At 46.5% G+C, this 113,898-nt stretch overlaps 3 protein-coding genes across 15 annotated transcripts; 2 read left to right on the top strand and 1 right to left on the bottom strand.

Moving 5' to 3' along the window:
• The first annotated feature begins 44,530 nt into the window (after positions 1-44,530).
• LOC104026907 (uncharacterized) lies at positions 44,531-45,952 on the top strand. The gene has a single exon (XM_009489066.2). The coding sequence runs from the start codon at positions 44,531-44,533 to the stop codon at positions 45,950-45,952; it is 1,422 nt and encodes a 473-aa protein (XP_009487341.2).
• A 1,961-nt stretch (positions 45,953-47,913) lies between these two features.
• Positions 47,914-67,671, top strand: DDX11 (DEAD/H-box helicase 11). Of its 7 annotated transcripts, XM_075705642.1 has the most exons (26): positions 47,914-48,018; positions 48,442-48,678; positions 49,037-49,123; positions 50,747-50,904; positions 52,038-52,083; positions 52,624-52,731; positions 53,296-53,383; positions 53,846-54,048; positions 54,615-54,767; positions 54,871-54,917; positions 55,712-55,791; positions 57,089-57,133; positions 57,260-57,327; positions 57,861-57,899; positions 58,377-58,500; positions 59,058-59,195; positions 59,672-59,784; positions 61,614-61,686; positions 62,020-62,123; positions 62,921-63,070; positions 64,998-65,066; positions 65,245-65,345; positions 65,768-65,852; positions 66,455-66,530; positions 66,711-66,865; positions 66,990-67,671. In XM_075705642.1, the coding sequence occupies exons 1-26, from the start codon at positions 47,953-47,955 to the stop codon at positions 67,017-67,019; spliced, it is 2,643 nt and encodes an 880-aa protein (XP_075561757.1). In that variant the 5' UTR covers positions 47,914-47,952; the 3' UTR covers positions 67,020-67,671. The 7 variants fall into 7 exon arrangements, with proteins under 7 accessions (XP_075561757.1, XP_075561729.1, XP_075561738.1 ...); XM_075705614.1 differs by having other exon boundaries at positions 47,917-48,018; positions 50,747-50,907; positions 52,035-52,083; positions 53,296-53,389; positions 66,711-67,032; XM_075705623.1 differs by having other exon boundaries at positions 47,917-48,018; positions 53,296-53,389; positions 66,711-67,032.
• A 591-nt stretch (positions 67,672-68,262) lies between these two features.
• Positions 68,263-112,945, bottom strand: WASHC1 (WASH complex subunit 1). Of its 7 annotated transcripts, none has more exons than XM_075713036.1 (11): positions 112,919-112,945; positions 100,491-100,644; positions 79,818-79,929; positions 78,971-79,117; positions 73,813-73,949; positions 72,789-72,924; positions 71,433-71,637; positions 70,789-70,953; positions 70,270-70,428; positions 69,614-69,682; positions 68,263-69,034 (listed from the first exon to the last, which is right to left on the bottom strand). In XM_075713036.1, exons 2-11 carry the CDS (start codon positions 100,637-100,639, stop codon positions 68,883-68,885), a joined length of 1,431 nt encoding a protein of 476 aa, XP_075569151.1. In that variant the 5' UTR covers positions 100,640-100,644; positions 112,919-112,945; the 3' UTR covers positions 68,263-68,882. The 7 variants fall into 7 exon arrangements, with proteins under 7 accessions (XP_075569151.1, XP_075569163.1, XP_075569157.1 ...); XM_075713048.1 differs by lacking the exon at positions 112,919-112,945 and adding an exon at positions 112,441-112,469; XM_075713042.1 differs by lacking the exon at positions 112,919-112,945 and adding an exon at positions 112,278-112,299.
• Positions 112,946-113,898: the final 953 nt, after the last annotated feature.

Consider the following 113,898-nt stretch of genomic DNA (forward strand, 5'->3'; position numbering starts at 1 on the left):
GAAGAATCTATAACATTTGACATAACTAAAACTTATAAACTAAAAAGCAGATCAGTATATCCTTGAAGCAAAATAGCCTGGACTGGCTGGAAGCTGCATTTTAGCGTCTACATTTCTTTGCGGGAGCCAGTTCTTTGTGTGTATGTTTTCTTTGGATACAGAATGAATGCACCCACACACAAACAAGGATCACTCAAGATACATACCGGATTTGATCCACGCTTGCTGTACTCTCTGCTCTCCCTTTGTTTAGTGGCACCTTTTATATAATTGCTATAATTGCTGCTTATCTGATTAAAGTGCATGAATACAAGCTGAAAGTTTAGCACAAGACAGCCAATGCTTTTAAATTGCCTTTAGCTCAGCTCTAGCTGTGGCACCTCTCTTTGCATGCGGTCGACTCGCAAGAAAGTCTGGGAGAGAAACGCTGCACTTTTTATTTATGCTTTTTCTCTGGCAAAATTGCTCTGTGAATTTTTATTGCCTAATGGTTTCTCTGACACCTTTTAAAACTGTTTAGCTCTTCACCAAGAGACTATTTTATATGAGACGTGGGCCAGTAAACCATTTCTGTGATCTGGGAAGTGCCATCCTTCCTTTGCAGAGCAATCCATTTTGAAATTAGCTGGGCCTGCCTGCTCAAGAACTCACAGTTGCTTGGCTGCTAGTCCTGAATGGACCTATTAAATGCCATATTTCTGTACAAAAAGCAGCAAAAATCTATTGCTGACTAGCAGGTCTTGAAATTCATGCGTATCAAGGGTAGTATAAATAGTTTCAGTGTGTGATTTTTGAGAGAATAGTGGTCTCTGGCTTAGTAAATACTAACTTCTATCCAGTCTATTGAAAAAGGTGATTATATAAGGTGGAAATCAGCTGGGGCTTCAGCAGAGCTGGGAGGAACTGGCTTATCTTCTGCACGAAATGCCTTTTAAAATTGACAGCACTTAGTGATATGGTTGTTAATTGACTTGTCCTGTAACTAAGCTATGTCCAGCCTTGTTGTCCTTCTCCCATGTGGTTCCAAAGCATGGTCTGAAGCTCCAGGTCCTTTCTGTCCTTCGTCCAAGGCATCTTGCAGAAATGCCATCACCCTATATCAGCCCCATGCATGTGCAAGGGAGGACTGATCTACAGCAGTTCAGATGGGACATTGCTCCTGCTTCTGACCAGCATGGTGGATTTGTGCTAGATTTAAGCACTTTGAATTTCCTTCTGGAAACCAGCATGTTATGGGTAGGTGTCTGCTCATTACGGTGAATTGTAATGGCAGGCTTCTGGCAAATGATGTGCTGCTTTCCACTGTTTTCAGGTAACTGTGTCCAGCATGAACCCTAAACTATATTTAACTTGTATTTGTATATGAGATTTAGTATTTAGAGGGGGACAGGAGACCTGGGACACCACAAGATGCGGTGAATAATCCCAAAGAGGCACGAGGAGTGTGTGCCATAGGCAAATGGGAACTCATATGTGTAGGCATGACAGCAGGAAGCACACCCTGCTCTAAAAGCATGCCAGTCTCCATGTTTAGACTTGCAAGCAAGATAGCAGGTTCCAGAAGGGGCAGGCACAAAAGTTTTATTTGGGAGTGAGATCTCTTTAGCCCTAGCAGTAAGTTGGAGAGTAGAACTAGGTCCTGAAGACTTGCAGTTGGTCATCAGTGAAGACAGTCAGCAATAGGTGTCCCAGGGTCCCTAACCACTGCTATTTCCTCCCTTTCTTGCCCTGATGACAGAGAGAAATCCTAGTTAATGGCAACTGCATATCGTGTTCAAACTGGGTTTCAGATCTTCGTGATACAGAGTTACCCTATACGCTAATGTCAGCACTCGGCCTCAACCCTTATGGAGAACATTTCTGCTCTCTTGTGTTGCGGGGACACATTACCCATCGTACATGAAGGTACCACTGACAGATACCACTTCCTGAGGAACTGGAAGCGCTCAGGAAACTGGTGCCGGGGCCTTTTCTTTGTTGTTGGCCTACTGTTGGCATTGCGTGGGTCAGAAAAGGAGCTTACGCTGCTGTGAGCACAGCACTGCTTGGGATATCTGGTAATGAAATCATCTGGGAGGGAGCTATTCTCACTTTCTGACCAGGAAATGAAAACGCTTCAACGGGGGCAATTTGAGTTTAATTCCTTAGTAATTGTCCCTCTCCCCTCCCAGCAGTTTCTCAGGAAATACAGTTCCTGTGAAAAGCCAGAGGAGCACCTTACTCTACCACTCCCTTCTCTAGCTCAGCTGGAATTCAGTACTTTTTTCCCACCAAAGTAAAAGCACTAAATTTAGCAAAAGCATGTGCTGTAGCCCACTCCTCCATTGTAGCTCCCTGGGAGATCTGCTTAGAGGTGATCTGCCTAGAAATACCAGCACGGTCCAGTACCAGTTACGAGTCTGGGGACTGCTGGGTGCCTTGTTCAGCTATCAGAGCCTTTCAGAGTGGTGGGGCAGAAGAAAGGATGCACCCACGTGGCTTGCAAGAGTCAAAGCAGAGCTGACTTTTTAACAGATGCAACAGACTAAATTATGCCAGGTATTTCTCAGAGTAGAAAACCATTATTTAGTTGCTTAAGGGTTTTTCTTGTCTGCCTCTGTTTTTATTAAGCTCATTTTTCTTTATTCCTGACCTGTGACAGCTGAAATAGTCTTCTTGGGATGGAGAGGATGAGTGTGTGCATGCACATGGCAAGGAGCTGGGGAATAGCTGTCAGGCCAGCTTGCTGTGTGAAGGATGCTGTACAGTTTGGGTTCAACACGGACCACCCTTGTCCTGTGGTTCCCACACGAGGCTGAGAGTCCAAGCAGGTCCCCGCACCCTTTCCCCCGCCCCCCCCAGTTCTTCCATCCTGCTTGACCAAAGGCAAGTGAACTGCAGGTTTCCTTAAAGCTGGGATTTTTATTTCCCAGAGTTACAAGCAATAGTGAGAGACTCCTTACAGGTGGATGCCACATTACTAACGTACATGGCAGGCTGCACACTGCAATGTGCCCGTACCTCTGGGGTACAGAGGGAAACCCTGCTAGTTCTTGCTGCCCTCTACCTGCTCTTGCTGCTCTGTTTCCAGTTGATGAAATCTCCTCCTTGCTGCTAGGTGTTGAGAGAATCTGTGAGGCACAGGAATGTGTCTTTATGGGAGGTGGCATGGCGTGCTGTAAGCTTTAAAGGAGCTTCACTCCCAAATAGTCCCAGGTGACAACATGCTTGTCATTGCGGTGAAAACTTCAGTCTTCTGGCTGGATTTGGGTAATTACAGATGCCTGGCACATTGGGTCACAGTCCTAATTTTGAAGATGCACACACTTCAGTGTACACTTAACTAAGAAATGCTCCAGCTCAGGTCACTAATGTTTATCTTTGGGCTTCCTGTGGATGTTTTCTCACTTTCCTTCTCTGCTGCCACCAGGTGGACATGTCTCTGTTCATTTAAGGTTTGTAGTAATCTTTGAGAAGAATATGCTCCATCCTTGATTGTATTGCAGTTTTTAACTGTACTCAGTGTGTTTCTTCATTTGCCCTCAAATTCAGCTGGGAGGAATTTGATACATTAAAATAGCAAAACAGAGAGAGAGAATCTCCATCATGTTTTTCTTTCCCATTTTTCTACTTCCAAAGAGTGTGCATTTTTCACAGTCTAGAAAAAGGTTATGCAGAGTAACTGAGTGCACATAGCAAGTTACAAATCTCAGACAGAAGTTTCACAGACATCTCAATCAAGAGCCAGGCTCAAGCCTGATCAAACTTTTTCCAAGGGGCTGTTTATGAGGCAATTATATGCAGAAGAATCTGTGTCACTGAGGGCTGATTGACTGGCTTTTACGTGCCATACATTCAGCTCTGAAAATTGCACTTGGGACTCGACACCATTTATGCACTTCTGGAAACACTATTTTGAGAGCAGAACTCTATTAAAACTGCCAAAATGGAGTTCTGGAGAAGAAGAGGGACTAATGAAGATGTCTGGTGCAGCTCATACAGTTTAATGACAGAACAGCATTGGTGCAGCAGTGCAACCTGGATCCTGTTCACCTTGGGGCTTACTCGGGCCAGAGCCAAGTGAATAACTGTATTTGAAATTGAACACAGACAAAGATGATCTAATTTTAGGTCAAACTATAACTTATTTTCTTATATTTTTCCTTCCATAACTTCCAGCATTGAATTCATCATTTATAATCTGCTGCTATGTGAAAAAGCAGCATATAAATGCAACTCTGTTAGAAGTGGTGGCATTAAGCTGAGGCAGGTCATGCAACCTTAGCTTTTGTGAGGTTAATTTGTTTCAGTATTACACAGGAGCAAAACACTTAGCAAGTCCTTACCTTGCCTAGTGATAGGATATCAGCAGGGAAAAGAACAGTACTCTTTCCCTCAGCAATGAGACGTTGAAAGCAATAGGCAGGTTGGGGGGAAGGGGCTGATCTTCTCCCCTGTCCCCTTTCAGTCCAGGATGCAGTTCAGGGGTAGCTGCTGGAAGTAAACACTTGAGACTGCCTTCTCCTCACTTTGTATCAGAGAACATCCTTGTGAATGGCTGGACAGGTCTCATTTGATCACTTTTCAGCCTTGCTAGGGGAAAAAAAGTTTAAATGAGACACGGACTTCAATGCATCAAATGCAGTTCTAGGTGTATGGAAACCTGTGCTGAGTCCAGTTGTCCAAAGTGATATGTCAACTGTCAGGACAGATCACAACTGGATTCAGTCCTTAATATTAGCCACATAGCAGGATGTTCAGTGTGGTTACTGTTTCTAAAAGAATAACTGAATCTCATGTGGTTTTATCCATTACAATAGCTCTGACAGAGCAAGTTTGGCCTTGGGGCTGTGAAGTCTTGGTGCCAATATGAAAGAGAATTGCTATTCAGCCTCGGAGAATCAAGAATGATTCTTTCCATTTGCTCTCTCTTTCCTCCCTCTACTGGCTGACAGAATAAAATCGTAAAGCATTTGGAGTTTCCTTTGGTCTTCAGAGGCATCCTAATCTAGAATTCAGCAAAAATTCTAGCTCTGACTCATCTTGAAGGTAGAATTAAGATGAGTAAAAATAGCTGCATCAAAGACCTGCCCAAGGTTTTCTTGCTGTTTTGGGGCTAACCTTGGTTTCAGCCCTGGGTTAGCATCTGTCACAGCAATGCTCTCAAAAGGCCAATGTCCACGAGTGCCTTAGACAGAAAATGCCCTAAGAGTGAGCCTGGTGCATCTGGCTGCCTGGGGCCAGGCTGACCATTACCATCCCAGAACCACAGAATCACTGAGGTCTGAAGGCACCTCTGAAGGTTCCTGCTCAGGGCAGGGTCACCTCGAGCAGGTTGCCAAAAGAGCTGTGTCAGGTTTTGAATAGCTCCGAGGATGAAGACTTCACAGCTCCTATGGGCAGCCTGTTCCAGTGTCTGACCACTCTCATGGTAAAAAAGCTTTTTCTTATGTTTAATTGGAATTTCCTGTATTTCAGTTTGTGCCCATTGCTTCTCATACTTCCAGCGGGCACCACTGAGATGTGCCTGGCTCTGTCTCTTTTAGTCCCCCTTATCAGGTATTTATACACATGGATAAGATCCCACTGAGTCTTCTCTTCTTCAGCTTGTACTGGTACGTGGGGTTGTTCCTCCTCAGGTGCATGACTTTGAGCGTCCCTTGTTGAACTTCACGATGTTCCTGTCAGCCCATTTCTCCACCTTGTTGAGGTCCCTCTGGATGGCAGCATGACCCTCTGGCGTATCAACCATTCCTCTCGATTTTGGATCATCTAAGGGTGCACTCTGCCTCCTCGTCCAGGTCATTAATGATGATGTTAAAAAGCACTGGTCCCACCTTCAACCCCTGCAGTCTGCTGCTAGGGACTGGCCTCCAGCTGGAGGGTAAAAAGAAAAAACACATCTCTTTTAGAAGCTGTGTGTTGTCCCATGTAGTGCAGTGCTCAAGGATAAGAAAATGAGTTTGCTATCGGTTGCCATACATACGATGAGGTGCATTTATGGAGCTGTGCAACAGGGATGGAGCCTGCTGAGTGACAAACAGCCCCATTGCTTCCCTTCTGAGAGGAAAATTTGGCCAAAGGATAAAGCTTCTAACCCAGCTGGTGTGGGAGATCCTGAAAAACTCTTTCACTAGCTGTTTTCCTCAGATCTTGAGATCTCACTATGCAACGCATTGATAACATTGCTTGGAAACACATCACAGCCTTTACTAGATGTGTCCACCTCTGCAATCTGTATCATACCTCTTCCCTTGATAAAATATTATTTGGACTAGAAGAGTTACTGTTCATGGGAATACAATCTGCAGCATTCTGTTCCTTCTAGAAGCTTTTGAGGATGCTAACAGGAAACCTTGCAAATACTCAGTATTGGTGTTAAATGCTTTTACACCCCAGAGTTTTAGACTTTCCCTTCTATATTGCCTACGGGTTTATATTTTCTGAAAAGCAATCTCTGAGTATAAAATGAGATGATGTAGCAACGAACACTTTTTAAAGTCTACTCCTGCTGAAAGAAAACCTGTCCAGCTGCACGAAGAGACATATGACCCTTTTAAAGCTGCTCACCCCCCGACAGAAGAAAGCTATATTCTGTTCTGACTTAGACAATTTAGTAGCAGCCATTTCAAAAACAGCCTTCAGCATCTTAAAAGAAAACACGCTTTTGACAAGGCTGCTAAAAAAACAAGTCCCTCATAAAAAGCATGAGTAATAAAAGGTATTCTTTTAAAACAGCTGGTGAAATAATGGGAGGTATACTGGACTAAAGTTAAATTTTGCTATCTTTTTGATTACTGGCACCTCAATGCATAGGTTTTTCTCTGGTCTGTATGGGAGTTATTTGGAACAGATCTGCTTTAGATTTAGTACACTTTTTAGACTGACAGTGAGAAAAGCCATCTTTAACCATCTCTTTCACCCTCAGGAGAGCTCTTCGTCTTTCTTCCCAGCTTCTTCTAAGTTTTTCATCTACAGCAGACTAGATCTTTCACAGCTTGAAGTATCCTGTGTATTGCGGTAAGATGCATTTCTTATAAGCCTGCTTTAAATCGTCTGCATAGCAGGTTCACCCCCTTATTGAAAACAGTTTTGAAGATGTTAACCTACAATACCTTTGGCAATGTTTTATATGGCTATTTTAATATAGCACTTAGTAGTCGCTACTTCTCTTTCTCCCCAAACTGCAGTTTTTCAAAGGACAATAGCCCTGCCTTCATAGATCACAGAGAATCCCATATACTAAGGAGGAATATCCCATCCAGGCTACACAATTGTTTAGGATCGCCATAATTTTCACCATCACAATACTTGTTGGTCTGAGGGTTTTTTTTTTTAATTTCTGCAGAGGTTTTTGGGTACACCATTCAATCATCACCTTGCCAAAATAAAAAATTAAACATCTCAGTTCTGATCTGAAATTATTGCAGTGAAGTGGTGCCAGTAGGATGTTTACTCACAGGAATACAGTGTGGACAGTCATAAGCAGTGGTAACAAATTTGTTGGCTTTTCTGTCCTGGGTAAGTATGAAACACAACAGTGAGGCAGACAGCCCCTCAAACACTAGTATTCTGCAGTGCCTGTTTATGGCTTCAAAAAGTTGAATCCTTTGGAAACATATGCAGAAAAAAGACTATAAAGGATTTTGTGATGCACTGGTGTCTATTGGATGACACGTGATGAAAAATGCCCAAGTGCTATCCAAGGCTTTCAGGTTAGTTCTCTCCAAGCACATAATCCATAAGATGATGAGCTCTGAAGTTATGGACCGCCATGTTAAATGTTGGAGAAGTAATCCCTGGGGGACTAAACAAAAGCCATGACTATTTCTTGCCCATATAAGAGATTTTGAAAAACTGTGTTTTCCAGTTGTAGGGCTGGTGTTTTTCCATTACACTTGCTTCCCAAGAGATCCAAGGGTGTAACTAACTGTACTGGAAAAGCAGATTTGGCGTTTTGTTGGAATACCCAGGTGCTGACTTTGCTGGAAAGAGTGATGAAAACCTCCCTGTTACATGTTCATTCTGGAAAGCATCGCATTTGAGTGTTGTAGGCATGGGAAATACCCTCCCACGTGTGGGATTTAGGAAGTCATTCCAATCAACTCAGCAATAACCACTGCCTTCTCCCCTTTCTGTTTCTAGAGGTACAACTCTTTCCAGTCCTGCAAACATGTTGTTTGGCACAAGTGCTTCATACTTCTTCAGGGTAAAAATAACCACAAATCACCCCACCTTTGCAGTCTTTTGTTTGATAAGTGATTCTCTGTGACAGGTTCATGCTTTCAAGCCACTGTGAAAATGCCATCAGTGAACAACTGTCCATAAACTTACCCAATGGTTCCTTTGGATTTAGATGCTTTCAGATGATCCCTTTTCTTAAAAAGACAGAGCAGTTTTTGTTTTGTTTTTTTTTTAACAAAACAAACAAACAAACAAAACAAAACAAAACAAAACAAAAAACAAAAAAAAAACTTGCCATAAATAGTTTCCCAAGCCTTCCGGGAGTACGAGGTAGTCACCCTCAAGGTTGCTATATACATTTCTGTGACAGCTACAGTTAGCTCTGGTATGTAAACACTGCTAACACATCCATGTAGCAAGAAGTATTGTGGGTTGTAAAATACCTCTGCGTCCTAGATTTTGAAGTGCTGTTAAACTGCTTTACAGCATCAGCTTTGACTTCATTATTGGTAGCAAAGTGGTGAATGAGGTGTTTGAGCATTTTGTTTGAAGATTTGTTTACAATTTTTTAAATCCTAATGGAACCATAATTCTAAGACATGCAAAAAAGGGGCCTGCTTAAGTAGTGGCAACTCAGCCTTCCACCTTTCCATTTAGCTGAAGAGCTTGGCTTAGGCATATTTAGACAGAGCTGCTACCGCTGCTGTGACGGTCTGAGAACTGAGCAGCCCAGCCTGCCATTGTGCATCTGCATCAGAAACAGTAACTCCATTTCTCTTTTATTTGTGCCATCTAGGGACAAAGCGGTGAGAGCCCTGCTCCTGCCTGTCATTTTTCAAGACCTGAGTTTGGGTTTGGTTTCTTGGAAAAGAGTGCTTGCCGTTCCAGCAAGATGAGGTTCGTAATACATTTTCTTTAGCAGTGACACGTTTAACCTTTCTCAGAACCATTGCTATTATAAATATATGGTGCTTTTCAAATATACTGTAAAAATCACCCTATAAAACATGATTTATTAACCATGTGTGGAGGTCCAATATTTTACAATAGTATTTTACTCTCTAGTTATCCAGAACTCTTCTCATCTGGGCAAGGATAGCACTGGGCTGCATATGACACACCTGGGGGCATGAGGGTCAACACTTGGCTCTCAGCAACTCAGAGGCCAAAAATCTGCCAGGAACAGGAACAGAAACCTAGGTCCTCCTAAGAAAGAAAGAGCCGAGACCTTTTGAAGATTGTTACCTTTAAGGCACAAAAGAAGAATGCCAGGTACTGGATGGCGTCTCTTTAACCCCACTCTGGTAGGGGGGATGTTAATGAGGACAAGTGTGACCTGCAAATGGGATGGGGTGGCTTGGTTGTGCACCAGATGCTGTGTGCACATCTGGAGGGCTGCGTGGCTTTGCTGGGAAATGGTGTGATGTGCTGGGTGAAACATGGGGCTGGGCACTGGGAATCAGGCATGGTCCACCAGACCCTGCCTAAATGACAATTTCTCAGAGAGAAGGAAGCGCATTCAACGCAGAGTAGTTTTAAGTCTGGTTTCCAAAAGAAATAAAGCTTATCTGAGCATGGCTTTTTTGTCTGTCCATGTTTGCTGTCACTTTACCAGCTATTCCCTCATCATTTGTCAGCTCGTTTACCAATTTAACCAGATTTGACTCGGGGGGGTTGGGGGGGGGGTGTGCAGAGGATATGAAGTCACTGCAGTTTTTGGTGGCTGGGTCACCAGGTGACATAATGATAGTACTTCTGATAGGTCCAAATGAGTGCCACCAGTGAGGGCAAGGCTTGCATTTTGCTACTAGTCATTAGCCACTGATACATTAGCTGTACAGCCCAGTTCAAACCACACCTAGCAGATGAGGTTTCTAGCCCAGCAAGGAAGGAAAGGCTAGAAGAATAGCAGGAAAGAGAAGGGAGCAAAGGGTGCTGTGAGGGGTGTTAGGAGGTATGAAGGGGTTAGAAGGAATATATGGGAAGAGAAAGGGATGGGAATTATGTGACTGAATGAGAAACCCAGCTTAATTAGTTGTGTTCTCACAGGGGTGCTTGCTGTTTGCGTCAGTGGCCTTTGGGGTGCCGTTTCAGCTGACAGAAGTTGCTGTGTTTCCAGAAGAAAGGAAGAGGACCAAATAATTTAGATTTATTTTCTATTTGTCCTGATCCACATTCTGACATCTGCAAATCTAGGTTTTGCTTTATGCTGCTTTTTCTGCCCTCATTTTTCTTTTATGAAGGTCTGCGGAGTAACAGAGACCCTTGTTGTCAGTCATTTCTGGGGAATTTTCCTCATGTTCCCTTGCTCTGAAATGTCACTATGTCCACTTTTTGGTATCTGTGCTACCTCCTGTCATTTTCCACCAGGCTTTTTTTGTGTGTTTGTTTCTTTTCTCTGTCTCTCTTCTCCTTTTCTATATTCTGTTGTTCCTTCATTTCACACTTGCCTTTTTTCTGCCTCTTGTCTTCCTGTCATCTGCCACTTCTGTTTTGAAATGCCTTTCTTCACCTACCAACTAGAAGGACAGGTCTAACTAGATCAGGCTGCCAAACTGGCTTTTGAATTTCTCTAAGGATGGAGAATCTCCAGCATCTCTGGGCAGCCTGCTCCAGTATCTGGCCACCCTCGTGGTGGTATTTTTCTTCCTTACATCTAAGCAGAACTTCCCATGTCACAACTTCATCCATTGCCTCTCATCCTGCCACCGTGCACCTCCAAGAAGTGTCTGGCTCTGGCTTCTCTATATCCTCCAACCAGATAGTTGCAGCCAGCACTGAAGTCACCCCTGAGCCTTCTTTTCTCCAGGCTGCATAGACATGGCTTGCTCAGCCTCTCCTTGTGCCATGGGTGCTCCAGCCCCCTCACCATCTTGGTAGCACTGCATTGGACTTGCTAGGTATGGCTATCTTTTTCATGCAATGGGGAGACCAAAACTGGACACAGTACCCAGATGTGGCCTCACAGGTATTGTATAGAGGGGAAGGATTGGGCCTGCTGGCAAGGCTCTTCCTAACACAGCCCAGGAGTCTGTTGGCTGCCTTTGCTGCACTGCTGGCTCATGGTCAGCTTGTCCACCAGGAGCCCCAGGGCCTTTTCTGCAGAGCTACTTCCAAGCCAGTCAGCCCCAGGCTGTGCTGGTGCACAGGGTTACCCCATCCAGCTGCAGACATTTGCTCCTGATGAACTTTATTCCTGATGGCTCATTTCTCCAGCCTGCGCAGGTACCTCTGAATGGCAGCCCTGCCCTCCTGCAGGGACTGTGCTACCACTAGTAACTGATCAGCACCTCGATTTTGGACCAGGTATCTTGCTCCTTTGAGCACAGTGGCTCAGACAATTTTCCATTCAACTTACAGTCTGCTTCCTGAGGCCCTATCTCACCAATTTTGCTGTAAGGATGCTACAGAGGACCATGTTGAAAGTTTTACTACAGTCAAGGACACAGCATGGACCACACTCTACGTCCACAGAAGCCAGTTACTGCATCATAGGTAGCAATCATAGACACAGTCAGGTTTTGGTAAGTCCATGATGGCTGTTTCTAAACACCTTTTTATTTGTGTGCTGGAAGTTGCTTCACAACTTTCCCAGGGACAGAGGTTGGCTGACTGAGCTGTCTGTCCCTGGATCATCCTTCCTGCCCTTCTTGAAGATGAGTGTGACACTTGCTTTTTTCCAGTCACCAGGAACCTCCCCAATCTCCAAGACATTTGATGGAGTGGCCTTATAAAGGTATTGGCCACCTGCCTCCTCACCCTGGGAAGCTGAACTTCCTTTTCTTCTCTTTTACCCATTTGCTGCCTCCATTTTTTTTGTTTGTTTGGTTGGGGTTTTTTCCTATTTAAAATACCTTTATATTTCCCCCCCCTTTTTTTTTTCTTTTTCATCTGCACAATTTCCCTCTCTAATTTCCCATATTCTCTTTGTTGTTTTTGTTCTTTTCTATTTTCTTTGTCTTTTCCTAAGGCGTAAGATGACATCCAGCCATTCAAAAAAGAACTCCTACAGAGAAGTCAGATTTAAAGCTTTCGTTCAGGATTTTTTTTCTCATACTGGGCACTACACTCAAATAGTTATTCTTATTCTTAAATACGACCCCTGTTCCTCTCCAAGGAGCTATAACATGAAAAGGTGCTTAAACAAACAGGCACCCACCTGAGCACCACTAACCTGGGCTTATCTCCCCACTTCATACTTCTTTTTTAATAAAAACCTGCTGGCTGCCTCAAAAGATACTGTCTAAACAAGCACAGAGCCGCCCCTTAGAGCAATGATCTCTCCAGTTTTATACACACAAATTTATTACTGCATCATATTTCTAAGAAAAGAGTTTTTCTTATGCTTTTCTCTTCTGCAAAGCACTCTTCGCACAGATTATTTTTAAACTTTCATTACAAAAATGAAAAAATCTATAAAACTTAAGTAATAAAATGAAATTATCCTGATTTAGTAATGTTAAGGGGCATATTCAAACTTTGTGGAATATGATCTTGAAAGTCCAGCCATGGTGTGAACGCTTAAGGAGATCACATAATAACAGATGAAGGAAAAAAAGGTGAGAGGACTTGTGCATTTAAAAGGTTTGAGAAACACCATCCCAGGGAGACATCAGCTCAGCTAGCTGGGGATTCTTACACTGCTCCCAGTTCAAATGCATGACGGGGTTTTTCTTAAGACTGGCTGCTCTCAGGGTAAGTTTTGGGGATCCGCACACACCCACAGTATTCTTGTAGCATCACTGCCCACCCATACTAATGCACTGCAACCTGTAAGGACACTCCTGAGCTTCTTCTGCTCCCTCACCCAAATGGGAGAAATCAGAGTCCTAAAAGGAGCTCTTGGGTTTTATGGGCTGTCAGGCTGGCCTGGTGGTAGGTAAGGCGCTTAGATGGAAAGTCAACATTACATCTTTTCTCACCTTTAAACCAGTTCACTTCTTCATTGTCTCAAGATGCAGACAGCTTTATGCCTAGCCAGGAAAAAGAACTGGGGATTTCAAGTATCTGCACTTTTAAACATTATCAGCCATTTCCCCTAATTTATTACATGAAATTGCTGATGGAGGAAAAGATCAGGCTTTACCTGCATACACATAAAGAATATTTCTGCTACTAACTTTTCCAGACCTCTGAAGATTTGGTATTCTTCCCCCTCTCTCTCTTTCCCCATCCTTTATCTGAAATCTGCCTTATTTTTCTCTGCATTGGCTTTGGTGTCTAGATTCTCTCTTTCATCTTTCATTACAACAGTGTTGTTTTCCCTCACCCGCTGGTTATTTCTTTTAACTTCCCTACTGCAGAGAAGCAAGTGGCTTTCATTTGGAAGGAACTCCAGCACTGAGACATCCATGAGCTCCTAGTTGTTAGGACCTACAATCCAGATTTTTAGGTTTTTCTCCCACTGCATTTAAAGACTTGCACCCTCCAAAAAAGCACCGCTCTTATATAGGAATGAAACTCACTCAAATGCCATACATCACCATGCCCCACCACTGAGAGTCCATAGGTAAGTTAGAGACTGCATTAGTGTACATCTACTACCTTGTACTGAGAGAGCCATAAATACAAAAGGGAAGAGTTGTGACAGATTATGTTTGGGAAGTGTTGCCTTGGGTGTGAATTAGTTTTTAATAATGTTTCTATTGTTTTTTTAGGGATAAATTTGTCTTCTGTTGTTGACACAAAAATCTGCCCACTTTGTGGGAGCGTGGGGCACCCACAACCTCTCCTCTCTCATGGTGCCTCCAGGAGAAGGAATGGGCCCTAGCAGTGAATAAGAGAGGAGCCTCTCTGCAATGCAGCAATGGTTGCACATGCAGAAGGTACTGCTGCAGATGTGGGGGTTGTGGTCCTTTCTCTTCACCATGGGCTTGGGAAAGAAGAAAGGATAATGACACTGAACTGCAGAGCTCCTGTGAAGATACCACACATGCTCTTCTGCCATGTTTCCCAACTACTGTCTCTTGGCCTGCTTTTCCCCACCACTATGGTCTGCAAGCTGTCGTGGTAACCTTTGTTTAAGGAGAAGACCTCACTTGCAGTTCCTCAGACTCCGTCACTTCTGTAGGTGTTTCCAAACTATCTATAGCCTGTCCCCTTTCGGTTTCTGTGAGCAGTGGCTTCCTGAGGGCTCCCAAGGTCCACATGTGCTCTGCAGTCCTTTACTGTACTCCAGAGTCTCCCCAGCTGTCACTGGCTGCTGCAAAACAGCTCCTCCTCACACAGCTTTCCACCTGGCCTGAGTGTCCTCATACTGTGACGCATCGCAGCTGGATGGATACAGGCACTGCAGAGACAGACGAGGGAGCATGAGGGCAGTTGATGCCCTAACACAGGTAGGAATTGCTCTACAACAGCCCACCCTTCCCTGGGCTTCAGCAATAGACACAGACACACATGCACGCACCTCCTCCAGAAGGCATTTGCAGCACTGTGGGCATGCACGTGCCTCCATGCCAACTCCTTCCCCGTGGCCTGTGTTTTGTTCATCTCTCATGTGGCTCGTCTTCATGATGGGCGTTGCAGCGAGAAATGTTGGACTCTAGACCTTTTGTAGAAGACATCTCCTGGGAAAGCACTTGGCTCCGTGGTGTCACCACAGGGCATCAGGCAACAGAGCACGGCAGGCTTGGGATTGCTCCTGCCTTTCAGTGTAAGTTCCTCTTCTATGCAGCAGTATATGTGTACATTCACCCCTCCTTCTCTTGCTCTGTTCCCCCACAGGCCAGATGCCCTCTCCTCCCTCCTGGGACCCACTCTTTTTTGTTGTACTGCAGGTGAACCATATCACTTTGGGTATGAAGGGGCACTAGGGTGGGTCCTGCCACCAATCCCATGCCATCACTGGGCAAAGGCAGCTGTATACCCGGAGAGATCCAGTCTGCCATACTGTTGTAGCAGAGCACAGAGGATAGTCAGCAAGCTGATGGGAGATGACTGCAAGTCAGGACCTTAATTAAGGATGTGCAGCAGTGAAGGACATTGTTCTTTCACCACTTGCTTTCTGTGGAGAAAGTGCCAGGTATGTAGCTCTTGTTTGGTGCAATGCAAAGGCAGGGTAGGTATAAGTGTGTTTTGAGAATTGTAAGATATTGCTGTACAGCAGTGCTTTGCATGGCACTGCACGTGCTAACTGGGTACAGAGCTGCTGTTAGCTCTGGAAGAGCACCTGGGCATGGGCTTATCATGTTGGGTGTGAATGCAGACTTAGGATGCTTGAAACATAAATCTGAGCTCCAGAGCTGTTTGGGATCTCTGTGCAGACATAGCAGTTGTGAACTGAATGGCAGATGGTTACAAAGTGCCTTGGCCAGGATCTCCGAAGAGCTGAATGTGTGTGTGCTTCTCTGTTTAAGACCAGGATTAATACGGTGTGGACTCTAATTTGGATTCCAGGAATGAATTTCAATAATCTATCCTTGCACAGCCAGGATGGCTATTTGAGGCAAAAGCAAAATTGATTTTGGTTTAAAAGGGCTGTAAAGGAAGATACGAGTAAATATGGAGAAAAATAATCTAAAATTGATTAGAAAGGAGCCATTAGCCAACAGGCAGTAAACCACTGAAGACAGGCCATTGAATAACCATGAAAAAAAAAAAAAGAATGCTCTGGTGTATACAAATAAGAATCAGACCATTGCACTCCTGCAATGCTATTTTTTGTTTCGGTCCATGTGTCACTCTTTTATGGTTTAAGATTATAAACTGCTATGAAAGACTAGTGATGCACCCTGTAACTTGGAAAAAACTCTGGATAAGGATTGGTAATGATCAGAAGGATATATATCAAAGTTCACTCTAGAAAGGCAACAGTGGGGACGCATTCTGGGAGCAGAGTGCGAGCAGGACTTGTATGTCAAATTATGTCAAAGATACCAAACGGAAGGAAAAAAGACGGATTTCTTACTTGATGCTGGCATGGGAAAGGAAAATCTGGCTGTATACTTGAAATATCTGGTACATGAAACTGTGGCAGTGCTTTTAATTGCATAGATGGGACTTACTGAATGTATCAGTGTGGAGACTGTAGAGAGATTCCCAATGAGTGGCTATACCACAGACATTAAGCTACTGTACAAATTTTGACTACATTTTTACAACCGTACAGTGGACTTTGAACCTTTAGTGATGTGTTCTGAGCATTTCTACTTCTAGTTCTCTGTTCAGCCCAGATTTGATGCTGTATATGAGGCATATCTATCATGTTAATGAGAAAATAAAATGATTAATTCCACTTTGTCCTTGGGAATTTATAGAAGTTTTATTACCAAAAATACTTGGGAACTCCTTAGACTTATGGATTAGTTCCAAGACAGTGAAATAATTAATGTCTCACCAAGCTATACATGAGACAATTAAATATTTTAAGAGGAAGAGCCGAACTGCTAGTTCAACCATTAACTTGATAAAAGTTCAGATTTTGAATGTCATGTGTAATTTTAAATCTCATTCACAGAATTCTTGATGGGAAATGCTTTTAGGATAATCCTCATAACAACCAAGTCTATGGGGCTGGATGGTGTCCACCTGAGAGTACTGAGGGAGCTGGCAGAGGAGCTTGCCAAGACACTCTCCATCATCATCAGCAGTCCTGGTTAAAAGGGGAGGTCCCAGATGACTGGAGGCTTGCCAACGTGATGCCCATCTACAAGAAGGGCCAGAAGGAGGATCCGGGGAACTACAGGGCTGTCAGCCTGACCTCGGTGCCAGGGACGATTATGGAGCAGGTCATCTTGAGTACACTCAACAGGCATGTGCAGGTCAACCAGGGGATCAGGCCCAGCTTGGGTTCCTGAAAGGCAGGTCCTGCTTGACCAGCTTGATCTTCTATGACCTGGTGACCCGCCTAGTGGATGAAGGAAAGGCCGTGAATGTCATCTACCTGGACTTTAGTAAAGCCTTTGACACCATCTCCCACAACATTCTCCTAAGGAAGCTGGCAGCTTATGGCCTAGGCAGGTGTACTCTTCCCTGGGTAAAAAAACTGGCTGGGTGGCTGAGCCCAGAGAGTAGTGGTGAATGGAGTTAAATCCAATTGGTGACCGGTCACAAGCGGTGTTCCCCAGGGCTCAGTTTTGGGGCCAGTCTTGTTTAATATCTTTATCAACGATCTGGATGAGGGGATTGAGTGCACCCTCAGTAAGTTTGCAGACGACACCAAACTGGGTGGGAGTGTCAATCTGCTGGACGGTAGGAAGGCCCTGCAGAGGGATCTGGACATGCTGGATTGATGGGCCGCGGCCAACTGTATGAGGTTCAACAAGGCCAAGTGCTGGGTCCTGCACCTGGGTCACAGCAACCCCATGCAACGCTACAGGCTTGGGGAAGAGTGGCTGGAAAGCTGTCTGGCAGAAAAGGACCTGGGGGTGTTGGTTGACAGCCGGTTGAACATGAGCCAGCAGTGTGCCCAGGTGGCCAAGAAGGCCAACAGCATCCTGGCTTGTATCAGGAATAGTGTGGCCAGCAGGAGCAGGGAAGTGATTGTCCCCCTGTACTCGGCGCTGGTGAGGCCACACCTGGAATACTGTGTTCAGTTTTGGGCCCCTCAGTACAAGAAAGACATTGAGTTGCTGGAGCGTGTTCAGAGAAGGGCAACAAGGCTGGTGAAGGGTCTGGAGTGCAAGTCCAATGAGGAGTGGCTGAGGGAACTGGGGTTGTTTAGCCTGGAGAAGAGGAGGCTGAGGGGAGACCTTACTGCTCTCTACAACTACCTGAAAGGAGGTTGTAGTGAGGTGGGTGTTGGTCTCTTCTCCCAAGTAACTAGTGATAGGACAAGAGGAAATGGCCTCAAGTTGCATCAGGGGAGGTTTAGACTCGATATTAGGAGAAATTTCTTAACTGAAAGAATGGTCAAGCATTGGAACAGACTGCCCAGAGAGGTGGTGGAGTCACCATCCCTGGAGGTGTTCAAAAAACAGGTAGACGTGGCACTTTGGGACATGGTTTAGTACGCATGGTTGTGTTGGGTTGATGGTTGGACTGATGATCTTAGAGGTCCTTTCCAACCTTACTGATTCCTGGTTTTACTTTCATTGAAAAATAATCCAGCCACCAAGACAGGAAACATGAAATTAATTATTACTCTACCCTTAATTGGTTTAGTGTGGACTTGGTAGTGTAGGTTAATGGTTGGACTGGATGATCTTAAAGGTCTTTTCCAACCTAAACGATTCTATGATTCTATGATAACCAGCACACTAAGTTTAATCCTGCACCCAGCTGTGATAATACCTACGTTTCAAATAATTACATTAATGCCAACTGTTGCATAGGTAAATTATATAACAGACCTTCAATGCCATGTAGAGTGACTGTTTTTTGAGATAAAAGTTTGGCAAAAGCAGTGCTTGAGATACTGCCTCTCTACCCCAAAGGGCGGGTACAGCTCAGCGTTAGTTTGGACCCTGGCTGGTTAGACGCTGACCAAAAAGGCAGGAACCACAAACAGTCCAAAAGTCAAGTTTTTTTTACAGGCCTCTTAAATAGACCTTCCTGTAACACTGTGGTGTGGTTCCTTAGGTGTTGTAAGTGGTCCACATGAGAGTATACAAGATATATAAACCTGTGACTTCAGTCTTAAGAAAAGTGCGTTCTCCATCAGCACAAGTCAAGGACAGAACTTCTCTTAGACACTGGTGACCTCCATAGCATCGATGCTGCTGTTTTATAGAAATGTGCCACAGGTGCCTGCCACGTGTCTTACTGCATTGTAATAATTAAGCAATGAGTATCTGAATGTGCAATTATAAACCTATATTCATAGCTGTTGTTTGTCTCAAAAAAGCAATCTGGCTTGCAGCTGGATCCAGCCTCTGCACCTCCCCTGTCCAGCCTCTGCACCTCCCCTGTCCTGCATGTTCCCATATTGGTCTTCTTCAGTCCGTGGAGTTACAGTAAGTCTCTGAAGAGACCAGTTTTTCCCTGTATAAAGCAACATGCTGCAGAAGGAAGTAGAAGATGGCATTACAAGCAGCTGGTGGTGTGGGATGGAGAAGCAGTGCTTCTGTCTTTTGGGATTCTTTTTTCTTGTGAGACCTTAGGTTTTCCCTCAGACGTGTGTGTCTGAAATCCTGTGATTTTACACAAGAACCTCAGCCTTTAGAAAAGGGAAAATTATGGTTTTTATCCAACATATATGCATATAGAGGGGCTGAGGGGGGAGTTTTGAAGGGCCTTAATTTCCTGCTGGTGCTAGGGATGAAGAGACTAAAAGGGCTGTAAAGAAGATGACATTGCCTCTTTCCGAGGAGCAGTGAGAGCAGGTCTAAGAAGTAAGGCACAGATATATATACTTGCCCTGGTCTTACACTTTTTGTTATATATTTAGTTTATTATAGCTGCTGGAAACAGAGAGCCAATATTAGGTTTGAAAACATGACTTATGTAAGATAAAGGAACCCAGAAATACAATGCACATAAATATGAGAGAAGGGAATTGCTTGCTCTCAGAAATGTGGAATAAATTTGCAGAGGCACAGTAAAAGATGAGAGATTATAAAAAGGCATTAGGGCTGTCACTGTAAAGGAGTTGGGGAATTACACAGCAAGCTCACATTACCAATTCAAACTGGGGTTTGCTGTAAAGAATGGCCTGGTCTTTAGAGGTAACAGAATAGCACTGCAAAGTGCATTGAAATCTGATATTCTTTGGAGAATTCAGCAGGCTCTTATGGGTATAGAAAAAAGTAAATGGTAAGCATAAGCTATGTACATGTAGCAGCTTCATAAAAACTCAGAGATAAAGAAAATTGTAAAAATGAGCTATTTGTTCAAAATATCAACCTAGAAAAGAATAGAACTCATGTTGATAGATCAGGACACATTACAGCCATGGTTTGAAGTAAGTGTGGATATATTTATACTTTGCTTTTCTGGCAGAGACTACATTGCAGTGTTGGATCATTATTTGCATTTCCCTGTGGTTGTGCTATAGGGAATCTAGCATTAGAGCGCCTCATAACGCCTATCATATCTGCATTTGCCAGGCAGAGAACCCCAGAAGGGGGCTGAGTAATGAGCCATGGTTCAAAGGACAGGATTTTCAACCATTTTCAAGGGCTGACAGGGGAGATTCCATTGTGTAACTTCTAGTCCCAGATATCCTGTATTGAAAGGTCTACTGAAAAATGGAACTAAGATACTTGAGATTTCTTTAAAAAGCTACTGGATCTAAAAGAGATTCTTCTGCTGCTGAGCTTGAGAAACTGCCTTTAAGACAGAGTAGGTCTCCCTTTATTTTAAGACATGGTTGAGAACCAGACTTACTAGTACAGGACTAATCTGGGTGCTTATAAATACAGATGAAGATACGTAAAAGTCATACTATTTTGTGGGGAACAAGGATACTAAAGTGCAATGAGATGCAGCCTGCATACAAAAGAAAGACTTCATGGACTCACAATGCTTTGCCTGCCAAGGAGATTGCTTCTTTCTCCTTCAGAGTACAAACGTCTGAAGGACAGGCTTTTGGGAAAGAAAAAGAATATAGAGATGAAGCCTGGGGAAGTAGCATCTGAAACAACTCTAGTGAGATCTGGCAGAGATCAGTAGGTGCTCCTTGAAAGACATTTTGCATGCTGTTAGAGCAGCTACTGCCATTTTATTTTTTATTCTTTATAAGAACCATAGCAGGAAAAAAAAGGAAGAGGGAGGTGTAACACATGCTATTATTAAGAAGATCGATCAGTGAGGACTGCACTGAGAGGATCAGACTTGAAAGAAACTGGGGCAGCGAGGCCCATTCTGATACCTATACTTGCCTACGCTATTATACACTTGTATTAACCATCTCTACCATAAACCTTATTTAAGGTCTGCCTGAAATGGCATTTTGAACCTGTATGGTTTTCACTGTTTGGTTGTTTGGTTTTTGGGTTTTTTTTGGGTTTTTTTTTTTTTTTTAGCTGTGGTTGAAGGGTTTACAGAGCAGCTAAAAGTAACTTTGCAAGTGTTTGCAAGCCTGTATTTTTCCACCTGCGTTAATGTCACTAACGTGTCTCTAGCCACAGTGGTGCACTCTTTGGCTGGCACAAGCACTGTCTCGCCAGAGCTCCTGCCCTACCAGGTGAAGGACAACAGCTCCCAAGTGTCTGTCCCAGCAGATGTGTGACTGACTATAACGCCCTTTTCTCCAGCTGGACTTTCACCATGATCATGAGCTTACATGCACTTGTGAGCAAATGCCCCAGACCTTTGGGAGCCACCAGTTTAGGATTTCCGGGTACCCTCTGCTGCTCCTACTGCCTCTTGTAGGGAAAGCCCACACCACATTGATCTCCCCTGCCCAGAAGAGGGTGGTGGCTGCCTAGCAAACCCTTCAGCCACCCCGCAACTCCAACCATACCCCACCTACACGGCCATCACCCGTTTCAACCCCTTTGCCTCCTGTTTCCTTCCCTGGCCATTCCTGCCTCCGGGGCTCCCACCTCTCTTCCCACGCAGCTCAAAGGACTGACCCAGCTCCCCTGGGAAGATGAGGCACTGCTGGGGGGTGCTGAAGCAAGCAGATATGGTGGGTAGGCAAGCTCTGGAAGGAGCAGGTAGGAGTTGAGTTGGGTTGTGTACAGCGCAAGTGTGTCATCTTGGCAAATAAAAGGACCAATGTTTTGGATTCTGTGGCAAGGTGTTACGGTACAAAAGTCTTAGTAAACATTTACTAAGAATACATTTAAATTTAGCCTGATTTTGCTGTCTCATTTTTTGGCTGTGACTGAATGGTGGCTTTGTTTATAGCACCTGTTTTCATGTACCAGTAAAGCAGCCCATGCGGAGGTGATGTTCAGGCAAGAAAGGGTGAGTCTTTCTGGATGGTGGGGCAGAAGGAATTTGATGGGGATTCTCATTGTCAGAAAATTGAATGCAAGCGTGTATTGAACCTCATGAGACTTCAGCGGCATCTCTGATCTTATTTCACTTCGGAGAACCTCTACAGAGAAAAGAAACTATGTCCATTTGTACCAGACTGTATTTTGGGGAAATACATTCAACAGGTACCTTTGTTTGATAGTGCTGAGAGATGAACTCCATGGCCACTGTGTTCTATTGGAGCAATATGGGGATAAATGGGGTTTTTGCCATGTTAGATGTGAAACTCCAGTAGAGTGTTCAACTCCCCCTTCCATCTTGTGGCTTCTCTTCCTTAGCTTTGGAGTGGTTATGTTGCAGTGCTGAGGGTACCCATCACACTTCCATTTGGGGCCTCAGGAACTCTGCCCTGCCTGCTTCTCAGTTGTTTGTAAGCTTTTTTAGGACAGCAGCACCTCACAGATGTGAATACTTCAAAAGTACTCCTCTTCCCTACTGCCCTCTTCCACTTAACATTCTTCTGCAATGCCTTTAGGAGACTTACAGCATGTAACTGTGTTTAGAGACAACATGTTGTCTCTAAACACGTTGTCTAAAAACAACTGGTTTTAGAGACAACATGCTTGACTAGATGGACCTTTGCATTTCAGACTTGGTCTTTACGCCTTTTCATCTTTATCTTAAAATTAAAGAAGACAAAAAATAATTTTGCAGGTTACAGTTATACATGAATATAAATCACAGGTCTTTGGGTTTACTGCTTTTGTGTCAACAGGTTGCCTTTCAGCACCATTTTCTCCCACTTGCATGACACCAGAGCCATGCATGTAGGTGTTTGCTAGGAGGAACTGCTGCCTAGTTGGCTGCAGACACCTGTATAACCAAGGATCCATGGTCACTGAGTGGCAGAATATGAATGCCTCATAGACAAGTCAGAGATTTACTTTTCTATTACTTGTGAACGTTAACGAGATGACTGAGTTACACAAATGGAAGTTAGGAAAAACAAGCTTGTTCATTTTAAGATATGGAAAAATAAACCTGACTTTCCCCTGGTCCTCAAAGCATTGCTCTGGGAGCAGAGTAAGGTCTTTGAGAGACATTTGCTATGTATTTCATAATGTTTCAATGCTTTGTTTTCTTTGAAAGTTACCTGCAAAGAAACCAGTTTCTTGTTGCTTCTTCAACATATCTCTTGGTTTTCTGAAAGTCTCTCAAGTAACATACCTGTAATTACAAAGTCAGATCTTGTTTGCTTTGAAAGGCTGTGTCTAATGGGCAAACAAGTAATTAAGATTTCCACCCAACTGTAGCCAACTTTAGCCACAAAACCATTCATTTCAGAGGGAGCTGGAATAATTGACTCAACTTTAGTCTGCTTTTACAAACTTAAAGAGTTGTTTCAGAATATTGGCAAAAAAAAAACCAAAAAGAAAATTAAATTGGACTCACTGAATTCGGAATGGTTGATTCTCATTTCATGTTTGAATTTTCAGAGTTACTTAAGGTATTCCTTTCTAATATATAGTGAGCTGGGCTTTTTCACCTCTTAATTAACTAAGAAGATTTTTTTTAAGGACTTGAGTCCTTAACTGAAGGAATATGCTCTTAAGATGTGTGAGACTGCCAAAGACCATAACCATCAAGGAAACTAGAAAATAGTGACTCTATTGCTGCTGAGATTAAAAAGAAAAAGAGGGTGAGGATTGTATGGCGAAACTGTGAAATACAATCTGAGGAGACTGATCCATACCTTTTTGTACAGTAACAAAGAAGCAAAGTAAGGCTTGTTAACCGTTTTCACTGATTCCAGTTTCCTTTACATTTAAACTGGAATGTGTAATGTTTCCTTTTTTTTTCATTACTATATACTGTAATACAGTTGCTGTTTCTATCAACCTTCAGGCAGACAGAAAATCAGTGAAGGCTGATATGTGATACACTTTTATCTGGAATTAATAGCCCTTGCCCTGAGTTTCAGAGAAAATATTGTAAGACTTGATTTGTGACGAAGATAACGGGAATGAGCAGTAATGTGGCTCAGAAAAGCCGTTTTCTGTTGTCTGATGGTGAACTCTACCTTTTTTGGCCACAGGTGTCTCACAGCGCAGAGGAAGGACTTAGAGAAAGCAGAGATAACAAACGTCTGCAAAAGCTTCATGTTCTGTAAATGGCACGTGGAGAAAGCGCGCCAGTAGCTGCTCTTGAATCCCCAGTGAAGAAAACCTCTGCCTGGTGCAACCAGCTGTTACATGTGCAGGGGATGGAACAGCAGAAGATTGATAAAGATGTCATGAAACCTGCTTTGCTGGGCTGCACTCCGGTGGGACCTGCAGTTATGTGCCCCCGGTGGGACTGCTGTCAGAAATTGTGCTGAAAAGATGTGGAGGCATCCTCTGCCCAAACGGGTGATTAAATTTCTTTGTTACAGAGTGAGTTTGGTGGCTCTTAACATTCATTTGTAGACAGCAGCATCTGTGGGGGAAGAGGTAGGGTTTCATGGGGCTAGTAAGTGGGATGACTTGTTGCATTTTCACAATTTCTGCTTTCATGTATGCCTGAAGTGTTGTTCATGTCATCTGGATGTCTGTGGAAGGGACCCACTATGCTGGGCTGCTGAAGATAGAGCTGCCAAAAAAAATGGTGCAACTGATTTACTATGAAACCAGGTTTACAGGGTACACTGGGGCAACAGGTGAACAGTAAGAGGTAGGACCATCAGGTCCTTATTTTGGGTTTAAAAACAGAGGTTTTCTGAGTGGTATTTAAACTCTTCAGGGACGTTTAGTTAATGCCCTGGTACTATGACTACTTTGAAAAATTCAGCTGACAGTTCTACTTCAGACACAAGCCCGTCAGGTGCAGGATACTTACTGATGTATGCTCTCAGGAAGCAGAAAACAACATGCCAGCGAAACGCAAAAATGTAGACAGGGTGGAAGATTGCTCAGAGGCCATAACTAGGTTTGGGCTCATAAATCACATGGTGAACTCTGATAATACCAATGCTTTTACTGTGGAATAATGATTAACACAAAGTAAGAAGCGACAATTTAGCTCTTTCATAATTTGCTTTTGATACAAACTGTTGTTGAAACAGATTTTTCCCCATGTCCCTTTGAGTTTGTTAGCAGAGCTTGATACAAAAATTCACGGATACTGTTCTTCAAAGTCCAAACCTCTCCGTAGGAGGAAACGGAGTATTCAGAAAGTTCCCGAAATAAAACTCAATAGCAACAAAGTTACTATTAAGCAGGCATTCTTTATTGCAGCGCTGGGCAGCACTGGGGATCGTTCCACCACGAGTGCTCCAACGATTTGGCAAACTTCTAAAGATTATATAGGATTTCCGAGAATTCATCTACATAAACATGAGACTCATTAACATATGCAAATGTCCAACCCGCATGCATAGTCGTCCTCTTTGCTGATCTTCGGGGGTCCTCTGGTGGTCTCCGATAGTCTTCTTCACTTGTCTGCTAGTTGAACTTGGGGCCTCCTTTATCCATATATGGTCACTGAATTAGCTCATCAGTCCTTTGGCCTTGGAATGCTACGAAACCAGTTCCTTGAGTGCTTATCTCAGCACGGGGGTCCTGAGTCTATGTTATCAGTGTTTTACACAGGAAGCCTAACGAGCTTGCTCAAGGTGTTTTTAATCACGCCGGCCAAGGAGTCACATTCTTTGAAATATCTGTCTCAGCAGATAACTAAAACTATCTAACTATCTGAGTCAGGCATTGTCAGAGGTTTAGCCCTTTCATTCCCCCCTTTTCTCTAAACTTTGTAAATTCCTTTACAAAGTTTCTAAATTTTCATATTTCATTACCTTAGGCAAAGCCCAAACTCTTATGGCCAGTTTCTTTAGCTTATACCACAAAAGGCAATTGACGACTGTTAGTATGATAACAAACACTAACAATATCAAAAGTGGGTGAACTAAAATATTCAAAGTTTTCTCTGCAGAGGGTGAGTATCTTGCAAAGATATCCCACCAGTGATGGGTGGTATCAGATTCAATTTGACTAGACAGTCCAACAAGTTTGTCTCTAGTTATTACCGTTTTAATGACAGATTCTGCTAGTGTCTTGTTTCTTTTTCTTAAATGTTCTCAAAGTTCCTGAGATTGGTTTAAGATCTCATTTAGTTTTCTCAGAGGTAAACTTGCATGACTTAATTTTAGGCTCTCATAATGCCAAAACATTGCTACTTGTTCTTCTGTATATGCAAAAAACGAGTACGTTTGACCATGCCAAGTTAAATGGGTTATATTCTTAAGGCATCCTATGAATGGGGTGGTCACGTTGTATTCTTCAACTACTGATTGATTGTTAGTCACTAAACACACATATCTAGCATTAACTTCTACAAACATTTCAAACACATTAGGAGACAGGATCGTCCATTTACAATTGTTAACAGGATGTTCTAACAAGCAGGGTTCATATAATTGAGATTGTTGTCCACATAAGATGCCGTCAGAGGTGGTTTCACAAAGATCTAAATCATGTTTTATTATCATTCCCAATATATTTCCCTAGGAATTCTGGTAACCAATATTCTAGGCTCTCTTGACTCGAGAAGACGCATTATTTCAGGGTTGGTTACATTATAGTATATTAATTTTCCTGCACACCATCTATCATAGCACTGCACAAATTGCGAATAGGCTTTTACCCAGTGTCTGGGGTGGACCCATTGTCCAAACAATTTTCTCCACATAAACTCATTATTACTCATCAAGTAGGACTGTACCTTATTCTTTTGTTCCAATTGCCACATAACTTGTACTGTACAAATGGTCCAACCCATAAATTTTGTCAAATTTTTAAGTGATTGTATCTGGGCAATTATACTCTTTATCATATTTTAAAGTTTGCGTCTGAGGATTAAAGGTGGTTGGCATCCATTCAGCCTGAATCTTAATTGCTTGAGTTACATCAAATCCTGCTGTTCCAACTTTGTTCTTTAAAGTTTCAAGATCTACTGAGTTTAGGAGTCCTATTCCAGTTCCTGTGCCTCCAAGCAAAGTGTCATACCAAGCTCGTTTTGCTCTACAGGGAGGTGTAGCTGGAAGGGATATGTTAAAGAACAACATATGTTTTTGCCTTATCTTTGCCACCTTCTTACAAGGGGATGGTAATCTAATCAGTTGGTCTGAATTCGCAGTGGGTCTAAAAATTTACTAACTTGTTCAACTACTTGTGACACAAAGTGTGGTCCCCTATCAGAGGAGATCACTTCTGGCACTCCAAATCTGGGAATAATTTCTTTCAATAGAATTTTTGTTACTTCTCGGGCTTTATTTGTTCTGCAAGGGAAAGCTTCAGGCCACCCGGAAAAGGTATCAGTTAATACTAATAGATACCTATACCCCCCTTTTCTAGGGAGCTCCGAAAAATCTATTTGCCAATTTTGACCTGGAACATTCCCTTTATCAATACTTCCAAATTTTACATGATTCTCTACCTTTGGATTAGCATATTTCACATCTATCAACCATAGTTTTTACAGTTTGAAACAGATTTCTGGCTACTATTTGCTTGATGAGGGAATTATACAAAGCTTCAGTTCCCCAATAAGATGTGTCATGTTCTGTTTTTTACCAATTTCCATAATATTCTAAAGGGAACTATTATTCTGTTATCTTTCAACATTGCCCACCCTGATGGGCAAATTTCAGCCTTTAAATCAGTAATTAACTTCTGATCCTTTTCATCATATTCAACTACCTCAGGTAGTTGCAAAGATTTTTCAGGAATTAGACTTAATATCTCACCTTGTTGCACAGCTTGCCTTGCCTTATGATCAGCCAATTTATTTCCCACTTCCCTGTCAGTGTTACCTCTCTGATGTCCTTTGCAGTGCATAATTGCTACAGCTGATGGAAGTTGTACAGCATCTAAAAGTCGCAAAACTGTATCAGCATGTTTTAGGACTTTTCCTTGAGCGGTTAAAAGTCCTCGCTCCTTCCAAATTGCCCCATGGGCATGAACTACACCAAAGGCGTATTTTGAATCTGTCCAGATATTCACTTGCAATCCTTCAGCAAGCTCTAATGCTCTTACTAGAGCAACTATATCAGCTCGTTGTGCAGATGTGCCCTTAGGGAGTGACTTCACTTCCACCACTTGGTCTGTGGTGGTCACAGCATATTCTGCCATTTGAACTCCATTCTTTACAAAACTGCTCCCATCGGTATACCAGGTGTGGTCAGCTTCTTCTAGCAGCTCCTCCTTCAAGTCAGGCCTACTCACATACACAGTCTCAATGGTTTCTATGCAATCATGCACAACAGCCTCCATTTCTTGTTTATCGGTTAAAAAGGAAGCAGGGTTGATAACAGTAGATGTGACAATTTTTACATCATCCTGTCCCATCAGAACTGCTTGATATTTCAAGAATCTTGATGGTGATAACCAGTGTCCTCCTTTTTGTTCTAAAACGGAGATTACAGTGTGGGAAGTGTGCACAACCATCTTCTGCCCCAACATGAATTTTCGGGCTTCCTGGATGATCAAGACAACAGCAGCCACTGCCCGAAGGCATCCTGGCCATCCTTTGCTTACTTCATCCAATTGTTTGGAGAAGTACGCTACAGCTCGTTTATAAGGACCCACTCTCTGGGCCAAAATTCCCAAAGCCACTCCTTGCCTTTCATACAAGATCTGGCTATTTTTCAGCAGTTCATATAGAGGTTTAACCAAAAGTCCATACTTATATATCCATAATCTGCACCAACCTGTCATTCCCAGAAATGTTCGAAGTTCTTTTACCGTAGTCGGTTCTGGAGTCTTGCAAACGGCTTCTTTTCAGTCATTCCCGAGTTGTCTCTGCCCCTTAGAAATCACGAATCCCAGGTATATTACTTCCTTCTTCAGGATCTGGGCTTTCTGTAATAACACTCGATAACCCCTTAGTCCAAGAAAATTTAACAAACTCACAGTCCATTCTTTACATTCTTCATCCTTTTCGGTGGCTATCAAAATATCATCCACATACTGTAAAAGGATACCATTTCCTGGAGGTCTTTCCCAGGCCTCTAATTCTTTAGCTAATTGCTTTCCAAAGATCGTGGGGCTATTTTTAAATCCTTGAGGTAACACTGTCCAAGTTAGTTGGGTTTTTCGTCCTGAATCAGGGTTTTCCCATTCAAAGGCAAATAAATTACGGCTTTCAGGGGCCAAGGTGAGGCAAAAGAATGCATCTTTCAGATCTAGTACTGTGAACCATTCATAGGTTTCTTTTAAACTAGTTAATAAAGTGTATGGGTTTGCCACTACTGGGTGTAAATCTTCAACTATCTTATTTATTGCCCGCAGGTCTTGTATCAATTAATATGTTTTGCCATCAGGCTTTTTGATAGGCAAAATAGGAGTGTTATACTCTGAAGAGCATTCAATCAATAATCTGAATCTTATAAATTCTTCTACAATGCTTTTCACTCCTTGCCTGTCTTCTAATTTCAAGGGATATTGCTTTACCTTAATAGGTCGTGCTCCCTCTTTGAATTTAACAACAATCAATTCTGCATTTTTAGCTTTTCCTGGTATTCCCAAGGCCCATACTCCTGCGTATACCTGGTCTTTTATTTCCTGTATAATTTCTTCTTCTTTAACTCGGGGTTCAGTGAGAGCCAGACTTAGAATTTCAATGTGTTTTTCTTCTGGTATTTTAAAAACAATTTCTCCATTGTTAAATTTTGTTTCACCTAATAAGTCTCTTCCCAAAAGTGGTCTAGGAGCTTCAGGCAGGTAGATAAATTTGTGAATCTCTACACTCTTCCCAATTCTGAATTTTAAGGGTTTCAAAAAGAAAGCCTTCTCGACCTGTCCGGTTGCTCCCACAATATTAACATTTTGCCTACTTACGGGCAATAAATTTAGATTTAATACTGAAAACGTGGCACCTGTATCTACTAGAAATTCTACAGGTTTTTCCTCTTTCCCTAGCTGTACTCTTACCAAGGGCTCTGCTAGGGAAGATTCCCCTGGTCCCCGTCAATTTTCTTCCATGTTGGCAACTTTCACCAATTTGCCCAGTCTCGGGCAATCCTTTTTCCAATGCCCCATTTGTTTACAATAAGCACACTGGTTTCTCAAGAGGGGCTGATTTCCTCTGGGTGAGGCACTTACACCACTTTTCATGGCTCCTCTCCCTTCATTAGTGTTGTTTCCTGAGGAGTTCCGAGAGGGTATCTGACCCCCTGTGGTGCGCAAGGCAGCCACTGTAGCATCAGCAATTGTTTTGCCCATTATTCTCTTTGTGACTATCTTTGTTCCAATACACTTGCCAAGCAGTCTCCAGCATTTTTTCTAAATCTCTCGCATCTGTTCCTTGCACCTTCTGTAACTTTCTCCTGATATCATAAGCAATCCATTCCCTGTACCAAAACCAGAGTCTGTACTTCACTAAACACCACATCCAACATTGCATCCACACCCTCCCAATCAGGGTCCTGAGTTTTCACAATCACTTCAAGTCCCTTAGCAACCTTTTCAGGATCATCCCGATAATTAATTAACCAGCAGTCCAAGTTTGCTAAAGTAAAAGGCACTTTAATTCTAACAAGTCCTCCCACTGCCTGCCTTAGTGGAGCCTGTATAATAGGTACCACTTTACTCCGAGTTCTGGCAGTGATGGGAGAAAATCCGATATTAGTTTCTTCCCTGACTCGTGCCTCCGATTCTTCACCCCCAACAGCACCAGCACCTCCCTCCCAATCACCTTCTCTCTCTGGCGGAGGCAAATAATCCTCCAGCCTTTCATTCTGCAAGCCAGCTTTTAAACATCTCTGTCCAATGCTACACGCCGAGCAACACCTCTTTAATTCTCTCCCCTGCTTATTTTTCTCTCCTTCTATCGCCAGAACCATAGGGTCCTGGGGCGCTAGATTAATTCCACATTCTTTCTGCCATTCAGGGTGATTTCGCAAGGTGAAAAACATCTGTATAAACCACTTCATCCCATTTTCTCTCTCTTCGTAGAAATAACATAAGTTGCAACAAAGTATTATACTTTAAAGTTCTGTTAAAAGGCCATTTTTCGCCATCATCTAGCTTATATAAAGGCCACCACTGATTACAATATTTTATCAAGGTTTTATGATCCACATTCCCTCCAGATGGCCCCCCCAATGTCTTTCCAGTGAGCTAAAATGCAGCCCAAAGGGCTCCTTTTCAGAACTCCGCCTTGTTGGTTCCCCATTCTAAAATTTATACAACACAAGGACAAGGACAGAGACTGGGGCACGAACACCACACACAACTAACAATTACTGTCACGGATACAAAAACAACTACTACCCCCTGATAATAAATGTCGACATAGGATGATCAGAGATTTTCAAATATGTGTATAACAAACATATATCACACATGCGTATGTAAACCAAAATCAAATACAAATGGACAAACGACCGTACTAATCAAATGATCAATACAACCATGCCACGTAGTAACCAGGTGATTAATACAAATTGTACATGCAATTGTATGCCACCCTGCGGGGTTCCCACGAACCGCGACTTACGAGTAGCTTCAAATGACCTGTCAAAACAGAAGAAAAGAATGCCTTATTCTTACAAGAGGTCCTTGTCTGCCCCCGCACGGATCCGCCGAATCGGGGAGTCCCTCCAGAGAAGTCTCCAGGGCTGGTCAAGGGAGTCTCCGACTCAGGGGGTCCTGCAGCCGGACAGAGATGGTCCCATCTGGGTCGCCAAAACTGATACAAAAATTCGCGGATACTATTCTTCAAAGTCCAAACCTCTCCGTAGGAGGAAACGGAGTATTCAGAAAGTTCCCGAAATAAAACTCAATAGCAACAAAGTTACTATTAAGCAGGCATTCTTTATTGCAGCGCTGGGCAGCACTGGGGATCGTTCCACCACGAGTGCTCCAACGATTTGGCAAACTTCTAAAGATTATATAGGATTTCCGAGAATTCATCTACATAAACATGAGACTCATTAACATATGCAAATGTCCAACCCGCATGCATAGTCGTCCTCTTTGCTGATCTTCGGGGGTCCTCTGGTGGTCTCCGATAGTCTTCTTCACTTGTCTGCTAGTTGAACTTGGGGCCTCCTTTATCCATATATGGTCACTGAATTAGCTCATCAGTCCTTTGGCCTTGGAATGCTACGAAACCAGTTCCTTGAGTGCTTATCTCAGCACGGGGGTCCTGAGTCTATGTTATCAGTGTTTTACACAGGAAGCCTAACGAGCTTGCTCAAGGTGTTTTTAATCACGCCGGCCAAGGAGTCACATTCTTTGAAATATCTGTCTCAGCAGATAACTAAAACTATCTGAGTCAGGCATTGTCAGAGGTTTAGCCCTTTCAAGCTGTGCTGCATGTAGCCTTTTGCAGCACTCTACAATAAAAGGCAGAGGAGATCTCGCTCTGCCTGCCCATCAGAAATGCCTCCCCTTCCCTCCTTTACCCCTCACTATTTGGACCTATGCTCTGGTAGCTGGACTTTTTGCACAACTGGTTTGGTTTTTGCTACCAGTGGTATTAATTTTACTTGTCTATCCCACAAGGGAGAGTGTCTTCTTCAAAAGAAAGGTGGAGGGAGCTGTGGCAGGGCTCATTAGAAAGAATGTGTGATTTGTGCAAAGTCCTTCCTTCTGCAAAGGGAAGGCTGCAAAGTCTAGATTTGCTCAAGCTCCATGTCTGTCTAATACCTTTGGAGTCAGCAACCGCGTTGCTCAGGCCAGACTTTGTATTTAGGAATATCCCCTCTCTCTCTGACTTTGGAAAAGTTGCTATCCACCTGTAGGAAAGGAAGACAGCTGGGCCCTTGTTGTTAAGGTGCAGATGAGAATCCTGTTTAGTGTTGCTGAGAGCAACTAGAAATAACAAAATGGCCCAGTATTTACCAAGTTCCTGAATCATAAAGTTCATTTTCTTGAAATCACCTATGGGGCATGTCCTTGCTCTTCTCTGCTTGTGTGATTAGTGCTGTTCTATCTCCCAAGACCAGGAGACTTCTCCAGGAGTCAGTGAACCGTCATCCATGGGCCACTGAAAAGTCAGTTGCCCCTGAAAAAATGCTAAACTTTTTCTTCTGCTATATGCATGGAGGGCTTGGTAAACATGTTGCCACCATTCTCGAAAGCCCATAGAAAATATTTCAGCCATTGCTAGAAAACTCATTGCCACATACCTCAGCCACTTACTGCTGTATCTCATTCAAAGGGAACAGCCATTCTGGCATTCCCCTGGGGAAAAAATACCCAGCTCAAAGCCTGTGCACCAGCAGCACTTACAGGGTGTACAGTAACAGGTAAATTTTGGTGGATCCTTTCCCGTGGCATAAGCTGTATGCATGTACGCCCTGGGATGTATTATGCTGTACCCAAACAGCAAAAGATGCTGTGGTGACCAGCATCTCAGAAAAGCTTTAGGCACAGCAGCAGAGTAAAGCCTCCACTCACCTGAGGGACAGCATCCCCAAGGAAGAAAATACCACCCTGTCCCCAGGAGTTTGTGACAGAAAGCAGCTCTAGGCTTTTGCTTTAGCATTGGTGCCACCCTGCCTGCCAGGGCCTGCAGGCACGGTAAAGCATAGCCAGGGCTGGCAAACACGGACAAAGGGCACTGCAAATTCAGGGGGCATGGTTCCCCGGGACTTGTGTCTTCTTGTTGACTACCGTATGTCCGCACAGGGATGAGGCGCGACCCAAGCTCTTCCAGCACGGGAGCTGAGCCGGCTCTCACCTATGGACATTCCCTCGTGTCCAACGGGAGCTGAGCCGGCTCTCACCTATGGACATTCCCTCGTGTCCAACGGGAGCTGAGCCGGCTCTCACCTATGGACATTCCCTCGTGTCCAACGGGAGCTGAGCCGGCTCTCACCTATGGACATTCCCTCGTGTCCAACGGGAGCTGAGCCGGCTCTCACCTATGGACATTCCCTCGTGTCCAACGGGAGCTGAGCCGGCTCTCACCTATGGACATTCCCTCGTGTCCAACGGGAGCTGAGCCGGCTCTCACCTATGGACATTCCCTCGTGTCCAACGGGAGCTGAGCCGGCTCTCACCTATGGACATTCCCTCGTGTCCAACGGGAGCTGAGCCGGCTCTCACCTATGGACATTCCCTCGTGTCCAACGGGATGCGCACCCCGCCGCGGCTCGCCTTTCACCCCGGGGAACCCCGGGGCCCCGAGGCTGACCCTGCTGACCCTGCCGCCCCCCGTCCCCCGGAGGCGGGTCTCCTCTCCCCCAGCACCCCGGGGACCCCCCCTCCCCGGCCCGGGCGGAGCGGCGGGGCCGCGCCCGGCGCAGCCAAGGGTTAACACCAGCGAGCGGAGCCGAGCGGAGCCGAGCGGAGCCGCCCCTCGCACAGCGGCCCCGCAGCGCCGCCCCCCGCCTCCCCTCGGCCACGCCGCCGCCGCCGCTGCCCCCGCCCCGGCCCCCGGCTCGGCCCCTGCCCGCCGCCGCCGCGCACATGACCCCGGTAAGTCCGCCGGGGGAAGCGCGGCTCCTCCGCGCCCGCCGCAACAAAAGCGGGGCGGCGCCGGGGCGGGGGCGGAGGGGGCCGGGCCGGGGGAGCCCCGCGAAGTAACGGGCCGGGAGCGCGGGGGCTTCTCCCGAGGCGGCCGCGGCAGTGGGGAACGGCGTGGTGCTGTCGGGGCGGGCGGGGGAGCGGGGCGGGAGGGCCCCCCGCGGGGCTGCGGCGCTCGGCCGGGGCCGGCAGCCGGGCAGGTGGCGGGGCACCGCGCCCCGGGGGCGGGCGCAGCGTGCGGGCAGGGCCGGCGAGGAGCGGGCGGTCGCTGCCGGGGTGAGAGACGCCCCGAGGCCTTCAGCCCTCTCTGCCCCCGCGTCCCGGTGCCAGGGCAGCCGAAGCGGGGCCCCGGGACCGCGGCGCGGGGCCGGAGCTTCGTGGTAGGGCCTGGCCGGAGCCATCAGGTTAGGAAATCTGTAGCGTTCGGCTCGCTGAGGCTACATCTGGCATCCCCACGCGTGTACCAACCCACACGTGGGCTGCCAGCCGGGAGCCGAGGCCGGTGATGGCAGGCGAGGCTGCTGTGAGAACCCAGCCGTGCCCTGCTGCTGGGGCTGGAGGAGCTGTCGATGCCCAGGCAGCGAGGGGACGCAAAGCCCTGCTGCCCCAGGCAGGGATCCGTCAGTTTTGGGCTCTTTCTGGGGAGAAGAGAGTGAGCTGGTGTGCCAGGGTGAGGCCAGGGCAGCCGGCGCTTTGTTAGGGATCCCACCCAGTAAGGACTATGCGTTGGGCAGTCCTCCGTGAAAGCAAGCAAGCGCTCGTGTTCAAGGGCTTGCACATCTCCCATGTGTGACCTGCCTTCAGCCTTGGGAAAGATTACACTTCCCAGGACAAATAGAGGACCTGTAATTTTGAGATCTTCTTCTAAGGAGCTCTTCTTCTAAGGACTTCCTTCAATGGGTAGAGACAGAGCCTATATTTCACTCAGCTGTGTTTGTGTCATGCAGTGTAAAGGGAACAGACGTCCCTGATGCGTTCCACAGGGATGTGCTTGGCGTGGTGCATCCCCAGGGAGAGCTGCCTTTGGCCCCTTTCTCCTCATAGCCCTCGGTGGAATGGATTACAAGGTGGCCAGCAGGAGGAAAGGTGAATAGGGGATTCTCACCTCAACAGTGGTCTCCTGAAAGCTGAAACCAACCACTGGAGTTTAGAGTAGGTTTGAGGTAGCTCTAAACTGAGTGGAGATTCAGAAAACCGGAGCTGCTTCCTGGAGAGTTTGCACTCTGCTTTCAGCCGCAAGTGCTGGCTCCGGATGGCTTCACACAATTTTACTTACAGGTATGTCCAGTATTTATAAAAGAAACAGCACTTGAGCCAAAGGTCCCATAAATCAGACTCTCTGATTTTCTGAGAGACACAAGAGGAGCTTCTTAATATGAATATTTACCCTGTGTGTTTCATAGCATCTATTTCAGGAGTAGGTGACAACCACATGCAAACACCAATACAAGGAGAACGCTAGACCAGCAGTTCCCTTGCAGGGTAAGGCCTTCCTGCATTTAGAGAGCACCCCTTGTGTATATATGTCTGTATATTCACACACCTACTTCCAAAGAAGATTCTTCCCTTAATGCTTCTGAGCAGAAACACCTATACTTGATGAAGAAAGGCCAGCGTTCTCCCATGACGTTCATTGAATGACACAACAAACCCCATCTCTCTCTGCCAAGGACTGAGAGCTAGTGGTGGTGGCACAATCCCAAGCAGAAAGAATGAATTATTTTTCCATCTTGCCTTGTTCAAGAATAGCCATGTCCCCGATTAAACAAGAACGGGTAAACAGTTTGTGTGGGAGAGGACAGTATCTCTTCAGTACAGTTATTTCTGATAGGGTAACATCTTTGAATGCTGAGCAATACCATTTCACATGCCTGGGTTTTCCCTTGCACTTGAAAAAGATGGCTTTTCCCCTTGGTTCCTACACTGTTGGCCTGTGGAAGGACTGTCAACCTTGACAATGCCTCAGGCCTAGGAAGGAGTATTCCTTCTCTTGTTTCTGTGTTCCGTATGTCCTCTCTGAGACAGCATATCTGAGTCAACACCAGGCAAAGAGCCACAACAGCTGATCCTCCTTTGCTGCTCAGTTCTCTCTTCTGTGCCCTGTATCAGTGCTGGTTGCCCACTGAGACACATTTGTATTGTTCAGGGCCACCAGCAGCTTCAGGGCAGCAGCCTGCAACTCTTCCTCCCACACTTCCTTCCCCATGGCCAACAACCGCTGAAGTGTCTGCAGTGAACTCTGCACATGGGTATCTTGTAGCCTCAGGAGAAGATCCTGGATGTCACTAGTGGGCAGCTGTCCTTGCTGCTGACCACTGGCTGTCCCCTCTGTGGCATGTGGGTCAGAAGGATTTAGTTGCATGCTCCTTGGCTGTGGTGTGCCCTTAGGTAGGGAGGTGGGGATCACAGCTACTTCCGTGTCAGGGTTGGAGTGGGCTGGCTGGGCGGTTGTGGGAGGCATGGGAAAAAGCAGCTGGGGACTGAAGGTGCCAGACAACATGCCATCAGTGCTAATACTCATGTTGTTGAAGGTTTGTGTGCTGCCCAGCTTGGCTTTGCTCTCTCCTGGGCATGCAATCCTCTGTGGAGGAGAAAACATACCTCTGTAGAAGTGGTGGGCTTCAGGAGCAGGCACCTAGCCACCCCCCTGTTCTGTGGGCTTAGCACTCACTGCACAATCCCATCTTCCCCACTCCCTACAAAGATGAGCCCAAGAAAGGAAAGAAACCTTCTTCTCCTTTCCTTGTCAAGTCTCCCCGTAAGTCTCTTCTTGTGACTCTCAGTTGTCTTTCTCTTAACTTTCCTTCCCTTCTAGCCTGCATGAATCACCCTTTCTCCTGCAGTAACCTAGATTGTCTCAATTTGGTTGGGAATGAGAGCTGGAGATAAGGGCTGAGGTGGTCCTCAAAGGCTCATTTTCTTCAAGAATACTTTCCGCAAAGTCTCCTTTTTGGCAAGTGGCTGCAGATGCCATCTGTGTAAGCTAATTGGCTTGGTATGAGTGCCCCTGGAAGGTGGGCTGCCCATGGCTCTCTTCTGTCTTCCCTGTCTTTCATCCTCCTGTTTTCCCACTTCCTCATTTTCAGGGCTCTCCCTTTTGCCTGTTAATTGCCTGGAGCACACCATGGTCTTCAGGAAATAGCTAAATAACTCACCTTAATGAAATACCTTTTCCTAGTACAGCGGTAAAAAGAAAAGGTGCAGAAGTTGGGAAAGAAAGGACTTCCTGGCAGTTCAGAGCATATGGGCCCTAGAAAGAAGGAGATAAAGATACAGTCTCAGTGGTAAACTCCAGTGCTGGGGTCCCACCAGCCCTCAGCAATAACCTCATTGTTGAATGCCATCCCTCCATGAAAACCCATGTGCCATTTGGGTGCCTCCCTGAACCTCGGTGAGAAACTGCACTGTTTCTTGGTCATGTCCATGACCCAAGGTGTGAGAGGAGTCTGGTCCCAGGGACACATCTGGATGCAATCAGGTGTGAGAGAGGATGCTCATGAGCAGATGTCTTCTCACCACAGGATTGCTACCCACTCCTCTCCCCCACCATCTCATGTGTCTCTGTCCCCTCCCAGCAATCAGGTCCAGTGCTGGCCATGTAGGACCCCCATCCATCTGCCTGCCCTTGGGAGTCACAGTCGGCTTTACCCTCAGGGATGACTCCGTGGTTTTCGTACTTGTCCAGTCTCTGGACCAGGGGGTTCTGGCAGCCGTACAGCTCACGAAGGAGGCAGGCAGCTCTGGCACGGTGGACAGTCCAGAGGGACCTGAAGAACTGGCGGTACTCCTGGTCCGAGAGCGGTGTTCCCGGCTGGTGTGCCTTCCCGCCCCAAGGGCGAGCTGCGCAGCCCCGACCCAAGAGCACTGATGAAAAATAAAATGCAGGGAGTCAGAGGGAGGAGGAAATGCTAACCGTGGGACACTCAGAAGAGATGGAGGGCTGAAACCAGATCTCTGTTGCCTTCTCTGGGTGCAGGATCCAGCACATGGGAAATGCAGTAACAGGCTCAAGATGGGGCTCTAGACTTGGCGAAAACCTGTTCCGCCCATGTTGAAAGCAGTGTAGTATTTTGGGGACAGTACATGGCTGAGGGACCTTGACCAAAGCTCTGGAGATTCAAATCTTGAACTGGGAGAAATGTCTTAGAAGTCACGGCTGAAACTGGGAATGCAGCTCTGCTGTTGGGGCTGGAGCAAGGAGACTGTTTCTTTTCAAAATTTTAGCCTTTGCAAATTCTCTTCCTCTGGGTAAGTGGGTTCAGACCCCTTGAGTTAATGGAGCATGCCCCAATGGACGTGCATATGCCCTTACAACTGTCCGAGCATTCACTGAACCCTTATGCAAAACTTAAAGCCAGTTCTTCCCTGTAAAAAGCATTACGAAAGCTTGTGAAATCAAACATTTGGAGGTTAGACGTACCCAAATAAAAGCTTCATGTGCAATCTCAATTTCATCTCGTCTTGCATATGCTTTTTATACATCCTTTAAGTACACAACAACCTACTCTTCTTTCCTTAAGACTTGCAGCTCCTTCAGTGTAGAGACTGGACTTGCTCTGGCAGGGAATCAGTTTTTTGGGTTAGGCACTTACTATATTCAGGACATCTGCCTCATCTCCCACAGCTTGGAAGGTGTATGGAAGAATGAGTCAGGCAGATGCTGGAAGGGCAAGGGTAGTTTTGTGGATACTTTTCCAAGAAGTAGGTTTTATTCCTGGCTACACCACAGAGGCTCCTGTGTGATGCTAGGCAAGTACCAGGTTTCTTAGCATGTTATTAATGGCATTTTCCTTACCTTGTGGGTTGCCGTTTATAGGAAGGCTGAGCTCTCTTGGCACTTCTGGAGTCTGCGTGTGGTGTGTTTTGAATGGCAAGTGCGTGCTACATTAGCATATGTACTCTGAGAAGACAGGGCTGAGATATCTCAAACTGAGATTCTAAAAGTAGTGGATGTTTTTGACTTTAATCCCTCTCAGCCCTCATTTTGCCATTTGCAAAATCACTATAAACCAATTAATAGCTGTGAAGCACTAAAACATAGAGTGAGTAAAAATTTCATGAGGGAATGAGTCATTCTGTCTATAGCAGAGTTCAAATGGGATCAGTAAATAAATCAGAGAGTCAAATGTGGAACAATAAGGGTGACATAACATACTGAATAGCAGCTTATTAGAAAGGCAGTGTCCATCCAGGAGCTAAAGAAGCCAAAACCCGTGTGAAAAAAGTGACGCCAGGTAATTAAAGAGCTGGGTTACTATGTCCATGCACAGGGGGAACAAATCTAAGGTTGCAAAATGGCACGCTTCAAGTTTGACTTTGCAATCTCTGTAATAGTCTCTTAACCTAAGATGTCTTTTTTTTCCCCTTTGGGTAAAAACAAGCTTAAAAACTTCCTCGTGGCCTCTATCTTATTAACACCTATGTGTCTGCAGATGAAGCAGGATCAAACAAAAGCATGTAACTTCCCCCTTGAGAGGACAGCTGGGGTTATCAAGCACCCGATGAGGCAGTATGAGACAAGAGCACCACACTTTGCCAGGTGACTCTGTGGAGGTTTGCAGAAAGCAGGGGAATGAGGAGATGGAGGGGATACGGGACCCCTCCCACCAGGATGTGGCCAGAGCAGCCTGGCCTTTCTATCCATTTCTTCCAGCTGTATCCCTTTCTGTTTGTCTTTGACCAAGGTCCTCTCTCAGACCTCTTTCTCCTGCCTCCCCTGTCGCTTCATCTGGCCAGCTTTTCCCTTCTGGCCTTGTGGGTCAAGTCCAGATCTCTGCCTTTGTGCTTGTGTCTGGTTTACACGCGCAGCTGTCCCCATCATCGTGTCTCCAGTCTCCACCTCTGCTCCAGCCTCTGCCCACCGCATCCAGCTCTGAGTCCTCCTCCCTGGCTCTATGGTTACTCTCTGGCCCTCCTTGATGAATAAAATACCAGCTCCAAGGGGTGAAGACCGGCAAAATTTTAAGCACACAAGATCTTTGCACCTGAGGTGTTCGAGGGTGCTCCCGTCTCTTCCTGTTGCCTCCAAATTGCCAAAGCTAAGGAGTGATGGGGAGGAGTAAAGAGCAGCCAGGTCAGTCTCCCTTCCTCACAACCTGGCTTGAGGGACAGACATTTCCTACTCACCAGACAAAACCAGACAAGCCCATGTGGCCGACATCACGCCGCGAGTGGTGCCTATAACAGCCTGGGGTCCCCTGTGCTGCCGGAGGGTGTCACCTCCACTGCTTTGCCTGCCTGCCTGCGTCCTCCTCCTGCCCCGCGGGGTTCACCCAGGAGAGCTGGGGGTGGGGGCATGGCTGGTGGTGTCATAGACACCTCTGTTCCCACTATTCCTTCCTCCACTGCCCCCGCTTCCTCCCACCCACGCCTCCCTCCGCCTCCCCGCTGGGTTTGCGGTGCTGGGTTTGCGGTGCTGGGTTTGCGTCGGAGACGGCAGCGGTGGCCACCTGCCTGAGGCTGAGTTTGGACATGGCCCACCTCCTGCGGCAGCGGGGTCTGCCCTTCCTCCTCGCTGCGCCACCAGGTCCAAACTCGGAGAAAGCCCCCACGGAAGGTGTTTGGTTGCCCTAGGTTGACGTCCATGGCAGCTTTCTGTTCTCCATGCCTCCGCGAGGCTTGTGGTCTCAGCGGTGGCTCGCTCAGCCGCGTCCTTCATGGGGCAGCCCCTTTCGGGCCTGTCTGGGCATCGTCACAGGAGCTCGGTGCAGCCCGTCGCCTCCCCATGCTACAGGTCACCTCTCATTCCTCCTTCGGCCTCGTAAGGACCGGGTTACCTCATCAGCCAGGACGCTGCCTGGGGACTTGGCGTTGTCCAAACATGGCTGCTCTGGAGACTGGCGCTCTGTCCCTGTCTGGTGCTCGGTGGCGTTTCAGGTTTCCCATCTTGTTTAGGGACAGATCTTTACTACCCATTGCACAATGTGCTTTTCTGCCATGTCCCACAACCTGCCTGGCTCTGCACAACATCAGCTGTCTCCTGCCTCCGTTTTCCGCCTTCTGTAGGTGCTCACCCACCATTTTAGGGTGCGTGTTGACCATGTGCTTGCAGCAGCTCTCAAACCACGGGAGGAAGGGACTGAACCAGAAGGACATTTCTCTCCCAAAATCAGAAGGCTGGTTCAGCAGGGTCAGGCTCACCTGCAGAGCGGCACTGCCTCATAGGTGGGTGGAGGATGTATGGGGAGGGAGACCTCAGCTTCTCTGCCTCTTACCTGGGATCAGAACCTGCTGCCAGGAGGCGTGGAAACACCCTCTCCCCAAGGGGTGATGCCCACCAAATCCACTGTGGAGGAGGCGGCACGGTGCAGGAAGGACGTGACTCCAGGCTGAGGCAGAGCCAACAAAATGTCAGCTCTCCATTTTATCAGGGGCCTTCTTTTGTCGCGGTGGCATTATGCAGGTGGGGAAATCTTCCCTCTGTCCTTGGGAGGGTCCGGCAACCGACGTCTATCGCAATACCCTCCTCTGGTACACCACTGAGCAGCCAGTTCAGTTTGTTTCTCATTTTGCAAGGAAAAGATGCTGGTTTACATCTCTTTTCTTATGAACACCCAGTCATGAGTAATGTTGCACTCGTTCCTAGTGGCACGGTGGGAGTCCACGTGACCAAAAGGGTGCAACACCATCGCAGAGCTGGCATTCACATGTGCAGTTTTTAAGCGTTTGCTTTCTGTAACCTGTACATTTCTAGGACGTCGCCGAGCCCTCAGCATCTTAAAATGCCTCTGTACAAATGCCACTGCACAAATGTAGTGCTAAAGCTAAATGGGTGACCTAATTTTCTATCCCACAATCCCCACTCCCACACAGCATAGTTCTGCTCTGAAAAAGAGATCCTTGAGAAGTGGGATTGCATGTTGGCTGTCAAAACTGGCCAGACTAAATCATCTTGGTGTTCATGCATAAACAGGTGTGTGTGACTGTTTTTTGCTGCTCACTGCCAGCTCTGTAAACTCCATCTGGAATGAGGCAGCCAAATTGCCATTTTTCTGGAGCACAGGACAGGAAATTCTGCCTTCAGGCTGCTCCTGTCAATAATGTGTGAGCAGACCAAAAATCTCTTCTCTCGCCCAGACCTGTGTGTGCCTGGCTGAGTCACTGAGAGCAACCAAGCAAAATACTCCTTTGGTAAAGGCAATAAACAGGACTCCAGACAGGTGCAGAAAGCATCCCAGTTGTGAAGGCGGCATTTTTCCTCCGCCTGCAGAACAGAACTGCATTAACTACATTATGTTCTCATTTAGTTCACTAGGGAGAAAGGTGATGGAGAGAAAATGGTTTGAGGAATCGATATATTCTTATACAAAACTCAGTAGGAGGCATTTTTGGTCTGAAAGGGCAGCAGGAGGAACATCCAGACACTCATGACAAGGCAGCAAGCTGCCAGGCAGCTCTCCGCAGCGTGTGTAGTTGACCCCGTCTTTGCTATGTGAGCTGGCCCTGGTTATTGGACCCGAACGGTGGTGTCACGGTGTGCGTGGCAAAACAGGCGGTGACGCTGACTCACGCTCCTGGATGTCATTTTTCTCTGGCTGCTTTTGTCTTCTAAATACTTATTCTCCTGTAATCTCACTCTACAGCACTGCTACTATGACGGGTATTTATTACATCTGTTTTCTTTCCTCTGATCAGGATCTGCAGTCCGTGACTTGGCTTTAACCTCCTGGATGGAGTGAAGAGAAAGAGCTTTGTGGCCAGCAGCAGCTAAACACTGAAGACGGTAGAGAGATTGCTCACAAGGTGGGAAATTGAATAGAGTGTGTCTGGGAAAGGAAGAAAAGAGCTGAATGCTGAAAATTTGGCATGTACTGTGCTGCACAGTCCGCACTCATCCTGCCTCTTCTGCTCCCATACTATGTAGATTCTGCTTTCAGGAAGACTCATAGGCAGGGTACAATAAAGATGAAACACACTTCTGGGGAATCTAATACCCTTTCAAAAACAGCCTATCCAAAATTAAATAAAATCCTGTGTATTTTTCAGCAAAGACTATACTCAGAATGTTAGAAGGCCAGAATGTGGCTTTTTCTTCCTTTCATGCTGACAGTATTTTTAATGTTTTATCGGTCATTTTGCTGCCTCAGTGTGCATGCCTTGGGCCAGTGCTATAGCTTTGTTTGTATTACAAATGTTTCTCCGCCCTGAGTGTTGTAAACAAAACTTTGGAAATCAGTATAAACAGTGTGGTGTTGTTTTCCAAAATCAGCAGATCACCCAAAACAAAACCTGAGGGGTTTATCCTGCTGCATTCATCTCATATTTGGACCTCCCACAAGTAAGAGGACGATGTTAGCTCTGTAAGCAGAGCCATCCAGGTAATTGGCTTACCTCACATGCCAGAATCCATTTCTGAGGTGTGTTCTCCATATGACTATAAGTAATAAAAAAACAGGACCCTCTAACTAAATGTTTCAGTCTAAATGTTAATTTCCATGCTTGATTAATAAAACAGTTTATCGTTCCACTCGCCTGTCTGTTCTGTAGACAATATCTAGATACAATTTGCTGCAGAATATGTAGGGCTTTCTTTTTAAGGAAAAGGGCTATGACTGGAAAGAAGAAAGCAAATAGTCTGCTTGGCAGGGTGGATGTTCCTGTGGTGTTGGCTGTTTCCTTCCTTGATTAAGCATGGGAATGCTGGAAGAAGAGCAGTGATTCATGGGCAATGGGAGAAGTAGCTATGGTGGGGGTTGTTGAGGAGAGCAGTGATGATGTTCCTCTAACCTTGCTGGACATGGGAACTTTGAGGACAAACTAGTGACAGGTTTTGTCCTTTAGGGCGGTAACGTTATGACAGAGGACCCTCTTTCCAATCTGTGCCACAGTGGCCGCCCATCCTTGGGTCACACTCCCTTCCCATGCTCCTTGGTCTCCGTGCCTTCACTCTGCCCAGAGAAGATACCAAGGGGCTGGCTCCTGCACTGTTAGCTAATGGTGGCTAACATGCAGCAGGTCTCTGCGGTTGCCCTGTTTGGACTTCTCCCTCAGAGAAGTGGGGTGGGCGTTATTTATTGCTAGTTCCTCTGTTCACTCCAGCAGGTGACAGGACCATGGGTGACACACAGAAGGGCAAGCTTCATCAGGAGAGTCCTGTGAGAGCTGAACTGCATCTGTTCCCCTTCAGAAAGCTGAAGAGATATACCCTCCAGGATGCCGATCAAAGACAGGACCACAAGCAGGACCTGGAGACAGAAAATGAGGTGGAGACGTCTTTTGGAAAGAGACCGGGAATGGTAACTCCCTGTGGGATGGAAGTCTGGGAGTGTGAGAACAGTGGTGGAGCCCACATCAGCAAGGTTATTCTTGCTGGGGACAAGCCAGACCCACTCATGTGTGGGAATGGTGCCATTTGGATTCAGGAGGTGCGAGAGAAAACCTACAAGTGTCCCGAGTGTGGGAAGAGCTTCAGCCGGAGCTCATACCTGAGCCAGCACCAGAGGATCCACCTGGCAGAGAAACCCTTCAGCTGCTCCGAATGTGGGAAGAGTTTCACCCGCAACTCAGACCTGATCAAACACCAGCGGATCCACACCGGTGAGAAGCCCTATCAGTGCAACGAGTGTGAGAAGACCTTCAGCCAGAGGTCCAATGTGATCAGGCACCAGCGGACGCACACGGGAGAGAGACACTACCAGTGCAACGAATGCGGGAAGAGCTTCAGCCAGAACTCGCATCTCATTGTCCACCAGCGAAGCCATAAGGGTGAGAAACCCTTTAACTGTCTGCGGTGTGAGAAAAGCTTCAGCGACCGTTCCTCCCTGATCATACACCGGAGAGTCCACACCGGAGAGAAGCCCCACAAGTGCCAGGAGTGCGGGAAGCGTTTCCGGGACAGCTCAGCCATCATTCGACATCAGAGGATTCACACGGGAGAGAAACCGTACAAGTGCACCGAGTGTGGGAAAACCTTCCGGCAGAGCTCCTCGCTGGTGACCCACATGCGAACACACACAGGTGAGAAGCCCTACAAGTGCCCTGTGTGCGGGAAGGGCTTTAGCCAGAGCTCGGCGCTCACCACTCATCGACGGATCCACAGGGCGAAGGCCTTGCCCATGTACCATGCTGGCCTCCTGCCCAGCCCCTACCAGTGCGCTGAGTGTGGTCGGAGGTGCAGCGACCGCTCCACTCTGGCCAAGCACCAGACCACGCACACCGAGGAACGGCCGTACATCTGCATGGAGTGCGGGGACAGCTTCCGTCGGAGCTCGGCTCTCAATGTGCACCTGAGGATCCACCGCGGGGAGAGACCCTACAAGTGCGAGGAGTGCGGAAAAACATTCAGGCACAGCTCAGCCCTTGGTGCCCACCTGAGGATCCATGCAGGAACAAAGCCCTACAAGTGTGGCGAGTGTGGGAAAAGTTTCCGGAAAAGCTCGACGCTTAAAGTGCATTTGAAAATCCACATAGCCAAGAAACCTTATAAATGTACGGTAGGCAGGAGAATGCTCACTTCCCGCTCACTTCTGCCATAGGGCTGGAGTGGGTGTTTGGAGCAGGAAACAAAAGCAGTGTTTGGGGGCACCTGAAAAAGGTGGGTGATGAGAACCATGGTGGGAAGAGACTGGAGATGCGGTAACTCTGGTGTCAGGGCTGGGTGCTTAACCCCGGTGGCACAAAAACCATTAGGAGGTCTGGAAGGAGGGAGTTGGTTCTAAGAGCCGAGCACTGGTGGTTTAGGAAGAGTGCCGAGAGCCTGAGGAACGGGCACCAGCTTATGGGTAAATCCGGGACTGTGAATACATGGTAGGATAACAACTGGGAGAATCAGGCTTGTAAAATAACTTTTCAACTAAAGTGAAGATCAAAATAAAAAGTTCCAGATTGGTTCTGACTCAAAATTTGGGCTTGTTAGACACTGTAGTAGTCTTAGGAACTCTCTTTTTTGTTACCTTCCCTTATTTTTCACGAATGTAGTAAGTTTACCCAGTGTTTGACAAGGTGCTTCCAAATCTTTTGAGTCTAAGACTTAGGTGCTGAGCTTCAATCTATTTGTCTTTTCTTCCTCTTTTCTAAATCTTACATGGGACAATGAATTTCTACCTCCGCACGCAAAGCCTGAGTGACATGATAGCTGAGTAATGCAAAACTGTCATGGCTGTTCCCAGAAAACATGGATGTGCAAGCATTTCCAGTTGGAACACCGCCCATTACTAGTCTGTGGCAGTTTCTCCCAAATTTGCCCTTGCTGGTTCGATACACCGCCCAACACAGGACATCAACAAAACATGGGCAAAAATGTGGCCTTACCTTATTTAACCAAAAAAAATATTCCCTCCCCTCCCCCAAGTACCAAGTACCAAGATGTACTAGAATTGGTACACGGTGAGTTCCTACTGGTAGTCCAGAGACTGTTTGCAATTCTGTAGTCCTTTTTATGATAGAGTACTCTTCTTTAGCTCACTATTGTTGTAAAGTATTAACATATACAGTTCAGTGTTGGCAGTTAGGAATTAATATATTTGTATTTATTACTATGCTAATGACTGTGTATTACACAAACCTCCTCTACATTGCTCTGTTTTATTACTAGCTGCATGTTTCCATCCTAAATAAAGCCTTTTTTTCCCCTCTGTATAACCCAGTTTTCTGTCCTTGCGTATGACGGGAATGAAGTTGAGACCTCACCTGGAGTACTGCGTCCAGCTCTGGGGCCCTCAGCACAAGGACATGGACCTGTTGGAGCAGGTCCAGAGGAGGGCCACAAAAGTGATCCGAGGGCTGGAGCGCCTCTCCTACGAGGACAGGCTGAGAGAGTTGGGGTTGTTCAGCCTGGAGAAGAGAAGGCTGCGAGGAGACCTTATTGCAGCCTTTCAGTACTTAAAGGGGGCCTATAGGAAGGATGGGGACAATCTTTTTAGCAAGGCCTGTTGTGACAGGACAAGGAGTAATCGTTTTAAACTAAAGGAGAATAGATTTAGGCTGGATATAAGGAAGAAATTTTTTACAATGAGGGTGGTGAAGCACTGGCACAGGTTGCCCAGAGAGGTGGTAGAGGCCCCATCCCTGGCAACATTCCAGGTCAGGTTGGACGGGGCTCTGAGCAACCTGATCTGGTTAAAGCTGTCCCTGCTCCCTGCAGGGGGGTTGGGCTAGATGGCCTCTAAAAGCCCCTTACAACCCAAAGCATTCTGCGATTCTGTGAAATTGTAAACGGGGGTCGGCCCTGCTCTGAGTTTGGTGCGGCGAAGCTTGTCCCCGGGCAGCCCTGGCCTCTCCCAAGCCCCTGCCTGACGCCCAGGCCTGCAGGCGTCCACCGCAGGGCGCCCGGCCGGGCCCCGGGGGAGGTGCGGGCCTTCCGCCCGGCGCCGGCCGTCACCGGAGCGTCACGGGAAGAGGGCGGGGCGTTTCCGGCGCTCGGTTCGAAGCGGAGCGGCGGCGGCGGGCGGGATGGCAAGCGGGGCGGCGGCGGGGGGCCTTGGGGGGGGACCGGTTCCCCTTCCCCTACGCGCCCTACCCGATCCAGGAGCGGTTCATGGCGGCGCTGTACAGCGCGCTGGAGGCCGGCCGCGTCGGGATCTTCGAGAGCCCCACGGGCACGGTGAGCCGGTGCGGGGGGAGGGCGGCGGCCGGGGCCCGGGAGGCTGGGGCGGCGGCGGGGAGCCGGCAGCCGGGGGGAGGACGGTGGTAGCCCGGGGGAAGGGGCCGGGCCTAGGCCTGATGCCGCTCAGAAGGGCCTGGCACCCCAGGGGGGTCGGGGCCTGGCACCCCAGGGGGGTCGGGGCCTGGCACCCAGGGGGTCGGGGCCGGGCACCCCAGGGGGTCAGGCCTGGCACCCAGGGGGGTCGGGGCCGGGCACCCCAGGGGGTCAGGCCTGGCACCCAGGGGGGTCGGGCCGGGCACCCCAGGGAGGTCAGGGCCTGGCACCCAGGGGGTCGTCCCTGGGGGGGGTGGGCAGCGCTGTGTGTGGGTGACAGCAGCGCTCCAGCCGCGGGGGCCGCGTCTTCTTTCTTTTCTATGGCAGGGAAAATCACTGAGTCTCATCTGCGGGGCCCTCTCCTGGCTCCGAGACTTTGAGGAGAAAAAGCAGCAGGAGGAGGCGCGACTTCTGGCCCTTGAGGACAGCAGATGGGAGGAGAAGAAGCGGCTGGCTTCAGCTGAGCCGGGACGCCCAGAGAGCAAAGACAGCGCTGGGGAACCGGACTGGGTTACGGCATTTGTGCAGAAGAAAGAAGAGCGGGACATGGTGGACAGGCTGAAGGTTGAGAATTGCTCATGTGTAGAGGATGGGTAAATACCGAGGTGTGAGGATCAGACAGGCTGGAAAAACTGGAAAAAACAAGTGAGGCAAACTTTGGTGGTGGTTTTCATCTTTCACAGGACTTTGTTTCAGTTATGAGGGACAAGGCTTTGCTGTGCAGGTTGCATAAAATAGGAAACTATATCACTCTGAACGTAGTAACATATAATAGGTGGGCGCTCCAGGAGAAAGGGACTGTGTACTGACAATTTTGTTTCAGAGTTAATTTTTTTCTATACTCGGGGAGTAGGAAAGTAATTATACCCAGGGTTTGGGACTAAACACACTTCATCCTTCCTTCACTCTCCCTTTATTTTAGGAAGAGCAGATCAGGAGGAAAAAGCGAGAAGATCGTCTTGAGAAAATTCGCCATAATGTGCAGTTAAAATATGCAGCAAAGAGAAAGGTGAGTTATCCCACAGAGGTTAGAACTTTCTGTTTTGGTTACCTCAAGTGTTGTTCATACTTGCCTGTATCTGTGACTTCACTCTGAATTTTCCCACCTGTATGTTTGGGGAGCTCTTTGTATTAGGTTGCTGAAATTGGCCATCCAAAATTTTTGGTTAGTTTTTAAAGTGCAGATGTGAAAACCAGTTTATGCATAGAGCATTTCCTATGATGATGCTTGTGTGTGGATAGAAAGGGCATGTGTTCTGATGGCCTTCTGGCCCTCTGCTTTGTTTTAAAAGCTTTAATACCTGTTTTTTGGGGTTGGTTTGGTTTTTTTGAAAGCTCTCTGTTTTATGAGCATGTGTGAACACTCTGTACTTCTGGAATAAAACCTGTAGAACTGTGATTAAATTTAAGATCATGGGAACAGAAGACCCCTTCAAAAAAGCCAGGTCAGGCTTTGGTTGTACTTTGCCTGCCACTAGGGAACAATTGTATTTGTTTACTTTCATAGCAAACATGATTGTATTGTTCAGAAATGTCTCTTTTCTACATATAAAAAGTTCACAGATATATTTTTCTGCCATTTAGATGAGCGAACTCGCTTCAGTACTCTTGACTCTTAAGAGCTTTTTGATGGTATGAGTCAAACTTCCCGGAAATAAGTGCTTCAGGTCCCGAAATAGGCCGACTTATTAGGCTGCCAGGGTATTAATTTCTAGTGTGCTCCGTCTCAAATGCTGTGTTATGTTTTGGTCAACTCCTGTCAAAAGGATGTGGCAGAAATAGCAAAGGTTCAGAGCTGAATGGCAAATAAAAACAAGTGGAACAAAGAACTTTTGTCTTTTAAAAGAGGATAAAGAGCATGTTAAATGAGAAGCATGATAAAAAGCAAGAAAGCAAACAAGAGAAATATAGAGGTTTGGAAAAGCAACTGATTAATCTCTTCTGTAGTGCTCACTAACTATTTCTTCACAATGCTGTGGTAAAAGAATGCTCATTGAATTTGGAAGATACTGTTTTCAGATTGAAAACTGAACTTCTTTATCAGAACACAAAGTTAATCAGAAAACTGGTCTTCAACAGCTTGATGGAATTTTTGTAGAGGGGTAAACCTGTGTTAGAATAAGAACCATGTAACTGGAGAAAAAACAGCAAGAGAAGTCTTGTGCTCTTCATTCTAAAACAAGTGCTGAGTTTATCCTAGCTTTGAGTTAAGTGTGGACAGAGTGATTATATCTTTATATGTTTGTTTGGTTGGTTTATTTACACACTGTTTTCTTTCAGGCAGGCATCTTTAATGGGCCACTTTAAGCAACTAATACTGGATTACATGGATATTGTTATTTCAGTATCTGTTAGTTCAGTGGGCCCTTTGCATAGAAGGTTCCTTATGTTTCCCCCTTCATCTATGTCTGTGTGGGCAAGTCTTTGATTGTTGGTAACAGCTGCATTCTGTGGGGCTGAACAGCTTCAGCCTGGTACATTTGCTTGTCCTTCTGGGGGTTTACCCAGCAAGCCATTCCCTGCGTTACGGGTGAGGGACTGTGCTGTCTTCTGACCTGTCCATGGCGTAAAGTGATGCGTGTGCTACCTCTCTTTCTGTATGAGAAATAATGTGATCATGTGTTCCTTTCAGAGATCTGAGGAGGATGAGACAAAGCGCCTTCTTCAGCTCAGCAAGGAGGTTCTTTCAGAGGGAGCTGGAGTGGATGCTCTAGAGCAGCTGGATCACAATGAGGAGGAGCTGATTCTTGCTGAATATGAGAGTGACGAAGAAAAGAAAATGGTATCTGGGTAAGGATGGGGACTGAGGGGGTTCCTTGCCAAGGAAATGTTTTCTGTATCATTTTTCGCTTGCCTTGATTAAAGAAACTTCACCTGTGATTGTGCAGATCTGGACTTTCTCCCCCATTCAAGCTTTGTAAGGTAGTGGTTGTTCTGGGGGTTTGTTTGCTTAATTGGTTGGTTTGGTGTTTTGGGGGGATTTTATTTTGTTTTGTTTTGGTTTTTAAGCTTTTGTTCGACTGATCAGAGTGACCTGAAGCGTTTCCGGAGAAAGTCCATCTTTCTTAAAATGTGTGGCAATGTCCTGTTTATCATGCCCGGTTTCCCAAAGAATGCCTCTGGATGCTGAGTGAATGACATGAGATGGAGTTTCTTGCATTAGAAAAGCAAAATGGAACTCAGGGCATCAGAGGAAGCTATCAGTCCTGCAGATTAGCACTGGCATCTTTTGATACTCTAAAGGGAGAAATGTTCACATTTCTAAAGACCGAGCTTCGGCATGAAAACCCCGTGCACACTTTTCTCTCTCATACATTTGCTTTATGCAGAAAGCCAGAAGCCATACTTCAGCAGGAAAAGTCAAATACATTTCAAATACAAATTTACTAATTAGTATCTAGACAGATCCTCCTGCCTTAAAAATTGCAAAACACTTAACTACTTCATCTATATGTAGTTTATCAAACATTAAACTGCTGTTGCCTTTGAGGAACTCTATGGCAGCTAAATATCTTCCTGCAGCTTCTCTTTATGCAATAGCTTGAGGGTGGTAAATTGTCTCTAAAGGGAAAGTTTTACAAAAATAAATAAATAAGCTTACCAAAGAATAGTATAGCACTGATTAGCTTATGCCCAGGGCCTAGAAGCCCCAGATTTAGAAGAAAAAAACATTCTTGAAGTTGCTAAAGACACAGCCCTACAGAGATTTTTCTATTAAAGAGCAAGGCTTGACTTGATTGTGCACACTTACACTATTCTTAAAAAGCCAATTTTTCTTTTACCTCCTCAGTTAAGATCTGAGGCTCTTCTTGAGATGACATAACCATCTCTCTTGAGACCTCTGTCTCGTTGTAGAGCAACATTTGATTCTAACTGTCAGTGATCTGCTGAAAGGAAACTGTTTGAGCTTTCTCTTTTCTTAGGCTAGAAGAAGATGACGATGATTTGGAAGAGGAGCATGTGACTAAGGTGAGATGAGAAAAGTAAATAGTGCCACCTCCTAGAACAGTGTAGGAGTGAGCAGAATTATGGCTTCCTTGCACCCTTCCCAGAGTCATGCAGTACAGAAGGATTTAGGAACTAGCATCCAAGAACTGACAAGTTTGTTGATAATAGCAACCAGTTCTGCTGTGCTTACCTCCTTCTGGACTACACTGGCTGCCTAAGCAGCCCGCTCTGCTAACACTGCTGAATTTTTGCTGTGGCTTGCTGTAAAAGAACACTGCAAGAAACACTTTTTTATTGCTCTCCAATGGTAAGTCTCTGCTATTACAGGGACCTTGGAAAATTGAATGGAAACAAAGGCAAATGCACAGGAGAAAGCAAATATGAGGCTGTTGGCCTCAACAGTTGTAAGGTGACACTCAGACATGTGCCTTCCCTTGTATTTTTGAAGGCTTGAGCCAGATTAACCTTGTTGAGGTGCTTGGCTGCCTCCTTGCAGAGCTGGTTGTAGGTAGGGTTTTGGCTTCCATGTTCTTGTCTTCCCTTTGTTCTTCCTCGTTGTAGATTTACTACTGCAGCCGCACTCACTCCCAGCTGTCTCAGTTTGTGCGTGAGGTGCAAAAAAGTCCTTTTGGCAAAGACACACGTCTGGTCTCCTTGGGATCCAGGCAGGTATGTGGTATTATTCACAAGGGACACAGAGTGCGTGTTGACTTAGTATGAGAGACTTTACAAAGAGGTGTGTGGATATGATGCCTCAGAAGGCATCTTGGGGATTGACTGAATCTCCCGTTGAAAAACTGAAGGAGTCATGGGTTGTGACACAGATCTGTGTGATGTACGTTTTTCTGTGAGCTGTGTTTTGGCCATTTACCCTTTGATGTAAATGCAAAAATCTGTTTTACCTCTTCTGATGTGGAATATTACAGATCACTGGGTCGCTGGGAAGGCACTCCTCTTAGTATTACTTCTGGCAGCATTTTTTAGAAGCTGTTAATGTAGCAGTGAGCCATCTCAGTGCACCTTTTCTCATTTTTTTTCTCCTTGCTAAGTTTTTATGGGTTTCAAGCATATTTGTAGCAGTTAGTATGCACAATGTCTGACCGCTAAACTTTGCCATTTCAGAATCTGGCCTGTGATTGCTTTAAAGAAATCTTTTATTTTACAGCAAAGGGTGCACAGGGGGCACTAGGTGCTTAATGACCCCCTACTGCTTCCTCTCTTTGCATGTCCAAGAACCTGTGTGTGAATGAGGAGGTGCGACGCTTGGGGGCTCTCCAGCTCATCAATGACCGCTGCATGGAGATGCAAAAGAACAAACATGGTAGGAGCACTCCCAGCCTAGGGAAACAATTGCTGATAAAGCTGGTATGAGAGTCTGCAGACCGTGTGCTCTGCCAATCAGTTCTAGCAAGAGAGTGGTAGGAGCTTGAAAATGGCAGGTTGGAGGAGCAGACCTAGAGATCCTTAGTACTTTTACTTTTCTTGTCCTCCAGGCTAGGATGCTGAGATCTGTGTGTATTTTCCAAGTGCCTTAAGTTGGTCAGAACTTCTGCAGCGGAAGGATACTTGTCTTTGTAACTCAGTACTAGAAATGTTGGAAGATGTTACATGGCTAAATCTAACTGGCAAGAGTAGTGTCCACTGTGGAGATGGAAATGCTACTGCTGAATAATTTTTACATGATAGGTTAAAAATACACATGAGAAAGCCTGCTTTGAAATCCAGGAGGTTCTGCAAAATGGTTGTTTTAGGCTCATAGTTTTCTTTTGATTTCTGCTGTTAGAGAAGAAGAGTGATGAAGAGACTGAAGGGAAGAAGAGACGTGTGAGTCGTGCCGTATGCCCATTTTATTCCTATGAGCAAATGCAGTTTCTCCGTGATGAAGTTCTAGTGGAAGTGAAGGATATTGAGCAGTTGGTGACTTTGGGGAGGGAGACCAAAGCCTGCCCATATTATGGGAGTCGATATGCCATTCCTGCTGCTCAGGTAAGGTGTACATGCTTTTCGCAGAATTAACGCCAGGGCCTGTAAGAATAAACCAATTGCCTGTTTGTACTGTTACTCAATATTGTGGGAGTTTGTAAACAGGTTGTGTTTCTGTCAGCTGTAGTTTGCTGAGAAAGCAAAGGAAAAGAATACTCATTTGTAGTTAATAGGGAGGCTGTGAGTATGTCTCAGCATTCTGAAATACTTGAAAGGCTCAATAACTGATGCAGTACTGACACATGGGTGTAATCTTAGCTCTTGCCACCACTCTCTTCCTTGCTTGGTTCTCTGTCAGAAGACGTGCTTTCAGTGCTTCAAAGGAGATTTGGAAGGTAACCTGAGCTGATATGCAGTTGTAGCGTAATCATTTCTCTTTAGCTTACATCCCAGTGCCCCTCTCAAGCACATGCTCGTGTCTCTCTTCCTACCTTTCCCATAATAAGAGTAAGTAACTTGACTGAATTCTGCGAGGCCATCTGGTACGGGCCTTTAGTGAGTGGTTGGGGAGTGCCCTAAGTTTGTAAGGATGAGAGCTAGAATCAGGGCAGTGTGTGCTTCTCCTGCAGCTGGTGGTGCTGCCCTATCAGATGCTCTTGCATGAGCCTACCAGGAGCGCTGCTGGGATCAAGCTGAAGGACCAGATTGTAATCATTGACGAGGCCCACAACCTCATAGACACCATCACCTGTATCCATAGTGCGGAGGTCAGTGGCTCTCAGGTGAGTCATAGCCTGGCCCGTTAACCGTGAGTGAGCTCCGCATCCAGCAGAGCGCCCTTTCTTGACTCCTTCATAATAACAGCTCATTTTTTCGTTTGTGTAGCTGTGCTGTGCCCACTCCCAGCTGTTGCAGTACATGGAGCGATACAGGTGAGGATCTCGGTGGAAAATAGCACAACGGTGGCAGGCAGCATGGATGCTGTGGCTTGTCTCATGTCTGCAGGGTCTTTCTTGCTTTTCCCCAGTGGAAAGTTATTTGCATTAGTACTTCTGCAGATGAAAAGCCACTCGCTTCATTATCTCTGTCTAGAATCCATCTAAGTCAGACCCTGGGGCTGGTATTAAGCAGTGAGAAGGGCAATACCCTGAGGATTCTGGCTTTCCCTTATACTCTCAGTTCCTTTCCCAATATCTCCCTCTAATCGCTCCTGCTTTGTGATGCAGAGTTTCAAAAGATTCATTCTTTCATGTCTCTCTTGAACCTTAGTCTTTCATGTGCTGACTGGCATTATGGCAGAGGCAGTAAGCTCTCAGGAGGAGGAAGCTATATGTGGTTTTTGGCTCTGGCCAAATCTTGCGTCTTGTCATCCCTGCAGTGGTTGATTATGCTAATAACTTTGAATTTGTGGCGTGTTATTGCAACAGGGACTTGAGACATCACTGCCATTCTAATAAACAAACTATAATTAATGTGTGAGGAGAAAGTCGATGGTAGGAACAGTGTGGGTGGGGTGTGTGGCTGAGTGCTCTGGGGTGACCTTGGGCAGGATATCCAAGGGTCTATGCCCTGTCACAAGTGGGGAGAGTGAGCTTGGGAGAAATCATTCTTGGTTCCTGTCTCCCCAAAATGAAGGGGAGTTCAGGCGCTTGTCTCTGCAGCTCAGCTGCTGCAAGTTAGTCCCTGAAGATTTTTTGGGGCCTAATACCTGTCTCATTTTTCACAGGAAACGTTTGAAAGCAAAGAACTTGATGTACATTAAGCAGATCCTGTATTTGCTGGAGCGTTTTGTGGCCATGCTGGGAGGTAAGCAAACCTATTCTATCTCCAGGGATGCTGATAGACTCTGAGCTAGTTGGTAGTTCCTCAGGGCACTGTTCCCCTTCCCCTTCTGCAGAATCTGCGGGGAGGTGTTGTTCATGTATAGGTTCAGATGCCAGTAATTCTATTTCTCAGGCTGTTTTGTAACATGGGGATGTTGACTAGTGTCTGCCTGAACCCATCTATATTAGCTAAGGAGCAGCAGGTGATACTGTAAGTTGGTAGAGGCAGTTTCCCTCTCTTTCTGTGTAGTTTTCTTATCTGATTTGAGTGGGGATGAGGTAGGGTGCTAAGTGGGGAATACAGCAGATGTGTGACAGTAACCAGGACTGCACAGGAGCTGCACAGAATAAATCTACTGGGTCATCTGGTGGCACGGCCTCTACCTGTGTCAGGCGTGCCTCTGCAGAATGAGTCTTCTTGAGCAGTGCCTTTCTTTTGTGAAAAAATACTATTTGGCTGTGATTTTTAAATCCACTGTTGTTTGCAGGGCTCCTTTCCTCTAATGATCTCTTTGCGAGACCTCGGTGTACCTTGAGGAGAGCCTGTCATAAGTTCATAAAGAACTTCCTCCTTGCCCAGGGGAGATGCAGCTTTTTGGGGCAGGGGCCTGGTGATGCTCTCTGCCCTTCTCTCAAATGTATACTTCTCTTCCCACCCTGTTTCTGCCGCTCTTCTCTTCCCCACACTCAGTTAAGTGCTTTCATTAGAAAATGCAGCCTGTGTACAGCTTCATGATTGAGGCTGCAAAAGTGAGATGTGAGGTGGGTGTTAAACACTAGAACATAAAGCCCAGTGAGTGGCAGCAATTAGTCCTGTTCTGGCTGTCGGGGTCTGGGCGTGGAGCTGTCCTCAGGTTTTCCCCTCTTCCCAATTGCCTGCCAGCCTGTGCACCTCCCAGCTCTCCACTGCTGCATTGAGGAGGGGTGAGGGATGCATTGCGGTCCTTGTCCCTTCATCTTTGCAGCATTATGACTACATAGTGTGTGAGCACTTGTATGCACCCACCCTACCTGCTGCCTCCTGCTACAGAAGGAATGTAGGTGGTGTTTCTTAGGATGCAGCAGAACACTTGTCCTACAATGTAGGGGTACCCTACAGGGGAAATTAAAACTGAGCAGGAGCTGATGTTTTGTCTGTATAGCTACATTTTGCAGATGTATAGTTATTTCTTGTTTTTTGTCCTGGTGCGGTGTCCCTTACAGCTCAGTTGTTAGTCTCTTGCTTAGTTTTAAGACAGACCCATTGCAAGCCTTCCTTGAATCAATTTCATGTTTTACAGGTAATGTGAACCAAAATCCTAGCTGTCAGGCAGTTTCCCAACCAGGTAAGACTAGAGTGAACACCTCGGGTAAGCAGCCATCAGTCAGGGACACAGGGGTGGGCAGTAAGGGGCTGCAGGCGCAGCAGCTAATAATCTTTTTCTCCTTCCCCCCTCCCCCGCCTCTTTCAGGGACAGTGCTGAAATCCATCAATGACTTTCTATTTCAGAGCCAGATTGACAATATCAACCTCTTCAAGGTAATGCAAATGTTGTTGTCTGCTAGGGCACAGGTGGTTGTGACTTGTTCAAGGTTATCAGGAAGCGTGTATGAGAGCTGGAGGTAGAGCCAAGGCCCACATGGCAGAATCTGCTTTCTAGGAAATTCTCCCCAATGTATAGATCTCTTCTGCTGCTGTCTGGATAACAGTGCATTAAAGCTGGATCTGGGGTAGAGGGAAGCAAGCAATTAAACATGTACGAGTGCAGAGGCTGTCTGTAGGCAAAGCTAAACTGTAAGGGTTGAGGGTGAAGAAACTATGCTACTCCAACAACCTAACCCATCCCTCGAACCTCCAAACACAGCACCTTAACACCATGTGTTTCCACTCTGGAAGCAATGCCTTTGTCATAAACTGTTGTCTGGGAGGCAACACTCATGAAGCACTGTGCACCCCTCCCCAAGAGCACAGCAAGAACAGCAAGTGATATCCCTGCTGGACAGGGATCAAGGGCAGCAGGACAGGAGAAGGGATGCTGAATGCCAGTTCAGTTTTCTGTCTTCCTCCAACAGGTTCAGCGTTACTGCGAGAAGAGCCTCATCAGTAGGAAGGTACTGCCCCTGTGACTTTATGGTCAGCAGCTTTCAAATGCTGTTTCACACATGGAGTTTGAAGTGGAAGATGCAGCAGCTGGGGTGGGAGCCTGTGTTCTCCACCCTGCTCTGCAAACAAAGTGGTACCTGCAAAAAGCACTGTATGGCCAGGTTACCTTTTGCTTATACGGCAAAGAAGCAAACAACATGGTGTACCACAGTATTCCAGTGGGTGCTAATTCTGTGCTGCTTGGCCTCAAACTAACCAGCCTGGTAGGCTGTGCTGCACTGGAGGAACAAACATCAGGGTCTTGTTTTGGTTTTGATTCAGTGAGTGAAGGGAAGTAATGAGAGCTCTGGGCTGATAGATTCTGATTGGGCTGGTTTGCGAACACTTACCAAGGAATTTTATCTGTGGCAGGCCAGCAAACCTGTTTTTATCTTGTCTGATTCCTGCTGTTGGTAGTCTTACTCTTACTGGCTTTTGCTTGGCAGCTTTTTGGGTTTGTGGAGCGATATGGAAGCCCTGCCACAGCTGTGAAGACCAACAAGGAGAACCAGAAGTTGGCTGGTTTGCAGAACTTTCTTCTGACCCTCCAGCAGGGGTCTGATAAAGAGGGTGAGTTCAGACATGCTCCACTTGTGCATCTGCGGACAACGGGAGGAAGTGGAACCTGCATCGATCTGCATGAGGAAAGGGGGGAGGGAGATTTGAAGAGTGATAGACTGCAGAAGCTGTCCTGGGCAGCCTGTCCTGTGCAGGTGTTTTTTAATATATATATGACTAGGTGACCTAGGCAACTATATGTATGGTTAGAAGATCTCCTGAGGTCCCTTCCAAGCTGAACAGTGCGATTCCATGTTTACACTGCATGTGCTCAAGCTTTGCCCTGCTGTGACCTGCTGGCTCTGGAACCTGAGCTACCATGGGTAGCTCTGTTTAGTGGTGCCAGCTACAAAAGCCAGATCTTTCTTCACCCACCCCACCCCACCCCCCCCCCCCCAGCAATGAGACAGAATTTGGGTTCTTCCCTTTATTGGGTCTTTGTTCTCTGCCTGCATATGTAGACCAGGTATCATGTTCCTGTAGAAAGGACCCATCTACATTTTGTGCTTAGCCCCTGTCTTCAGAAATGTGGCCTAAGTTGCCTACCTCTCCTTTTCTCTTCTGGCCAGCCGGTGCTCTGCAGGGCCCTCCTGTGGAGGCTGAGGATGACCAGCTCCGAACTGCCTCTCCACTGATGCAGATTGAAGGATTTCTCTCAGCCCTCACGAATGCAAACCAAGATGGCCGAGTCATTCTCAACAGGCAAGGTACTGGAAAGAGCAAGCTGGGGAGAGGTGGCACGAGTCGCAAGCAGGGCACTGGCAGCGAGGGAGGAGATCCCGAGCCTGGGGAGAGCCTGCAGCCCTGCCGGAACATATCTGTGCTGTCCATGATGTGGGCTGGCAGGCTTGGTCTGTGTGAGGACTCTCATGAACCCAAAGGAATTCTTAACTAAGGGCATTCGGGCCAGGGTTTGCAGAGCTCTGCTTCCACTTTGGATGTCGATTTTTGTCTTGCGATTTATCACACCTCATCCCCGGCTCCAGGAAGATTAGGAAGTGGCAGGTAACTTCCAGGTTGGCGTTACCTGCTGCTGCCCCTAGCAGTGTTGAATAGCAGCAAGTCCTTGTTTGGAGAGGCGGGGACCTGCCAGAGTGCCCAGGACAGGAGGGAGAATCTTTTGTATCCCTCCCTGAGTGTGTGCCACAGCTAGTTCCTGATGTTGTCTCTCTCATTTTCCCAGGCACAGTTGGTCAGAGCAACCTCAAATTCCTCTTGCTGAATCCAGCTGTCCACTTTGCCAAGGTGGTGGAAGAATGCCGTGCTGTAATCATTGCTGGGGGCACCATGCAGCCGGTGAGGGAATAAGGATGCCATGCTGGGCTCTTCGGAGGTCTCTGGTGCTGTCTGCAAGCGGGCATGGAAAGACAGCAGCTTGGCATCACTGGGAGGTGCTTCTCGTCTCACTTCCCATGGCGTGTGTGGGGAAAAGACCTTACCTGCCTACCCTTTTATCTCCCTGGTGTGGTTTCCCTGCGTGAGGCATCACACTGCCTGTTTATGCAAAAAGTCGTAGGTGTAAGGTCAGGATTGCCCTTGTCAGCCTTGCTTGTCCTCAAGACGATACAGGCTGAGGCTTTGCTTACGGTAGGTTGGAACTAGCATGGGTAGTGGTCAGAGGACCTTCTAAAACCTTCTGACCTTCTAAAGGGACAGGGATCCCACAGGGACCATCCCATAGCGGATCTTTCAGAAAAATCAAGACTTCAGTCTTGGTATAGCGGCAGGCAGCTTATCATCCTCCCATTGCTTTAGTGCCTAAGAGACAGTGTGTTTGTGTTGTACAGCTGCAGCGGAGTGTGTCAGATATCCCAGTTAGTTACGTTACGTCCTGTTCCTGGACACGAACGTCCTGAAATTTCCTTTTTGCCCTTGCGGTGACAAAGGAGGGAAGGAGGCTGTGAAGTGCAGGACCTCCTTTGGAAGGCCACCATTCCAACTTTGAACCTTTCAGACTGCAACTTGGAGAGAGGATGTAGTTGCAGTCCAAGCTGCGCTCTGTGCAGCACTTGGGAGTCCTGGTAATGGGTTTTTGGGCCTGGGGAAGCCTGAATGTGGGGCTGGGTGGTTCCGGGCAGTGGACCTGGGCTACTGCAAGGCTCAGGACCACAGACACTGACAAGGGGGTCGTCGTGTGTCATCCCCCACCCCTTGAACGCTTCCAGGGATGGTGACTCCACCACCTCTCTGGGCAGCCTGTTCCAATGCTTGACTACCCTTTCCGTGAAGAAATTTTTCCTAATTTCCAACCTAAACCTCCCCTGGCACAGCTTGAGCCCATTTCCTCTCGTCCTATCGCTAACTACATGGGAGAAGAGACCAACACCCACCTCGCTACAACCTCCTTTCAGGTAGTTGTAGAGAGCGATAAGGTCTCCCCTCAGCCTCCTCTTCTCCAGGCTAAACAACCCCAGTTCCCTCAGCCGTTCGTCATTAAGACTTGTGCTCCAGACCCTTCACCAGCTTTGTTGCCCTTCTCTGAACACGCTCCAGCATGGGTAGATGTGGCACTTGGGGACATGGTTTAGTCTAGTCTACCCTTGATTGGTTTAGTGTGGACTTGGTAGTGTAGGTTAATGGTTGGACTGGATGATCTTAAAGGTCTTTTCCAACCTAGACGATTCTATGATTCCGTGATTCACGCTGCCTGTTCGCTCGGGCCGGCTGGAAGGGCGGCCCCGGGCGCTCGGGGGGGCGGCCGGGGGCCCCGGGCCAGCGCTGCCGGGGACCGGGCCGGGCTGGGCCGCCGGCAGGGGCCGCTGCCGCTCCTCGCCCGGCGGAGGCGGCGGGGCCGGGGGCCGGCGGGCGGGCAGCCGCGGTGGCTGAGCTGTCCTCTCGGCAGCGGCGTCAGGCAGCGGCTGGCCCTGCGGGATGTGTGCAGGCCCTTTCCTCTTCTGCGTGCCCTGGGCTCCAACACGACCCCAGCCCTGCCTTGTGCGCTCAGCGTCCCCACGCCCTCGGTTCTCTCATCGGGGAGGGGGCCTGCCTCCCCCGGGCCAGCAGCCCACCGGGCTGAGCTGACCGGCTTTCCCTGGACACTGGTGCTCAAGGAGCGGTACCAGTGTTGCTGATGTAGTGTCTTTTAGGACCCTGTGCTTTACCTCTCTCTGGCTTGTGGTTCATAGGTGGCTGACTTCCGAGAGCAGCTGCTGTCCTGTGCTGGTGTGGACCCTGCACGTGTCGTGGAGTTCTCTTGCGGTGAGTGTGCCGGGTGGCAGGGAGGGGTGATAATTTGCCTCTGCGGGACCTGAGTGTTGCAGTTTGCCTTTGGTGCTGTTTTGTCAGCACTCTAAGCAACATGGCATCTTTCATGGCAGCAGAGGGGTGCTAGGTCCCTTCTGCTCTGAGCTTCCCCAGTATCAGCAGGCAGCGTGCTGTGCCTTCTTCCCAGGGGCTCAGGGAATGTAAGTCAGAGCAGCTGAGTGGCTTAGGCAAATGTGTTCCTCACTGCACGCAGGTAAAGCTGTTCAGCTAGTGGGGTTTGTGCACACAGCAGTGATGTTGAGTCTCGCTACTTGTTTTTATCTCCAGGACATGTGATTCCTCCAGAAAACATTTTACCCATAATTCTCTGCAGTGGTCCTTCCAACCAGCAGCTGGAGTTCACCTACCAGACAAGAGACCTGCCCCAGATGGTCAGTCGTTCCTTTGTCCCCTTCCTTGGTATCTCTTCTTTGCTTCACATGCTTATATTTCATAGGACAGTGTGCGCACTTTTTGAAAGGTAGGCTAATCAAAAGCCATGGCAGGGGAAATCCATGGGATTTGGGGCGGGTGTGTTGCCAAGTAATTGGGAAAGAGGAGCAGCAAAAGGGGTTTTGAGCTGCCTGCTCAGAGATAGCTATTGGAGATGAGGAATACTAGCAACTCCTGTTTGGCTGTACCAAGATCGTGCATTTGCATGCTGGACATCAGAAGGAGATTCTGACAGTGCTTCATGGTTTGAAGGGCTCAGTGACAGTGGAGCGTGGCAGCCCTGCAGAGCGCAGCCCAAACCATAGGGGCGGCAGCAGGTGTTTCTGCATTTCTTCCTTCTTCCTGTGGTGGGCCAGTAAGCACCCAAGGCCAGACACTAGATCTGCTCTGCCTCTCCTGAATCTCCACCAGATGTGCTAGCTAGCTTTCCACATCTGTTCTAGTGTGACAGGTCCCATCCACTGCGACAACAGACATAAACCTTCCTTTCCTGAATGACTGCTGCTCCACAGCAGTAACAGAAACCCTGGACTAGGAGGAGAGGCCAAGCAGTGAAGAGCTTTTTGGTGATTCCCAGCTTCCCTAGAGAGCTCTCTTAGACCTGGCATATTTCCCACATTTTTCCTTCCCCCAAGGCACATCACAGGTGAGATGTGATCCTGGGCTTGAGCACAGAATTTGAGCAGCATTAGCTGGAGCTCCTGTCAGCTGCAGTGTGCTGTTGTCTCTCTTGTAGATGGATGAGACGGGTCGAATCCTTTGCAACCTGTGCAATGTGGTCCCAGGGGGCGTGGTGTGCTTCTTTCCCTCCTACGAATATGAGAAGCAGGTGTATGCACACTGGGAGAAGACGGGGCTGCTCACCCGCCTGGCAACTAAGAAGAAGGTAATTGTGCAGCCAGGGGCAGTTGGTACTTTAAATGGAGGTTTCAAAAATCAAACAATTATCTATGCATTACAGGCCTCTCTTGCTGAGTTGTTCTCATACTCTGCACAGCAGAGCAGAGCGGATGTTTATCTAGCCAATCCCTCCAGTAATGAATAAATGATGCTTCCCGGGCGGCTGATCGCTGAGCTGGGATCTAAATTAGATTAAATGCAGCTATAGATTCTTTAAGTGCACAGTCTGTGTAGTGGCCATGGGGGGAGACAATCCTCGCTTTCTGTAACCAGTAAGCTTGTTCCCGTGTGGCTGGGGGCTGTTCAGGTTGAGCTCCTATAGGGAACTTGTTTTTCCCAGGCTCACCTATGTGCCCCTTGAACGCAGACCAGCACAACTGAGGGCTAGGCAGAATGGGTCCAGACTGCAGTTCATGGGACAAATGGTGGTGTTCTTCTGGTGGAAGTACAGAGTGGAGAATTGAAAAACTAGCAGTGGTGCCTGCTGTTGAAGAAGTGATGAGAAACATTAAATGGGGAGATCACTGCAAATATAAAATCTTTGCAATGACTCTCACAAGTATTTGAAGCTTGGGTACTGAAGGTCAGGCAGTCCGACTGTCTCAGGGTATGGGGCAGGGATCTTGGATCATGTGCCGGGGGCTGTGACTCCTGTTTACCAAAAGCTAAATAACTTACTGTGTGGATTAGGAGAGCACATTCCCGGGTATTTCACAGCCTTGGTGCAGGCATTCTGGCATCGTGGATCTGCCTGTAGGCTTTTGTGGTGGAAGCATTATGTTTCAGCTTCTCCATGTGCTTGTACAGCTGTCACTCATAGTGCCTCTCAGGTGTGTTCTGTCAGGGTCCCAATGGTCTCCCTGGTGCCTCCAAGGCTTTGTGCCACAATCGCGCAGCTTGCTCTGCCTTTCCACTCTGATTTGTTCTTGGCTGGCCTTTGCAGTCTCCAGCAAATTGGATACATGTTAGCAAAGGAATTTGGTAGGAGTGCAGCAAGTGTGACTTTCAGCTGCCCACACACAAGATCATATCATAGCAGAGGAAGGTTAAAGTCTTTCCTGAGGTGGCTGTGGTGAGGTCACACTGAGATTATATATAAATTACAGAGGGAAAATTAATTTAAATCAGAGGATTAAATAGCTACTTTTTAATAAGTTAAACAGTCTTGGCATATATTTGTAATTGCCAGTTTTATTTTTCTACTGAAAGACTGATCCTGGCTGGTAAAATTTGATAGTACTTCTTGCTAACTAAGAGAAAACACATCCTTTAGGTTCTTTACTGTCACAGAAAAGACAGATGTTGCATATCTTTTTTTACTAAGAAAACAACTTGTGATTTAGGCCAAGGTGCAGCATCTATCAAAATGCAGCTCCATTAACTTTAGGGACTTTCAGTAACTAATTAGGCATGCTAGAAAAACATAAAGAAATATTACTTTATGTATGCTTTGCATAGAAAACTAATTTATTCACTGGGCAAGGGGAGCTATTACTTGGAATTAATTGGTGATTTGAATTGATTGGTCCTGTCATTGTCCTCCAAGATCTTGCAGCTGGAGGGTCTCCTCACCCAGCTGGATTTTTATGCATAGATGGAAGAGGTGCACATTGCTTTCCTGCCTCCTTTCAGCTCTCGGATGACTTTCAGCTTCTTGCAGAATCAGATAAGCCTGCCAAAGCTGAAAGGGAGTGTTGGAGGGGTGGGAGCAGCTGCCAGCCCAGTTGAAAAGCACTGTAGTGAGCAAGTAGCGCTTCTCCAGGGTGCAGGGGAAAGGTGCTGTTTTTTCAGGCAATTCGCCCTTTCCCGATCTTAGTTCCATGTGCTGTTTAATGGCATGGGAGTAAAATGATCTGCTTTCTTTAAACCGTTTGCTTCCTGTTGCTGCAACTGATGCGCTGTGCCTGTGACAGATCTTTCAGGAGCCTAAGAAAGCCAACCAGGTGGAGCAGGTGCTGGTGGAATATGCCAAGTGCATAAAGGTAAGCTGAGCTGGCAGGCTGGTGGGAGTGTGGTATCCCAACTGTGTATGGGAGTGCTGCTAAAGAGGGCATTGCAGCTTTTAACAAGGGAAGAGGGCTCTAGCCCAGGTGTGGGAGTGTTTCTGAAGCACAGAAATCTTCCCTACTCTGGTTTAAGTTGCTGGTCCCTCTCCTGCAGCGCTGCAGCCAGGCAGGAGGACAGATGACAGGGGCCCTGCTACTTTCTGTAGTTGGAGGCAAAATGAGCGAAGGGATCAACTTCTCTGATGACCTGGGAAGGTAAGGTGGCTGTTCCTTGGGAGGTGAGCACTGGGCTTGTGGTGCAGTGAGTCCAAGCAGGATGGATGCATCAGTACTTGCATAGATAGAAAATCCTGGGGAGTGCATGGCTTGGGCTGATGCTTAAACCAACGGGACTAAGTCTGCTGGGTGGTGTAAAACCTGCTTGTCCAGAGTACTTTTCATGTGAGTAATGCAGTTAGGCTCGCTGTGCTAGATAATCCCTTGTTCTGGCACCCTGAATCCCTCTGCAGCTTTCCGTTCAGAACGTGCTTGTCAGACTGCTGTGCTTTATTGCCGCCTCTGGTTTTCAGGGCTGGCTGACTTTCAGGGGTGCAGTGACCTCTAATTTATCAGTCTATTGGCAAAGTGCTCTAGGATGAGACATTAAGAGTAATGCAGTCCTCCCTTGCCCCTTGCAGGTGTGTGATTATGGTGGGAATGCCTTACCCCAACATTAAATCTCCAGAGCTCCAGGAAAAAATGACTTGGCTTGACAAAACAATGGTAACAGACACTTACACCTCTGCCTCTTTCACTTCGGCTTTTTAGTATTAACTTTCCTCCCAGCACACGAGTCCCAGGGCTGCCTTCAAAGATTTTTTTTTTTTCCCCCCCTCATTTCCCAGACTGTGTGGTACCGAGAGCACAGCCTTCTCCATGCTGCACAGGTGCAGGTGGCCCTAAACACAGGGAAGAAGCTCAGTGGAGGGAAACACCACTGGGGCTCCCTGGGAACACTGAGTTCCAAGGGGAGCAAAGTCCCTTCACCCCAGGGGAGGTGGCAGGGCGCTAGAAGCTGCTTGCCAGGGTCACTTTGCCTCTTAGCTCACTTGTTCTTTGTCACTGCCCACTGGAGATGCTGTTCCTGGGCAACTGGGGTCAGGTTTTCTGCTCTCAAGGGGGCCCTGGGCTGGCTCTTTGTGAATGCTCACCATAGTTTTCTGACTGCAACCTTTCTTCTGTCCCTCCTTACTCTCAGCTTGGGGTCTGCTTGGCCGCCCACTCTCTCTGCAGGGGTAAAAGCATTTGCCTTACTCTGTCATTAAGACTCCCTAGTTTGATTTACATCTGCCTCATGTTCAGTCTTACCTATTTCTCCTTTTCAGCCCAGAGCTGCTGGCCAGGCACCTAGCAGAGTGCTGATTGAAAACCTGTGCATGAAGGCAGTAAACCAGTCGATAGGTAATTCATCCTTCCTTGGACAGGCTGGGGGATACAAAATGTGACTGCACTGAAGTAGGAGGGTGGGAAGAAGGACGCGTTACCAATCAGTCTAAGTACAAATGACAGGAACATGAGCTTCCTTGCCTGAGAACAAACACTTGAGTGGGCCATTTTAATGTAGTTGTACACTCTGTGCAGGCAGAGCCATTCGCCATCAGAAGGACTTTGCAAGCATCCTGCTCCTGGACCACAGGTACGCACGCCCTGCCATCTTTAACAAACTGCCGCAGTGGATCAGGGAGAGAACCCAGGTGAAACCTGCCTTTGGATCAGCGTTTGCAGAGTTAAGAAAGGTCAGAACTTGTATCTTACGCACTGCTACCAAAACTGCTTCCTACTGTACTCATCCGTACTTTTCTCAAACCTTCACTTTGGTGTAAGGCCAGGGACAAACTGTCTGGTTTTGTGTGTTCCTAGTTCCATCGAGGGAAGTCGGATGCTTTGTGATGCGGACCAGAGAACAGGCTGTAGGTCAGCTCTGTGAGCTGCACCTCTGAAGCAACAAAAGTTCCTGCTTTTCTGTACCAAGGAGTTTGTGAATCTCTGCCTTCTGCCTCCTTTGTGGATGTTTGCTGTTCAGTATCTGAGCGCTATGATGGTGAGACAGCCCTCAGCACCATAACCAGGAGGGAAACTGGTTGTAGGTCTGAGGCAAGTGAAGGTAGTAGTGGCAGGCTCCTCTTTGTTTACAGCTGTTAAGTTTTTATTTAAATTGATTAAATATTTTCAACCCAAACACTTAAGTATAGGGAATATAATTATTTTGACTGAACACATCTGCCTTTTCCCATCAACCACCAAGTGTAGTGGGTTTGATGACCAATGAAAACAGAGCTTTTCACAAGAATTGTAAACTATCACGCTGTTAGTTTGTGTCAGGTTGGAATTACACAGTCAGACTGGTAGGACACAGGGCAGCTATGGGTGACGTTTCTTATCCCCTTCTTTCTACCTTGCTTCAAGCAGTCAATAGATTCAAGGAGTGGTTCATTCTTTCAAGGGGAATAAAGATACGGCCATAATACAGCACAGCACTTCTCCTTTGATCATGCTTAAGCACAGGATTGCTCTGCTCTTTTTACTGCCTAGGCTTTTGAATTCAAAGTAACTTTCTATGGAAAATGGTAAAAAAAATTTTTTTTTTTTCTGCATAACTTTCCTGGGCTTCTTTCCTAGGTCATGGGTCATTGCTGGAGGGCAGCGATAACAGGGATGGCTGTGCAATCCCACAGCTATGTAATCCCACAGCAGTCCCCAGCTCTTTCTGTCATGCTGAGCAAGTTGTCCCAGGAGCCGTTCTGCCTCCTTGCCAGTTTCAGCAGCTGGATGCTATCTCTTAAAGCTCTTCACAATGAAAAAAAGCACTTAACAATTAGACACAGAGGTGGTACCCACTCCCTGAATGTTAATTACCCCCACAGGAAAAGTTTCTGAGAAACGTCCATGGTGAGTCTCCTGCCCCTTCAGCAGGTGCAAAGCCCCCCGTCGGGCACAAGCTCTGCCTTAACCCCGGTGAATGCAGGAGCGGGAGTGGGGGGCACCTGCTAGGAACAGCTGGTGCCCTGCAGCAGGTGGCTGGTGCTGCTGGGCTGTAAGGCCAGGCCTGAGATGAGAGGGCACAGCCGGGCTTTCCCTTAAGACACTCTTAATGGAGCACGCTTCCCGCTTTTACCAAAGCGAAGGCTGCAAGGACCTGCTTCCTTCAACTTTATTGACATTTTCAGACAGCAACAGGCAAAGAATTACCATAAACCAGGTAGAGAAAGAAACCATCATGTGCAGAGGCACCAGGAATTAAACCTCCATGAAGGGCCTCACACACTCATTCTCTCTTCTAGCAACAACCAAGCAAACAGGAGCTTCAGCAAGCAAGCAGCAAGGAGACAAATGAGGCAAGGGCTGTTTGCCTGCAAGAGATGCTTTTGCAGTCATCACCAGTCACATTAGGAAAGACTGAGGGCCCTTTAAATCAGGAGCAATGCTAGTTCTGATCCTCTGAGCACAGGCTGCCCCACTGCCCGCCAGCTAAGGCAGGATTTATTGTGCCAGCATCATCATCATCAGCATTTGAGATGGAATGTAGTATTTGGGGTGGAGAATAGCAGACAGCAAAAGAAAAACTCTCATTGATAACTATAACCTCAGCAGTGGTTAGCTCCTGCTGCTCCTGCTCCTTTCCAAGAAGAACTGACAGGATCCTCCTGCCATGCCAGTGCCCACCCTCCACGATGTATTTCCACAGGCTGCTATCTCCAAAAGGTGCTTAGTTCACAAGTCCCGGGATTCACACTGATGCACAACTGACCGCATCTATGACTCCCAGTCATCCTCATCCTCCTCACCCACAGGCTGCTGTGGAGGTGGGAGGGGTGGTATTGAGTCCGACATACGAGCAAAGGCACCAGCAGGACTTCCAGGAGCATCGGGATTCCCGGAGGCTCCCGGCCCTTTCCCTGAAATACCTACAAGGGAAGGAAAACCACCAGTGAGTGACACCTGGGGACTAGAGAACATGGAGGCTCAGCAAAGGGGAGGGGAAAAACCACGACTCCCACCAGCACCAGGTGACCCAGGCAACACACTTAAGCGCCACCACAGCCCTGCACAAGGACTCATTTAACTGAAGCTCCACCTGAGAAGCCCATGCCCTCTTCTGCCCTGTGCTGGGGGGGACAGTGGCCCTAAATGCCCTGGGCACCTGCCAAGGCCTTGGGGGCAACTTGGGTGCCTCTAAGGGTGAGAGGCCCAGCTGCTCCAGCACGGAATTAAAAAAAGACACCGCTGTCCCTTCCTCACAGGTAGCTTTCAGAGCCTGTCCTCTGCCGTGGACACTAAACCTCCTCCAGTGCCTCCAGCTGAACTCGAGGTGGAGATTCCCCTGCTCACCCTCTGTAAAGACACTCCCAGCCACACTGTGACACAGTCCCAGGGAAGTTGTCTCTGTTCCTGTTCGTAGGGCTGTGGCTGACACAACTGAGGTGCCAGAAAGGGCTTTCCCTCTTTCCTAGGGAGAAGGAGCAGCCCACCCTGCAGGACAGTACCTTTGCGCCTCAGCACCAGTTTGTTGAAGAGGTCTGACATCAAATCTCCACCTTGTCCTGTAGCTCTCACTGAAACAAAGCAAAACAAGTCAGACAAGAAGCATCAGTCTGAAGCTAGCACTATGGCAAAAGCATTCTCCTGCAATACTGCCTTCAGATTAAAGAAAAAAAACCCCAAACCTCTAATCTGGTATCACACCCCTAAGCTCTCCCACTCTAGTCCATTCAGGCGAGGAAAGCACCAGGCATCAGGTAACGGCATCTTCTGGGAAAATCCAATAATGGAATTCCTTGAGGGGCAAGAGGGGCTCAGCATCTGCAGTCTCATTCTGCCATACCAGCTCCATTGATGCTCTCCCCAGCTACCTAAACCAACGTGCTCGAACCAGCTCGGCCCCACCCCTCTTCGCCCCAGGGTTTGCTTTGTGTGTCTGCCCCCATGCAGCACACATGGAACTTCTACGCATGCCCTGAGACAGAGCAGGTCTCTATCAAAAACATGAGTGCCCTTCTGGCAGATGGGGTGTAGCAAGTTCACAGAGCAAGCTCTGTTATGTTCACTGTGCTCCTGGTTTGCCTGTCTCCCTGCAGACCTACACCTCCCCAGCCTGGGGCAGAGAGCAAGGAAGATCAGTTCTGCTGAAGAGCCTCAGCACCTTGTTCTTGTTCCTTCTGCTTCTTCTTCTCCAGCTTCCTCTCCTTGACACTGCGGAGGTTGGCCTTCCCGATGCCACCGGCCTGGCGGATGGACTCCAGGAGACTGGCACGCCCAGTAGAGGGGTTCACCACCTCCTTCGGAGCTCCCTGGACCAAAGCTGCAGGGACAGGAACGACAGGCAGCAGACGTGGGTCAGTGCACCAGCTACAGGCCCCACCAAATCCCTGTGGAAAGGGCTGCTCCGATACCCTGCCAGCTTCTGCTGGGGGCTGTAAGCCTGGCCCAGACACCTCTCAGTAACGGACTTGCGCTCAGCCCAGCCAGCAGGAGCCCTGCCAAGGGGGACCTGAAGGCTTGCAGCTCCCAGGCAGGCGGGAGCCGCTTCCTCTCCCACCGCAGCTTCCCTCCTCTGCAGGAAGGCTGGGAAGCCACAGGGAACCAACCAAGGACACGGGCTGAAGCCAAGGAGTCGGAGTTAGGTTCTGCTGGTGAAGCTGCAGAGATGCCCAGCCCTTACCTGCAGGCACTGCATTGCTGCTCTCCTCGCTCGCTGTCCGGGCTGGCTCAGAGGTGGCTGTGGGCTGGGGCAGGGGCGGCGGAGGCGGCACAGTGGCTGGCATAACAGGAGGTGGTGGGGGAGGTGGTGGTGGAGGAGGCGGCAGTAGCTCAGCATCTTGAAGGTCTAAAAGATGAAAGAAGTTGCATCTGAAGTGTCCCAGAGGACAGTGCACTGAGAGCTTCAGCTCAGAGCTTCACATGCCTCAGCGGCAACAGATCAAAGTCCTGCAGCAGAGCACTCCCACCCTGTGCAGCATCTCCTAACAGCAGGCAGGGCCAAGGCAGATTTTGAGATTTCCCTACTCTGCCCTCCCCAGCTGCATCCCACTCGCCCAAAGGCATCCCGCCATGCTGCCGCAAGGCCAGTCCCTGCACACCATGCTCCCTCCTCCCTTGCCATGCAGAAGGTGAGGGAGGTGAGGGGCCTGGAGTCTGCCCAGCACTTGAGCAGGTTACAGCTTTGACTCAGGCCAAGCACAAGCCAGAGATATCTCCAGCGTCCATCCTGAAATCTCCAACAAGGGACTTTCTGCCTTGTCTCCATCTTCAAGCAATCCCTGCCTTCCTCCTTCACAGGGTCCTGGGAGCAGGGATTGGAAATACCTCGTTGCAAAGGCTCCACCGACTCAGTGTTGAAAGTGGGCAGCTCGGGAATAGCACTGCTAGGGGCAGACGGTGCAATACCGGGGCCCAGATCAGCACTGTACATGAGATCTGCAGCAATGCCAGGCAGGTCTGGCAGGTAGGACGGCACATCAATCTCAGGGACCTGGCCCAGATCTGGCACGTAGAAGTAATTTTCAGCTACCTAAAAGAAACCCAAAACAAAAAGATAAGGCAGTGACTATGTACTTGCTTTCCCTTGCAGCAAACGGGGGCACTGCAGGGACCAGCCTGGGCAGCAGTCAGAGCTGTGTGCCTTGGTACAGTGGCCACTCATCAGCTACCCCTACAACCCTGTGGTCTTGTCTTCTGGCAGCTTCCCGTGCTCAGAGGCTACCCCCTGCAGACCAGGCTTGGAAAAGGCAGGCTGCATGAAGAGAAGTGCAGGACTCTTCCTAGTTTCTTGCAAGTGGACTCTCTCCTCCTCTGACGGTTTCATGCACCAACTTTTGCAGCCTACATAAGCCACACCCTTCTCCTCCAGAAGAGAATGGTGCCTGAACCGTTTCTGAGGTTAAGATGCAGGAGAAGCACAACCAAGTAGTTACAGAGGTTTGGTTTTGTGTTTAACACACAGGCAAAAGAGTACCAAAGGTGTGCTGTGAATAAAGGGTTTTGTTTGCTATAGACACTGTCTCCTCCGGTCCAACATGATGGGCAAAGGGCTCCCAGGCCCCTTTTCCTAGCCCCAAAACACACATTCAGCCATGCAGCAGCAAAGCTCCAGGTACAGCCACTACAAAGTGTTGGGTACAGGGTCAGTCACGTGTTGGGGCAGCTGGAGTGCGCTGCCTGCCTCATTCCCACACCAAGCACAAACCCTTTGCTTAGGCTGGCTGGCCCTTCTGTTTGCAACAGCAGGCGCCCCTTCCCAGCAGGAATGATGGGGATCAGGCCTCCTCCCAGGCACCTTCCAGCCGTGGCACCTCACCCTCAGACTTCTCAGGAGTTAGCACAAGGAGGATGATCAAGTGATGGAGCCTCCAAACTCCTCTACAGCCCTGAGGTCTAGCAGCAAGGTGAACTGGTATTACATTACTCTTCTCACACCATTCAGCAAAGGCTTGAGCAGAGAGAAAAACCTGCCAAGTTTGAGGGTTTTGTCACCCATCAAGCTCACACCAGGACTTCAAGCACAGAAATGGGCAAGGTCCTTTTGGTAAGTGAGATACTCTGCAGCCCCATGAGGGCCCATTCTCCTAGCTGCTCTCCACCCTACAGAAGCCCTCTCCTCTCAGAGAGCTGAGCACAATCCTCTGAAGGGGAAGCAGCTGCATCCCCACAGCTGCATCTCACCTGTCGGTCCAGCTGTCCCCTTTTGGTGATGGAGAGAGGAGCATCAAAGAGCTTCTCTTCTGTCTCCGTTTCCAGAGCCACATGGGTCTTGGTCACTGCTCCAGCTAGAGGATCCAGGAAAACATACTTCTTGTACCTAAGCGTAGAGGACAAGTATTTCAGTGATGCTGCCTCAAGACCCAAGGCCAGAAGAAATACCTCTAAGGCCCTGGAGGTGGAGACCTCCTGACTCACTCACGCATTTTCCTGCTTCATGCCTCCACAACCAGGAGGCGGTCAGCTCCCCACCCTGCCAGGGCAGCCTCCACATTCATCCTAAAGCAAAGCCCCACTGCACTGCCATCGTTACCAAGCTCTCCCCCTCCCAACACCTGGCCTGAGACTCCTACAGCAGGACACCAGTCTCTCCTGGTGACTTGTCACTCAAGGGACACGAGGAAAGATAAAGAGGGGAAATAATCTGTGGCTCAGGGAAAGAAAGAGGAGGTTCAGCAGCTGAAAGCTCAAGAAGGGCTTAAAGAAGCTCTTCAGTATGCGCAGAAGGAGGAACCATGAGGCAAAGCCCAACGGGAAGGGGAACTCCAATAAAAGGCAGTGGAGACATTAAAGCAGCAACAGCGGTAAAGTGTTGCTGTGAGGAATGATCAGCAGGAGCAGAACCTAGGCAGGCACATAGGGCAGAGAAGGGCAGGAGTGACAGCAGCTTTCAAGGCCAGAAAGAAATTATTACAGGGGTATGACAGGAAAAACTAAGTCAGGGAAGGTAAGTGCAAAGTTGGGTTGAAAGCAGGTGAGTGGAGGATCAGGTGCAGACAAAACAACTCCTTCCACCCAAGGGGAAGAGTGAGGAAGAAAGGGTTGCTAGCTGGAAGCCAGTGGAGAGGTACCAAGCCCTGTCCTATCAAGAGCCTGATATGCAAGACCCCCAGGAAAGCAAGCAGCTACTGTTGCCCCTGGGGCAGGGAGAGCTCCTCTGAGGACAAGCAGGGGCAGGTGAGCAGCATGGTGCTGCTCCAGCTCTCACAGGTTCTCGGTGGTGTTAAAGAGCAGCAGGGAGCTGAGGGAGCTGATGTTCCTGGGGAGGCTGCCAAGGCCTTCTTCTGCATCATCCTCCTGGTGAATTTTGGTGCTCAGGCATACAGGGAAATACTTGAGCTTCTCCTGCAAGAAGATAAATAACAGGTAGCAAGACACTAAAATCACAGCTGCTGAAACAGCTCTCCCAAGCCACCACAACCCACACTGCTGGATCCACTGCACGCTCTGGGAACCCTACTGCTCCCTCTCTACCTCCCTTTGAGCCAGGAAGCACATGGACAACGTTGCAACCCCACACTCATGACAATTCTCAGCAGTTCGGACTCATGGCATGTGCTTTTGGTGCCATGGATGGGTCATATTGAACAGGTGTTGCTCTGGCAAGGATCCACCAGAATAAAACAACCACTCAGGCTCTATAGCCAGAGGCAGCGATCAAGGACCGTGGTCAAAAAGGCATTTGTCACAGTGTCTCCAACTACTAGACATTTTCATGCAGGGAGAGTCCCCCAAACATCTCTATTACTTCCCCTCTGCTGCCTTCAGTTGATGCTTTAAGTGATGTGATCCCACCGGTAGGGTATGGAGGGAAGGCAAAAGAAAAAGAGGTTAAGAAAAAACAGAGTGCCTGCGCTGGCAAGAGCGCAGGCAGAAGGGAGTGTGCAGGGTGGAACGTGTGCCAGATGGTTTTGCAAAGCCTGAGGGATTTGCAGGAGTTTTCAACTCTAATGAACTGAAATCTCCTCTCTCTCGGTTCTAAAACTTCATGCATAATATATAGAGCTCCCTTTAGAAAAGGACTTATTACATCTGAACTGCTTGACTTTTATAGAGCACAGGAACTGCCATCCCAGATCAGACCAGTGTTTCAGCTAGCGTGACAACGGCCACTGCCAGATGCTCTGGGGGATGAAGCGCAGTGCCCACAGCAAGCTTTGCTGTAGAGGGAGGAAAGGCATCAGTTTCTGAACCCAGAGACAGCCGGGGATGGACGAACCTCCACCCCAGACCCCTCCCCACACCCTTCCTCAGCCCCTTCACGACTCCTGTTCCCTCTTCACAAACTAGGGCAAGTGGCAGCCTGGCAGCTGCGAGGTGGTAAGCGTTCATACCAGAAGAAACCAGAGCACTAACTGGGACAGTTTGTCAGATTAAATAATTGGCCACACTCTTGAGGTTTTCTTCTGTCACCAGAAGATGACCACTTCAAATACTGTCCACAGCTTCCTACTGCCTCACTACTTCCAGCATTCCTGCTCTATCCCATTCTCTGAATCATTCCTCCCTCCTTACACTTGCATGGGGGAAATGGGAGACCACCATTGGTTCAGTTTTAAGACCACATCTCGGCAACATAAGCAGTTTCTGCTGATTGACATTTCAGGCTTCAATTTGGTAGCCAGAAATCCCGGGAAATAGCTTAGTCACAGCTCAGTTAATCGACTAAGAGTCTGTATGATGCTCTGAGTCTCTAAAATGCTATAAGAAAAGACCTGGGAGGTTTTGATTTAATTTTTTCCCCCCCAAATAACACGTTCCAATCTGTGAAAAACACACTGAAATAAACATCTTGAATTTTTACAGAGGCAAGTAGGCAAAATATATAAATTGTTATTTGGAGACTGTAGAAGCAGAGATTCAAAAATAAAGGTTCTTTTGATCATTAATATTCATTTCCCAATGTTTAATTTTTTAAGCATGAGGGAGTACTGACGTTTTTGCTAGAACTGTTCACACACACTTAGCCCTCAAGTCATATATATATATTTTTTTCATTCTCTCTGTAGATTTCAGTTAGCACTGGAAGACTGTGCATCACTTTAAGGGCGTAGTGAGAAACCAACCATTACCTACATTTACTTATAAGTCTCATCTAAGGCAGTTATAAAAGCACTAAGCATGAGTATTACTCTGAAACGTGAGGCTCTACATAATCCTTTTAATTTAAATGCCACCAAAGTGCTAGTCTTATTCAAGTACCTAGATCTGTTTTGAAATTTAAAACAGCTACATACTGTCAATAATATCCTGCAACAGTGAATTCCACAAGTTAACATGCCATTTAAAAATTAATTCTCTTATAGGGACATTAAGGCCTTAAGCCAAAGGTTCAGCAACCTCAACATACTGAAGACAATGGGGGGCGCTTGAATGCCCAAACACCCCAGCTTGGGGTTTGGCACCTGGCAGGATCACACCCCTAAGGATGCTGCACTTCCAGGCATTTTTCTTCCTAAAAGGCTACAGTTAAAAATATATGAAGTCACCCTGGTTCTTAAGTTTAATTAAGCACACACTATTACAAAGGGAGTTGGTGTGATACACCAAGAACCCCATTCCCCCCATGCCAATGGAGTGCTGAGGCTAGCTGGACAAGTGCTTCAAGATTGGCAAGTGCCAAAAATCTGGTTTAGCCTCCTCATGCCCATGGTAGACTCCGAGAGAGGCAGAATTCAGGAGGACACGCTAAGTTACTGACATTTTTGAAGCCTACCAAGGTTATTCCAGCAGTAGACTGTAACTTTTGCTTGGACCTCTTCCCAAGCCCAGGCAGACCATGTCTCCCACCCCGTTTTCCAGCCTCCTGAGGGGCACTTCCATCACCCGGACACAGGTCCCACCACAAAGGCAGTGCCCAGGCACCTGAGAAGCCCTACAGGGCTGCAGCCGACTCACGGTTGAACCCTGCCTAGCTGCTACCACAGCAACATGCAAGGCAAGTGGCTTTCCAGGCTCACCACAAGGACCCTGTTTCTGGCACTCTTATCTATCAGTGCTTACCTTACCAACCTAAACAGTGTCCTCTCAATAGCTGAGTTTTCACTTGCTTGGGGTGAGGAGGGGGAAAGGAGAATTTCCCAGGAGGGAAGCATTTTTAAATGAACTGCAGAAACATGCACATTCCCAACTCAGCTGCTTTCCCACCAGAGCACAAACCCCAAAACGCTAAGCACACGCTGCCGCCACTTACTCTCAAACTGATACGAGCAGAGCTTGCTTTCCTGGTGGGGCGTGTGTGTGTGTGTGCGAGTGAAGTTAGCAAAGGCCACTGTGGCTGCTCCCAGCAAAGAGGCCCTCATTAGAAGTGAAAACAGAGAGCGAGCCTCTGCTGAAAGTCCTGAATAATTGAGGAGGGCATAAATGTAAACATTACACTTCCCTCTGTCACATTTCATTACTGCAAGGCACGTCAGGCTCCGTGCTCAGCTATGGCCGAGAAGGGCCTGTCCCCCTGGAACGTGGTCAGTGCTCAGCCGCACCGAACCCCACTCAGCACACCAGCTGCTCCTGGCACAGGTCCCTCCATCGTTCATCAGCTGACAGCCACTCACCAGCACAGCAGCGTCCCCCCGCCCCACGGAAGAGCTGCAGGAGCTAGTGTGGGTGAGCGTGGCAAGAGTAACAAGACCGCTGCATGAGGTAGGGTCAGCAAAGCCGGAGAAAGATCAACAACCCCAAAGGAAGATCGGAAGGTGGGTCACAGAAGGGGAAGAACAAATACAAACATCCCTCGGGGCCTGCAACAAAGTCCCTGTGGTGATGGCAGCCTTGGTCACAAAGGGCAGAATGTGGCAATGGTACAGAGACCGCCTGGGACAGGGAAGAGGTGGCATCACAGACAGATGGCAGAGGCAGCAGGGAAGAGCATGCAGAGCCTACTGGAGACAGTGGGCCAGTCGGATGGGCACACCATATGCTCTTTGCGGGACACTGCCTTTTACCAGCTGCTGCTCTTCTCAATCCCCTCCCTGTGCGAGGGGCTGTAGATTGGCACCAGCCCTTCAGGGTGGGAGAGCATCTCCCCTGCCCACTCACCGCCTACCTCTGATGGGATGGGGCCACCAGCCAGACAGCACAACTGCAACTGGCCTCCCCTGGCCGGCCAGCAGCAGGTCCTACGCAGCTCTGCCCTGCGCTACTGCCAGGGCTCGAAGTAAGCATGAACCCTGCTCGAGTTTGCCCGCTGTCCATTTGGCCAGCAACCCTGCTTCCCTAGCCTGGCTGAAATATTCATAACTACTTCACTGTGTGAGGTCTCAACTCCATTAAAACTCAGAAAAGTTTAGCATGATAAATTATTCAGTAGCAGCTTTATTTTTGGGCCAAGGCACACAAGGATGAAGAATGAAGTCTCTCTAGGGGTGGAGAGCAGGGAAGTTGTCAGGTTGATCCCTGACCTGCCAGGAAGAGCACATCTGCCACTCCTGGCAGAGCACATACACAGGAACTTTTAAACTCTAAACACAGCAACTCTTCCTCCCCTCCTTCCAACCTTGGGATGTTGACCCAAATTGTTGGAGACTCCTTTGGTAGCATTTCCTGCCAAATCCACCACTTCTCAAACCTCCCTAAGAAGCCTCTCTCTGCCACTCAATCCACAGGCTAAAAGGGAACTCAATACTTCAGGAGATCCTTCAACACCACCAGCTGCAGACATCTGTGCTACAGGCACACCTGGAAGCCCCAGCTGTGCTGGGTACTGAGAGATTCATCCTCTCTCTGAAGGGCTTGCAGCCTCCAATAGCTGAACACAAGGCAAAGAAAAAGCAAAGCACAAACAAAAGATGTAAAGAAGCAAAAAGATCTTCCCCTCCAAGGTGTAAAACTTAGCTGGGAACCAGGGAGGGACAATACCCAAGTGTGATGCTTTCCTGGGACAGAAAAATGCTCTAATGACTTCTTTTTCTCCTGACACACTCACAAGCACTTTTTTACCTTTCCATTCTCACTGTCATTTATATTAGAGCCTTCAGAAACTATTTTTCAAACAATGATGACCCTGATCCCAGCTGCCTTGCTATGCATAGCCGAAATCTTAAGGCCAGCCAGCAGCACCCACAAGCACCACTGCAGGAAACAGCGGCGTTTCAGGAAATGGAACTGCTCTGGAGAGCTGGCAGCTGACAGCCACCCAGAGCACTCAACCCCTGTGCCAAGGTCTTGTATTGACACGGCCCTCTCAAACCGGCAGCTCTGCAAGCTTCCCAGCCTGACCTCACACACCCCTGCCAACAGGCCAAGCTGAAAAGATGTTCTGCTCCCAGCCTATATCCTAAAGTCCTGGTCTACTTCATCAAAGAGACTAACAGCCTCCCAGCTGCTCTTTGCTTGTTCATCTCAAGGGCTATTGTCCTCCTCCTTACCTGCAGAGCTTTCTCATCCAGCACTCGGTGTTTGCTCTGAATCTTGTGTCTTGGCCATTTCTGTTTAGCTGGGTCTTCTGCACCAGCAAAAATGGAACTGTACTCCTGCAGTCGTTCAGGGGCTGGATACTTGGCACTGGAAAATACCTGTGGAGAGACGAGGAGGAGACTGAAAGATCCCAACAACTAAGTAATCCTACACTACAGAAACACATGGAGCGGAGTAAGCACACAATCTGTGCTGCTGGTGGGAACGGACAGCCTTGGAGTCAACAGGCTCCTAAGGGCTACCTGCATGGACCCAATCATGCATGGGCTGTCACTTCAGAAAGTAAAAGTTCCAGAACTTCTCCCTATATTTAAGTACTGAGAGATCATAGGCTTCCACTGGCAGGAAGGGAATTTGAAACACTGTTATTAAATGGAGGAAGAACGGGGAAAGAAGAGTTTTCACCAGTTTTACACAGCTCAGTAAGATGAAGATGCACTAAGGGGAGGCTAACAGAAGCTTTCATTCGAATAGTCAAAGTGTCTGTGAGCCTGAGGTGAGGTGTTGGGCTTAGCTCAGCACAGGCCTTTTCTCTTTCTCAGGGAGAAACTGGGGCAGCAACTTACACAGGCCTCATAAGGCCAGGAGCCATGTGGCTTATGGGTCTAAACATCATCAACTGGTTGAGTAAGGAAGGGGATTCTCATCACAACCCTGCTCAGCAGCAAGGCATGGTGAGGTGAGCAGGCAGCAGCTGTGGCAGCTGAGCACCAGTTCTTCTCCAGAGCTCACATCAGGAGCAAAGAGAGAAGGTGGAAGGAAGAAGGGAGGCCATGCAGCCTTCACTGAAGTCACTACCTTAATAGCCTTCTTGCTGCCCTTTATCTTCTCAATCTTCGCTTGGGCGAGCGTGACTCTCTCACCAATTGCCTGGAGCTGTGCCCGGCTGGCCTCCACCCGCTGAGAGATCCTAGGAGGCAAGCACCTTTCTTAAGATGAAGAATCCAGAGCCAGAGATTTTTTGACAACAGCCAGTGCCCAGGCCCTCAGGGAAGCATATGAACCTTGGTGGACTGGATTGTTTCATAGGGCAAAATAGTGCTAGTTGAGATACGCATGTCTTGGTCCCATTGAGAGTTTTATGTACTCTGACATGAAGGTAGGTCTAGTCTGTGACTCACAGCACAACATTCCTGCGGCCATTTGAGGCACAGCACAGGAAGATGGAAAACTGCAGCTTTTTTGTGACACCAGAGTGCCACAAGCCCTATGCCTCTCTGCAGGTACTGCTGACAAGAAAGCCACAGCCAGTTATCAACTGCCAACATATTTTTAATAAAAATGACTTGTTAAAAATGAAAGGCAACACATGCTAACGAGCAGAGTTTGGGACTCACAAGGCTTATCCTGTCCTCTGCTATACCAGCCATTTGTTGCATGACTTCTTCCATGCTGCTTCACAGCTTCATGATTTGGTTTCCACATCAGTTAAACAACATTAGGTCCTCATTTGGAGCAATAAAGTACGCTAACTTGCATAATTTTTGCATAACTAGACAAGCATCAAAGTGCTTTGGAACTGAGGTGAAAAGCACTCTGTGACAGCAAGGGATAGCGGTCACTGGTTAAGTACCTTTCCGTTCACCACGTAGACATATTCCTTTTCCACAAAGCTTATAGCAGACGCCTTGCAGCCAGGGGCATGACTGAAGCTGCCAGCGTGCCGTGCACAGTTGCTATCATGCTGCAGGAACTGTCACACAGGCTCAACTAGAGGCTAGGAAGGACATTGGAACCAGACATCAGCTACAGGTAACTATGGAGTCACCTTCTCAGAAGAGACCTTCCTTCCACGTGCATAACTAGCAGGATCTCCCTAGCTTCAAGCTCAAAAGCTGAAAATTGTTCTGAATCTTCACCCCTCTAATGAAACCAGCAAATAACATTTTTATGGCTGTACAACCCATTAGGAGAGATAGCACTTCACTTCAGCAATGTTTTGTAGCAATGAGTTCCATCGGATCATTTTGTGCCTGTAAAAAAATCAATCTCAAGCACTGTCTTTAAATTTCACCAAAAGTCCCTCTTTGCTTTTGAGAGCTCCCATGCTTTTTTCCCCCCACTCTGTATAATTCCTTTTAGTAACAAATTTGACATCAGCAGTGATCCATGATTCCCATTTTCAAACTGTACCAAACTTGTCTTTTCAAGTGTTTTCACTCTGTGCAGCACATTCCCTGTTACAGTAATGGACTCCACTAAAGCCCCCCCCATTGTAGGTGGTGAAAAACCAGCAAGTACAAGCAGCCTGTTCACCTTGCATTACCCTGGAAGACCCCCACTTCTTTCTCTAAACAGCTTTAAGTGTTTCTGTTTGTTTATAGCCATGCTTCCCTCTTTCTGGAGGCATGAAAATCCTTCCTTATGCGTATGGCAGGAGAGCACAGAGCCTATTTCTAGCTTATTCTTTTTGGAGTAGGAGATGAATAAAACTGAACCTCATGAGATTCTCCCTCTTGGAATTATTCTCCATTTCCCCATCCTTTTATTTTAAATACAGCCTAACAGCTTGTATTTTGTACCAACACTAAGTACAAATCTGTTCATGACTTCCTTCCCACACCCTCCCTCCGTCTCAGTGGAGTAAGTCCACATCACTTATACACTCGATAGCTTCTCAGAGTCGTTTCTGTTGTTCCTTTCAGTGTGCATTTCCTAGCACCTGTCTGCAGCAAATTTTGTGTGTCACAGGGCTGTCCCATTGCCTTGTTTTGTTAAAGCGTGAGATGCTTCTGAAGGACCTAAGTCTTCCCTAACTGCTCTCCCCAGCAAATTTTCCCACCTCACAGTTCACCTCTCTTTTAGATGTTTCATAATTGTATTGATTGACACTATTTCCAGCACTGCTCCTGGGGGCATCTAACTATTTTTACTTCCTGCAAAGCTGAAAAAAATTGGTTGGTTGTTTCTGCTTTGCCTCTCTCCCTCAAATCAATGATACAATTTTCCCTCTCACCTGTGAGTAGACCCCTCTCCTAGAAGAGCTCAACAAAGCCTTCCTGAAGCTCCAAATAGAAGCAGGGTATCAACTGCCTTTTAGCCAGTACCCTGCTGACTCCCAGGCACAATTCTCAGGGGCTGACCAGGCACATGTTCCTCTCCCAGAAGGAAACGTTAAGCAAACAGTTATGCAAGCTCAGGCCTAGAAACCAGTAACTGTTCTTCTCCCTCCCACTCCATGAATGTGAGTGGGTCGAGTGAGGCTGTCAAACGCTTCCCTCACTCCCTTTTCTGCCCCACATTATCCCCACTGCTTCACCAGGTATCACCTCTTCCTCTCCCGTCCCACACTCACTCTTTCACTAGGTGTGAAGAAGCAAAGGAGTTTTTGAGGAATCCCACCTTTCACCCTTAACTTCCACATTTAACATTCACCCTCTAAGACACCCGGTTTAGGAGAGGAACAGTGCCGCTTTACGCCTGCACCAGACACAGGCAGTGCACTGGCTATTACAAAGTGCTTTTTGGTGCTAGACTGCTAACACCTCCCATAGTGCATGGACAGCATCAGGGGAAGAACAGAAAGGAAAGCACCTCTCAGCACACAGTGCTGCATACGCCTTTCTCCCTCATTTAAGGTTTGCTGGAACCTCTCTGAAAAAGGAGGCATCCCTAAAGACAGAGCATGACTGGCAAGCACTGTGCCCTAGCTGCAGTGGTAATGGTGCATCCAGAAGGGAAAGAGGGAAGACATCTATACCTTCATCCATCCCTACTGCTCTCCAAATACAACCGAGAGTGATTACATTCACTGATAAAAGGACAGTATCAGGCAGATGGCCTGCTCCCAGCACAAGCTGGGGAAGTTGTCCAGTGCCAGCTCAGGTGTTTCAAACCATGATGGCTCTTCTCTGAGGCACCCTGTACTTTCTCCTGTGATGTCCTACTCCAGGACTTGCCAGGCCAAATCCCACTGACCTTAGGAGATATGCCAAAACCCTTCACCTGAGGTGGTACAGATGCAGGCACACAACACAGAAGGAATACACACCAGACTACAGAATTAATTTATTTGTTGCTGAGCAAGACAACTATGAAAAAAAGTATTAAACTCCCTCAATCCAACTAATCCAAATTCCATCACATGTACAGGCTCCTAAAAGTGCATGACTTACGCATATACAGTTCAAGATACAGTTGCATATGTTAGTTAGAAGAGACAATATACCATATTGATAATGAAAAAATACATGGAAAAAAACCCCTCATGTTCAAGTGTCCCCCAGCAACCTTAGTATTTCTACTGCTGTGGAAACTGAACTTACTCTAAGGAGTCAACCTGATGTTTGTAAAGAAAGGAAATATGAAGGGATGGAGAGGGCTGTTGCCCAGGATTTCAGGGGCAAAGCGTTTGAAGCCAGGTGGCATTCAGACCTCAACTGCCATTTAAGCAGTGTGTTAGTGAGTGGCGTTTGTTTGAAAGGCAATTGCAATCAGGACAGGAGGGCTAAGTGTTAATAAAATGGCCCATTACTGCCCCTCAGAACCCTGCACTCAAGACAGCCAAAACCACCATCAGCATCTGAACCTACCCTGTGCCTATCCTATTAGTCATTGCTGTGTTATTTTGCTCTCAGCTTTTCTGCTTGAGAAACCCCTTTAGTTAGATCCAATGTGACTTTGGCACTGCAAAGAAGCAGGAGGCGTACAGCGACAGCCCCTCCCTTTGGGCAGGATGCACACTATGGGACAAGTGAAAAGGGGGCCTGCAGAAGAAAGGAGAATATACCACCTGCCTTCAAATCCTGGGCATTGAGCCAAACCAACCTTCCCCTCCCAATGCTTTTCTTCGGGGAAGTACTACACGTGGCAGATTAAATCTATCTAGCGGATTATCTCTTAATCCATACAGACTTTTATTTTTAATCTAAGCAGATATTAAAGCCAATCTTTCAGCTGCTTTGATTCAAGCTTTCACATTCTCTTGTCCCTCTGAAATCCTTTTGCAGTCAAGCCTCCTGCACCTTACCCCTAACTCAGATCTCATTTCTCCTAAAGCCCTCATCCAGCTGCCTTGAGCTCCTCTCCATTTTAGAGGCAACTCTCTACAACACCCACAGCCGGTCCCAGGAATACTTCCTCCCACCTCACAGCCTCCCTCGCTGGCCCCGTATCCTCTGTCCCATCTGCAGCCATGGAGCAGATCACTTCCCGTTATCTCTTTATAACTCCTCTGATAATCCTCACATTCAGGCGGCTACTAAAAGACCTCCTCTGCTGTGTCTGCTCATGGGGGAAAGATTACTGTTCTCTTACTCCCATAGGAAGAAGATTTGAGGCATTAGGAATTTGGCATCCAGGACACTGGACACTGCCTGTCAGTTGTCAGCACTGGTAATAATACTATATTTCTATGAGGGTCTCCAAGCACTCCACAATGCCAAAAAAGAATTGTGATTTTTATCCTCTATATCTGCTAGGAATCAGACAGCATTCTAAAAAAGTTTAGAATCAGAGCAGGTTTAAAGACAGGCTGACAGATTCCCAGAAAGGTGGCTGAGCAAGACAGAATTCAGCTGGAGGGAAGCATCACAGCAGGAGACTCTTTGCTGTCCACGTACACATCACCCAAAAGTGACAGGGATGACAAAACTTGGGAAGTAGGAGAGAGAAGAGGCAAGCTCCACACCAAGGTGAATGAGAAAGGCAAGGCAGCAGAGGCTAGGAGCAAACCTCTCTAGAATACCAAAGAACTTCAATTTCATGTCTAAAGTACAAAAGTAAGCGATCAACCAAGGAGAAAGAACATTACAGAGCAGAATGAGAAATGAAGTTGCACAGGAGGATAAGGCAGCCGAAATATTAAATTGCTTTTTCCTTAAAGGAGGACTGTATACACCACAGCAAGTCAGGCTTAGGGTCTCCTCCCAGCCCAGGCTCCAGCCCTGAGAGATAGCAGGGCTCAGCACTGCTGTTCTAAACTTCAGGGTACACACAGTAAATTTGTTCTATAAACCCTTGGCTTTTTGCCTAAAAGTCAAGCTGCTTCCCTCCCCCCCCCCCCCCCCCCAAGCAGTGTGTTTTTATTAAATTCACACCTCCTGCACTAAGGGAGGAATTAGAAGGGACAGAGTTTATGGTTCTTGTATTTTATTATATCCCCAGACTCTCCAAGAGGCTGGTGCTGGAGCAGGGTAACAAGGGAAGATAACAATGCTGGCTGCTATTCATCCTTCCACAGCACCAGTGCCAAACCCAACATGATACCATTACTGATGAATGAGATACCATTAAACCTCTAGGACGAGGTTCAGTGGGTTACCAGAAGTAAGAGAACCACTGGCGAGTTGAGGAGAGAGTACCTCCCAGGGGAGGGGAGACATCAACTCATGACAAAAGCAGCAGCAGAAGGTGGTGCTGAGGGAGCTGAGTGTCCAGCTTTCTTCTCAGGCCACCGAGCACCTTTCTCACCCGCTTCTTGCCTGGGACCCAGAGGCACATCACTGCTCTCTTGTACTCGTATGCTGTGGAGAAGAAAATCGCAAACTTTTTCAAGTTTTAATTTGTCTAAGAATCTTCTTGAATAAAGGCCATGGGCTTTTATGGCTCCTTAGGCTGCTGAAGTGATGGGGAAACATCAATGCATCGCCTCCGGTACCCATAACTCAGGGCTTTGGTGCACAATCCGCTAGACTGAAGCAGGCCTAGAGAGCTAGGCTAGAATATCTAAGCGCGTTCTGGCTGGCTAACAAAGGATATTGTTTTATGAGGCACCAGAGTGTGCTTTACAAACAGCCTTGCTGCATATGGATGTTGCAACACACTGCAGTGGGCCAGCTCAGAGTTCACGCAGCAATGACCAGCACAGCCAGAAAAGGACTGTGAAAAGCCTGAGCCCCGTGGTCCCCACTCCCACGCAGTGCCTCTGCCCCAGCAGCTGGCAACATCGCAGGATCGAGATGAAGAGAGCAAAGGAAAAGCTCCTAAGACATTCACAGTTTACAGCAATCTGGGGAAGCATTCAAAGCCAGTTCACAAAGCCAATTTGCCTCAAAATTTTGAAAGGCAAAAAGCAAAATGCATGCTTTTATGAAAAGCCAAATACGTTCAACCACTCAAAGAAAGATGAACTTGTTTGCTTTCTGCTCTTTTCTCTCCTTCATATTTAAGCAGTTTTTAAAGTCTTACTTCATGTCTGAGTAAGTGTAATCAGAAACTGTCATCATACACCATCTCTGACAGCAAGAAATCCCAAGTGTGGTAGTGTAATCAACATTCCTTCCTCCATTAAGGGTTTGGGTATTATACTAATTAATGTTTATCACACTTTGATTGCTCCTTGAGCCTGATTTGCAGGTGTTTCAGCATTCACATATTGCCCCGCTCCTGTGATGCCGAATGGTTTTTCAGATTGGTGGGTGATCAAGGTTGCCAGGTAATCCTCAGCAGGATCTGACATATATCACTCTCCACAGGTCATGTTCTCACACAAAAATAATTTTGATTTGATTCTTAATCTCTCATTTCACAAGGTGTTCACACTACTGTGAATTAAGTTTATGTAAAACTGGAAACTTAGAATTTTGACCTATCATCACAGCACCCTCCTCCCTCTTCCCCTGTAGTTTGTTCTCCTCCCCAGAAAAGCAAAGAAAAAAAGAAGTCACAAACAAGTTCTTCTTCTGCTTGCCTTTTTTTTTTTTTTTTTTTTAGAAGAAATACATACTAAGTAGAAAGTCTGTATTTGCAAATAAATTACACAATTAGATATTCTATTTAAACGATACAGGCTACTTTTGGTCAAATTACTTCTCCATTAATAGTGTTATATAAACACAACAGGTTCTACCATCACTGTGACAACTGTTGGGAAGGATGTACTAAAAGAAGTAATGGGAAAAAAGTGGTGGTTCTACCAGTACTGCTGGAGTTTCATAGGTGATGTTCTGAGTTTCTCCACATGCAGTGCGGGGGTAGATACTGAACAACACCATGGAGCTGCTTCCCAGAGCAGCAGCCACAGAAATAGTCGTGAGATATTAGGCAGCAGATGCTGTTAAGTACTAGTAACTGGTTTGTTATCTATATAGTCTTCACTCATCCTTGCAAAATTCTTACAAGTATTTACTCACTGAAGCTCAATCTTTTGTGGTAATAGCCTAAAGTGGTTTTTTTGTTTGGTTTGGGTTTTGTGTTTGTTTTTAAACACTACTGAAAGGAAGACTAATCCTGTTTGGACAGAATTTTATGAGACTGTCAGAAGCAAATTTTATTTCCATGTTGCTTGAAGTTATGGATCATATTTGGCAGATAGCTTGAGAAGGTGTTTTGGCACCTTGTAACCTTAAATTAATCAACTGCGTACACAAACATTAGGTTTCTTTTTCTCCCACCAAAGCTCCTTTCTTAGAATAGCCAAAGATGTTCCTCCCTGTCCCCATGGAACAGAAAATGTGTATCACCACACAGTCACCGAAAACATATGTAGTGGAGAAATGTCCAGGTGACCCTGTAGTGAATGATATCTGGGGGTAGGGAGAGCTAGTACCTTTAAAAAGGTCTCGGATTCCTCTGGATCCCTGACTGTGTTAGAAACTCTTTCCCAGCCTTCATTTGGGCACTGTGTCTGATTCCATACAAACAACGCTTCTGTTGTACACTTTTAATCAACATTATGCTCTACATTTCCTATCAGCAGTAGTCACAGGAGACAGATCAGCCTGGATTTAAATGTCTGATCTGTGCCTTCTCCCAGGTGGGGGTTGCAAAAGAAATGCATGAGCCACCAGCCAAAAGTGATGTTTCTTCCGAGCTTCACCTGAAGGTAGCGACAGCAGAGACTAGCACTGACAAGTCCACAGCAGCCTCCCCAGCCCTTTTAGCCTGCACCTCACTTGAGCCAAAGATGCCTCACTACATGGCCATGATAACGTGGGAAGGAAGAGTGACATTTGCAGAGCCTTCCTCCCCACTGGCAAGGCAGTCCACACCAACTCAACATTGCAGAATAAGAGGAAAGCCTGGTTTAGAGCAGAAGACCAGGAAGTTCCTCTTTATTCCTAGCTTTCCCCCATACCTTCCAAGCGGTTTTAAATCATTTTTCTTGACCAAGGTAGAGCAGCACCCAGTTGTGCACGTGCATAAGAACTCATTTAGTGAGCATCCCTACAGGTTCTACTACAGTGCTTGCCCTAATGTAAGGCTGAACATACCACATAAGCTGAGCTCCTGCTCATTTGCTGGGATGGAGGCTTTTTATACCAACATGGCACACAGCACAAATGCTGCTCCTAGTCTGTTTATCTCTGCTACCAAAACAGTCATTGTCACCAAGAATAAGAATGCTGATCAAAACACGCCCGCCTCCGGAGTGGAAAATGACTCCTTGTGATAGAAGTTCAAACTCTAATCATTCTCTGAGAAAAACATTGCTTTTCTTTGCATTTAATCAAATATCATTAGAACTTCATAGCTTTTCACCCAAAGATCTCAAAGCAATTTCCAAGCGTTAATTAAGTCTCAGTTGCTTGTGACACCAAGAGTGGAATCGTTTGTCCCCCACGACAAAGAAATTCTGGAGAAATTCACAGTACAGTCCCAGCAGACCAGATTTTCAGTCCGTCATTCACTAATTTGAACAATTTTTGCTTTAATTCACAGGAGTTAACACATACATTTCAGTATTTGTTTAATTTTCAGTTTTACTGAGTTTAAGACCACCTGTGCAAGTATTTCTACACTCTTCAGTGCCTCCCCATTGCCAAATCTGTCCCACTGCCACTCTAGAATAAACTACAGCCAGCAAGCACTAATGCAAAACACTGACTGTTCTCTCCATCACCACTTCTTTCTCTGGATCCAAAACATACCCTCTCCCCACATTTAAGACACAAGTTTGAAGGTAAAGGTTTTTGCATTGGCTTTAAATTTTCTCCACTTCTCAGTAGCTGATGGCAATCACGGAATTTGACTTGCATGCCACAAGTTGAACCCTTCAGTCCTCTTCTCAATAACAGATACTTAAGAGCTATTATTTACAAGCTCGTAATCACACAACAGTCCCCAACTAAAATCAGTCTCTATAAAAACCATTGTCCTGCACAACCGGAGTTACATATTCAGGAGAAGAAAAGCCTAACCAAGAAAAAGGACTTGCTGCCATAAAGCAATCTGCTTCATCAACTGTGAAACCTCAAAGACAAATGCACTTCTCTTCTTGTAACTTTTAGTTCCTTTCTGACTTCCACCACGTTAATAAGGGTCTGCCTCTGTGGTCTTTCCTCACTTTGTCCTGACCTATTGAAGTTGTCATCAGATACTTGGTAAATGGCCTGACTAGCTTTTGAAAGATGGCTTCTGTTCAGCAGTCAGTGATCCTCCTCAGCATCTTGTGAGGACCAGCACCGATTCCCAGGATTCCCCCAAAATTTTCCTACAATGAAAACAAGCCCAACCACCCAAGATAACTGTTTCTGAGAAAGTGTATCAGCCCTTTGCTAGTTATGAAACCTCATTGCTAACTACGTCTTTTCTCCTTCTCACCCATGCTTCCCATTTGAACCTCTTCTCAGAACAGATCCTTCTCTTTCAAAACAGGTCTCCTGCTCTTAAAGGAAAGACTTCTTTCCATGTTTTTTGAAAATTGAGCTTTTTCTTTCAAAATATTTGCTCTTCAGAAACAGAGGTTGTTTAGTGTTACTTCTTCATTTTCCTACAACCAGTTGCAGTCACAACCAAATCACAAAAGGCAACCTCTATGATATGCCCATCAGCAAGCTAATCTGAGTATAAGTGCCTCTTCAACAAATGAGAGTAACTCTTTATGACACGTCATCCATCTAACACCTTTCCTGAGTGATTACAGCACTTTCTTACTTTCTTGAGGGATTTCTAGTTACTTTTCACAAAAAAAACTTTGGGCCCCAGGCAGAGATTTTTCTAACAGCATCAAAGAGCAGATGCCTCTCTGCTTGGACTGACAGCTGCTCTGTCATTTCAATGAAACAGTCTGTGGCACATCAGTGATCAGACATCACCTTTAGAGCAGTTCCAGACACACGATTTCATTTTCCTCACTGTCCTTTTAAAAATCCTCTTCCCCACATAGTGATTGACAAATAGTCATTAAGAATGGAAATACTAGTTTCACAATACTACCAGAACAAATTTGGTACAGTATACTTTTCAAACCTCCTTCCCCACCCCAAAACTGCCAGGACCATAAATTCATAAATTTTAATAGCCTAACCACTTGCCCTGTGACATACTCACACAATAAAAGTTCTCACGGACCAATGCCTTTAGCAGCAGCTAACCCCCTCATCCCAGCTAAAAGTAAGCATGAAGCATAATGAAGTGCATGATTTTGGCTGTGGGGTTGTTTGGGGTTTTCCCCCCCCTAAATGGCCCATGTGCTAGAAAGAACAAAGAAAATCCTGCCTGGTGCTCAGTAAGCCAACAGGAGTTGGGAGCTTCTCACCATCTCTCCCTCAAAAAAGTCACACAAAGTCTGAATTTGTTCTGGAATCAGCAACATCCACGATGCCACTGTCAAAAATGTTGTGGAAGCAAAACCAAAGAAACGCAGTCATTGGACCAAAGCAACAGAACTGAATTGTGGAGACCATGAACTTTCTAATTTCTTGGTGCTGAGCTACTGGAATGACTGGTGTGTTATATATAGTTCATAGATAATCAGAAAGGCTATTCCTGCTGCACTACCACAGAGCAGAAGCGCAATAGTTTTACCTTCTCTTCTAAAAGGAATGTCCTGTTATGCCTTTTAAGTCCATAAAGCATGTCTTCTGATTCAACTTTGATGGCAGATCTAAAATGAAAGTCCTAGAAGTAAAATAAAACCAGGTATTTGCATTTTAAAATGTGTATTAATCCAGAATAAGGATCCTATTCTTGGATAAATTAAGACTGAAATCCAACTCAGAAGATGCTAAATTACTTGCCTGGGGTTTCTCTTTAACACACTTTACCATCCAAATCCTTCATCCCTGGCTCAAAAAATAATTTTTATCCCCTCCTCTCCCTAATGGCACAGCATGGTGGATTCCTTCAATAAAATGGTTGTCTGGAGGATTTTGATGGAAGAAAAACCAAGGACTCTTTCATTAGCATCTGCAAATGGATCTGCTGTCTCCAAAAGTGCTGCTCTGTCTTAACTGTCAGTTGCATTTACATCCGAACTCTAACCTACCCCATTTGGAAAAGCCCAGTGACAGCACCATGGCTAGTAGAAAGAAAGACTGTGGAAAGAGAATTTAATCCACCAGTCAAGTGTGAAGAACAGACCTTTGGCACTGATGTTTCCTCCCGCAACTCTCCCCACAGCGTGCACACTCCCACTTATAAGGAGAGAGCCTGTAATACGCATTTCAATCCACTCTGTTATTTTCCAGACAGTTTTCTCCACACTAGATCCCTGACAGAAGTCATGCCTGTAAAACAAAGTGACTTATTTGCATCTCTTCCTCCAGGGCTGAGTAGACAAAACTCATCCAAAGGAACAGAAAATGATTCCAACACATGTGTGAGAGTCCAGTGTCTGAAGTTGGTTCAGAAGGTACAGCTATCACTTTGTATAAGAAAAGAACGATATGGCAATTGTGTCAGGAAGAGTGGGAGTGGGAGAATCTGACAATATTGACAAACCTGCAGGCTAAGAAACTTGAAAAAAAGGAACATTTCTTTTGCTGTGAGGCACACACTTACTTGTTGTTATGATCCGCTTCTCCTCGGATATTTCCAGAGTAACAGCTACAGCCACTTGCAGCAAGAGCCTAGGGGAAAGGGAATGCCTCTCTGGATGGGGAAGTTCATAAGATCTTTTCCAAATCTCTGTTAATTAACAGCCATATTCTGCCCTAGCAGTTTATAGACATGACTTATTGCTGGACAAAATCTCAGCCACTGCGCCTCCCATCAAGCGGATCTTGATCCTTCCAACCCGCAGGCATCCAGAGTACTTGAAGGAAAGGAAGCTTACTCAGCTGCACAATGAGCAGAGTTTCAGAGTTCTCCTGGAGAACTTTCTCAGGGCACCACAACTGTGGGAAGACATTAGGGAAGCACACTTAAGACTCCCATGTTAAAGTACTGCAGCCATGAGACCTCTTTGCATTAGTCACTCACAGCTGTGGCTGGGAGGTCAGTCCCACCTCTGCTCTCCAGGCCCCGGTCACTGCCTGCACCCTTAATCGACACTGACATCCCACTAACCTGTTGGGGGATTGGCACCACAGCTGTTAGCAAAACACAGCCAGAGAGGCCCTGTAGCCTAACTCGTCCACCCCCTACCCTCTAAAACTCATTTCCCTACCACACCTTCCCACCACGCTCTTGCTGAACTGCTGCGTTCCTCCAACCCAACGCTACCTTTAAGGCACACCTGAATGTTTATGAACACCACATACAAGTGATTCACATGTTAGCATCTGTCTCAATTGGGTAGAAACTCTGAAACAACATTCAAGACATGAGCCTAGAAAAGGTGTTAACATGCCCACACAGCTCTGGCATCAGAATTAACTGAAAATAAACATGCAAAGGTGGACGCTTGGTCACATTGTAAAGACTTGCATTGCTCACTGGAACAAGTCTTTCTGGCACATGGTAAGAAGGACAGATCACCACCACTTCCATCCGCTGCCAAATTTTTTTGACTTCTTTCTCAAAGGGCTCTCAGTGCTCTTGTTATGCAGGAAAGCCTGCTTTAGGGTTCAGTGTGGAATTCTCTTCTCACATACCTTTAGACCATTACGGATACAATATCACCATTATTATTTCTGGATACTCTCATGCTCTAGGATATTACAACTTTCAGCCATTTAAAACCTCACTGCATTAATGCATCAGACAGTATTTTTGAAGCCTCCATAGGCCTCCACAAGCATTAGCTGGTTCAGACCCTCCTGCACTCAGCTTGAAAGAAAGTTATTTTACTGCAATTGCATAGTGCTTGGGCTCCAGGCTATTCACACACTACCTTTTCAATCCAGAAACAGTTGAGTAAGCAAAAAATTACATCTTGTCAATATCAGAGAGGTCCTGTTGGGCTTCCACTTCTTAAAAGTGAAAGTAAGTAAAAGCAGGGGTAATTACACCTCTGTACTTTTTGTTACAAGATAGCTCATAAAAGTTTAAACCAATTTATAGCAGTTGGGAGTCTACAAAGTGATCCATCCTTCAACTTAGTCACAACTCTGTCCCCAAATTGACTGTGCTTTAAAATAATTGTTAGTGAAAGAAGGCAATGCTTATCAAGATAATTGCTTCTCACCTCCACAAAGGGGTCTAACATTTGTTTCTTTTATCTCTTCCTGCTACAGGCTTTATTTCCATAGATGGTTTTGAAACTGGCTTTATCTGTTTTGGAACATGGCCTTTGAATAATAAACAATGGTAGCTACTACCTGTGGCATCTCTCATGCTAAAATCATAGCTCTTTAAACATTTTAGAAAAGTTTTGCTGAGTCATAGGGAGTCTACAGATGAGAGCAAATTGATTTTAGCCTGCAGACACATAAAAATATGAACAAAAAGCAAAGAAAATTAAGTCAGAAAGCCACTACGAACTGCATGTGATTGGAACAAATGTTTTTTGATTAATCATTTTCTTCCAGATGCAAAGTTCTGCTGCATGAACAGAATCTGCACAGCAAGAAGTTCCTATGCTATCAAGAACTTATTTTTATTAAACATGTTAAGATTTATCACCGACTCTTCTGGGACACCTTTTTTCAGGAAATCCAGCTCATACAGTTGTAGACAGCAACATTCCTGTTACAAATGATTAGCACTGCCATAACCAATCCTCTAAAAGCTAAGGTGAGATCTCCCCTTGCTCAAACAAAGAAAATAAACCAAATACCTTCAAAGCAAAGCCCTCCTTTACTCAAACAGCAACCTTGCCTCCCTCTGTTCTCTTTTGCTATCACTCCTTCACCCTTTGAGGAGTAGCAGATCCTCCTTCTGAGAATGGATCTGATCACCCCAGAGTTGCAAAAGCAGAATGAAAGTTGCCCAGAGAAGAAGGAACAGATTCAGGCCTCAGGATGGTCAAGCCACAATGCATATTGTACCTGGTATTTTTCCTGCTACAAAGTTGCACTTATCTTACACTTCTTCCTACTTTCAAATCTCTTACATGCTTTCTCAGGGAGTCTGTCTTGTCCTGTCTTTAAGGACCAGGGAGAGAATTAGCTCATCAGAGCTTGAAAGCTGCTACTCAATATTGAGTTTTCTCCAACAAGGCACACAGTACAAACAAGGGACTACCCTGTCAGGGTTAAAAAACCCACGAACTAAAATAAAACAACAAACCATATGTACCAAAGTTACCTAAGTTTCTCCCTACTGTTTGCCTTTCCTATTGCACATACCATCTGTTTTGATCAAACTGTCTCACATTTCCACTAGATATTCTACTACCATGAAAGGCCCTGTAAGAGTACAGAGAATCCTCTGAAGAGCTCCATTAAGTCTGAAATCGTTGCCTGCCTCCTTTTGCTAAGAAGCTTTAAGACCAATTCCAGAAGTGGGAGAACACCTCTCCTGCAACTTCTGCATTTTCCTTCACTTTTTTTTAGTATTTACAGCAAATTGATATATCAGCAGTTTAGCATGACTGCACCTAAACCACTCATTTTCTTTTTAGTGACTGAGGATATGGGTAAGGCTTGTATTTCCTTTGTGTTCCTGGATGGCCATTTCAGCATCCTGGACACAATACTCCATCACTTTCTTTTCAGACACAGAATCAAGTATTAAGAGCCCTTCCTCCCAACAGAATATTTTCTGTAGCTAATGCAAACTCATCTCATGCTTTGAGAAACATTCTGCATTAATGCCAGCACTGAGTCTTTTAGTTATTCATTAAAATGTACTGCTATTTGCAGACCTGCTATTAGGTGAGAAAAATTTAACTCTGCTTGGAGGAGGATATTGAAGGTGAAGCACTTCAGTCGTTTCTTTAAATTGCTTGTTTTAAACTATGCTGAAGGTCTTGTTAGCGTACAGAAGGCTACAGCTCTCTTATCAAGTTCAAGACTGCTTTTCAATCACTTAAGGCAGAACAGATTGATCACCCTCCTTTTGGGGGAACGGGATTCAAAGATAAACAGACTGCTAGTGAAAGAAACTGATGTAGAAGAGCTGTTGTTAGCAGACTTAGAGCAAGGGCTTAAGTAACCATCACTACATTTCAATGACAATGCCATAAAAAGCACCTCGCTTGCAGAATCAAATTTAGTATTCTGCTCCTCTCCTTCAAAAGACATATTTAATCTCTGGAAGTCCAAAAGACATAAATTTTCAGCACTTTCTGAGATGAGCAAGAATCCTGTCTTGCTAATTCTCCACCATGTTTGTTTCATTTTGAAGGAATAATCTTTTAATGACTTAATACCATTCAGTCTCCTCTTTGCTACTATTCCCAGTTCATTTCAAGCTGTGACAGCTCTATCTGTGCCCCTTCCCACCCGCTGCCCCACTCCATGGGCTGTCAAGGCATCTGAATTGAGCCTGGGCCTCAGAGCCCTCAAGATTTTAAGCATAGGGATTTTTAGCAGCATCCAGAAAGAGCTGTAATCTGGACTCCTGCAGAACAGTTGCTATCTCTTCGCCTCTTCTTGAGGACATAGGATACTCGCTACTACCAGCTGCCACCAACCTTCAGGCATGCTGATCTGACCCCTATATGTTGCCTCCTACAGTCTTTGCAATAGTTTGGGAACCTCTCTCAAGCTACATCTTTACAAGCTTTCAAATTTAGCTTCCAGAGGACCATGAGAGCTGAAACAAATGAGTGGTTTCTTAAAAAAAATGTGCTACACACCAAAAAAAAAAACCCAGAAAAAAAAATCCACATTATTTGGACATGCCTCTACAAGAATAATCAGTATCTGCAGGCAAAATTCCTCCCTCTGTCTTTCCCCATGCTCCATGTCCCCATGTATGCAGGACCATCCACTCACTCTTTTACCTCACTGTTTCTGCTTAATCTTCCTGTCAGCAAACAACTGCTCCTACAGCACCTCAAGACAGGTCTCTGAAACTAAAATAGACCTAGCATCCTTTCTCAGATGGCCTCTGGGACAACTTCAAACTACCATGAGATGACTTGATGCTTAACAAGAGCCACATCACTCTCAAATTAACTGGTGAAAAATTGATTCCCTGTGCTACAGCCAGCCTGCTGGTGTAAACTCACCTGTATGATGACCCATCATGATGAAGCCCTTTTGACAGCTCTCCTCCTAGTAAGATCAAACCCTTACAGCCAGTAGAGGAACAACTACAATGCAGTGTTCAAGCCCCAAGCTGCATCCCAGAGCCACAGTGCACAACTACAGCTTGCAGCAAGACCCTTCTTTGCAAGTTTCCATGAACATTTAATAATACATTCTACAGATGTCCTAAATCAAATACATTCTTATGGAGAAATTCAGTTACCCACTTCCATTATTGATCATCATGACCAATCACAGCATTAAGTTTAAAACAAGGAGGGGAACACCCAAATGCACCTCATGATTGAAGTTTGTCTACATTTTCAATTTCAGGACTACTCACATCTCAACGCTGCTCCTGTCCCAAATATTCCCCTTAAGGCTCTGCTGCCCAGCCACTTCTTACTTTCCTTAACCACACATTTACTAGACTTCCTCCCCACGTTTAACAGCATTTCCACAGTGCTTTTGTTTTTCAACTACCACTTTCAGAAGTGTGGCTCTCAGTTAAACCATTTTTTAATATTAAAGCCCTTTTCAAATATTTAATATGAAATTAATTTGCATGCCATTGAGGAGGAACAAGAAGGATATGCCTGTTTAGTGAAATACTATTCCAGACAAGCAAAAAACACCGAATAAAGACATTTAAAAAGATCAACCCAGAAATTCTTCCTTAAACTGGAAACAAGAAGCACAAGTATGAGAAATTTTGTATCCTGGAGAACTTGTGGTTGGATCACAGGCAAAGGAAACCAGGACCTTGATAACAACATTCCAACCCCAAGTATTTGTTTTCTTTCTACTGCTATAACACTCCATGAGAAAACTTGCACAGGCAATTTTCTACAAATCTGTTATACAAAGTGTACGCTCTGAATAATGAACCAACATATTAGAGGTTATTAACATCTCCTGGCAACAAAAACTCTCCTCAGAAATTGAGAAATCCCAAAGGGCAAGCCTAGCTAACCAGGGGGGTTTCTCAGAAAAGCTAAACCCACCACCTATCTGAAGTACTGATCACAACATTCCTGTAAAAAATCCCCAGCACACAATTCCAACACAAGCTGTCACCCAGAAAATGCTGGTAATGATGAAACAAATAGATGAAAGATTACTGGTTAATTGAGTGCTTAAATTGGTCATTCTGCCTCCTGTGACCTATATCAAAAGCCCTCCTTAAAAGTCCAGGAGTTAAACTTATATAGATATTATGTCAGATTGGCTATGTTAGAATATTTATGTTTTAAGCAGTAATGGTATGTATTAAAATCTCAGTAGCTACAGGCAACGAATCTGATCTTCACTGCAGCTTCCACAGCAGATTAATTACATGAATTCAGTTAGCATACACAAGGTTAAAACTTCCATTACTCCAAAACACAATCCTGGAAAGTACGTGCAGCCTCTTGATCTCTTCACAGGACTGATATCAGCACCAAGAGGACGGGACGTCCTAAGAGGACAGGACTGTTGACAGTACTGACCTAAGACATCAACCTGTACTGCCCAGCAGCCTGCCCAGGGCAGTGCTCTCCCTCTGCAGGACGTGGTACTTTGCCATTCTCCATGTGGAAGAGGCCATATGGGTCCCTGCTCCCAGTGGTTAGGAATATGACAGAGAGGGATGCCAAGCCACCCCCTGCTCTTTCTTAGTGATTCCAGATGACAGTCCAAGTGCACTGTTAGCAAGGTACAGAGGAGGTTTAGATGCTAGGGGTTGGTAGGCCTACTCTTCGAGGCTGTTCCCAGTGGGTCTGCTCTGGGTCTCAGCCATAGTTTACTTGTGGTTTTGCACTTGCACATCCCTTGATTCTCTACAAACTAATGAACTCTGCAAAGTGCCTCATTCACCAGGTACCTTGCCACAGTTAATAGCAAGTCACCTTGAGAGCATTTGGAAAGAAGACAGCTTGGCAGAGGCTTGTCTCATAGCTTATTTCCCAGATCACCCAAACCAGGGGGAAAGGGAGGAAAGCTGCTTATCTTCTTTCTCCTAATTCTCCAAATGCAAAGGTGTCTTTCTTGTGTCCCCTTGAGAAGACTGAATCCCCAGGCACTTTTCACCGCTGCTGCTTCTGCACAGCCACTAACTGGCCCACGGAATATTTCTTCTACAACCACAACAGTACCACAGTTGCCTTCAGCCAGTTTCCACATAAAGAGAGAAAAAGCTCACCTTCCTTGAACAATGGATGGACATGTTCATTTTAAGAATTCATACTCAATTGCTATGTCAGCTAACAACTCAAAGCAGAAGCTTTGATCAGGTAACAAGGGAAAAAAAAAATTTGGTTGTGGACAGATTCCTCTTTCCACAGAGAGTAAGAGAGACTCTCTCATTCTACCTTCAACAAATTACAAATCAGCTTGCCACTCTCAAAAGCACTGTACCAATCCAAGTGTTCCCACAAAACAACCCCAGAACATCTGCATCTTTATAGTACTGAAGTAATGAGTTTGACACACTCAGCTAAGTCTGCCATACTGAACAAGTTTCCTCTCCATCAACACTGCAAGCTGCTGTTTTGCAGATCAGAACACTCAGCTTCCCCAGATAAGGCAGCTCCTTCCTGGAAATGGAAGATAGAGCTGCCTTATCTCAGGAAAGGGAAGATAAAAGGTCACTCTTCACTAAGTGGCAAAGTTCTTACCTTGAAAGCTTTGCCCCTTGATTGGCATGGAACAACCAAGGTCATGGAACTTTTAATCAGATGCCTGCATAATTACTAAATCGTTATTAATTATATCAGAGAGCAGAGACCTCAGAGGAAAGGCAAAGCAAACAAAGAGCCCAGTGAAGCCTCCTCTGTTGTTGGAAAAAAAATGGTAATTAAAAGTCATGAGTGCACCAAAGAGCGAGGGAACAGCATCACAGTCACTGTTCAGGACTCAGGAGTGACTTGCATACAAAGCAGCCAGCTTATCTCCCCGGGGAAATTACAGGGTACTGCGTTACAAAGTAGTGAGTGGGGGTGGGGGGAGAAGAGACAGAGAAAGAACCACTCCTGTTCCATCAATAGCTTTATTTGCCCCACAGAGAGGGACAGCACTGCCAACCAGTCACAAGTTTGAGAGGTGCCTTCCACATGTTTCTGGCAACTCTAAAAAGCCTTCTCCCAGCCTTATACTATGAAGGGTTCCCATACTGAGAAGTGCACAAGACAATGAGACCTTGTGTTCAACTTAATCCAAACTACACAGGCTCCTGGCCCTTCCCCAGGAGCCCTTGCCCAAACAAAGACTATTCCAATGAAAAGCCTTTATTTGCCTCAATGACCTGAGCTCAACCTTAGTGACTATCCTTTCCCCAGAGGCTGCCCTTCAAACTATCGCTATAAAAAAAAAAAAGAAAAAAAAATTAAATTCAAAGAACTTCAATCTGCCCTTAAAAAAACCCCCCAAAAAACTGAAAAGAAGAAAGAATGCCACGGTCCTGCTCACACCATAATAAGTCACACTAGGTAGTCATGATGCTCACTCAAACCAAAGCAAGCACTTTTGCTAATCAGGCTATGAGAAGATAAATGCTGACCTGTTCCTGTATCAATGATATGATATGATATGCCATCTCAGGGCACTGAGATATCAAAGATGGCATCAGATAAAAAAAGGCACCACGCTATCTACCATCATTTGCAGGCAAACACAAGAATCTCTCTGATCTGCTACATAGGTAGTCTTATAGATCCAATCCTAGAGATGACCATATGCAAGAGGTAGCAAGTCTGGGCCAAATCCCTGAAAAGATCAGTTTAGATCAATCATGAGACTGTGGCGAGAAGAACAGACACTGTCATGCACTCAGCCCTCCCAACATACAAAAAAAGAGAAGTGTGAAACACCAGAATCCTAAAGAGAATAGTTTGTAAGTCCCAGAGATCAGAACAAAGAGGCATTTTCTATTCCACTGCTCCAAGTACGACGACTCAAAAAGACATATCTTCAAGATACTCTAAATAAGGAAGTCTCCCATTTAAAACATGAGCAAGAAGGAATAAAGGATAACTGCAGCAGAAGCAGTAATGCAATTTGTGGAAGTCTGCCACTGAATAAAAAATTAGTAACAAACAACCTCTGGCTAACTGCAGCCATTTCATTATGCTTAGCTTTGACAGACCCGAATCCAATAAACTTTTATTGAAGTGCATCTGGTCCTTCTTCATCCCTTTTCTGGACTTCCACTGCTTGCTAACGCAATGCTCTTTCACTGCTGCAACCTTATCACAGCACTCTGCTTCCTACTGCTGAATGCTGAGCCCCCAACCCCCTTGTGACAGCACCGTACCTGTTGAAGATATCGCCCGACACCTTTTGGAGATACTGCAGTGCATCTGCCACCTGTTGAACAGCCTCCTCCCTGCGTAAGTCCGGTTGGATCAGGGGGACTGAGTACGTCTGCCCTTCCAAAAAGTGCTTCTGGGCTACTGTAGCCATTGTGCCTAAAGGAAAGACCAAATAGGTCATTACAGTAAACACATTTCCATTTTATCATCCCTTTATTCAGCGACTTCCACTCTCTGCTCCCTTAATTATTTTAGGAAAGCGTTTGCAATGGAGTTGAGGAGAAAGGCACAAGTAGTAAGGTTGACATATTGGATTTTTAATAAATCCAAGGCAACTACAGTGAGGTAGGAGTCTCTTGCTTATCTGAATGCTCTTGGGAACCACAATTTTATTTTTAGTATGATACTTAACAAGTCTCTGCTCAGTACTGTGCTGAAAACGAAGACCACGCTTTGGTAAAAAGTCAGTTCAGGCTGGCGATAAGACTCATCAGAAATAACCCTGTCCCCTCCTCCCATCCTCATATTCCAGATGGATATATTTCAGGTCATTCAACCCTATTAGCAAAATGCAGTATTTCATCTTACACTTCAGCTCCAAGAAACACAACCACCGCTCCCTTCCAAGAACAGCAGCTATGAAATTACAGGGCATGCATGTACACGCACGCCCTTGCTCCAAATAGGTTAATGAGAGTTCTTCCACTCTGAGACTCCCAGGAGCTGCTCATTCCTTCTGGTGACTGGATTTTTCCTTAGTAACTATCTTGAAAAAAGCCTCTTTATCTTAGGATCCTTTCACATATAAAGCCTAAACGGTCACCAAAATCTTTCAGTTGTGTTCAACACATGCACCAGAGCAGCATGCACGCTCCTGGATGCAGCTGGGCCAATACCACTGCTCTATAGTTCAGCCAGGAGAAGGCTATGCGGCATCATCCATGTTTCCATCCTGCCAGCCTTGTTCACCTCTCCCTCAGCAATTCCCAAAGAGTCTGCCTCCCATGTTTTTACTCACAAAAATAACAACAGTTCCTGGGACACAGAGGAGGGTATAGAGAAGAAATCAATTTCTCCAAGCATGTTAGAAATTGTAAACTCACAAATACAATACTGTTAGGACAGCCTGATTAATGAAGAGAGTAGAGTGTCCATATGGTTTTCTAACCCAAACTCTGCTGCTAGGCCTACACAGCTCCCTTCAAACTTGTCTTCTCTGTGTGTCTTGCTCATTCAGACTGTAAAAAACCAGTCTACAGCTGCTCATTACAGGGTTTCATCACACAGAGTGCTATACATCTGTGTAAGAAAATATTCATTAAGCTGAAGAGAAGCAAAACAAAGGAGGATCAAAGAGTAAGGTAGCAGAAACAGAGAGATATCTCAGGACACAACACATTCCTTCCATGGTACTTGGACATCTGCAGGAGCTAGTCCAGGGAGCACTGCTGTATGCAAACTATATTCCAGCCTGTAGAGCAGAGCAGGCTGCGAATAACACAGAAACACAGCCTATGCTGGAGAAATTCACAAAACAAGAGACTGAAGAGATAGTTACCACATAAAACAACTGTGTAATAGGTGAAAATTAGCAGGGTCTTCACACATTCTTTAAATTCCCTATCTTGCTTCACAAAATGAAAAGATATCAGATTAGACTTGCCTGCAGCCATTCCTGTACATTTAAGAAACACCATCCACCCTCTCCGAATTGTCCTTTCTGATCCTACCACAGCAGGTTAGGAAAGACTTTCTGTAAATGTGATGTGACTGTTTGTTTGGTTTGGGGTTTTTTTGGGGGGAGGGTGGGGCGATTGGTTGGGGTTGTTTTTTTGGGGGAGGGTGTTTAATAATGAATCATTTGAGAGGTAAAAGAAGGAGGAAACCTAGGAGCCTTCCTGCAGATAACAAATTTGCAAAATCAAGCCCAGCCATCAGAAGACCTGGCTCTGCTGCAGGAAGCCTAGACCTATTCTGTTTCACTTCATGCATCGCTGGCAGCCAGACTCTGTATCCTCACTCTTTCGCAGCAATGCTTGCACACTGATTAGTTGTCTTGACTGGGCCTATTCAGCAGGCAGGAAATTATTATTTAGAGTTGCAAAGCATACAAGTTAATCCGAGAGGAATACAGCTAATTTTGAGATGGCATTTTTTGATCGGCTGACCACAACCAACCTCAAACCCTTTTGCTTTCAAATCTACTATTTGACTGACAACACTGAACAAAGCAACCAGATAACATAGCAGCAGCACAGTTATGAGATACTTAGGTTCCGGCAGCAAAACAAGTTTACGATCCTCCCTGCCACTGGTCACAACTCTTCTGTTGCATCAATGCTGCTGATGTCTGGGATGCCTATTTTTAACTCAGATCAGTTCAATGACCCAATTTACCGCAGCCAGATAAACAGCTGTAATTGCCCAGTCATGAAACAGAGCGGGAAGCAGGGACAAGAAGGGGACTTCTTAAACTTGCTTCACTATCAAAACCATTACCATGTGATGGTAATCCTGCCCCGCAGGATGAGAAGGCCAAGCTTTTCACCTCTTGAGGCCAGATGAGATTATACAGCCCCAGTATGATTTCCTAGACTCTCCCCAATCCTAATTCTCTTAGTGACCTTTCTAAAGCCAAACTCAGTTCAGCTGCTGACTGACAGATGCTCACACTCAGAAGCAGGACTCCCCTAGCTACTACCAAACTGTTTCTTTCCTCACACCCAGAAGCTGCAGACTGTTCTTCAGGACCCACTGCTCCCCTGCAAAGAGAGGAGCACACAGTAGTGGGGCAAAGCAGGAAAAGCCCCGGGTGCTCCTGCTCGCATTGTCACAGTTCAGCTGTCAGTACACTTCAGTTTCACAGGTTCTCAATGCAGCCTCTCACACGAGCTCCAGATTCTCACCTTTCCTAAAAAAACACATTAGAGAAACATGGTAGACACTGTGAGAAATGCTACCGGAGACAGACACAAGACACAGTTTTTTTTCTGTGCAAGGTAACAAATGAGAGATTTGTAGCAAGAAAGAGGAAAAACAGCAACAGCCTTCTGAATGACTAGACTCGGGCAAAATCCCATGCTACACTGCTATTTATTACCTCTTGTGACCAAACTAACTGGAGAAACAAGACAGTTTTACAAAGACTTTGAGTAAAGGCCTGACCACATATTTAGAATAAAAGCAGAATTGCTTCCCATAACAGACAGGGACTGCAGGAACAAGGAAGATTTTAATAGGGAAAATTCAAAATATTCCCAACAGAAGTCAGGAAGGAAAGCAAAGACTGAATGTCACTCAGCAAGACTGACTCTTCCTTTATCTCAACCTCCAGTGCACTGAGAAGGAAGCAGCACATTTCCTTGCTATGCTCCATTATCAGAATTAGGTATTACATAAAAACAAATTGCTGCAGATTAGAAATATCTCAGCTCTACAACTCTACCCAATGGATGCCAAGCCTTCATGTAACACACACACCCCAAAAGTGCAAATAAACTGTTCATATCTTACACATGGAAGCGACTTCCACAAAGTAACAAACTAGTTCCAGTATCACTCCAGAATCTTAAAGAGGGAGCTGGCATGTTTCAGCAGAAAGCATAGCATCCTGGAATTTGACGGCCAACATGAAACACTCAGATGCTACAGTGAGAAATGGGCATGTAAAACCCAAAGCAAGTATGATTCAAAAGAGCAGATGTCAGATCACCCAAGAGATTTAATCATTAGTGGTGTGACCACCTGCGGTCACACAAGGCAGAAGAAACGACAACCACAGCTCTTTTTTTGTGATCAAAGAGGCTCTGGAAAAAGAGCTGCAGCATCTAGGGACTCCAGCCACTCTTTATTAAATTTTTTTTTCTATGTCAACTTTCATGATCAAGACAAATGTGCTCTGGTGTTATATAATAACCTCATTTGCCTTATTAAATTGCAAACAAAGAGAAAAAGGTTGTAAGCAGGTGGTGCAGTGAGAAAACAAGTGCTATATCCTGATTTGGAAGTTCTGACTATAGCTAGCAAGTACTCAGATTTGCACTTTTGCCTTAAGCTGTCTATGCCTTTAACCTCAAGCAAGCTGGTACAAAGCTCGTCAGGGCTGGTGGCTATCCCTCTGCATCAAATCTGTACTCTCCCTCTCAGTTCCAACATTCACACTAGCAAAAGCTGAGAGAAACATCAGCCACGGGAAATGCAACTTCAGCCTCCACTAGACTGTCTCACCTTTCCAAAAGACGTACACCAGGATAGATACAGGCTGAGCACTCCAAGGTTTTCAGGTATCTGGAACCAGCAACTGGTCATACTGTCCAACCATCACAGGCAAGTCTAATTCTCCGATAGAGATTTGCAGCTCTGAACCCAGAGAAGGAAGTATACAATTCACTGCTCTGGATAGGTAGAGAAACACTCCACCTACTTTGCTCACCTCTTGGGTTACTTCCCCGTGGACCCAAGAATAAAACTCCTTATGTCAAGGCTAAGCCCAAGAGAACTTGTTACAGAGCAAACAGAGTCTGTAAAAGAAGCAACGCTCCTCTAAGTTCTTTAGAAAATATTGGTCTGTGGAGGACTGATCACCAAGATGATTATCTACAAACAAAAAAACCCCACAACCTTAAAATATCTTAATTTTTCAAGGGAACATAAACAAAGGCAATTATTAAGAAAATAATTTGGCTGCACTCAACACAGGCAGAGACTGTAAAGCTATATACGGGCACTTACCAGATGCATGCTTTGCTATGAAAATAAAGAGAGAATAAAGCAAGCCACCAACAATACTTGCTTCCTTAACATGCTTCAAGGGATTAAAAAAAGAGGGTTCAGGGGAGAAGAGGACTTGAATACTTTGGAAGAAAATCAACCTGTATTCTTCAAAGATACAAGGGACGCTTCAGCAATTACTGTGCTGCTACTTCTGTCACTGCCCAGGAAAGGCAGCATGAACTGAAGGCCTTTAATTCCCACATGCAGTAACATCTCCAAGAAGTAGTGACAGGCTATCTCCAGCCCTGTGTCTCTCCTTTGTAGGACCCTAATAAAAGATCAATGCCTTGTAGCCACCTGCAAGGACGCAGAGACCAGCAATACGCCATAAAACACAAGTCTGCATATCCCTCACCACATATCACTACACTGCTACCACCAGGACGATTCCACAGCGGGAACAGAGTGGGAACAGAGCAAGTCACAAACGAACTACAGGTTAAGATTAAACACACTCAAACAATGCAGTAGAGACAGGTTTTGGGCATAGCTTATCACAAGGTGCTGTCTCCTCTGACAGAGCAAAGTCACATGCATAACTTGCTTCACAGTCAGAAGCCATCCCAGATTCCTCACTGACAGTAATTTCTTACAGATAATTCTTTCTACTATGTTTACCTGGACAAATGTTGTATTCTCACTTTCCTCTGCTCTAATCTAGCATACTACATTAGCACATTGTTCGCAATACCTAAATGCAGCTTTTAGAGGTCACAAAGCTCCCAGCTGTTACACTGTCTGTTGTGTGTCTCATCACAAACTTCTACTACTGTACACTTAACTACGGTACTCTGTAGTACTGTACTTAATATACTACTACATCATACTCATTCTCTACTTTCTGCACAGGCTTCCCACAGAATTTCAAATCATGATCAAATCTGCTGGCATATTCAGGTCATACCTTGGTTGTACTAGAAGCTTGCCTAGGGGACATTCCAACAAAATATCAGAATGAACTCCTCCAAGGAAAAAGTAAAAACAAAAAAACCCCCCCCAAAAAAAACCCAAAAAGACAATTTTACTACCTTGCCCTCCACAGATAAAGCACACTCCTGTGAGTTTACCAGCTGCAAAGCCAGGGAACTGTATTTAAAAATGAGACTTAAAATGCTAAAAAAGCAAAACACGTCATTGCATATGCTCCTACTATTAAGGGACAGGATAAGGCAGCGTGTGCACATGCACTCACACAGATGTAGACACACAACTGAAACAAAAGCGAAGTTGCTTACACTCTGACAGTAAGTGCAGCACAAGAGCCTAGATGTAAGTCCTATTTTATTGTGCAGCAAATGATCGTTCTGCTCTGTGTTGACGTTCACTGGAAGGGTTGAAATTTAGTCCTCCAGCAGAGCACACAATAGGTAACTACCCTGGGTAGGACAGCAAGATGTATTTCCAGCAGTGAGACGAGAGGTTCACCACAGTCCCTGTGCTAAGCCAACTTTACCTTTTTTGATGGGGGCAGGGAGGGAAAGGGAGGAGGAGAGAAGCACTTTGATAAGTTAAGAGGATGAAAAGTCTATTTATATTTTTTAATTAACCATGTACTAGAGTGTTATTAAGCAGCAATCAAAGATGCAGATGGTACTGATTTGATTGGCAAGAGGTGCATTGTGCTGAATATTAAGGAACTCTGCCCCTATAAATAGGTCTAATCAGCATCTGAAGGCTGGAAGGCAGTGATGAAAGAAAGCATTAATAAGACCATAATGAGGCCCCGTAGCAGACTGTACTCCACCAGCGTGCTCATGTTACTAGACGTCTCTTATAGTAGCATCCTCAAACTCTGTTGCAGACATTATTGCTTTGGGTCTCAAGACCTCTAGTAGCTATTTTAGACAAAGCTATGAAGAGTGGGGTTTCTCCATCTTTGGAGGGCCTGGCATCAGTTAGGATTTTATTTCCCAGCACCATTTCTGGAGCAAGAGAGCTCTCCATTCCAGCTGTCCTACCCTGCCCACTCTCACTGAGTGAATTAAACGCGGCAGCTGGAGCTCCCCAGGCACAGAGACTGGCAAGGGGTGCAGAAAAGTGAGAAGCTTTAGAAGGTGTTGCTCTCCCTCCCCCTCAGAGCAGCAGGAGCACATCATGGCCACATCTACATCACAAAGTTAACCTAGTCACAGCTGTAAAAGCCATTTCTGTTCTTCTGCTCCAGCTTTAGGAGAGATACTTACTCAATCTCCTCAACCTCGTACTTTCAGCCTGTCCTTACAGTATAGCATTACCTCAGAACAACAACAACAACAAAGTCTGTGTAGAAAATGAGTCTCACAAGGCATCTCCTGCTACATGCCGATATTTCCAGAAGTCGCTCATTGATATGGGACCGCCTGAACAGCCAAAAGGAGTCAGCCTCCTACACCACACCACAGCCCTGCAGAAACAGCAGAGCACTGGGGAGCCTGCCCTGATACTCAGCAGGACTTGGGGGCTCACAGTGCATTTCACACACTACACATCCTTGTGGGCCAATATTCTGCTTGGAAATGGCAGGAGTGGATTCCATCACTGAAGCAGTCTCACCCTATCTGTCCTAGCAGCAGCTGCGGGAAAAGGAAAACCTTTTTCTGCTGCACTGGTAGGCAGCCACTAACTACTCAACGATATAATGCCACTCAGCTCTCCGTATCCAAATGGTGTGGAATTATTGGCAGTTACCCCATATGTGGTATCTCACACATCTGGGTACCACAAGAACATCGTGTTGCACCATGATGTCAGCTACAGCACTAGGTGCCTTTTTGTTAGCTGCATCTACATACTACTGATAGCTGTTTAATTCAACCCAACATACTTTGGGATCTGCATGAAAGGTACCCAATTTGAAATACGTTTCACTCAACCCACTGACTACCAGCATTGCACTAGAAAAAGGTATTAAGGCAATGCTACGAAGATATTAACTTTTGGAGCAAGAGAGAATTGGTATGAAGCTTGCATCCAAAACCCCAAAACTCCCCTCCCCCCCCCGTTAATTCCCTAAGTTGTAGAGGGAACACAATAAATAGGCTGCTTTACAACAAAAGAGTGGCTTACTGACACATTTTCTGTAAACTGAGTGCCTGACAGCAACATGCCTCCCTGGACCATGGGCTGTGTCAGAGACCAACAAACACCCATTGCTACTTACGTGTTTGTCCTACCCTGCTGTTTCCAGAATAAAAGGCTATCTGTATGTGATCCTTCCTGAGCTCTCAGAGCTACCAAAGAAAAAGCACCAGCCTGTCAAAAAATCTACTTCTGAAAGTGTGAGCCCAGTATTTAAGGCAGCCCCTCTCAAGAAGCCAGGGCCTGTTAACACCTTTGGCTCAGACATGTTGCTTTGAAAGAAACAGTAGGTACTGCAGCTACTAAAGACAGATGAAATCCATGAGCAATATGGTATTAAGGCAAAGACATTATTGACAGGTAACTAAATGCACATGAACTGGAGGATTTGGTTTCTCCACCAGCAGCACTGTCTCTTGGATCAAATAAGCGTGGTGCGGAACTAACTGATCACCAAGACTGTTGATGTTTCTCAAATGGAGACCCTCCCTTTCCCTAACAACTACTTAGAGCCACTTGGATTTGTTGGTTTGTCACACACTATACTGCCCTATTCCACTTAGGCTAGAGAGAAAGAATCAAAATTTGAGATCTCGGAGCCCAGCTTTACAATAGCATATGGCAACTCCTGGGCAAATTGCAAAATACCTGACATTGAAAGACGGATCACGTAAAATCAAATTATATCAACTCTCCAGAAGACAGAATGCTATTACATTAATTTTTAAAGAGAATCTGAAAGGTAGAGACTTAAAAGAATTTAGAGGTGCACTTCAATCCTCTTAGCTCCACAAGCCAAGGTGGCCTCTAAGCCACTACTGTCTTCAAGACAACCTTTCCTCTCAATGCAGAGCTCTGCTTTGCGAAGCACAGACAGCAGCCCTCACCACCATGAGGCACAGAGCTGCAGGCTGCATCACCTTGCTGATAAAGTCCTGTCCTCTAAGCACAGGCTGAAATTGATTTCCTTCAGCTGGATACATAAAGCTCATTTTGTCAGACAGATGTTGGTAACCAAAGTTAATCAGATAACCCACTCTGCAACTGTCACCTTTGGCTTTCATCATTAATGGAGACAATCAGGCGCTCTAATGAACAATTGATCTGATTCTAAGGCAGCCATCTAAAACTGGCCAAAAGCACTGTGCTAACTGCCTGCCTTCCCTTCCTCTCACTATTTATAATAAAAGAAGCCTAAGCAAATAGTGTAGCTACACCTACAATATAGACATCAAAAGTAACGCTGAGAATCCCAGCCCAAACATCCAGACACAGCTCTTCATTCGATTTGCTAAATGGGGGCGCTTCAGTTTTGTATGCCTAAAGTACACAGAAGCCACTTGGCTATGACAAAAGTCCCTTGGAGGGCCATTTCCCTAAGTTAAGTTCTCTTAAATCCTGGAGTTTCAAAAGCAGGCTAGCTGAAATGCTGCTCTAGAGCTTCCTCCAGAGTGTTTGGTTCAGAAAAATGAGGAGCTGCTCAATCTTACTATCAGACCACAGCAACACATACATACTTCCAAAAACGTCGCACTTTCCTAAGGAAAAAAAAAAATCCAGTTAATTTTTCCCTCTAATTTTCTGATGCAAAATCAGCTTCAGCCTGTTGCAGCATGACCTTAGCTGCAGATCTAACCATTGCCATATCTCACTGCCACAAACCCTAACTAGCCATGTCCTATTTTTCACCTCCATATTCAGTACCCTCTGCTCCAAAGTTCTGGAGTTTTACAGCACCCATACCCGACACGCACTGTGTTAAAACAGATCCTGAGATATTTAATGAAGGCAACACCAAATCAAGCTGACAACCAAACTAGTTCCTGCCTGTTTTACACATTCAGAAGCAAATGGGATGCTTGCATTTCTGCAAGATGACAGGAGGGGAACTCACTATAAGGAAGCGTCTTCAAGCCTGTTCACATTTGCTAGAAGGAATATCCCTACAGGGTGACAGGAGCTGACAAAAAGCTGGGTCAAAAGAATGACACCTAGGGAATCAATAACCCACTAAACAAACTGCTGGATGGACTATTTTCTGGCAAAGATTATCTTGTGAAGGGGTCTAAGCAGAGGTGACTACCTATAGAAATTGCTTTCTGAGTGATAAAAATTATTCCCTTCAAGCTCAACCACCAGAGCCACAGGAAACATCGCAATTTCAGACATAATTCTCCTCTTCCTCTGCACTCTATCTTTAATCTAAAAAAAACTATTAAAAAAAAAAATCTGCCTTGCTTTCAGGCTTATCTCGGTACTATTTTTCCCCAGCCCTCAATTTCTACCCTTCTCTTTTACTGCTCAGGCTGAGTGTGCAGCGACTACAGTTACCTGGTATTACCAGAACCCAGAAGCCAGACTACAGAGTAGTTCCCAGGGATTATCTACTTTAAGGTTTCTTGCCAATGAACTCCTGAGTTGAGAGAACAGCACTTTTTATCTGAAGGAATGAAGATTAAAAACTCAGTTTAAATATCCAGAGTGATAGAAGAAGGGCAGATGCTAAGACTAGCAGCCTGCACTACTCTGGGCGTGCCTCAGGCATTTTTCTGCCTGAGGGCTCTTTGGAGGTGTGGCTATTTCCCCCCAACCAAAGCATCCCAGGAATACAGAGGTATATTGGGCAGCCTTTACATCCCAGCTTTACTACTTAGACAAGACAAACATAATTAAATATCAAGAGAACTTATCAGCCCTTAGCTACCCTCCTAAAAGAAAGGCCTAAGCAAGGGACAGTTGACTGGAGCACCTCTGATTCCCTGGAAAACCAAAATGCAGAAAACCTCTACAAGGACATGCCAAAGTCACTTTGCTTCCAGCCTTTGCCTCTGGCAAGAGCAGCACTACCTGCTCCGCTTCCTTTCACTGCTTAAGGAAGGCTCCGTATTTCAGAGAACTGGCAAGAAATAGGGACAGTTTTAGCTTCTACCTCATCTACTCCAGGATAGGTCAATCCAGTCTGCAAATCACTGCCAGCAACACCGCTGCGCAACCTAAATGAAATGAATAGGTCATCTCAAGCCAACTCCTAGCTGACATTTGCTTGAATCATGTGAAATGCCACCACCACAGCTGGTACTATCCCACACTCCTTGCTGGAAGCTGCACTGTAGAAGCAAGCAGAGTTAAGAATTAGCCTACAGTCTCCAGGGATGAAAAGCCTCCTCTTCTGAAAAAGGCCTCTGGGAAAATGCAGGTGCTGTCCGACACTCAACATTTGAACCACACCATTTGAAAAAGAAAAAAAAAAAAAGTTCTGTGACTACAACAGGACTTCTATTGATTACTAAAATAAATACTAACAATGAGCACCACTGCTGGATGTGGATTCACAATGTTCGTTATGTCCATCAGCAGCCTTTCTTCATGTGCACAGCTGGGTCTAGTAGCCCTGTGGTCTTTTTACTGTTGGCTGACTCATTCTTTATTTTGAACATAGATAAAAATTAATACAACAAATGCATTTATCACAACATCGCTTGGGTTCACTTGCAAACACTGACAACTTAATTTTATCTGACAAATAGTTACATCACCACAGCTACCAGCTTGGGAGTGAGGAACATGCCCTTGTGCAACTTGAAGGCAATCCATCTTAGAACTGATTTGCCAGTACTCCAGGTAGCGAACTGTGCTGATGCACTAGAAGTTATGCTTTCTATAATCTGTGGTGTTCTTTGAATTAGCTGATAGTTAATAGTAACCAATTGGTATTTGGAATAGTATAAACCCCCCACAACTCTATTACAAGCCATTAGCTATCTCCCTGAGGAAAAATTACGTAACCTACATCCCAGAGCCCTCTGACCCTCTGTCCTGGACACCTTTTTCTCTTTTCATGACTCCCTTCAGGCTGCAGCACCTAGCTGTCTATCCCTGCAGGGTACCTAACCTACACAGAGAGAAGGCATTGCTCTCCCAATCCCCGTAGTGCTACGTTGAGTCCAAATGCCCCATACCTCATCGCCAACTTGATATTTCCATGCTCCGTGCCTGCCTGGCAGGTTTTCCAATCTATTTCATGGCTCAGCACTGAAACACCGCGTAAGAAGTGTACCTAAAAATTTTCTAAACCTGTTACCCCACCCAAACAGCTATCGTATGACTCGCACTGCACATTACCAAGCTCTTCTTCCCAAAACCTGACAGGGTCCCCGACGGACAGCGCCTGTGGCCACCAGAAGCGCGTCACCCGTGGGTGACAGGGCGCAGAGCCCGCGGCAGCCCCTCACAGGCGCTTGCAGAGGCCCCGCCAGCGCCCAGGGCCGCGCTCAGGCCCAGCGGCAGGGATCCTGCCCGAGCCCCGGCTCCTCGCCGCCGAGTCCGGCCAAAGCTGTTCCTCCCCACGCTGCTCCGCTGGGGCCCCCCCCCGCACCCAGCGCTCCCCGCCGCCCTCCGCCAGCGCCACCGAACCCCAGCGTGCCCGCGGGCCCGGCCAGGCCGCACCGAGCCCGCCCCAGGCTCCGGGCACGGAACGGCGGCGCGGGGGTGGGGAGGGGAGGGGAGGGGAGGGGAGGGGAGAAAGAGGAGGGTCCGGTCCCGCCCCCCGCGGCCGCGCCCAGCCCAGCGCGCGCTCCCCGCCGCGCCGCGCGCCCCTCACCTGCCGCGAGCCAGCCACGCCCCAGCGCCGAAGCAGGAAGCGGCGCCCTGCACCGCTTCCGCCCCTAGTGGTTCGTCACTTCCGCCCGGTTCGGGCGTCCCTGCCGCCTGGCGGCTCGCCCCGGGGCGGGGCTGCGCATGCGTGGGGCAAGAGGGTGGGGCGCGGGGCGTGAGGCGCTCTCCGGCGGCGGGGGGCGGTGGCGGCGGCCATCTTGTGGGGTGGCGGCTGCCTGCCCGCTCCCCTGCGCCCGGCGCTGCTGGGCCGGGCCGGGCTTTGCGTCGTCTGCCCCGGCTGAACCCCTCGCCGGCACTGCCGCTCTCCCCCTGTGCCCCAGCCTCTGTGCCAGGCCCGGGCCTGCCTGCCCGAGGTGGTGGGCAGCGGGAGCTGGTGCTCTGCCAGCCCCGTGACAGGGCACAGGCAGCCCAGGGACCCCGCCGAGGCGCCTCGGGGCATTGCTGGGTGCCTCCCGAGGGAGGTGAGGGGCCTCCAGCACACCTCCGCAGACGGCTGCCCGGTCAGAGCACAGTGGTTTGGTGAGCAGGACCCCACTGTGAAGAGATGGGGGTATTGGCACCGCTCATGGCCTGGTCCCTGCCCCTGTGTTGCAGAGCCATGGTTTGAGAGAAAATCCCACAGATGTTGGCTTTTTGTTGTCACCCTCAGCCCTGCTTGTGCGCCTGGCTGCTTTTCTGCTTCCATGTATCTGGTACAGAGCATGGCAAGCAAAAGGGGGAATCTCTGACTCATACACTTGCTTGTTTTCTCTCCAGTGCTCATGTTTAGAGTTGGGCAATTTAAAAATTGCCTTTATAAAACAGGTTTTTTAATAAAACCAATTTTTTTTTAAAGTACGTTCTACTAGTTTGTTCTTGTGTCACTGTTACGCTCCCCTTTATGCACACGTTCAAGCAACCAAGTTTTTCCAGCACAAATACTCATGAAAATTGAATTTCAAGAGTGCATCTGTAAATATTAAAACC

The sequence above is a fragment of the Pelecanus crispus genome, chromosome 1, assembly GCF_030463565.1.
Source record: "Pelecanus crispus isolate bPelCri1 chromosome 1, bPelCri1.pri, whole genome shotgun sequence".
NCBI classification, from domain to species: domain Eukaryota; kingdom Metazoa; phylum Chordata; class Aves; order Pelecaniformes; family Pelecanidae; genus Pelecanus; species Pelecanus crispus.

Bases quoted from the DNA above. Each gene is read 5' to 3' on its own strand.
- LOC104026907 (XM_009489066.2), top strand. From the start codon at position 44,531: ATGGGTGACACACAGAAGGGCAAGCTTCATCAGGAGAGTCCTGTGAGA.
- DDX11 (XM_075705614.1), top strand. From the start codon at position 47,953: ATGGCGGCGCTGTACAGCGCGCTGGAGGCCGGCCGCGTCGGGATCTTC. The intron at 54,768-54,870 runs GTGAGTCATAGC...TCGTTTGTGTAG, and splicing joins CGGAGGTCAGTGGCTCTCAG to CTGTGCTGTGCCCACTCCCA. The intron at 58,501-59,057 runs GTGAGTTCAGAC...TCTTCTGGCCAG, and splicing joins GCAGGGGTCTGATAAAGAGG to CCGGTGCTCTGCAGGGCCCT.
- WASHC1 (XM_009483674.2), bottom strand. From the start codon at position 100,669: ATGACCTATTTGGTCTTTCCTTTAGGCACAATGGCTACAGTAGCCCAG. The intron at 79,118-79,817 runs GTAGTGACTTCA...GTCTCTCCACAG, and splicing joins GCAGCAAGAAGGCTATTAAG to GTATTTTCCAGTGCCAAGTA. The intron at 73,950-78,970 runs GTAAGGAGGAGG...ATCTTCTTGCAG, and splicing joins TGGATGAGAAAGCTCTGCAG to GAGAAGCTCAAGTATTTCCC.